The 144,179-nt window shown below is 41.2% G+C and overlaps 2 protein-coding genes and 1 long non-coding RNA gene across 12 annotated transcripts; 2 read left to right on the forward strand and 1 right to left on the reverse strand.

Annotated features, from left to right (window-relative positions):
- Positions 1-351: 351 nt before the first annotated feature.
- On the forward strand, positions 352-48,088 carry NRAP (nebulin related anchoring protein). 4 transcript variants are annotated; one of them, XM_053949375.1, is made up of 42 exons: positions 352-423; positions 684-778; positions 1,463-1,550; positions 3,735-3,839; positions 4,354-4,458; positions 5,125-5,232; positions 6,034-6,138; positions 6,687-6,794; positions 7,769-7,873; positions 10,626-10,730; positions 12,471-12,587; positions 13,956-14,060; positions 14,995-15,102; positions 15,806-15,910; positions 18,220-18,318; positions 18,830-18,934; positions 20,491-20,598; positions 21,414-21,515; positions 22,074-22,271; positions 22,491-22,595; positions 24,846-24,944; positions 25,941-26,045; positions 26,498-26,605; positions 27,232-27,543; positions 28,602-28,706; positions 30,748-30,846; positions 32,638-32,742; positions 33,137-33,244; positions 33,676-33,789; positions 35,100-35,297; positions 36,688-36,792; positions 37,818-37,916; positions 38,730-38,834; positions 39,202-39,309; positions 40,909-41,220; positions 42,035-42,139; positions 42,806-42,904; positions 43,023-43,127; positions 44,640-44,747; positions 45,412-45,723; positions 45,956-46,108; positions 47,919-48,088. In XM_053949375.1, the coding sequence occupies exons 1-42, from the start codon at positions 352-354 to the stop codon at positions 48,018-48,020; spliced, it is 5,214 nt and encodes a 1,737-aa protein (XP_053805350.1). In that variant the 3' UTR covers positions 48,021-48,088. The 4 variants fall into 4 exon arrangements, with proteins under 4 accessions (XP_053805350.1, XP_053805347.1, XP_053805349.1 ...); XM_053949372.1 differs by lacking the exon at positions 47,919-48,088 and having other exon boundaries at positions 45,956-47,529; XM_053949374.1 differs by lacking the exons at positions 26,498-26,605; positions 47,919-48,088 and having other exon boundaries at positions 45,956-47,529.
- HABP2 (hyaluronan binding protein 2) lies at positions 47,634-70,794 on the reverse strand. Of its 7 annotated transcripts, XR_008432084.1 has the most exons (15): positions 70,669-70,794; positions 62,367-62,403; positions 57,306-57,434; positions 56,428-56,535; positions 55,891-56,007; positions 55,467-55,586; positions 54,637-54,808; positions 54,110-54,198; positions 53,770-54,001; positions 52,729-52,874; positions 52,265-52,399; positions 50,618-50,763; positions 49,552-49,752; positions 49,203-49,282; positions 48,398-48,568 (listed from the first exon to the last, which is right to left on the reverse strand). XR_008432084.1 is itself a non-coding variant. In XM_053949376.1 (14 exons), exons 1-13 carry the CDS (start codon positions 70,738-70,740, stop codon positions 49,576-49,578), a joined length of 1,680 nt encoding a protein of 559 aa, XP_053805351.1. In that variant the 5' UTR covers positions 70,741-70,794; the 3' UTR covers positions 47,634-47,978; positions 49,552-49,575. The 7 variants fall into 7 exon arrangements, 6 of the variants coding, with proteins under 6 accessions (XP_053805351.1, XP_053805357.1, XP_053805356.1 ...); XM_053949376.1 differs by lacking the exons at positions 48,398-48,568; positions 49,203-49,282 and adding an exon at positions 47,634-47,978; XM_053949381.1 differs by lacking the exons at positions 48,398-48,568; positions 49,203-49,282 and adding an exon at positions 48,003-48,088.
- Positions 70,795-89,849: 19,055 nt separating this feature from the next.
- LOC128791640 (uncharacterized) lies at positions 89,850-90,661 on the forward strand. Its single transcript, XR_008432100.1, has 2 exons — positions 89,850-90,241; positions 90,473-90,661. It is a non-coding gene; the product is annotated as an uncharacterized LOC128791640 (long non-coding RNA).
- Positions 90,662-144,179: the final 53,518 nt, after the last annotated feature.

Genomic DNA, 144,179 nt, shown 5'->3' on the forward strand with positions numbered 1-144,179 from the left:
ATACAAAATGATCAGCTCTAACATTCACATGGATGTGATTCGTTTCTGTGAGTTCATTCTTCTATTTAGAGAAAGATATTGCTACCCTCTCTTCTGCACTGACACAGTTGCCAAAATAACCGCTCTTACTAACTGGCAGCTTTAAAAGCCAGCCTGCAGCTGACTTTGAAACAGAAGGTCAGCAAAGGGAGCAACAGACTTCAATTCAGAGCTTTAATGGGAGCCATTGACCACAGCAAAAGGCCTTGACTGGAGTGTCTAGAGTGTGCTTTGCACAGGCCAAAAAGTCACTTTCATACTCTTTGAACCTTTTGTATAAACCTATATATTTTTCACTCTGTGGATTTCAAGATGAATGTGCAGCCGTGTGCTAGATGTGGCTATGGGGTTTACCCTGCTGAGAAGATTAACTGTATAGATCAGGTCAGTTCTCTTTTTTTATCATTTTGGACTATAATAAATGTACAGATTGGCACTTCTAAAACTGTGCAAATGTCTCAGTTCCAAAAGTTCTTTGCTCATAACTGTGTTCAGAACTGAAATGAATTAATAACATGTATATATTTGAAGAAAATAATAAATTCATTAAATGAAGGGTAAGGGTCATCAGGGAGATTTTAAACTTAGCAGAATAATAATGAAATACAAATAATATCTGTTTGGTTTCTCTTTTGTGTGTCCAGACGTGGCATAAAGCCTGTTTTCACTGTGAAGTATGCAAGATGATGTTAACAGTAAACAACTTTGTTAGCCATGAGAAAAAGCCTTACTGTCAAGCGTAAGTGTATTTCCTTTTTTCTCTTCCATTTTATTTTTTAAGCAAAGGTTTAATTTGGCTAGTCATTTTAATATAATGGAAGATCACCACTTGGACTCAGTCTGTCCCATGTGTGATGTGAAATTAGGTATTGTCATGCCTTCATGCATATCTTTGGGTTAATGTCAATCACAAATAGTGGGAAACTCTATTTACCACGCATAAAGCTTCCTCATTTGGCCAATGTGTTAAAAGATATTTTGGGAAGAAAATAAAACCAACCACAAAATTCAGTGATTTCCAAATCATGGTTAAGAGTTAAAAAGGTTGAGCTAATCATAAGGAAATGTATAAAATGCAGATTTGGGAGTTGGTTTGTTCTAGGAAGTTTTATTTTATAATGATCAATTCCTGTCAAATTTGTCAGCAGAAAAAGGAGAGATGACAGTTGTTTTTTATTCTATTATTCTCTTTTGTTATTAGAAACACAGCATTGATATGATGATCATTAAAATTAATTTTGCTCTAGGCACCTACTCCCTACAACAATAACTTGAATGTAATCTAAGATCTCTGTGTGAGTGGGGGAAAACATGTGTACAGAGGGGTGGAGGCTGGTGTTGTGTTTTTGAGTGCTCAAAGAGAGCCTTTCTGGTGGGCTGTCTGGTACATTCCTAATATCCTTGTACACTTTCCCTTTTCTAGGCACAATCCAAAAAACAATGCATTCACGAGTGTATTTGAAACACCAATGAATATGAATGCAAAAAAACTGTCGGAAGTGGTAAGTGAGGTGAGAAGCTTGAGGGTTGAATGTGTTCTATATTTTGATAACATATTGATGTCTCTTGTTTTGTAAGTATAAATATGTGCTTTTTACTTACCTTCCTCAGCTGGGTTTCAATCATAATTTTTTTTCAATGCGATTACTCATGTGAAAGAAATCTTAGATCTGGATTTCCTTCTCCTCTCAGAAGGAAAAACTGACTGGAGCTGCTCACCTGTATATCTGATAATCTGTACAGAAGCACAGTTCACCTAAACTGGCCAGAGCTGTGTAAACTTAGTGACTAAGCAGGGTTTCACAACCTCTGGAAGCAAGAACAACCGACTTGCTTTGTGATTTCATCATCTGCTATGAAACAACAGATAAATTATAACTAGGTGGGACACACGCAGAAGTTCCCATAAATGCTTTGTAAATGTAAATGTAAATGTAATTTCCGCCGGGCCTGAGGTGGGAGAGCAGCAGGTCCGGGGAGCTTTGCAGGGTTTTGCTGGAGGTGTTTTTTGGGGATGGAGGTGCATCCCCGCCCGGGCGCTGCCATGCCCCGTCCGGCCGCCAGCGGCGCTCCGGGCCCGCCGGCATTCCCAGCGCCACCCCTGCACGTCCCGCCTTGTTTCCCTCCAGACACATCGTCTTCAAACCTGCCCTGCTGGGGATCTGCTGGAATAAAAAATACAGGAACGCCCAATAATCGATGGCTATCTCACTTCTCTGCGTAATGCTGTTTTCTTGAATGTCACGTCTTTCTATATCCTAAAATAACATTACTTGTGAATATGTTTCACAGGCAAAGCGATGTGTCTTGATGTGATTAGCCATCACTAAAATTAACAAAGAAAGTTGTATTTTTTGGATTATGGCATGCTAAATTCATTATGATGTCCTGTATTAGCTGTAAAAACTTGATGCACATGAATAGCCTTTGTCAGACACTATCATTTATCATTTTGTACAGCATTCTTATGCCTCAGTTTTTGCAGTATCATGGGCTGTAACTATTTCAGCAATGACTATCTCACTTACTTTAAACTGTGTGTGACAGATCTGCTCAGGAATGAGTTTGGGATTACTGCAGGTTCTATTTCTGGTTTAGGCAGTGATATGAGACTGATACTTCCAGTGCATGTGAGTACACAAGCCAGAGAAATTATAGCTCAAAGATCACTTTCCCTTGTTTTATACACCTTAAACACCTTCTGTCCTTTTCAATCACATAATGAGGTTCTGTTCCAGAGAGAAAATTGCTAAGGGTAGTAAAGAAGCTGATTCTGCAGTACCTGCTTAAAGGGACTACTTCTGTAAAAAATTTGAGAGCAGGAAAATGTTTCGCTAGTAAATGTATAAAATAATGATAACTTGGGAAAAGGTTTCATTTGCTGATGTGGAAGTTTGTTGTTTTCATATTGAAGTTTATCTCTGATGCAGGAAATAGAATGTTTCTTCAATCCCAACATTATGTTCTCACGTAAGTCTTATGTTGAGACATCAACTGGAATGCAGAGATAAAAATTAGGTCTCTCTGTACAGAATTTCTGTATTAGCAGGCAAATCATTCAGCTCTCTGCACCTCTGTGCTTAATTTATAAATGGGAATAATGGTACACGTGCTCAGTAACATTTCTGTCCAGTCAGTTTAAATTATCTACTCTGGGTTTTTACATCTGAAGAGTGAGTTGTATAACAGATCTGTGATTTCAGTTGGATTTCTTCTACATGCTATCATGATAAAAGTAGCAGTAAGAAGATAATGACCCAGGACTAAATATAGTAGTCATTTACATATTCACATATGCACAGTTAGGATATGACACTTTGTGGACACTGTGCAGGGAAATAGGAGAGTAGAATATTGCTCACTCCTGATAGTTTTTTCATCTAATGCATTGACACATCCTGCTTTAAATTAGGGATTTCAATTCTCATAGATTATTTGTCCCAAAAGTATTATCTAAAGATCAAATTATTCTTTCAGAATGTCATGCCAGGTCTCAGGTGTAATATGCTGCTCCTTTACAGATGTGCAGCTCCTATACTGGCAGAAATCTTAGGGAGAAGTTGGGTGTGGACTAGAAAGCAGAGTTTTGGCCTTAGGGCTAAATGCAAATATTAAAACTATATTCCTCTCCAAAGGGGTGTGTGTTAGTATGCACTAACAAAGCACTAAAAGGAGTCATTATCTTTTCTTTTTAGATAAAATATCGAGAAGAGAGTGAACAAATCAAATCAGTCTTTCAGTGGGACGCAAGGTCCAGAGAAATTGAAAATGTCTATAAAGCCCAACAACTGGCTACCCAGGTAAGAAATATCCCTCAAATCTCCCAGCCAGCAGCCTGCAGCACAGCAAGGATTGGCCCGGGATGTCCTGATTGTCAGGGGTTTAACCATGACATTTCAATGCTTTAAAAAAAGCCTTTGCTTCTCATTTGGCTAAACTTTTGGAGACAAAATAGCTTAACTATAGCTTAGGATAGAAAAATCAGAAGGTGAGGAAGAGAGAATGTATCTATAGTCAGCTGTTGGGGCTGCTGCATGTACAGCCATAGTCTATGTGTCTTCTCTCTACTGGCACTGGAGCTTCACAGCAGGAGATCTGATTCCCAGGGGGTGTTATTTGAGTTTCACTCCAGGATCCTAGATCCTGTCATCTTGATGTCAGTTCTTGCTGTACAAGTTCTGCCTTGGCACTCTGAAGGGATGTGGAATTCAGGCCTTGTGCTGTGTAATTTCACTTCCACAGCACTGTCAGATCAGCTGTTTGAGTGCTAAAACCAGGGTGAAGATAGGTAGTTAAATAGTTCCTGTTTTGTAGAATGCTTACTATGCTGCCTATGAGGAAGGAAAATCGTGGTACCCAGGAACAATCCCAGATCCTGAGATGGTCAAGATAACACAAGCACAGAAGGCTCTGACTGATGTAAGTGGACTGATGTTTGCCTTTATTTTCATGGTCTATCATATTCTGAAGATTTCCAAATGCATCAAAGTCAGTCTTTGGTAAGAAATCACCTCCAGGCTTTGCAGGAAGGGTCTGTCTACATTCTGTTAAGATGTTGCCAAAGGAGAGACTGACATGTTTATTTCTGTCAACAACAATACTTAGCCATGTAAGTGATTAAGTCATATAAGAATTCTATTGCCATCACACATTTATATATTTATGTAACTCTGAAGCACTTCAACTGCTGGCCAGGCTGAGGTGATCTGATCTAGCAGGCAGCGCTCTTTCTCTCAGTAGACCAGGACTCATGATGGAAAATGTGCTATATTTTCCACAGACCAAACTTTTCATTGACTGAATTTCCAAGACTGATGGAAATCACTTCTGAATTATGACTGTGTCCATACAATGGGTTAGTGACCTAATCAACATAGGCAATTGACAGTGGATAATTGATACAAATGAGAAATGTTTTCTGTTGTATGTAGGAAATAGCTGTGACTAACAAACTTATAAAGTGGAAGTTCTTTAATTTGTTTTCTTTTAAATAAAGTGATACACACCTTTAGGAAGCAGGCATGAAAAGAAGAATCACATTAAACTATAGTGGATGCTTTTCTAATAAACAAATTCATCTTCTAGTTTCAATATACAGAAGAATTTGAGCCACGAAGAGGCAAAGGCAGCTTCCCTGCTATGATCACTCCAGGTTATCAGGTTGCTAAGAGAGCCACCCAGCTAAGCAGTGATGTAAGTCACAAGGGTTTTTAATTATATTTTACACTTCTGAATTTGGAGAATCCTGGGTTCAGGCCATTCACTTGAGATGTTAGATTCTACGGTGAATATTTGTTATACTGTTACAAAGTGAGAAAATGTTACATGATGCAGAAAAAAAGGTTAACAAGCTGCTTGGCCTGGGAAGATAATCATATAGAGTAAGTGACAATGTAGATATTTCCTGGAAAATGTAGCAACTTTTGCATAATTTATCGCAACCTGAAAAAGATTGTGCCTTGCACTGAAATGTTCATAACTTCAGTACCTTTGCTTTCCCATTATGGCTGTATTCATCAAATTATTTACATTTGATATTTTTCACTTCATTATTTGAAATCAAATACTTGTAAGATTGAAATTAATTCATATACAAGCTACTTTAAATTTATGCACAGAAAATTGCTTGTTTATTTAAGAACAATTTGCATGAAAAAGATAAGTAAAAATAAAAGTGTTGTATTGTTTTCTGCAGATACTATCTACAATGTCATTGCAGTATGATCTTGGGACATTAATGACTATTCTCATGGTATTTTAATCAAATGTATGGCTCACACAAATCAATTGAAAATTTGAATATCTGGGTCTATTTCTGTTTGTTTTTGGTATTCATTTTAAGGAAATTGGGGCTTAAATATATGGATAGCTTGCCTGTGGAGAGTGGAGAGTGTCATGACTGCTGTTGCTCATTTTCTCTTGAAGTCTTCTGATAGGAAATATACTTTTGCTGTTTATTGTTTGTAATATGGATATATATGTTTTCCTCTTCAGGTGGTATATAAGCGTGGACATGAAGAGAGAGTTTCAAAGTTCACCTCTGTTGTGGACACTCCTGATATACTTCATGCAAAGGCTGGAACACATCTTGCAAGTGATGTAAGTAAAACAAAATAGATTGATCTGTTTTTGGCTTTGCAAGTGGTTCCTAGGATATTTATAAATTACTTGAAAATATGAATGCAAAGAAAAAAAAATTAATATTTTAAAGGCAGACTCGTTTTACCATGAAGCATTCAATACTTTCAGTTAAAAAGACCACATTAAATTTGAGGCCATTTTAGGCTGTCAGAACAGAAGCTGGGGAACCAGTCTGTTCCATACCCAGCAACTGGCTGCCATGCAAAGTAAAGAAAGAAGCTGCCTGACTGTAACATAAATAGAGAAGGCATCTTGCAGGCACTTTAAGTATTTTCTTTAAACAACTCTTTTCATCCTACACCCTGAACGAGACAAAGGGGCCATGCAGAAGATGTGGGATTGTGTAGTTAAAGACCAAATTGCAAAGATTCAGACTTCATGGTTCATCTTCCTTCTGGCAGATGACAGACATCCAATGCCTGACTTTGCAACTTTAAGGATTGATTATATGTGCAATCAAGACACATTTGCTCTAAATGCTCCTGAACTGTCTTGAATTTTTACAGTTGAAATACACAGAAGACTTTGAAGAACGGAAGGGAAAAGGCAGCTTTCCTGCTATGATCACTCCAGCTTATCAAATAGCCAAGAGAGCGAGTGAATTAGCCAGTGATGTAAGTGTCCAAAGAAAAGTTTCTTTTGGGGAAAAAAATATTAAACTGTCACACAAATTTTGAATTAAAACATTTACTGGCAGAAATTCCATGAGTATGGCATACTGATCTTTACTGGGTTTCTTTTCCTTTCCAAACATAACAAAGCCACAACACCCCGGTACTTTTTAATAGGCACCATAAAAAGACATCAGTGTTCCTTCAAAATGTACAGTTAATTGTGCTTTGTTATTGGAAACTGAAAGAAAAGCTCTTTTTGTTGGAGAAGATAACATATGGAAGAACATGTAACTCAAAGGAAGTGAATTTAAAACATTGTTAAGAGTCATTGAGGAAAATAAGACATCCGTAATTTTGAAGGTAAAAGCAACTGACTCTAAAACAATTAGATGTTTTTATTTGCCTTTCATCTGTGGAAAACCATTCACTTTTGTCAGCAAACACACATGGTCATTAAAGGGCAGCATCAGGTTACAGGCATTGCTTTGACTTCAGCAAATGTAGTGCAAATCTTAGTCTAAACTTGAAGGATGATTTCCTAAAATTCCCTTTATCACTGGGGATAAAGCATCTTTCAGAAACAAACCCATTTATTGATGGGGTTCAGGTGACTGACCCTGTGGTAAAAAAGTGCTCTGTGGTAACTGTGAATTTGCATTACAATCAGTTCTATTTTTTAAACTGCTGGAGCATCAGGGTTTAGCCACTGTCAAGCAGGTGGTGCTGAACACATTGACCCAATGGTCTGGGTTGAAATGGCAAGTCCCCTGTTCCTAGTGCATTATTAAGTACAGATATAGTTCTATTTTTGTATCTTCAAGTGGCATATTTGACTTATGCAGGTTGGTGGCAACGGGAATTTTGACAATCCTTTATTGAGAACATGTGCATGCCATTGGTTGTTATTTATTGTGCAGCATCTGTGAACCAGACTAAACTCACCCGGCTTATTTGTTTCCTTTTTTTCCTGTTAGGTGAAGTATCATCAAAGATATGAAAAAGAGATCAAGGGAAAAGCCAGCCATACAGCTGGAACAGATGTTGCTTTTGCAAGAGAAAATGCAGATCAATATGGACAGGTATGCAACATCCAAGAGACAGCCATGCTGATGTTGATCATTACTACAGCTCAAGGTTTTAGAAATTGGTGACTCCTATTTTCACTTTGTTTTCCTGTGTGAGAAAACAAGGTCTCAAGGGAAAGGATGGTGTGCAAACAGCACTGTGCTCCTAAAGTGTAATGCATCTGTCACTGGCACCTGAAAATGCGACTACAAGGTGGCTGCACTGTCACTGCATGACCCTTATGGTAGGGCCATTCCTAAAGACTGACTTTGGCAAATTTATCTGTGTGCATGTACACACTCTACATTTCTATTTTGGTGTTGTTATGTATCACACTGAAATGTGTTTACCTGAGGAAATATTCCCATTCCATGAATAAGGAAATTCAGTCAGGAGAAAAGCTAAAGGGTTGTGAAATGGTAGAAAGCCTGGCACATAGTTAGGTGCCTTCTCCCTGTGGGTATTTTCACAAATCTTGGGAGCTTTGCAGCTCTAAATATGTGTGAACAGCACCGAATCCCTTAGATACACAATCTCTTAGATTTCACCTCCTCTACAAAAGGGGAATTATAAACCTGACAAGCTGTAGTTCTGTATTTGTGGAACCAGATAGGCTTTAGTTCTGTTTTGGTCAGTGGCATTTGTTTTGCTTATGCTTCATTTTCAAAGGAATACAATTGGTTTTGTGGTTGCCCAAGATGCACCCAAATTCCAATTAGGTTAGGGGAATAGCACAGCTATGTAGAACTGAATGCAGCTAAATGGACTTGAATAGTGGTGTTGTATAAAGAAAACTATATGGTTAATCTCAGGGGTTTTTGTCCTGCTTTTCAGTAGGCTCATATACTTTGGAGAAATGAAGGAACAGGGGCTGTATTTTCCTAAAACTTTTGGTGTATTACATTTCTTTACCTCTTCTGTTGAAATCTACATTTAGTATTCTGTAGAAAGCAAACCATCCTTGAAAAATCTGAGTTTAGAATTGTAGCAATGAAGCCTTCAATTACTTCTGTCTTTTGAACTGCTACAAGTTTTAATAGGAATAAACAAATAAAATTAATTTGAAAAAGGACTAATTACATTTTCAAGCATTAGAATGCTTCTGTTTTAGAATTAATTTAAGTTTTCTTTCTTTGAAAGTGTCTTTGAAACTTCAGTCATGGACTTCAAATTCAATTTGAGTTTTAATCTTTATAGATTGGAAACTGATATTATTAGTCAAATAACAGAGAGTCACTGAAATTAATGGAACTTTCTGAGTAAATTGTGACTTAACATGGGTAAAAGGATTAGATTTCTAACTGTTGAAATCATTAACAATGAATGGAGTGTGCATCAGAAAGATATATATAGATATATATATATATACATGCATATTTATATATATAACATGAGGCAGTTTAAGGAATCTTACCATAAAATTCCTGAACATCTGTTTTGTTCATGTTTAAAAACCTTAAGCATGGCTAAAATAGTTTTCTGAAACTTTGAATATATGCACAATATTAGAAATTATATTAAAATATATTTAAGAAAGTTAGAAGCAAAACTCAGGTTGGTCTGGAGAATTCAAATTCATTAATGGTATTTTAAGAAAGTAACTCAGCTGATTATTCAACTGTATTTTTTCTTTTCTGTACCTGTTTATAGAATAATTTAATGCCATTGTAACTATTATTCACCAGTGTGCATCATAATGTTCACAAACTTGTGGTGTGACCAATTTTAAAATGTGACATTGATGGTGCCCAAAATGACCAACAATGGATGGTTTTGCACTGAGAACACACAAAAGAGATATCCCAGATATTTGTAGCTGTTCCTATCTGTGTTCTCCATGGCATTCTTGACATGCATTCTATTCATGGCACGTTCTATTTTCACTCAAACTGCCTCTTTACTACAAAAGATTCACAAAATATTGCAGAGAAGACACATTACACTTTATCTCACTTGTTTGTATTCTTGTTTGTACTCCATATTCTCCCCATCTCTTGCCATAGAAGGCTTTGAGATTATTATTGTGCCTTACATTAAAAGAAAAAATCTCCAGTATTTTGCTGTTAAACTATCTAAATGGCTTTCAAATTGTCAGATATTTACACATAAACTTATCTATAGATGGATTTAAGGGTGTTACTTGCACAACAATTGGGTGTTTTTTAATCAGACAAATGGAATTTTGTGATTTTATTCACTAAGGAGTTTGGCATTTTGATACCCAGGTATCTCTGCTTCATTTATTCATCCCTCTTCAAAATACATCACTGCACTAATGAAGTATTTTTGGCCAATTATGATGTGAAAAATGACCATGGAAAAATCAAACAGCTCCTGTAACACCACAAAGGAAGGCTGATCCTATGTTAAACTTGTAAACTTTAAGCCAGTCTCCTGGCTAACCAAGCCATTAGCTATTTTTATAATATTCCAGGGTAACATGTATTGACAAACAGAGAAGCAAGCAGATACCATCTCTGCGAGAAATGAGGTGAGAGCAGAAGGGTTTATGGCATTGTACACTTGAATGTTATCTTTACCACAGCTAATGGCTACCTAAATTTCTCTTGGAATGCAGCACAGGTAGCTTCGGAGGCATAAGTAATTTAACAGGTCAACTTATTCTTATATTTTGATCATTTTTTTATTAAAAAAAAGCATTGAAGCCATGAACCTTCCTACTAACAAGGACTGTGGGGCTTTGGAAAATAACCCATGGCCCCACCTGCTCATGTGGGATGAGTAAACACTCTGAATTTTCTTCAGGGATATATGGATGAGTTTGAGGAGCGCAGAGGGAAAGGAAGCTTTCCTGCTATGATCACTCCAGCTTATCAAAATGCCAAGAAAGCAAATGAATTGGCAAGTGATGTAAGTATGAAACCTGAATCAATACAATTCATAAACAATTAAAACCAGCAGTTTGTCAGAGCAGTGCCTGGGAGGAGGATGCTAAAACTGCACTTGAGAAGTAAACAAAAGTGACATTTTGCTGCATTGCTGGGAACTGGATGGCTCAGGGGATTAATAATATCCATTAATAGAAGGGGGCACAGCTCCAGCTTGCATGAAGGAGGAGATGGATGTAGCAACTAATGGGGATCCCTACTGTTAGGTTAACCCTCCTGGCAAATCTGCACCTGTATTATTAATGAAACCTTCAACTGCCTTAATCATCCTGTGGACTACTGTGGTATTCCCAGTAGTGAATAAATAGAGGATGAATGAACTGTACTGGTTTTGATATTTTGATGTATCATGCCCCTAGCACAAAACAAGTCATATGGAGGAAAAGAAGCAGAGAGTATGACACTGTCACTTCACAAAAGTGAGCTTATTTCTGGGATGCAATTTTTGGTTTTGGGAGGTAAACTAAAGAATTGGCAAAGAGGTGGTGGTGTGTGGTTCCTGCATCCAGCCCATCCATTAGAGGGCCTCAGCCCTTTTTGGGGAGACCATTTCAGGCAGTGACAAAAATTGGGTCAGTCTGTAGGTCAGTACCCTGTGGCTGCTCTGAAGGGTTCCTGTGAGTGACAACTTTTGTAGTGTGGACACCTGTCCCCGATGGGGCTGCCTGAGCTGATGAGCTCAGTCTGTCTTCTGGGGAGCTAACAGATGGTGGAGTCTTTCAGCTTGTATTAGTCTGGAGTAGACACGAGCAATAAACTGGAGTGAAAGGATCAGTCATGTGCTGTTACCTGAGCTTATCACTGAGAGAATATAGAACACCTCAAATCCTCTGTGACCAATCCCAGTTTAATGACAAACTCAGTGATTCTCCTGTTTAAACATGAAATATTTAACCTTTCCAGACAAAGATCACAGCTCCATAGGTTTTGAAAATACCAATGGTCAGTAGTTTCCTCATTAATTTATAATACATAGAAGGAAAAGGAGGATTGTTTCATGGAAGTAACATTTGCACACTACAGTACTTACAAACTTTCCTTAGAGTTTTAAAGCCTGAGGAAATGTGTGCAGACTTAGAAAATAAAAAACCTAAACCACTTTGCATTTCAGTTAATGTAAAATAATTTATAAAAGGCCAAGTACTACCTCTCTTCACCCTTCCAAGTCCAATTTATGCCAACCTGATGTCTAAATTTAATTTAGAAATTCCTTATTTCAATCTTGATTTTATTGAGAAATATAATTCCCTTAAACACATTAAAAGTACAAAAAGATACAGCTTTTTAAAAAAGCTGATTTCTACAAAAGGAAAAGTTTGCAGAGTGCTTGATGACTATCTGTAATCCTGTGACTAAAATTAAGTACCAAGGATTAACTTCATTAATAGAAGAGCACACAAGCTCCAGCCAAGAATCTGCTAGCAATCTCTTCAAGCCATGAACAAAAACCAGTGCTGTTCAGTCTATGTCAAAAATTTATAAAAAATTCTATCTAGTAAAATGTCTTGAGAGGGACTGTGAAGGGCTATGGGGTTATATTTGTGTTATTCAAGGTAGTAAATACTGTGTTTCAGCTTGGCAAGTTCCATTTACTTATCAAAGCAAGCAGAGGGAAGATATTATCCTGACTCATGAAGCCAGTCTAAATAGTAAGGATGAAAAGGTGCACATTTATTTTCTAATTCTCCCTACTTCTTTTCAGATAAAATACAAGAAAGATCTTTCCAAGATGAAAGGTGCAGCTCACTTTCACTCCCTAACAGCTGAAGACAACTTGGTCCTTAAACAAGCCCAAAGTGTTAACAAGCTTGTCAGTGAGGTAAGGGCTTGAATCGATCTCTTAACAAGTTTGGGAGCAGCTCATACAAATATTTGTGTTTGATGAGTAAGGACTGCAAGTTAAAAAAAAAAAAGCTGTTGTTCTTATTGCATTGTACATAACAAAAATCATCTGTGTGTAGCACAGCAACTGGAGAGAAAAGCTCAAGAACAAATCTTTAGGTGCTGCAATGTGGCCCTTCCAATCATCTGTGTGAAAGTGTGGGAAATTAACCCCAGGAGTCTGATTCTAGTTCTGACCACATGAAGAACTGAAATCTGAAAAAAACCCCACCCCAAACCTGAATTGTGCTTTTAATATGATATTAAGATATAATGCTTTAGGACCAATTTGGTGTGTGCCTTAGAGTGTATCAAAGGGTATTCTAATAATCAAAAATAAGAAGAGAGACAAAATTTATGCCATTCTGGTTATGCAGATTTATCTTTTCTTCCATCCTGTGAAAGACTGTGAGTTGCTGATAATTGATTCTTTTTCTGCTTGATAAGGGAAGATTGCAGGAAAATTCTCAGTAGATTCTGAATTATTAATTTATTTATAGTGTCATACCAGCTATAAAACTATTAATAAATGTGAGTTTCTAGAACTTCCCCATGGCACTTTAAAAACTTATACTCTTGAGATGTCAAAGTATAAAACCTTCAATAATGAAAAACCCCTGGAAGTAGGGCTGGAAGGGGCCTCCTGGGCCAATGATTCCTGGTTCCTGCTGCTTCGACACAGCACTGCATAATCCTCCTATTCCAATTTCTAGCCTACATTTATTCCTGTCCACTTTATTACCACTGTGTTTTGTGCTAGAGTTGCCCTTTAGTTTAAAAAGTTCTTCTCCCTGCATGGTTACTTTTCTGAGAGGTTTACAAATATATCATTTTCTTCTCTCTGCCTTTGATTTCCTCAGCTAAGCAAGCTGAGTTCTTCTCATCTCTCAGTCTTTCACTGCAGCTGTTACAGGCTGAGTTCCTTAAACAGGAATGACTGTAAGAGTACAAAAGCTCTTGCTGAGGTCTTGCTGGAATTTGGTACATGGCACATTTATACATGCTCATTTGCTCCACTCTCACCTTAGAATTTCTTTGTATATCATTGTTTTTGTTAATAGTTTTCCTCCTGTCACTGTCTTGTATACTTCACAGAGAATGAAATTGCATTTCTTTTGCCTATAAAATGAGAACTGAGTATATGAATATTCTCTTCATATTAATTTTCATCGTATGCCATCTGATAAATACCATGTGTCAAAATCTCTGAACAGTGGGTCTGCCTAATAAAAAGGTGTGTGGAGGAACTTGATAGAGCAGATTAAGGTTTTACCATAGCTTCCCGTTGTGCATTTTTGTCACTAAGGTGGAGTACAAGAAGGATCTTGGAAACAACAAAGGCTACAGCATGAACTACTGTGACACTCCACAATTCAAGAATATGAGCAAGATCTCAAAATTCACCAGTGATGTAAGTTTGCAGTACCTCGTGTGTGGCTTGCTTGCCCTGGTAGCTGCTGGAATCACAGGTGATCTGTGAGTGTGTGTTTCATATAAATGTGTGCTGGAAATGTGATTATAACTCATTTTAGCCTGTTTTTGTACAACACTTATCCTAATGTGTCCTGATGTATAGCTGGGACATTGATTTTATTTAGGATTATGGAAAGAACTATTATGGTATTTAGAAGAAAGGTTACTTACCATGTACTGCTGATATAGAAAAGTAGCAGCCAGTTGTTACTCTTGTCTGTCATAATTATTACTAATTTCATTGTGCATGTCTATTTCCTGACTGGACAGGTAGGCAGAAGGTGCTTCAGCAGAGTTCATGCCAGAGAGGAACATAATTGCTGTGTGAAAATAATCAGCGTTAATAGTTAAACCTCTCGTTTCTCATGAAATACAATTTTTGTTTCATACTGCTTCTTACCATTCTCTGAAATCCCAGAGGAGTAAATATTTTGCCATACAGTTCAGAAGGTTGAATGATCAATTTTTCTTGTCAAATCCCCCACTCTGGGATTGGTGAAAGATGCACCAAAACAACCCAATTGTTCATTTCTTAATGTACAAATATTGTCTCCCTGGGACTTTGTTCTAGTATTTATTTCTGATGAAACGCAGATGTATCTTCTTTATGTGGCATTTAGGTGATATGAAGAGCAAGTAAATGATATCCTGTAGTAAAAGAAACTCACTGAGGGTTTTAGCTTTTATTTTTTAAAATACCAAGGCTGTTGTGGACTAATGAATTGCTGTATTGGAGCAGCACTAGTAGACCAGAGCTGTAACAATTTGTCTCCCTGCTGTAAAATATAGAAACTCTTAAAAGCTGAAACTCTTCAGTAGAAAAGCTGAATAAATTTTCTCAGAGTATTTTTACCTTTCTTTTTTTGGTACAGCTTAAATACAAAGAAACCTACCAGAATGAAATGAAAGGTCACTATGTGGGTATTGGCATGGACAAGAGGATGCTCCATGCCATGAAAGTTGGCAGCTTGGCAAGCAATGTGAGTCCCTTTTTATCACACTTGTATGCTTGTGGCCTCCTTGTCTTTCAGTTTTTCCAGAATTAAGTTGATAGAAAACTTCAGATCATACTGTGCTGGGGATCTGATGGATAGATATGTTGAGAAGAGGTGAAATTTTGGAAACCCTTTTGTACTGTTTTATGGCACACTGTGTGGAAGAAGTTAAAATAAGAAATTTCAGTGATCTGGCAACATACTGAGATCCTTCAGTTTTCTTTGACATCAGTAGGATGCTGAAGGTTGTTTGCCACCACCCCCAGGGTCAGACCTTTGCTGGGAAGAATAGTCTTTAATGAAGATTTCTGGATTCCAATTTAATTTACTGGGTTAGTCAGGAAGCTATTTCATTACATACCATTCCTTCAAGTACATTATTTACAAATCTGTAAGAAGCTTGAGAACTAAGCAGAAAGATAAAAGAGATGTGTCATAGGTGGAAGTTAAGTTAATGCTCCCACTGTTGGCATTGGATTAATTGAGAAGCTGAAAAAGAATCAATTAGTAGCTAAACTATGCAAATAATTTCATTTTCTTTGTCACTCATGACATTGAACTTACTTTGTTTCTTGCATTTAATATTAATATTATTGTTTCTCCTTTCCTCTTGACTGATAATTATTCAAACAAATGACAGCTGAAAAAAAAAGAATGGTTTTTTTTTTTTGTTCTCCTTGTGTTTCAGATAGCCTATAAGTCTGATTACAAACATGATGGTGTTGACTACAATTACCCAGCTACTCTCACTCCTTCATACCAGACAACAAGAAAGTTGGTCCCTTTGAAAGATGTAAATAATTTTATGTTTTTGTTTTTGTTTTTTTTCCCCTATGACTTACATCATCTCTCTCTGTAGGAGAGATTGTGATAGACTGTGTGTGTCAAATCATGATTTAATGACAGGAACAAACAGCCACTGCTAAAAAAGCTAAAGCAAAAAAGTGCAGTGTCAAGAGGTCTCAGAGCAGTAGAAAGTGCTGCCATGTCCTGTTGCTGGTGTCAGTTCAGCACAGACTGTAGAGCCATGTGAAATCAGTGACTTCTGCCCTATCCCAGCTCTGTGCTGCTAAAGTCTCACCAAAGTCTTCAACAGCAGCATCAAGCACTGAAAGCACAGGGCGACTAAAACAGCCTTTGTGAATCCTTTGTGAATTCCCTGGGGAGTGGTGTTCCCCGTTGGAGGGAATGGGTTGGTTACGTAACCTTCCTCCAGCTGTGGTCCCTGAGAGAGGAGCCCCCTGTGCCCCTGACCTGTGGGAAGTGAAAGTGTGGTATTTCACTTCTCACAGGCATTAAAAGCTCGACTGATCTCCTCTACCACTGGCAACTCACCCTGTGCCTTAATCAGGAACACAGTCACCAGGCATTGCTTAGAAAATCAACAGGAAGAGAGCAGCAGCTCTGCAGGGCATTTCTGACTTCCTAAAGTATATACACACTGTCTTTACATTGAAATTGCAAAAACCCAGGAGCATTATGCCTTAGAGAGGTCATTAACATTATGTGAGATTTATCTGGGCCTAAATACGTCTTCCAAGACAAGGATGGTAGCATGAAGAGCTAGAATTGGGAACCTTGATGTTTTTGAGGAAGTATTGGGTATACTTCAACTCTGAGATAAACTCTTGCCTCTACAGCAGTAATTTCAGCTTTGCCTTTGTAAAAGCGGAAAACGGTAAAATTCAGTTTTTGATTGCTTAGTGTGTGACAGAGCTGTGTTCTTAAAGAGTTCAAGGTAAGCATAAATTCATGTCCAAAATGTAAAAAACATTTCAGAAATTCAAGTGGCTCTACAATTGATAGTCAGCATCAGGGTTTGAAACACATAATTCCAGTGGCCACAGAGACTCAGTTGCACCAGTCCTGTTCTAGGATTTTGCATTAGTCCCACGACTTGTGTGCTCCCAAATAACCAACATGCTTACTCTGAACTCTTTTAGGAATACACCTCTCTCATACCCTAAGCAATCACAAGTAGCAATAAATACACAGCTTCAGTTAAAAAGAAATTATCCCTTTCCATGGAATTAAAATTCTCTCTGTCTCTGAGAAAGCAAATGCACTGTTTTAAGTACCTTAATCACTTTGGACCTGTGAGATAATTCAGGCCTTTTTTCCTAGCTTTTATCATTCTGGCAGAATGAGGAAGTTTATGTAAGGATACAGGAGATAAGAAGGTTTGCATTGAAATAGTTTCAGTAACTCAAAGTCTCCAGAAATATGCTCCACTTTACTGGAAAGAAGTGTTCTTCAGAAACTAGTTTTAAACAATGTGATTTGCAATGTTTGCAAAGTGGTGATTAACTACAGTGAATATTAATGAGGGCCTACAGAGAATAATAATTGTGTTTTATAGTATAGCAATGAGTTCTTTTGCAGCAACAGGTTTGAAAGGAAGTGTCATGATTTTTTTTTAATCATGCATAATTTGGGGCTTTAAAATATTTCTTTTATAACTAGTAGTAATCTAGTGGCGTACAGAACTCATGATGGCTGACATTAAAATTACTTTTTTTGTACTATAAATACATATTTTTCTTTTCTCAGCATCCACACAAAGCTCTGACCACAGGAAAATTCTGTGGTTAATTTATTACATTAAAACCCAGTAAAGACCAAGTATAAGAGAGTTCATTTGCTCTATCCAGTGATACACTGGACAGACCACTTCATAGACAGTTACAGTAATTCTTGTCTGATAAAGATAAAAATGGACTAAGTGATGGTTAAGAATGATTTTATAGCAATGATTTGGGGGATTTTATAGCAATGATTTGGGAAATTTATAGCAATGATTTGCAGCTGGTGCTGCATCTTTGTAAGAATTTGTAGGTTTGACAGGAAGGGATTATAAGTGAAGTAATTTTCAGAGTGGGATAAAAACTGTGACCTCAGACAGGGAAACTTTCAGAGCACTTACTCAGATCTCATCCAAGAGATCCTGGCATTTTTCCTCAGCTCTATTTATTATGGGTTAAGTAATATTTTATCCAGAGTATTAGTTAGCAAAACTTCATCTATTCAATCTCTCATTTTCCAGTCTGACCATTTCTTCCTTTACTAAATCTTTTTTTTTTTTTTAATTTAATTTTACATTAGGTAAACTACAGGCAAAGCATAGACAAGCTGAAGTACAGCTCTGTGGCCAGTACTCCACAAATTGCTCAAGCCAAAATAAATGCACAGCAGCTCAGTGATGTAAGTTCTCCCATCATTAGCCACTGTTGTTTTTTAGAATGATGAAATAATCTAATTTCATAGCATTTGTAGCCTTATGTGTTTTATTCTTGACAGTTCTTCAGCAGATTCATAGCCAAACCAAGAATACATATCAAATGAAATCACTTTCAAAAATGTGGCAAATATACCAGTAGATCTAATATTTGTCTCCACTTTTAAGATTTGTATCAGCATGTTTTTTAAAGAAATTATTTTCTGTATCTTTATTAAGGCAAAGTTTTAAATTATATTTTTTGTACTTAAAGATAATCAGTAACTCTTTTATTTACAGAATAAATTTCTACTTCCTACTTCTTAAATAAAAGTTAGCCTTATAGCCTTCATACTTACATCACAAATTCCTAGGAATGTATTTATAATTTATGGCACCAATAACCTGAAATTTAACAGCAACCATTCAGTTGAATGGTTATATTTTTATTAAGTTAAAAATAACTCAGTTTCTTGCTGACCTTTTCAACATATGCAGTTGAACTACCGAGCCCAGTATGAGAAGACAAAAACAAATTACACTCTACCTCAGGATGTACCACTGCTGGTGAAAGCAAAAGCCAATGCTGAGTTATACAGTGAGGTAAGCCAAGCCTTGGGGAAATATTGGTATTCATGGTGCTGTTCATAGACTGAAATTAATATAATGATGATGACACTCTTTCTGGAAGCATTTAGCATTTATCATTTGGCTTTGTACTAAACAACATGAAATATGGTGCCCAGAATAGACAGAGATCCAATTTCAAGGACAGTGAAACCTCTAGACTTTTTTTTTCCAAGATATTTTCAGATGATCTGAATTTCTTTAAATTAATATTCACTTTACAAAACTAACTGCTTCTGAGGTGAAATCTGTATGAAGAACCAACATTTGCACAGTTCTAATAATTCGAAGTGAGCTGAAGTCAATGGAAAGAAACAGTGACTTCAGCCAAATTGGATCAAGCCTACTGTTGCTCCATTCATAGTTCCTGGCAATAAATAGTGATTCACTTAGAGTCTTGTGGGTTAAAACCACATGCTTGCAGGAAAAGTTGAATTTCTATTTAATTTTTAGAGTATTTTTCAGGGCTGCATTTTCATAGATAGTTTTGGAGGAAAAAAACCCCAAGACAAATAAGTGCAAAATGAGGAAAAAAACTCCAGTTATTACTGGTGTGAGTTTTATTTTTTAACCAGTTTCACAATTTTTCATGGTTTTGAGCTGTCATTACTGCAGGTTTTTTGTGTCTTGTACTCTTCCCCTAAGTTTTATTTGAGTTGCATTGGCAGGGTGTTGTGGAGGAGAATTCTTTGCACAGTACTGTGTTGGGATGCATGCTTATTGTTAGATATTGGTAAAATATAAACATGCAGAAAGCCAAATCCAGAAACTGAGGCTTCTTGAAAACCTTCTACTTCATTAGGTGCATGCATAGTATGGATGAAGGCATGCTTAATCTTGCTTTAATGGAATTTCAAGTGGAATCTTGAAAAAGAGCTTAAAAAGCCATTACTTAAAGCTCCACCAACTTCCAGAAGTTGTGTGTGATTCTCATGCGTTTCACTGGTGTTTGTGAGTGTGGCTCATGAGTGTTCTTTTGAAGACAATCTGATCATGAGGGATGCTGCTCTGACCTCTGCTTCACCCTGTGGGGTGGTCTCAGAGCACACCAGCTGGATTCCTTTTGAATGCTCTCCAGCAGCTCATGTAAAGAGCTGCACCTTCAAATTCAGTGCATGGACTTGACTGGTTATAGTTTGGAGATGGGAAAGAAAAATCCTGAAATAAGTGGAGTGTTGTCTGGTTCTCAGCTGTTCTGCCTACAGATCAGCTCCTATAGATCTATACTATTTCCCTAGTAGACATAACCAGAGGCAACTTTGAAAAACCCTCCCTCCTCTATATCTGTCTGAAATTGAGAATTATTGCTGGATATTCTGGGGCATTAAGTGCCTGTGAACTCCAAGAATAAAATTTTGACTCAATCCTAGACAATTAATTAGCTCAAAATGACAATGAACTGTGACTTAAGAAGGTCCCAGTTTGTGGACTGAGCATATTTATGCTTCTGTTTTTCTCTGAGTCATTTCCACATTTGTTTGAAAATCCTGTGTGTTTGTGTTAGTGACGTGTTGCTGTCTTTCCTTTCTCAGGTTAAGTACAAAGAAGGCTGGGAGAAGAGCAAGGGCCGGGGCTTTGAAATGAAACTTGATTCTCTGCCTTTACTTGCTGCCAAAGCTTCAAGGGATCTCGCCAGTGATGTATGTTACATTTAGTTACCTGGGAATTATTTTTATATAAGTAGCTACAGCACAGGCAAATAAAGCATAGCTCACCTCATCTGGATTTTTAAATCCTGCATTTGGCTGTCCATCCTTCTCAATGGCTAATGAGCAGTTGGAAACTTTCTCAGATTCTGCTGTGAAATTTCACTCACCAAAAATTATTTTTTTTAAAATCATGTGAACAGAGTGAAGCAAAATTTACATAACAAACCCATAGTGAAATGCAATGTTTTGAATTGTTTATAGCCTCAAAAATAGTATTATCTTCTACTACAAATGGAATGCATATTTCTTTAGTCTGCTTCCTTAATATAAATGTATATTAAAAAATTCCAAACAAAATCTTTCTAAACAACTTATATCAAGGTTTTTAACCCATGGAGAGGCAGAAAAGGCAGACACTTTTTCTGCAGCTGGAAAGTGTTCAGCAGTGGTGGGGATTCTAAACTCCAACTTCATTAAAGAAGCCAAATCTTAAATTCCTTGCTTGGATTGATTTTTTATCTTTGCCTCTAAGAGCCAGATAACTGAGCTAATCAGAAGAATTGAAGTTTATAAGCATATTCACCTCAGAGGGCTGAGCCTTAAAGAATGAGGTTAAAAACCTCATAAATAAGACTGATCTTGCATCTTTGGAATTTCTGAGAAAATCTGGGAAATCTGAAGTGACAGTGAGAGAATCAGACTAAGCTCTTCTAAATTTTGACCATCCAAATCGCCAGTGAAAAATGTACTGCTTATTTCATGGGTAATTGGAAATATTCTTAAATTTACACTGTTTTTTTTGACAGATTAAATATAAAGAAGAATATGAAAAAACAAAAGGAAAAGCAACTGAAACTAAGGATTCAAGACTTTTGCACTCCCTGAAGGTGGCCAAGATGAGTAGTGAGGTAAATTATTTCTCTTACTCAAAAGGTGAGGTTTTTCATAATTAGGAAACTTTCAGCAACACTATGTGATCTACCACTGTTACTGCTCTCACTGTAAAAAATTCTTGGAAGCACTTAACAAAATTGGTTTCCTTCACCATCTGTTAATCTGCAATGATTGCACAGCAGGGGATTTTGGTCAATGGTGCCCTTATTTTGGGGCAGGAAAATAACATCCAGTTAAAATCTCAATATGAATAAAATATCATCATATTAAAACCTCTACATATATACATATATACATATAAAACCTCTACATATACATATAGTATAAACTTCTACACAGAACTTTCAAGTCTGTAAGGGTATGTTTAAAAGCAAGATTTACTGTAATAGAAAAAATGCCTCTAGAATCTAGAAAATTTACCCTGGCATCTGTTTTGTCACTTCTAGGATGTGATTTCTACAGTCTTTTGGGGATTTTTTGCTTAACCAGCATAAGGACCCAAACAAGAGGGGTGATTTAAGATGGCTTTGTAATATCTGATACAGATATTCTATTTTCATTCCTATGTCTAGATTGCCTACAAAAAAGGTTTTGAGGAGAGCAAGGCCCATTTCCATCTGCCCATGGATATGATAAACCTGAGGCATGCCAAGAAGGCTCAGGCACTGGCCAGTGACTTGGATTACAGAACGAGACTCCATGAGTACACAGTGCTTCCAGAAGATATGAAGACCAAGTGGGCAAAGAAGGCCTATGGTCTCCAGAGTGATGTAAGATGATGTGCACCCAGCTTAACTCTTAAAACAGTGCAAGAGATGATAACTTTTTCCATTTGATATTAATTCTTGTTTCTTATGAACTCTGTCTGATTGTACTATGGCTTTTTAAATGTCTTTGCAATGGCTTTGAAACTGGAATGGGTACACATGTTCACTTACAAACATTATACTCGTGTTCCCTGTGCCAGTAAATGTCATTTTCCTCTGCAGCTCCAATATAGGGCAGATCTGACATGGATGAAAGGAGCTGGATGTATCACAGAAGGAAGTCTTAATATACAACAAGCCAAAAAGGCAGGAGATTTAGTCAGTGAGGTAAGCAAAGTTCTCAGGCTTCTGCCTATTTTTTGTTCAAAGGTTCATGCCCACTTATTCCATTCTATTATGTAATGGAGATCCAAACAAGGAATATCTGAGAAATGGAAAAACTGATGGGCATCATTTAGTTATTCTATAGTTTAGAAGATCTGGTTTAGAGATTAAAATTACATTTTCCCTTTATATAATTATCAGAATAGTCTCTGAGGTAGAAATCCCTGTATTTGTGCTTCCACCTCTTTTTATTCTCCTGTCCATATTGCAGATCAGCATTGAATTTCCATTGAGTTTCATGTACTGCATGAAGTGCAAAGAGGCTTTAAGGAGCAGTATTGAAAAATTAGATATTTTCTAGCCATAGTTGAAAATTTCCTTACTCCTTGGCAAGTAGAGGTTTGGTTTTACTGGCAGCCTCATCTTTTCCTGCTTTTCATTGCTTTTGCCTTATTAATTCATGGCTTTGCACTGCCATTAACCTTATGGAAGTAAACTTCCTCAGCTTCTTAGCTATGGTTGAGCAGTCTCACTAGTGCTAGGAGAACTAGAGAACAGAGAGAAGAATAAATTAGGGGAAGTTTGACAAGAGGGATGAAATCCCACTTAGCTCTGGAAGGAGGAACAGAAGCCAGTTAGTTACTGGGGATCACACTCTCTGACACCTTGGGTCTCTGACATCCTCTCACTACTCCTACAAGGGGAAAAAATACATCTTAGAAACAAAAGAAGAGCAGCTACCTCAGATCTGGTGTCTTGCTACTGACATCTGCTTCTGGGGTGTGCTGTAGTAATAATCACTTCCACAAATATTTAATCCATAATGATCTGCCTTTTCATTCCAGTGCTGTGCAAGGCCACGAGATGGCTGACAGTCACCTAAACTGGAGACTGGTGGATATTATTTTAGAGATCTCTATTGCCATACAAAGCCTGGTGTTTTGTCATTTCTTTGCAGGATGTCACTACATTGTGTTCCATGCAAGGTGACAAAACATGCTGTTTTTAATCTGCCGCCCTCCCTTCCAGCTTTCTAAAGTAAAGCGATGAGCACCTCTTTGAAGTGCTGCATGCTTTTTTAACTTCTATTTTGTGTTCCCCTAGCAGAGACACAGTGTAAACTGATCTGTTCACCCATCAGTTCAAACAGAAGAATTTCTCTCCTGAAATGCCAGATAATGAAAAAAAATAAAGCATTTACACTCTTTCTAGGTGGAATGCCCCACTTCATGACTGAACTGGTAGAATAAGAATTCAACTGAAGTGCACAACAAGAGTTTACTTGGTCTCCCCTGTCACACTGTGGTGTTGAAACAGAGTCCTGCATTTCCTTGTACTATCTCAAAGAAAGAAAGGATGCTTAGCTCACTCTCGAATGAGTGGTGCAAAAGGTTGAAGCAAAGGCATTAATTTAAATCAGGCTAAAGCCTTATAAAGTCAATTAAAGTATTCCATTCATTTCAATGTATTTCAGATGTAAAACAGAATGTAAAATGGAATGAAACTATGGACAGTCTTACATACCAAACTAAAAATATTAGGCTCTATGGACATTTGTCCATTCAAATGGATGGCACCAGAAGATGAATAAAGAACAATATTTTTTTTTCCATATCTGAGACTTGAGCCTAGTGGAGGCCTCTCATAGCTGTTCGTTCCAGAAAGGCTTGACAGCAATGTCTATGCCTAGCTCTGCTTTGAAAAGAGGAAGATTTTGAGAGGATGGGGAAGATTTTGAATTCAAGTTACTTTCAGAACTCTAAATAGCTCACTCTAATTAAAGTATCATCTTAATAATTTAAAAATATCTCAGTAACAAATATTCAGTGATTTGAACCACCCATACATGTGCTTGAGAAGTCTCTTATAAGGATATGAGATAGTAGCACTGACTGTGTGGCTTGTCAGCTCTCTTGGGTCCTGATTTAAGTCATACCTGGGTTGTGAGCACCACTCACTGGATGGTGTGCAACCTAGGTCCTATAAGATATGAAGACAGGACATCAGGCACCAAAGGTATCCATGCCTGCAGTGTCAGCAACAGTGCATTTGGCACACACTTGTGCACTGCCCTCCTCACCTCAAAATACCAGACTTGGGAGCTTATCTTGTTTATACCTGTGCTAAAACTGTCTTGGGAATTTATAGGCCACTTCTGGCTCTATCACTCATGTATTTTTTAAAAGTGATACATTTTTAGGGGAGGACAAGTACTGCAGAAAATTTTGTGTAACTTGCTTTAATTTGCTGTAGAAAAAGTACAGGCAGAAGGCTGATGCTCTGAAGTTCACCAGTGTGGCTGACAGTTCTCAGATCAAGCACGCCAAGAAAAGCCAGGAACTTCAAAGTGATGTGAGTCCTTGACTGAATTTGTCTCTTTACAAGCAGGTTAGGGATAATGTGGTCATTGCTGACATATGTACACAGTCTTGAAGCCTTTCAATATATAAAGTTTCTTCTGAATAATTCTAAGGGGTTTTATTTGTTTATTTGATTAATTCTCTCCTTGAATTCTTTGAACTAGAACAACAGCAACAAAAATCATTGGGAATCTCTTGTGTGCTTATCTCTTGTGTGCTGGACAAGCTGCCTTTCTGTGTGTGCTGAAAACAGAATAGTAACCAGAGATTTTGAGCTTTATAGTAGGGACTTCTTCTGTGGGATGTAAGAAATGTAGTACTTTGTGAATGGGGCATATTTTCATAGTTTTTCAACAGCTCCTCCAAGAACTTCATGGGCTAAAATAGAGAAGTTAATTTCTCTGCTGTCGTAGCCCTGGGATATAAAATGGGGATGATTTCTACTCAGATCATAAGAGGTCCTTGATGTTTTCATTCAAAGTTGTAATGTTAGTCCTCACTGGAGTATTGTGTCAGCAATTACAATTAGGTCAGAAATGTTCTCTGCAGATTCAATTGCTAGTATCCTTCATTTCATGCCTACAATTCTCTGTTTCTATGTCCCATTAAAGACTTTCATTCTACCCGAGAAGTAGCTGCAGTTTAACATTGGGTGAAATATGTTCTTGCATTTTGTTTAGAGTATGAATTACTGTCAGCTTTATAGCTAGATAAGTAGCTAAGTTTGGAAAATAAAATTAAAGTACCCTGATATATGTGATGTTTCACAGCTTCCTTGAAATTGAACCATGAGTACTTTGGCCACTGACTCTGTAGACCAGTTTTTAACTCCATATTTAACAAAAAAATTAAAGATACTAAAGAATAACTTTCCCAGATAAGTTAACCCATACAAATCCTTGAATATTTTGGGTGTTTTAACCAGTATTCCTTCAATCCTTAAATGTGGACTACTGCTTGTTGACCCTGCTTTGCTTCCTGTGGACAGGTTGCCTACAGGTCAGGGAAGGAGCAGTTTCTTCATCAGTACACCATCAGCAAAGATGACCCTGTCTTCATGCTGGCCAAAGCAAATGCTGCCAATATCAGTGAGGTACTGTGTGATTCCCTCACTCCTGTGAATAGTTACAGCTGCAGTGAAGTAATTGTTCTCTAGGTAAAATGATGTTCTTTCTCAGAGAAGATCCTCATGTTTTCTATATAAAAACTCAAAATTTAATTCCATGCTCCTAATAAATAGTAGTCATATCTTCTGTTCTGAAGACTAGCCACTTCTAGAGTTTGAAGCTGTGCACTTTTCACATGCTTCCAGGTGAGTGGCACACTGCCAGTTTCACTGGAACCACTGAGATGTTGGGGTTGCAGTAACCACAGCATCCACAATACAGGATGTAAGGGAAGACACCAGGATCTGATCTGTAGCCATACAGTCTCTGGGCATGGAGTGCAGAAGGAACTCATTACTTGAAGGCTTTCACTGTGACTGTAGAACAAATAGAAAGGATTGATAGTAATAAAGAAACTGTGCTGTTGTCATCTCTTTAGAAACTCTACAGGAGTAGCTGGGAGAAGCAGAAGGAGAAAGGATTTGTGCTTCGTTTGGATGCTTTGTCATTCTTGACAGCTAAGGCAAAGAGGGATCTGGCAAGTGATGTGAGTATGGTCTCCATCAGCCTCCTTTTTCTTAGGACAGCTGACAGTCCAGGTTGCTGCTAGTGTTGGGAATGTGTCACATATGTCTCAGTGCCCTGAGCCACCCTCACTCGATTCATGCTAAGGAGCGATGGAGGAGTTGTCTGGGTGATTGGCATTCTGTAATTAGTCAGAAAGTTTGCTCTGAGGAATTCAGAGCTTTTCCCCACATGCTGACTGTGTTTTCCTATTCTCATTTTGACCCGAGGGTGAATTTTAGAACTCAAAATGAAGTGGAAATCTCCTGTGAAACATCATAACTTAATATATCTCTGCCTGACCAGAAAATTCCTGAAAGAATCTTCTGACCTCTGTGTCTGAAGAATGTTGTTTTTCCTAGAGAGAACCAAAAAGAAAATATTTCTTACAGGTTTTTGTGAACATATTATTATCATCAAGAAAGGGCTTATTCTCTATAGACACTAATTTCTAAGGCATTCCAGTTGTCTTTTGCAAATGATCTTCTTTCTTGCTTGTATTGAGGACCCAGCATGCCACACCACTGACAGATCATTGCTTTACTCCCAGCAGAGCTGTCAGTTTGGCAGCTTAAATCATTTACTCTTGGTCTGTTTTCTTCTTCACAGGTTAAATATAAGGAAGGTTATGAGAAGATGAAGGGTAAGCTCATTGGAGTAAAAGCTGTGGAGGAAGATTCGCAGATGGCTCATTCCCTGCAGATGTCAAAGTTGCAGAGTGATCTGGAGTACAAGAAGGCCTTTGAGGGCACAAAGAGTCAGTTCCAGATCCCCATGGATATGGTTAACCTCGTTCATGCCAAAAAGGCTCAGAATCTGGCCACAGATATAGGATACAAGACCTCTCTCCATCAGTACACAGCCCTGCCTACTGACAGGAAAGTGGCATGGGCCAAGTGGGCCTATGGATTGCAAAGTGATGTAAGTGCAGAGCTTCACCTGTTTCAGTGCCCTCTCATCCTGCCCACTCTCAGCACACTTAGGGCTGACTTTATTCTGGCATTTATGCTTGTAATGCCACGACACCTTTATGCACCTAATTTTTCAGCTATTAAATAGTGGGTATTAACAGTAACTATTAAGCACTTATTTCCTCAAGAGGTATATTTAAGTTGTGCAGTGCTTCTGAGGAGGGTTATAACTCTGTTTATGAGCATGGCTTCTTCAAAGCCTCCTTCAAATGCTAATAAAACACTAGGATTCCTATATGATGTACATTTATTTTTGTTTCCTAATGTGCAGGGAGGTTAAAGAACTTATGATGATAAAATTGGTGATAAAATTCCATATGGACACCACATGTAACCATCAGATGAACGGTCTGGTACTGTAAACAGTTAAGTTAAACTTTCCATTCTGAGGTTGTAAGTCAGAACTTTTCAAGGAGACTGAGATAGAAATGTGTACAGGCCTTGTTGAGGTATGGCTGCTGAAACCTTTGTGGCAGCTTTGAGAAACCTGACTTACAGCCAAGCATTTGAAATGCAGTACTGTTGGTAGGAGAGGATTTGTGAGGAAACTGAGAAGTGCTCCTGTACTCTTCTTCCTTAAAGACACATGGAAAAACAAACAAACCAAAATGCTTTCTCTCCAGTAAAACAAAAGGTTATGCTTTGGGAAATGCTAAGTGTCATTTTCTTTTTATTGCAAGTCACGGATGATCTTTTTAAAAGTGCTCCATATACAAGAAAAGTGAAGTTAGAGTAAAAATTGCAAGCAACAGTAAGGTGTAGACCACTTTTAAAAATTACCTTGTAAGGCATAGTGCACAATGAGTCCTTATACTTCTATTTCATTCTGTTTTTTTTTTTTGGTTTTTTTTTTTTTTTTTTTTTTGCTTTCCTTGCAACTATGCAATAGTGAATAAAACAAAAGCAGGCACTAATTGACTTCATTGTTGTTCTGGAGATGTCTGAATCCTTTAATGGCATTTTAAGTGTATGAACACCAACAATAGGACATTTTCTTTTCTTTGTCAGAACCGATACAGAGCAGATTTGAACTGGATGAAAGGAGCTGGATGGATAGCCACTGGGTCATTAAATGTGGAACAGGCTAAGAAGGCAGGAGAACTCATTAGTGAGGTGAGATTTCATGACAGCATGTAACAGAATTTGCTGCATAATGCGTGCAAAATGTCTGTATGAAATTAAAATAATTTCCACTCAAAGGGGAAAGAAAAAGGCATACCACATGAAAGCCCTCAAAACCAGGGATAGGACTGGTAATTAGAGGGAAACCAGATACCAAACACATACCAGTAGGAGTCCATATAGCCTTTGCAAAAACAAAGTAGGTGACAAATGATATTATGAATAATAATGGCAATCAAACAGTGCTCAATTGCTACCCACTAGCCTACCTTTTTAATGAACCAAAACAGGAGAGATGATGAAAAGATGGAGCCATTGGACCCAGAACCTCCTTTTGTAACAGATACATGTTTCCTTCTTGCTCGTTTTTCATTGAAATTCATATAGATATCTCTGTCTGTAGCTATCAGCCCAAGCAGTTTTCATCCTTATTTTTCCCTATAACCAATATCACTTACAAGAGAAGTCAGACTAGAGTACTTTGTGCCTGTCCCATGAGGCATTCAAATGAAGTTCTGGTGGAAATGGTTAAAAGGTTCATAGTATTCTGTTACTGTTATTTCAGAGGTAGTCATGCTGGCCAAATCTGTTGCTGCAAGAGACTGAATCCTGTGTTTTTTCAATAACTATGATGCAGGAATCATGTGTCCATTCAGTCTGTGGAGTATGAAGTCTCAGAAGAATACATCTTTTAGACTGATTGCTAACACTATTTTTTCCCCCGTGTAATCATCCGTTGTGAAGAAGGATGATTTTTTTTAGACACAATTAATGAGATCCTCAGGTAGTGTCAAGCAAGGTAGCTTTATAAAAGCTGCTACAGTAAGGCCAGCTGGAATAGTAACTGTAAATCTGTATGGGTATTCCACTTGGGTGTTTCAGTAGTGAAAACTGCTGAGTAGAAATTTAACCCCCCTAGATTGTTAATCTCAACCTTTTTGTGAGTACTAAGTAATATTAGGTTGCTGTGAGCCTTGTCCTTTCTTACGTATAGTGACAAGTTCTTCTAATACTGATAAAAAACAATTGCCAGGATATAATCTCTAGCAATTTTTTGCAGAGATGTTCTGGTCAACTCTGCTTTGTCTCCAAATTTAAGACAAAGCATAAACCACTTTTGTTCCCTGTTAAACTCAGTAAGATTGCTCAGTTTTAAGAAATTACTTTTGGAAACCAAAACATTACTTAAGTTTATAATACTTTAAAGTGTTTATGTGTTTTACATTGGTATTTTTAGTCTTCAAAGGGTCAAGATGTTGCTTCAAATAAACTTCTGTGGGTCACAGCTCAGTTTAAAGAAAATGACAAGCCAGGAGTTTATCTCAGGCATTTGGAAAATTTAGTATGTGCTCTTTGGAGAAGTGATAAAGGTATTGATGGATTTAAGACAAGTCCTGCAGGAAGGGAAGCTTCTAGTGACCTGGCCAAATGGAAAAACTGTTGTTTTTCCACTGAACTGCTGACATCTTAAATATGTATATATAACAACACCAAGAAGCTCTCAGAAGGTACTGTGAATCCTTTACAGCAAGCAAAATTAGTATCATTATCTAGAAGATCTGCCGTAACGATTAGGTACTGTGTCAATAACTGCACAGATTTGCTGCAGGTTTAAGGAGGTAACCTAAACCCCTAACCAATAAGTTAAATAGTTGCCATTATTAACACACTACAATTGCCTATCATTTCTTGCTTAAAGGAACTGTAAATTAAAAATACAATAGGTCATACTCTATTTGAAGTAATGTAGAAAAGATTTTAAAATCCTGAGTTCTGGAGTATTTAGGTAAGCAGAACCTGATTTTGAAATATTTTTCTTATATTTAAAGATTAATATTAATTGGCAAAAGGTTATTGTTGAATTGAAACAAATATTAATCTGAAAGTACCTAGGACATAAAGATGAGGAAAGAGGAATAATAATTATGTTCACAAATTCACTCTAATCTCCAGCAACCTATGATTTTTCTCTTTCAAATAGCATGAAAGAGCAGCACAAAATTCACAGCTTTGATCTTTTTCTGCTCAACAGAAGAAGTACCGTCAGCATCCATATGCTTTGAAGTTTACCAGTATTAAAGACACTCCTGAGATGATCCAGGCTAGAATTAGTTATAACCAGGCTGTGGATGTAAGTTATAATGTATATACATTATGATTATAAGAGTGGTATCCTCTTTGAACGACCTGATTGAAGCACTGGCTTTCTCTCTCTTTCTTTCTCTGAGATTATCCTTCAGAACCACGAAACTTCTGTATTCTGGTGTGGTGCATCCCACAAAGAGCATGTTTCTCACTTGGACTGGGAGGAGATCCCACAGAAGTGAATGGGATTTTCATACAGAAAGCACTTTCTGTCTCATTTATTTTCAGAAGTAAAATTTAGGAGTAAGACTGACCTTTGACCTTTAAAGAATTTTGGCCTTTTGAACATGTTTGGGGTTCCTTCCCCTTTTCAAACAGAACTTTCAAATTTCAGTTTCTGCATATTCTTTAGAAACAAAATGTAAGGCAGCATGACAAGGAAGGAAAAATAAATTATTTCAAGCTGTCATCCTGCTGAGAGAGAAATCCAGGAGGGGAAACCTTAAAGGGAAGAATTGAGGCTGTTTGGTGTTTAAACATGTTTATTTTTAATAGAAGAGCGATTTAAAAATATTGTAGACTTAACTGGGATAATACAGTAGTGAATAATAAGCAAAAGTCACTCAAAAAAGACAAGTTTCAAACATAAGAGGATGTTTTATTTTGAAAATAGATATTTTTAAAGTGAAGGAGAAGATGAAAGACTTTGTGTAAAACACATGCTATTGTAATACTTTTGGTGTCTGTGCCTTTGGTTTAATTAATAAGATCCAAAAGGCTTACATCTCAGGCAGGATAAAGATAAGTAATTTTGTTTCACTGAGACACAGTCAAAATCAGTCTGGTGCTCTACTTCTTCACACATGGAGTTCTCATTAATTTTCCTCTTATGGAGCTGCAATACAAGTGGGCCCAGCTGCTAAAAAAGTGTCAGACAGGTGAAATGGAGGGGTCCATTCTAATCTCAAACCCTTCTGCAGAAATAATACCCTGGGAAAGGCAAGTCAGGTGCTCCAGACATGGGTCATATCTATGGCCAAGGAAAGGTGTCATCTGAAAGTTATGGTGTCAATGAAAGAAGGAACCTAGGCTAGCAAAGAAAAACATTATGAGAAGGAGAACTCTGCATAGCCATTGCAGGGGAAGTTCCAGTTCCAGTTAATTGCATAGAACTCCTCTGTCTGCAAATATCTAAAAGTTACCTGGTCCTGGGCCAGATCTGTGCTCTTCCTCCAAGGGTTTATATGAGTGGCACACACAGACACATCCCATCCCTTCTGTGATGGGATAAATCACCTTCTGAGGTGTTTCAATCTCTTCCCATTGACTATTGAGCACCCCTTTGCAACTAACTCTGCAAATAAATTTGGAATAATTGCACAGATAATTACCATCCCATTTATCTGCTAAAATTGAACACCTTTGGAGAGGTGTTTGGGGAACTTCAACTCCCTGTATTTCTGTGGAATTTCAAAGTGTTAGTGGGCTACTCATTGCTGCACACCCTTAATCACTACTGTTTATTTTTCTTCTCCCCACCCACATACCTTAGAAGTTTTATCAAATTAATATTCAAATATCTGAATTTTCATATACATTGATTTACACACTCAAAACTTCAAGGAGCTCCTCTCTAGCATACTCTAGCTGATAAGTGTATCAGATCCCAAAGCTTTTTGAATGCATTTTGACTGATACAATTACCTGTATTTATTAATGCCTCTGCTGCTTTTCTGTAGTGTTTGCTTTCCATAGACTTAATTGTTAATGTTTTTGTTTGAACTAATGATTGAACATGTAGAGAGTACTTGCTACTGAAATTCATCTCTGTTTGCAGAGGCTGTACAAGGAGCATGGAGAGAGTATAAAGCATCAGTATACACCAACAACAGATCTTCCTGAAATCCTCCAGGCCAAATTAAATGCTATGAATATCAGTGAGGTATAAACGTGACCTTTAATATTTTAAAGTAAAGTGGAAATGTTGATAGTGCTTTGCTGCTTGACCTAAACAGGAAATCATACTAGATTTCTTTCATTTCCCCAGTATATGATCATTCTATGGCCTAAATATTTCTGAAGTAATGTGGGAAATCAAAGTTCTTATCCAACTTCACCTACATTAGAAAGATTAAGAATGATCAAACCAATAATCTTTTATAATAGACATTTGTCTTGCAGTAATTCCTGTTGTGCATTGATATTTTTATTTGTGTTTGCCTTCTGCATTAGAATAGAATGAAACTCATCTGGTAACATTTCTAGGGTTTCAATAATGCTGCGATGTCAACCCTCTGAACAGCAACTCTTCTTTATTTCTGTTCCATATTTCCTAGACTCGTTACAAGGAGTCCTGGAGAAGGATGAAAGATGGTGGCTATCAGCTGAAACTGGATGCCATCCCCTTCCAGGCAGCAAAGGCTTCGGGTGAAATCATAAGTGATGTACGTGAACCTACTGCTGATACTGTCCAGTAGGACATGTCAGTCACTCCAGACTGTATCTGCCCTGCTGAGTGACTTTTAATGGAAACAGCATGTCCAGCCAGCTCAGCATCTGGGAGACATCTGGCCTCGGACTAGTTAGTGCTGCTTCTGGAGGTGCAGTCACAGTGAGGTGTTGTTGGTAAATAAGCAAAGGCAGGTTTGTGAAAGCAAAGCTGAGCAGTTTACCTGCTGCAGTGACTGCACAGTCACAGGGATTGCAGTTGGGTGAGGTCTTCCTAGAACCCACTAAACCTTGATTCAGATTTATTATCATACTGAATATTGTCATAATTGACTATCTTATGAAAGCCCTTTTATTCAGGTTTTAACAGCTGGACAAATACTTCTCTTTACTCCTATCCACATTTCTGCTCCTACTTCCTTTTTAGCACAAATATAAGGAGGCCTTTCAGAAAATGAAAGGGCAGATGGCTGGCTCATGTGGCCTGGATGGTGACATTCATATTGCTCATTCAGTCCGTGCAACATCTCTGCAGAGTGATGTAAGTACAAGGAAGAAGATGGGGGCATTCTTGAATTGGTTTCCTAAGCGTGAATAGTTCCTCAAGGAAGATGCACTTAGCTGTGGACTAGCTGTAGAATAGCCTACTTATTGTAAACTTAGGGCTTTCTGTCCCACTTTCAGATATATTAATATAATTGTGATATTCTTGCCATTCTTCTGATTTATTTAGAGTAACATTAATTTGGCAGTAAATGAAGCTTGTGTTCTTGCACACTCCTCTGCTTCATACCATTGCTGCCTATCACAGAATATTTTACTCTGTGAAAGCGTCACTCAGAGGCAGGTCTAACTGAGAATTAGTACAGAAGTAAATGAAATTAGTTATTCAGTGTTGATTTTCAATTTACTGTTTTTCTGAAAGACCAGAGGATGAATGAGTTTATGGTATTTCAAGTTGGACCTTTTTGGTTGGGGAATGGTTCCCACCTGGTCTTGACATATACTAAAAATGACATCATTTGTTGTTTTCTTATAATAATGGTAACTCTTCAGTGCATTTTGAAGACTGTGGCTTCATCCAGAAAGCAGTGAAATATATGGGTGTGTGTTCATGGTTCTCAGAAGTGCTGGTCTTGTAGTGATGGCAGACTTAGACAAACAGGTAGTAGAAAGTGTTTGAAGAATTTATCCATCTGTCAGGTTACTCTAAGTCATTTGATGACCACCAATAGCTCTGGATGTTCATTATCCTGATGAACAGCCTAAACATCTCAAATTTGCATAATCTGATTGGGAAATGTCATGTGAAAAAAATTCTTTGAAGATTTCAGCACCTTTCTTTTCCTGGACAGACACAAGAAGTGAAAAAAAAACAACCCAGCACTGAATAGTAGTCTAAAATTATGAAACTAAACTGGCCAAGCCAACAAATATTTTGACCTGAGGGTTTTTTTAATTCTAATATAAATAAGGCTGCTTGCATGTTTTACTCAGGCAGTAGCTGCTTCTTTTTGTGGCACTTTCTAAAAATGCAGTGAATTAGGACTTGCCAGTTTGCTTAATTTTATAGATTCAATGTATCAAGTTTTAACAAAAACCTAACTAAATAATCTCAGTTTAATTTTATATAATATAGATGGCTACTTTTTGATGAAGAATAGGCTGCCTCATATTCTAATTATAATTACTGTTCTTTCACAGTATGGTTAAACAAGTTAGGGAACTTATTTTAAAAAGAATAATTTATACTGCAAAATGGAAGAAATACGAGGAACGTCTCTTCTGATCAAAACCTGAATTTTAATTACTTTGCTGTGATACCTATGTGATCTGTTTCTCATTTGATAGGTGAAATATAAGCAAGGTTTTGAGGACACAAAGTCTCACTTCCACCTGCCTCTGGATATGATCCACTTGGTGCATGCCAGGAGAGCCCAGTCGCTGGTCAGTGAGCAGGAGTACAGGCAGCTGCTCCACCAGTACACGGCTCTGACTGACGACGTGAGGCTGCGCTGCGCCAGGAACGCCCACAGACTGCAGAGTGAGGTGACTGCAAAGTGTCCCAGGGATATTGCCCCGCTGGTTCTGGTGCAAGACAGTTCTGCTCCAACTCGTGACAGCTGGCAGCGTGTGTTTGAGCAGCAGCTGAGGGATAAACAAGGGCTGTTCCCCCTTGATTACGTGTAGGAACGAGACATTTATCTTACTGGGCAGTGGAATAAATTGTGTGATCACACTACACCAAGAGATAAAGGCCAGTAGTCTTTGATGATTGGGTAGAGAAGGATTTGCAAGTGAGGATGATTGGACAGTTGGTTAAAATACCCATTTTAATGCAAACCCATTTCCAACTGGTCTTAACAACTTGGTTTGGATCTGGGTGAAATTTCTTGTGTACTTTGACAAGAAAGATTTGATTTGTAAGACACTTCTAAACTCTGTCCCAAGACACATCCACTGAAATTCTAAGGATGAGCTTAACTCCCTACATAGCCTTGAATAAAATTAACTAAATAATTTTATTTAGTTAATAAAATATTAACTAATATTTTAGTCTATAGGCAGAGCCTTGAGCAAAGGGCTATTCATAGATCATATTGCCCCTGCAGACCTCAGGAGGGGCTGTATCTTAAAAACATACCTGGCCACAAAATGCTACTGTATATCACCTTAACACTTACAGCCAACAGACTTAGAGATAACAGAATGTGTCCAAACAAGTGTAATCCTAATTTGGGTGAAACACACATAATCAGAGATTGTGAGGCAGGTTTCATCCATCCTACTCCTCATCCTTCTCATTATCAAATGAAATAATATTGTTGTTATGTATTTATCAGGAACCTTTTTCTAACTTTTGAGAAATTAATATTTACAGGGAGTCACTGCTAGGTTTGGTAGTCTAGAAAATATTTTAATGAAGTGTATGCAGTGGTTCAGTGCTATTTTTCCTTAGTGTTCCTTGCTTATATTAGGACCATTCAGAACCGTTAAAAATCAAGGCTAGTTTGTCTGCAGTTTCTCTTACTTAAAAGAGAAAGAAAAAACCATGTTTTCTTATGTTTTTATAAACTGGTCTTATTTTATGTATATTTATAAATCAGCAACATCTACCTGTGATTTATGTATTATATATGAAGAAAATTCATGTACCTAAAAAAGGTTTTTTCAAGGTTACAAATGGAAGACAGAAGCTGAAGCAGCATTTGGTGTTCATGAGGGTCAGTAGTCCTCAGAATCCTGCATCTGTGCTGTAGATCTGTCAGGGCTGTATTCACACAGACACATTCATAAACATAACAAGATCTTAGGGCAATGTGTACAAACTCTCTGTGGTAGATACTAATTTTAATGGAGTTATTGCATATTTTTGGGTGAATAAATATAGGGCATCTCAAAAGCAAACTCATAATTACTTCTGCTTGGTTTTCCTTAGAATTTATATCGCTCTGACATGAACTTTATGCGAGGCGTTGGATGTATTACCCCAGGGGCCCTGGAGATTGAAGGAAAGAAGAAAGCTTCTGAACTCATCAGCGAGGTAACAAAAGAGGGTTTTGATTTCTCCACTACGAACAAGAGTTTGCCAGATGTCTTTCTATTAGACTGGGCTGGCAAAGTGGCTCACTGGATAATGCCACACTCCCTCCCCTGCTTTTGAGCATTCCACTCGTGTCCTAACTGCAGATGGGTGAGCCTGATAGAGTTTTAGGCTTTGCAAACTTTGCTAATTTATTTTGCAAATCTTTTCTCCCGTGTTTCAGACCCAGGAGGTATTTATTTTGTGTTATTTATTTAGGAATTTAAATGGGCTTTTTCAACTAAAAATAAAGCTATGCCTATCTATAATAAGTACCTTGTACTATTCCTCCAAAATAAGAATGAGCTGTGCACTGCCCAGAATATTACAGAGTCCTCATCTCTACTCCTGTTTTACAGTCAGTCTGTTTTTCACCTGCTGCTTTTGTGTGCTGTTGTTTTTCTCCCTCTGTAACTGGACTTTTATTTCCTCTGTCATGTTCGCTTCATACAGTCTCTCCTAGTTTCAAATCTTGCATCTTTTGCTCATATTCACATAGATGTGAAACAAGGAAAAGTAGGAGTTGTGTTCTAGGGAACAAATGATCTTGAAGTTGTTTTGTTCACGGTTCTGACGTTGGGCCACAGGCCAGGTGAAACCTTTTTTCCTCACAAAAAAAAAAAAAAAAAAAATCCAGTGGGTTTGTGCAGCTCCTTCTCTCTCTGGACTGGATTGCCTTTGCTGTAATTCCACTACCCTGGGTTAATAACACCAAGGGATGAAATAATCTCATTACTGTTTTCAGCATATACAGCGTGGCAGCACTTTTCTTTCATGTCTTATTCCTTATTTACTTTTCATTTTCCCTGTGAGACTTGCAGGCACCTAACTCAGAATAGCAAAAGGTAAATTAGTCTGAGGATCAGTAGACAAACTAGAGTTTTAAGCACAAAAAGCAGTACTCGACCACTAGAACTGGAAAAAAATCCCTTATCTGACAAGGCAATTTACTTATTCTGCTCATTTGTCTTTGTGTGTGAACTCAGAGTAAATATCGTCAGCAGCCACATTCCTTCAAGTACACATCGGTGACAGACTCTCCTGGCCTCCTTCATGCAAAATTCAGCAATATGATTGCTAATGAGGTAGGCTCTCCTAACGTGAATCAGAAAATATGCTTTTCAAAATGCAGCAAGCTGGGGATGGAGTTGGGAAAGAGACAACCCTGTTCTGAAAGCTAAATGCATCAAAAAAAACGAAAGCATCACTGATTTGTGCTTTTTCACAGTTAGATCACTCTTTTTTTTTTTTTTTTCCCAAACATTTAATGCCATTTTCAAGTCAATCTCTTTCAAAAAGCTCACATAGTATCCATACAACCGAGTTCCATTATCAAGTTTTTTGCATGAAACAGAGACTCAAAAATCAGGACTGTGGGGTGTTCTAGAGGGAGCTCATTTGCATACTATGATCCACTTTTGAGGGCTTCTCAAAGACCCTTTTCTTTTTTAGAAAAGAATCATTTTTCTAAATCCTGAAGAAACAAGACAAAACCTATAGAAAAGTTATCAAAATCATATATAATAACTTGAAGAAAAAATTCAAGCTCGAAAATATGCCCAGTCTACCAGAAATGCTTGCCTTTTTATTTCACACACATTCATGATGCCCTTGATATTCTTAGGTCTACTTTTGCCCTGCTGGGAACATAACAATGCAAGGCTGAGAATGTAGCCATCATATATTTATAAAAATTAATGTAAATGACCTTTATGCCCAGCAAAAGCCCCACATCTTTATGCCCAGAAAAAAGCTTTGCAATTTCAACGATATCCTCAGCTATTTTCAATGATGGCTGACTACAGTTGTCACAAACATTAACAACTTAAGTACTGCTGTTGTATTATTGAAACAAGAGAGAAAATTAATTTCTCTTGTCTCTTTGATCTCTTTCCTAGCGCCTGTATAAAGCAGCAGGAGAGGACAGTCGGCATCACTACACACCAACACTGGGTCTGCCAGAGTTTACACGGGCAAGAATAAATGCAGCCAACCTCAGTGATGTAAGAATTTGTTCAGTATTTCTTACAAATTATTTCAGATGCAGGATGAAATTGTGCAGTGGCAAGGAAGATGGATAAGTAGAGGAAATTTGAGGTCTATTCTATTTATGCTTTCCTTGATTTGATTATAATGATATTTATCTCCATTAGCATACATGCGGTTGTGAGTAAATTAAATCTACATAAAGAACGAGACATGTTTTGTCTGAGTTAGTAGGATTTCCCAAAGATAATTTAAAAAAAAAATCCTTTGATTATAAAGAATGAGACTGTAACACAGAATAACAAATGAAAGATGGTTCCTTTGTTTGTTCCTTTGTGCATTTAAAAGTAAAGCAGCAGTCTACATGTGCCTTTCCTACTTTAGGCAAAATACAGAGAATCTTGGCATAATCTACGTGCTCAAGGCTACAAGCTGACAATGGAAGCACTCCCGTTCCAGACTGCCAGGGCCTCCAGAGAAATTGCCAGTGATGTGAGTTGAATGATTCAACCTCCCTTCTTGCCTAATTTCTGTTAACTTCATGTAAAACAATGTCTAAAGCAGATTTTACTGAATTAAAGCAAGTCCATAACCATGTGAGACAAGTGTGAGACAGAATATATTACTTATGAATGAGATTCTTTGTGTGAATTAGGAAAAAAAAGAAGAGGAAGAATTGCTGCTAATCGGGAACCAAGCCAGGTTAAACATCTTCCAGTGGGAAATAGTAAATGAATTAAAGTATTTGCAAATAGAAAGAAAAGGAATTCTGCTCTTTTTCAGGCAGCTGGCTCCTCATATTATAAAGTGCCCACTAACTCTGTCCACTCTGTATTGAGCTGACTTTTGGAAGTATTTGGTATTTCCAAATTGAAATTAAGTCAGGAAAAGCTGAGGGTTCTTTGAATCTCCAAAACTCAGGAGTGCCCTGTCTGGTTAGGAAGTAAAAATCAGTGCAAATTCCTGTAAATATGTATCCCCTTAACTTTTAAAATAGAGGAAACAAGTCATCTTATCCTTATAAATATCCTGTCATTTGGATTGTTGTATGCAAAACACTCAGACATGATGGTACCCATTTCTCAGAAAGCCTAAGTTCATCCCTCCTTCACAAGATATTTAATAAATTCTAGGAAGATGGAAAAGGTCTTCATTTTGTGTAGTATTTAGTTGCATACTTTATCTCTAATGTGATAAAATATGAATATATTTCACATGTGTTTGTTTAATGAAGCAACCATTTCTAGTTGTAATTTATAATATATACTTAACTATATTTTGCAGAGTGCTTTTGGTTACAGCTTCAGATCTGCTCTAGAGGGTACAAGTCTGTAATAGAATTACATCCACTTACAACAGATCTGAATTTGGCCCTTCATCTTGGAAGCACTTTATAAACATTAGATGCTGTAATTTAATCCCCACAACTCTCTTGTGTGGTAGATAAGTGTTATTATCCCATTTCAACTACATTATGAACTCTTCAGGGCCCAGGCCTTCCCTTTAAAGTTCTAAGCACCCTGTTGATGCTGTATAAATAAGCATTATCATCATCATCACTATTTCACAGAGAGGATAAATGCAAGATCACAGGGAGAGTCATAGTCCCAGCTAAGATGAGAATGAGGGGTTGCTGGTTCTTATTCTTTCCAGGAAAACTGAATTTACTCTTTAAAATAGCTGGGTGGCATTTGCAAATCTGAAGGCTACAGAGTGCATTGTGTTTTGCTTTTGTGTAGATTTATTTTTCTTCTGTCTTTTGTTTGTTTCTCTCACATTCTCATTCCTAGTGATAGGAATAGAATTCTTAGAGAGATAATAGAAGTACATGATTTGAGGTTAAACATGATCAATGTTTTGGGCATATTCAGAAAATGCAATGAGGTGCACTCAACTTTAATGTTGCAGCTCCTGTGGTATTTAAATTTGAGAGCAATGAGAAATTCAAACAATTGCTTTCTACTGCTACATACCTTGACTGGTTTTACAGAAAACACAGATGTTTTAGTAATTTATCTTAAGTTATTTATCTGGAATAGCTCATCTAAGCTTGGCACATTTTCACTTTTACCCTTTTCCTAAATTTTTTAGTACCAGTATAAACACAATTTTGTAATGGAGAGAGGAAAATGCATTGGTGCCAGGAGTGTTCTGGATGATGCCAGGTTGCTGCACTGCTTGCACGCTGCCAAATTACAGAGTGAACAAGAGTATAAGAAGGGATCCCAAGATGTGTGGTCTCAGTTTCATCTGCCCATGGACATGGTCAATCTTGTCCACGCCAGGAAAGCCCAGGCCTTGGCAAGTGATCAAGATTACAGAAAGAGGCTCCATGAATTTACAGCACTCCCTGAAGACATGAAGATGAAGTGTGCCAAAAGAGCCCACATGCTGCAGAGTGAGGTAAAATCTTTCCTTTGGACCCTGCCAGCCTCAGTAGGTAGGCTGTACCAGTAGCTCGGGCTACTCCTGAGCCTGCCTAGAGAGGGACAGGATAGGATGTGAGGGAGAATCTCAGCCCTTGGCTCTTCCTTTAGAACCCCAAGTCAAGAGTCCAGACAAATGGTGATGATGGTTTTGCCTGATACCCTCACTGCCTAGTAGAGTAATGTACAGCACACATGAGTTAGTTGATTGTCATGTCCTTTTTACATATAGGGGAGAACAAAAATGAAAATTGGATGATTGGATTACAGTCACAGAGTGAGACACTATGACTCTGAAGTGAAGTCAGGATTGTTGAGATTCTGGGCACTTTACTGACTTTCACTTTTTATTGGGTCTGCCTGATTTTCTTTAATAGATTAGGAGCTAAAAGCAAGCCTTTAATGTGAGTAAAGAAAGAGTAATGTGTCCTCCTAGAAATGGGGTTAACGAGGAACCATGAACCAGATAAAATAATTAATATTCCTGACTTGTACTCACCTCATATAATTATTTCAAACGAGGTTCTTTTACGCCCAGTACAAACAGGTTATTACTTACTGCTTTGAGTCATACTAATTCACTCGTGGGGCCTTCTCTTGTAACTTGCATATGATACATTATTTAATTCCTGGTGGAACGAACAAATGCAAACAGTTTGGCTTTACGATCTGATATGTGCATGGCAAATGAAAAACCTCAAAATGTGAATATGAACCAGGGAGTTTTTTTAAAAAAAACCTTAATAGCTGTGGATACAAAACTGATAGTTAATGATATTCATTTTTAACAGCATCGCTATAAATCAGACCTGAACTTCATGAAAGGAGTTGGTTGGATGGCTCTGAGATCTCCGCAGATAGAAAGTGTAAAGAAGGCTGGAGAGCTCATCAGTGAGGTAACTGATAAATCTTTCATGGGATAGCAAGTCTGTAGGAATTGTTTACCATCAAGGCTCCTCGTTACATGACACTTACGAATGTAGCTTATCATTTCCTTTTGATGTGGGAGCCTGTTTATACAAGGTGTAAGTTACCAAGAAGCAGTATGGGAGACGCAAGTCCACTGTGTGACACCTGCTGAATATTTTCCATTCCAAATGAAACACAAGAGTATAAGCAAAACATGTAGCAATAAATAAATGCAGGAAACTCCATTATGAAATTCTAAGCAGGTGGTTATGGAAGTTGTATAGAAAGATACAGCACTGACAACCACAATGAAGGGGCATTTGCCTGCTCAGTATCATGCATTAATGGAGAAAAATTATGAGCTGTCAAAAGTGTAGTGTTCAAAAGCTTTTTGCATGTCAATTTTAGTGGGAAGTCTTTTGTGCACACACACACATAGACACACTCACAAAAAAGTTCTGTGCCTGATACAAAGGCATCCCCAGTCCCTAGCTGAAAGAGCAACTGAGACTAAAGCAGAACAGCGGCTTCAGGAAAGTGTCTTTTATGTTTTACCCCAGTTATCACACTCCTGGAATTGTCATGTATCATTAACAGAAACATCTCCTGTTTTTTTTCCTTTGTTTGTTTTTGTTGCCTCCTGCCCCTCTCAGGTAAAGTACCGTCAGAAGCCAGAAAGTCTGAAGTTCACTGCTGTGGCTGACTCTCCAAGTTTGATCCATGCCAAAAACAGCTACCTCCAGTGCAACGACGTAGGTTTCATTCTAATGTATAAGTGATCCTAACTTTTGCTGAACCATAATGCATAAAAGAATTGATCTTGACATTGCTTCCAGTATCACCTGCATTCAATGACTTTTGGCCCCACAGAGACTGTACAAGGCTGGAGGTTCTGAAGACAGGCACAGGTACACGCTGCCTCCCGATCATCCGGATTTTATCCGAGCCCGCCAGAATGCACTCTACATCAGTGATGTAAGTAAACCTTCTCCTTTGGGCAGCTGACTTGGTAAACTTCTTTGGGAATAAAAACTTTCATATATGTAGAAGCCAAGTTCTCTGAACCTGACCAGAACTAAAAGAAGCCAGAGGTAGTGAACAGCCAACATGTTGCTAGGTTTGGGCTGGAGGAATCGGGTAAAGTCTGCTAATTTTCCTTTTGAGCATTCATTTAATTTTCTGGGGAAGCAAGCTATTATTAAGAATTTCAAACCTTCATTATAGATATGATTAGTTACAAATTAAAATATTTTTGGCTTTGTTTGGGTGAGAGAGGAGGGAGACTTCTCTTTCCTCGACTATATATTCTACCTTTCTGAAGCTGCAACACCGTGTTGAAATGATCCCTTAAGCATAGTTGTCATCAATCTGGATGTAACTGAATCAGTGAGTGGAATTAGTTTAAAGAGAATTTGTTTCCACATTATCTCATACAGAGGAACTCAGTCTATTCCTAATGTCCTGTTCCCTGACTAAATAGCTGTTGTCTTTACCTGTAGGGTCAGAATGACCTTAGTTTGCTAGGAGCTTTGAGATAGGTGAAAGAAACAAGTAGAAATTACATTTTGAAGCAATAGAGGAAAATGTAAAAAGGCAAATATTATGTGCAAGGATTGCACACAAATGAAAGGTCATCCCTGCTAGCAGGGTGTACAGTGATGCTTACATTGCTTCTGCCCTAGCTGTCTTGCAGGATTTCTGGCATCTAAATTTACTTTCAAATTTATTACCACCTAGCACTACAGTCACCAGTGAAACAGAAGATTGTCTTGAAATGTGGATTTTGTGCTTCTTTTCCTACGGTCACAAACCCCAGAAGGGATGAATCAAAGACTGACAGAAAGCAAATGAATAAAATCAGAAAGGGACAGCCGAAAGTGTCAGCTAAGATACCATGGCTGTGTAGTAGGACCTGCAGACTGGGAGCTATTTTAAGAAAGCTACTAATAGAAGAAGAACCAAATCTAGAGCGATTTCTCTTCAGGATGTAAATGTGATTCACATCCTCAAAGTCACATTAGAACTGGCTGTTATTCCACATGAGTTAATGAAGCCACATGTGGCTGGGGATAGAGATGAGGATCATTTGAAAAGCTTGAAATAACTGGTATTGAAATTAGGATGCCAGGAAACCCAAGACACTGTGAGTGGATGCATCAAAAGAGAGAATAAGGGCAATATCAATGCAATATTGATGTGACTGATGCATCACAGTTTCTAATAGAAATTAAATCACATCAAAAACAACCACATTCAAGTACAAAAGGAAACCCTGGTGGCACTTTTCAGATGAGGCATTTTATCATTATGGTGAATAGAAAAGAAGTTGAAGTGCTATAGAACTGGATCAAAACCTTGGAGATAGTACTGATGACTCTTGATACAAATAAGCCCAGTAGGATAAAACATTTATTATTGCAGTTATGGGACTGCATTTAAGAAACTGCAGGGGGAAATGACTTTTTTTTTCTTTTCTTTTCAACACAGAAATTGTACAAAACATCTTGGGAACAGACAAGGGCATCTGGCTATGATTTTAGGATTGACGCCATTCCATTCCAGACAGCAAAGGCTTCAAGAGAGATTGCTAGTGATGTAAGAATTGTTCTGTTTCAAACACTTCCCAACGCTCTTCCCATGCCACCCCATCCTGTAAAAATGGGTGAAGTCTGACATGAGTGATCTTTGTTTTGGTGTGGAAAATTGGTGATCCAACGGAACAAAGCGCTGGTTAAGTGCAAAGTCTTCCAACTAAAGTCTGCCATTAGTAATGTCCAAAACCAGGCTGTTCTGTCTTATGTGCCAAGCGTTTTTCTTGAAAATAAGACATATTATGATTTAATCAAACAATATAGATACTAGGCTATGAATAGTTAAAGCATGATTTAGGATAAAGTGGGTTATCTTTGAACACAGAAGACCACAGCTGGCAAGAAAGTTAAAGATGGAGGAGCTTCATTGGTTGAGCTGTGTATTGTGTGTACCCAAGAGTGCAACAGTAGGAGGATCTCTGATGACTTTTGAGAGATGAGCATTTTGGGCCCCCTAAGTCTTTCCACTCCTTTAAAAATGATCACAAAAGTAATTCTTCTAAAGTGTCTTGTTAGATTAGGAGATGTGGTTTGATATCAAACAAACCCTTGGTCTTTGTGCACTACAGGAAACATGATTGATAGCCAGGGGAGGATAAGTTATTTCATAACAGAATTTGAAGGTAATTTGAATGTGAAAATGAGATTTTCCTCTGTACTTCCTGCAGTACAAATACAGAGAAGCCTTCCTGAGAGACAGAGGCCAGCAGATTGGATTCCTCAGTGCAAACGATGATCCCAAAATCAGACATGTCCTCAGAGTGGGGAAACTCCAGAGTGACCTCCAGTACAGAAGTGATTATGCCCTAAACATGGGACAGTTCCAGAGTCACCTCAACCAGCCAGGATTCCTCCATGCCAAGAGAAGCCAGCAGCTTGCAAGCAATGTTAACTACAGGCAGCCCTTGCACCAATACACTTGTGACCCTGAGCAGCTAAATGTGAAACATGCAAAGCAGGCCTACAAGCTGCAGAGTGATGTAAGTGTGGCTGAGCAACACTGTCTTTCCCTGAGCTGGGGGCTGTCTGTGCAATCTCCTTTGCAAACCTTACCTGCCTTGAAAGAAACACAGTCTGCTTGCTAAAAATGAATAATTTGTTTATTATTGACTCTACTGCTCCTTTATATGCTCTCTGATGAATACCCAGGGCATGTGATTTGGTTAGAGCTCAACAAAATAATACATCCTGGTGCATGTTTCATTCTCTCAGATAAAATACAAGTCTGACTTGAACTGGCTCAGAGGCATTGGCTGGACTCCCCCAGGCTCTCACAAAGTTGAAATGGCAAGAAGAGCTGCTGAGCTGGCATACCTTCAGGAAATGGGATTGCTGCAGGCTTCTACTCAGTACAGACCTGGAGCTGTAAGTAGAGCAAACCATCCTTCTCACAAATCCCAACAGCTCTGCTCCTTACCTGCACACATCCTGTCTAACACTTTTGAATGCTCCCTGGAGTCTACAGTTCTCCCTATTACCTGGACAGGATATGTGCACTTGCCTCATGAAGCTTTGTGCATTAGTGTGCATCTTAATTTGAAGGAACCATTGAAGGGAATTCAGCAGTGTCATGTCAGGATGTGTTTTCCCCAGCTTGTGGATGATGTCATATTTCCAAGTGTCCTAGTACGTCTGAGGAAAGCAGAAGCAGAGGTAGAAGGGACTCCCCATGCAAGTCCCATTCTCTTTTCCTAATTTAATCAGGAACCATGTGTTGCCATGTAATTCCATGTTGCCACGTAATCTCCACTGGCAGCCATATAGACAGGCTGAGTGTAGGCTCCTGACAGCGTAATATGTGCTGTGGGAGCTTTGTGCAAAGGGGCAATGCTCCAGCCACCTCTGCCTCTGTCCAGCTCAAGGTTAAAGATATTACAAGCAGGGATCTTCCAGGCTTTCTTTCTGTCACACTCCCAGTCTGCAGTGTCCCAGCACAAGAGAGCAGTCCAAGTCCATACAGGAATCTTGTAGCCCTTACAGTTAGGAAGCATTCAGCTACAATGAAAGAGAAGCACTGCACTTGAAATGCTTTGATCATTTAACTTTGGTAAGAAGTCAAACAATAATCCAGACCAAGAGAAACAGTACAAATCCATGATTTACATTCCCATCTGAAAAATTGCTTGTGAGTCTGTGGGCCCCAAGTTGGGCAACGCCCTGGGGGTTCCCCTGGCAGGGGAGTTCTGGAGCAGTTCTGTGTCAGGAACGAGAGATGCATTGAACATTTTTGGTCTTCAGCTTCTGTTTATTGTTATCAAAACTTCAGCACAGTGTCTGCACCAGACTCTGTGTGCAGGAAAAACAGCACAAAAATGGCTAACAATCTCTTGTTACAAGGCCTTTTAAGTCTAATCAAAAACTAAGCTACCCAATTAAGAAGTGGCACCTAAATTATTCTCCTTTCTAACCCAATAACTGACCCCTACAGACCCTCAATGTGGATTTTTCTGCCCAATTACAAGATACCACCCAAAACCAAGAAGAAAGAAGAAAGGAACTCAAGACAACACCCTATATCCTCCATCTTGAACCTATCTAGAACATACTAAAAATCCTAAAATCTAAATTTCTCACCCATGTGACATACTACACTACTCTCTACAATCTCTACAATCTATTTCACACTTTTGTGGTTTTTAGTTTACCTTGAGGCTTAGGAAGTTTTCTCCATGAATGAGGGTCAAAGTCAGTGCTCCCCTGGGGGTCAGGACACCCCAGAGCAGACAGAGAAATATTCCCGGTGCCCTGGGTTTCCACAGTTGCTCAGGAAATAAGTGAAAACTATGGTTGAGAAATGGAGGCAGTGGGAACTACAGGCAGTATCTTCTTAAGTCAAAGGTATGATAATGACCTGATGGTCCCAGGGAAACCCACAGGTGTGCAATCCATGTGGAACTCAGGTCTTTGCTGATTTGCTTTTTATTTCAAAATAGAAACTAGGACTTGAGCACATTTAGTCCTTTGGTATGTGAGGTATCTAACTTACATGAACAGGTCCATTTTTTGCACTTCTCCACAGCAGAAATTCGCTCTGTGCAGAACAGTGATTTAGATTTTCCTCATTTTTTTGCCAGTTGTGTAATTTTGAATATGAAAATATTGTTATAGAATAATAGTTAAAACCCTCCCCTATCTACTGGCAGGTTTCACAGTTTTTTCGGTTGTGATTTTACAGGACCAGTTGGAGACAGAAGGATCTCAGCAAGCTGGAGTCAATCCTGATGCTTCAGAAATTCTGCAATTCAAGAGAAGGCAAATGCAGCTTTATCAGAAGTAAACAGAAGCATGACATAACATAAATAGATCTTCATCTTGTCCTGCAAATCCTGTAGCTTTTCCAGTTTTCTGGGAAACACAATGGATGCATTTAAGAATTTTTGTTTTAAGAGGCAAACAAAACATTGCAATTTATAACTGATAATTTTATTTTTTGTGTGGATACTTTGTGATTTATCACTGAATGTATTACAGATTCTGCTATTTATTTAAAGCTGTAAATGAAATTAGTACTAGATGACTGGCAGGCTCAGCTTTGTACCACTGATGGTAGAATATGAAATAATTTGTAATGAATAAATCAGGTGACTCTTATTCCATGTATGTAAACTTTGGATATTTTTGTGTTCCTGGAATATTGGCACCATTGACCTAAGAGAGTACAAAAGCAAGATTCAGGTGGTTTAAGACATGAACAAGTCAAAGGCTAGTGGGAGAAAAGTTATCACTGACTTGCCAAAGGCAGGTCTTTTAGCAGACATCAGGGAATCTGTTCTAGACTATCAGGATGAATTCAGGTCACAATCAGTTCTTCAGTTTTTTTCAAACCTTCCAAAGTAAAAAATCAGAATTACTCTTTGCAGTAGGGGTAGCTATTGACAGATTAGGTAGCTGCTTAGAGAAGGTTGTAAACTCTGGAATTCAAGTGAGAGTGACATTACTGTTTTAAGAAATTGACTCTTCACAAACAAGTCTATTCTTTATATCCTGATTTAATACCAATCCCTTGTTTTTCAAATTTCTGTGCAGAATCATCGGGCAGAATGATTACACAATTCGACAGGTACATCTTATGAGAACTCTCAGATTATCCAATGGCTTTAGACAGATTTTTTAAATAGCATTTAGTACTACTAGCTCTCACTGGTTAAGTACATATAAACCATCGTAGATCTGGAGCATAACATGTAATTATTCTCTAGTCAGGAATAAAGTGGATAATTCTAGTACTGAAAGTTTGTTTGGTTTTTCAATCTGAAATGCATCACTAATGAAATTTGTACTTATTTACCCACAAAAGTGCTTTTAAAAATAATTATCCTGCCTGATTCTCCCTCCTCAGGAAATTCCAAAGGCTGCAATCTTGCAAACTCAGTCACGTGGTGATTCTTATGTGTGTGAAAAATGGTACTGACTTTAAGAGTACGCACCAATAGCTTTGGTGAGTTCAGAAAAAACACACCTTAGACAGAAGCATGAGGGGAAGAGGAAATGTCTGGCAGCAGCTGAGATGGGAGAATCTTCACGGCTTGAAAATCAGATCTAGAAACATGATATCAAGGCCTTTGATTTGTTTGGGGAAGAAATGGAGTAGCTTTACTTTCTGATTTGTTTAGCTACAAAATGTGGGCTTATTTCAAAGCCCACAACAGAAAAACTCTCACTGACATTCTCGCTAACACTCTTAAGGCTATTTTCAAGATGGTGCTGAAGGACGTCCCATGTAGGCCATGAGAAAATATCAGTAATCTTTTTCATCAAAGATGAGGCATTTAGGGAATGAATAAAAACAGTAAAACTCTCAATCTTACCATTTGTCATTCCAAAGCTCTCTCCTAATGACGTGACCTTGATGAAGACTGAATTGCAGCGTTAATCCAACTGGTAAATTTTGTCACCTGGGTATAAACTCCGGGCTTGTTTCTTAACCCACATCCTTCACCCCAGCTCACAAGGCCATATACATAGTAGGAGCCATTTTGTACACAAGTCAGCGGGCCTCCAGAGTCTCCCTGATGAAGGAAAGCACACATGTTCAAAGCATGAAGCAAAATAGTAACCAAAATCAGACTGCTTCTCTCTCATCACAAGACTTTGAAGCTGTAGTGATGTTTTTTTCCTAACAGATGTACCATCAGATGCTGCTTAGCCCCTAAGTGGACTTGCAGTTCTGTGACCAGGTCAAATGATAGCAGAGTTTTTGGATGTAAGTTTTCATTTTTTTCCAGTCTGTGACATAAATCTGACAAGGTCACATGAAATTTCCCAGGCGTGAAAGTACCAGGAATTCAGAGCCTGAGCTCAGAAAGATAAAGATGTGATCCCTGGCATTAATGAAAACAAGCTGTCTCACACATCTCAAAATAGCCTTATTCTGAGTTGCTTGCTCTTTTTTTTTGTTTCATTTCTGATTTCTATTGCAAAATATACTTTACATTGGTAATTTGCACATTAGGAAGTCTTGTTCAAACTGTTTCCTACCTTTCAATGGTATAAGTATGAACTTGTTTCACATTTGTGTTAGCTGTAATGTAAAGAAACATCAATATTGACTCCCTGCAAGCCTTAGCTCTGATAGTGAAAATCAGATTAGAATTGGAATCGAGGTAGAGGCCATAACAAAATTTGGGGAAAAAAAGAGCAAGTTTTCAGGTTATTATGACAAACTGCCTCACAAGTCTCTTGATTCCACAGATCCACCTGTAGGTGACAGTGGCAATATTAGCTCTAAGGATGGATGGCTCAAAGGTACTGCAGAAAAGCTGTTTAAATACACTGATGTGAGAACAGATACATATGCAGCACATTGCCAAATTTCTGCACAGTCTGACTCTTTACACAAAAAATTAGTGCTCAAAAACAGAAAAAGCAACAGACCTGACAGGAATCGATTCCAGGTTTCCGAAGGTTTCCTGCACAAAACATGCTATCATCCAGTTTGTCATCATGTAGTTTGGGTTCATTGCATTTCCTTTGTGAAATCAGCTTGACATTGGCATCTAACAGCTGATGGGATGGGTCACCTATGGGATGTGCACCAAAACAATGAAGTCACTTTCTTCCCATTCCTGTCGTAATTTATATTTTATTCAAAATACAAGCTTGCTTGGCAAAAAGATGGGATGAGGGAAGAGAAGAGGGAATGCATGTGCTAGCCTGGGAAGGAAAGAACTATCTGGCTAAAATGACAAGTTTCCAATGAGGTGGAGCCTGAAGTTTCACTCAGGACAGAGTTGTTGTCTAAATAAGTCAGGTATTCAGAATTTGGTTCCAATCAGCTCTCTCTGTGTAATCCTGCTTTTCCAAGGTGCTGGTTGTCTGCAGCTCCCAGAGGTCCCCATGGGACTTTGAGCTGCTCAGCACTTCTAAGACTGCTACTATTAGATGCTTTAACATGCAAGCTAATGAAACAGATGAAAACTGAAAATCATACAATATTTAAGGGCAATGATTAATTACAGTGAATCTAAAGACATAACTTGACATCTAAAGGCAATAGCCTTAGTTTCAAAGTACTACATCTGTAGATAATTAAAGGTGGTTTATAAGTTTGGTTCTGCTTGAGTTTCAGGAAATATTCCATTTCTGCAGTGATTTCCTGAAATGCTAATAATAGCTCTGCTCAAAGAAGCAGCCGTTTAGTTTGAACACGTACAGGGTACTTGATATTCTTTGTTGGGGGGAAAAACTCATAAAATCCCCCTTACCCTTTTTAAGGGAGACTTTTTATTTGGAACTTTTAAAAAAATGTCCATTAAATTCTGTTGGTGCATTCTGATCAAATGAACACACTTGTCTCTTGTGGACTTCAGTGGGAGTTATATGAAGGGAGAATTCGGTCCCATGTACTGTATCAGGCCGTTTCAGTCACAAAGCACTAGGACACCTACTGCAGCCTCAGTGACACATTTCCCTTCTTCTGCTTTACAGCAACACATCAATCAAAACATGAGACAATGCATTTTTCAGAAAATTGCCATTATCTCTTTTTAAGCATAATAATTTCTCCCCTTAGGATTTACTGTAGGCAAGAAAGGGTTTTGGATGGAGCTAGTTGAACTTGAAAAACTTGGGATGTTTTTTTTTATTTTTCAGTTCATCTGAAGGTTCAGATGCTGCTTCCAAAAAAGCTTTATCTGACCCAATGGGCTGGAAAACCATGTGAAAATTCCTGTCTTTCTTAGTCCTGTCTTGAAACACACAAGCTATACAGTAGCCTCTCTTGATACTGCCTTGCTTCTGTAGCTGGCTTCAGATAAGACCATGACATGGAGAGACGGATGGCAGGCTAAAAAATGCACCAGGCATCTTTTCAGAACTCTGACAGGTTTGGTTGATTTAGCAGTTGCAGATTTCTGCTAATGAGTTATTTGCAGGGCATGGTTTAGCTAACTTTATTTTTTAATTCCATGTCTTGGTTTCACTAGTGTCTAGATCCTCACTTGGGTCTGGCAATTGCTACTGAAAGTAGCAGCCCACCTTGCCACTGGAGTACCCACCAAAATCCAGTTAGCCCACAAGTACCTGTCTCTGTATCACCCCATCCAGAAATAAAGCAGGAGGTCCCAGCAGGAAGGAAGAAGTCAGGGAGACATGCTATTTTCACATACTTTGTTTCCACTGCACAGTAACCATCAACAGGCTGCAGTTTAAGTAGTGCTGGAGAGGAGATAAACAATAAGAAAAAGTATTTGTTAGCTAACTGCTAACTATTGTTAGCAGTTGTTACCATGCCAAGCTGCATAAACCCAGCATTTGCCCCCCTATGCTGGACCTGTTCCTATTGTTTGGCTCCTCCTGAGTAGTGACTTCTGCCTGCCCATCACCATTTACATCCCAGGATTCAAACGGGTCAAGATCACAATTTGGCCTGATTATTTCCAGAGCATAGACTCAATGAGAATTTTGCATTGGCTTTAGTGGGAGAGAAGCACTTCAAACAATAAAGGTTGGAGGTGAGCCACGAGAGTATCAAATAAAGGATTTACCAAGATCATTGTATAGGGCACCACCCCTCTCCTCTCTGTATTTCCCATGTAAAATTATTTGCACTGCATCAAATATTTGCTCATGATCCTCTTTCTTCTTGAGGTTCTGCTTGCCAAGGACTACTTGGATCTTTGTTGTTAGTTTTCTGGGGAAAAAAAAAAAAGTAATTTATATACAGACATTTTATATCAGTGGTGGTGTAAACCTGCACTTTTAGTAACAAGAAGTCAAGATATTTCTGCCTATTGTAAAGCTTGGCCAGAGATTTCCTAAAATCATTATAGGAAGGCTTAGATAGGAAAGCAGTGGTATTGGAAAATGCTTGTGCTCTTAACTTATTGCAATCATGAAATAAAGTGATTTAAAGCTGCATGTACATGATTTTGTTTGCATTTTAGGGCAGAGTAGCAGTGTGCACAGTCTATTACGGTGGCAGTGATGATGAGTGGCAGCTCATATAGCCATGGGAGTAGAGTTGCTTGCCATTGTCTGAGCATATTTAAAATCATATGTGTTGAAATTATTTCCAGTGTGTAATTTACCTGTTTCCTAGGGTGGTGGTTTCCAACTGACTCAGTACAAATGTTGAAGGGAATGTAATAGTCTAAGCTAGCTGACACAGAAAAAAAAAATAAAACTAAGTGCATATTTTGACTGTTTTGAAGAACTTAATTCTGATGTAATAGGTGATGTGATAGGTGATATTGGGATTGCTTATGGCATCCCAATATCTCCTGAGGTTTACATAGAGTTCTTCTTTTACACATCGCAAAATCTTCCTACTTTCCTCCTTTTTTCCTCTCACACAACTTCATTTTGTTTGAGTGGAGCCTAAGTTTGTTATTTCAGTTATTTCCCATTTTCAAGTATATAAATCTTTTTTGCATGCGTTCATTTCTTTTTCTATCCACATATGTTTCCCTTTCAATTTGACTCCTAGCAATCATTTTGATTGCAAATAATTTGGATACCAAGCTGCCTTCACTAACCATCTTGATTTTTATACATTTATCTACCCTAATGGTAGGACATGCACCTACTCAAGGCAGTGTGCAGCAGTAAGAACCCAGCAAGATTTAATTAGCACTCCACCACAGAAATGTTCATTCCCATCTGGAGTCTGTCTCTGCAGAGATGCCATCCAGGGATGTTTTCCAGGTGTAGCCTTGGATCCACCATAGATCTTCTTGAGTGTCCTACGAACTTCTGGTTGTCCACATGTTTGGAATATTTCAGGGGGGTCTGTAGGGGGTTCTGTTGGGGTCTCTTCAGCTGCATTGGCAGAGACAGCAGATGTACAATGCAGAGTTAATATCACGGAGTCACCTGCTGCTCTAGACCACCTACATGCTGCCAAATCACTTGCTTCTAATTCTTTACCTGAGCAGGGTGAAACATCACAGTATTCCCAATCCACTTCATTATTTTTCCTGATGTAGCACCAGGGTTTTTCATCCTCATCAGGATTCCTGAAGGGAACAGTTGAGAGAATCAGCCAGTGGGAATGGGGAAATCTCCATGAAATTAGTGAAATTAGTGAAGGAGCTGAAGATTCTTAGGGGGAAGCTTCATGTTCCCATATGGGAGGTGAACAAAGATAATATTTCATAAGATTGACAAAGAAGATGCCTGAGTGAGGCATACTGCCATATTACTATTCCCATGCCTATTCCCTATCTTAGCCATAAGAAAAATGTGGGACTGGTCCAAAACAAAGAGGGCAGCTTCTGGAAGCCTCATATCAGCATGGTTAGAGAAGGCATCTCTAACATTCTGGTGTTTTATGGGCAGGCAGTGTCTAAAAAGATGTGAGATCTTAACACCATCAGTTTCTTAAATTCGTGAGCAGTTTGTCCTCAAGGATTTCTTTGATACAGACCTCTACAGCTGCTTCTTCAAAATATTACCTGCAGAAGTTGTGTTCACCAATGCCATATGAGTCAGCATCCTCCATAAAAGCATTAAAAGGATGGTCCAAGAGATGGTGGGAATTCCAGTGCAGGCAGGTCCTGCCATTTTCCGCTTGGTTCACTCTACCTCTATATGTAGAGGAGTCCTCTTCATAACAATCATTTGGTCCTGTAGAAAGACAATGCTTATATGAAAATGACTTTTGTGTTGTTCCTTGCTCAAAGTGGTTCCTCTTCCTTCCCTTCCTTCCCTTCCTCTTCCTTCCCTTCCTTCCCTCCCTACATTCATTTTATGGAGGATCAGAAGTACCTGCTGGGACAAGTAATTTTGTAGGAACAAAATTGTACAGAGGCCAGAAATTAGAATAATGTCCCAACATCTAGCTTGATTGACTTCAAATGTCACCCATCAGAAGCAGTCCCCTCAGCCTGAAGAGTCACAGGCAACTGGGCAGGCATCTTCACTACATCAGATTTTGAATGTTTAAGAAAATCCCAACATTTCTTCCCTCTGTGATGTGCAGCCTCTGAGGACCTCTGGACCTCACTTATTATATACCAGTGGGACCTTGCCAAAGCACACTTAGAAAACACCATGATGGGAACTGTTTCAAGTCCCTTTGCCAGCAGTAGCTGCAGAAGTCAGCCTCTTCCTCTGACCCTCTCTCCAAGGTCCCTGGTGCCCTGGTGTAGTCAGGCTCTTGGAGCAGTGACAGGAGATCACCACAGGATGCTACAGGAATCACATCAGCTAGTCTGGCAGCAGGGGGAAGCCAGCCCCTGGCTCCCTGGAGGTTCAGCCCTCCCCCTGAGGGGCTGTGACATACCGATCTCGCAGAATCTCCCTCTGAAAGGTTCAGGGCACTCGCAGGTGAATTTTGATCTGTATCTGTTCCGTTTGCAGGTGCCTCCATTTTTGCAAGGGTTTGGGCTGCACTGTTTGGATGCTGTCAATGTGCAAAACACAGAACAGACTTGTCAATGTGCTGAACACTACACAGCCACTTGCATCCCAATGAAAACTGGGGAGAGCTCCCACTCAGCCTGTTGGCTCTGAGTTCTCATGAAATCTTGTAGAATGGGGGTTTTGCCAGTGACTGAACCACCACCCTGCAAATCAAACTGGCCAGGCCCATGGATGGGAGCTGCAGCATTACTAGGGCAGGATCACCCTCTGCAGTGGGTGATTTCCCACTGCAGACTGGCCATGGTGCTGTCCCCACCACAGTTTGTGCCCAGCTGAATGCTCACCGTGCTGACAGGAGGGTCTCTTGTAGGGAGGCTTGCAGCTGCACTTAAAATAAGGTGGGGTTAATATAATCAGGCAGTCACCAAAGTGGCAGTTCTTCTCCAGACACGTGTCCTCCACTGTGGAAAACACACATAAAGTACATCATCAGCATTTGTGTGTGCACAAGAGCTATGCCCTTGCAGGGATCATGGGAAGATGCCTTCCCTTGACGGTCCAAGGAAGCTTTCATTTGGCAGATGTGGACTTGGGATCTCACTTCTTTTTCATAGCATCTATGGCAAAAAATCTGTGGTACCAATGAGCAACTCCTGACTGCCCACCTTGCAGGGCACAGAGGAGCATTCTCTGCAGTCCTGAAGTTTATTTCACTGGATGCTCTTTAGACAGACTTTGGCCTGGATGAGGTCCTAAGAACTATGGACATGGCTACTCTGGGCTGTCAGAACACTCAGCTCAGCAAACAGCAGGTTTATAAAGTTGCAACAGTAGCATTAACTGCCAAAATAAGGAGTGTAGGTTAGCAAAAGAGCCTTTACCTTTTTCACATGTAGTCCCACTGTATGGCTTGGGGCAGCGACAGCTGAAGTCACTTCCTCTGGCTTCACACATACCACCATTCTTGCAGGGGTTGGAGGAGCATGAGTCTGCAGAGGTAAGGATGAAGGTCTTTCAGCCTCTCAACCTTCATCACCTGCTTTTTCTTCTTGCATTTTGTGGTTGCAGGAGTCTGTCTTCCTGGGCACAGCATCCTGTGTAACAAGTGCTGTGCTTGTGCATCAACTCAGCACTCACAGGAGTGGTACGAGTTGCTGCAGAGTTTATTCCAAGCTGAAGTGGCTCATAGCTTTGGGTCTGGAGATCCTCTACTCCCCTTGCCCTATTACAGAGTTGTAATGGGGCAAGTCCCTTCCTCTGAGCAGAGATAGGCAAGTTGCCTGCCTCTCCTTTTGAGTCCCCTGAGCAATCTCTGGGATCCTTTCCTGTTCTCCCGAAGTTTGGCAAAACAAATAATGAAAAGGAAATAAAACCCCTGCGACTGATAAAAGAAGAAGAAAAAAAAAAAAAAAGAAACCTGCTCTACATTTGGTTACTAGCATAAATACAGAACATATATCCCATGAAAACAGCAATTACATCTTACAGTGTCTATAGACAAATAAGCCTGTGCTTTTTTGTAGTAGCAATCAGAAATGTTCTGCATGATCAGAATCCATCCTGTGAAACCTGGAGATAAAACACAGAATCCTTACAAGAGAAATACAAAGAAGAACACTGCAAACGATTCTCCTAACTCATCCTTTTGATGCAGGCGTTTCGAGAGCAGGCTGGCAGCCAGGACTGCCACACTCATGCTTCAAGCACAGGGCTGGGATTTTACCCCTTCCTTGCCTTCCTGCCCACTCCTGACAGGTACCTTCCATGTAAAAGATGTCACCTAAAGATCTCTCGATCCAGCTAAATTCCTCCGAGAGCTCCTGCTGGAGGCTGGGGTCCTGCTTCGGTTCTGTAGAGTAGTAATAGTTCTCATAGTCATCAGTCTCATCTGCAGGGAGGGGTGAGAAGAGAGTGAAAGAACAAAGGAATTAAAATTGGAAGGAGACAAGTTATGAAAGAAGTTATTCCTGAGACAGACAGTACTTTTCCCTTTCAGCTCATTTGGAATGTCAGTGGGTTTAGTGACCATCTTGAGGACCAAAGACGCTGTTCTGCTCTTCCTTGGCATAGGCAGAGCTCACCTAGTGCTCAGTATGGCCACCCTGAGCACAGCTGGACCCAGTTCTGCCCTCGAGGATGCTCCTGGAGGGCACTGGGGCTCTGGCTGCCCAGTTGGCTCCTCTGGTGACAGCCAGGATGCCCCAGAGGGGATGCAGGCCAGGCTCTCCAGGCAAAAGCATAAGGAGCCCCCTGTGTGGTACCACAGCCAGGGCAGATGATGAGGCTGGTACCAGCACAAAAAGACATTCAGGTTTCTATAAGAAGAAGGGATTTTCTTTGTCCAGCTGCTTTGCTGACCATCACCACTGCTGCTGCAGAATGAGGCAGGGCCCTCCCCAGCACAGGGGCCCCGCTGTGTGCGGGGACACAGAGTCCCATCCCAAGAACAATCGGAGGAACAGAGGGCCCAAGGCACCTGCACAACTTTGTGACTTCTCAGCCACAAAACAGCCTCCAGGCAGTGAGGGCCTGGCACTGCAGACCCGTGCTGAGGAGGCCATCTCTGGCACGAGGCCAACAGGAGCCAGAGGATCCCCAGAGCCCGTGGGGAGCGTGGCTCTGCCAGCCATGCAGGGGGGTGTTTGATTAAAGTGGACTGGCGGCTCCTTGCACAGGTACAGCTCTTGCCAGTGGAAGCCACTCCAGTGTTTCAAAGACAAGCTATGGTAATGAGCAAAGCTAAGCTACGTACAGAGACATTTTAAAAAGCTCTCCCCTAGGGCTGGACCGATGGCCCCATGGATAATGCTCTGCCTTGAACTGATTATCGACTGCATTATCTTAGTTTTCTCTCCTCATTCATTCACTTGCAGCCTTTATCTTTATTCTTTCTTTGCTTCTGAAAAAAAGAAAGAAATTTCACGTTTGTACAATGGGTGTTTTATATTTCATATTAAAATAGAACCATCTTTTTTTCTTCTTTTTTTTTTTTTTCCTACATGCCAACTCTCGTTTCTCACAAAAAAAAAATAGAGGAAAGTTTCACCTCATTTATTGCTATGTCAAGTCAAGACTCCTTTTCCTCAGCTCATTATTTCCACAGGAGCTGAGTCTCGACTATGTGCAAGTGTTGCAGAAGTGTACGCCTTGCTGAGGAACAGAAGGATCTTGCTGAAAGATAAGGACATTGTCTACACTGAAAAAAATTAAAATTAATGTGATGTAGTTAAGGAAGAAAAACAAAAAGGAAGTTTTGCCTGAAATGCAGCCTCCAAGTTCACTTTGTTGGAGAGGAGATTTTGCAAATGACTTGAGGTTGAGGGAACTGTCTGAAGTAGTCTGGTTTTGTATCCCCTGTTTATTTTCAGAATCTTAGAGGGGCATGCTGGCTTTTATTCCACAGATGCTGTCTGAAGGATCGGGTATCCTTTTTTATGGAAAAATATACCTGCTAAAAGTTATGAAGGATGAACAGGGGAGTGACAACTGCGAAAGGCAGACTGCAAACATGCCAGCATGCTTTACAGAGGCTGGTGAGGACTCTTCTGAATCAACAGAGAAAAAATTAGTGCCCTGAATGAGCACAAATAGCTAAGCCATCGTAGAATCATCTACCCTGGTTTTTAAGCCAACTGCTCTGTGCGTGTTGTTAAGTGACACTACTGTCACTTGATTTTTGTTTGGCATGATTTCTCAGCAACAGATTAATCATTTATTAAGCACACTTATGTAATTACTTGACATGTTAGGAATGATTTTTAAGTTCATCTCCTCTGTAAACAAGATGGCCAAGATGTAATTCATGTTTTGCAAGATGTGCTTGTGGTGGCTCTGAGAGGTTTGGGGGCACAATCCCCCATGTGCACTGATGGGGCAGTTTTGGGAGAGGCTATAGCACACCTGAGGCAAGTTGGGCACCCAGCAGCCCTTGAAGAAGGCAGCTTCAGGTAGCCAGGGCTGAGGTAAAGCAGCCAACCCTGAGCAACCCCCTCAAGGGCTGGTAATTACCATCTCAAGAAATTTAATGGCCAAGGCATAGAGTTCAGGGTGAATGTGGAAAGGGCTCAGAAGACATCAGCAAACCCTACTGGGTACCCTGTCCCCCATGTGGATTTGGGAATCAGGAAGCTGAGGTTACTGTCTGGGAGACCAGCCAAGGTGATGTAAGAGTGCACCATATCTGAGAAATGACCAGTGTCCCTGCTTTCCCCATTGCTATCCTTCTTCATGAAACTGAGAAACAGACATAGCTCCTACAGGTCACATGAGTGATGTTTCCCATCTCCCAGCTGTTCCATGTCATCTCCAGCTGCATGAAGCAGTGAAAAACAAAGACCAGAAAACCCGCACTGGGGCATATAATATCAAACTAAGAGATGTCTTCTTATTTATCACTGTTCTGACACTAAATAACTATTTGGCTTCCACATCTCTTATTTAAGAAGTGCTCCCATTCCATTTTTTTAAATTATTCATAACAAGCCATAGGTTTAGTAAAGCAAAAGCAACACTTTTTTTTATCTGAGCACATAATTAAAGCACAAAGTCTGATACACTGGTTGATTTAAACATATTACTAAATCAGAGTGTTCGTTCTTTGTAAGTGCTGGAAAACCTTAACATGCTTAAAAAAGCAGTGATCTGACATTTGTCACTGAAATGTGACTATTACATGAAATTAAATTAGACATCCTGCATGCAAATTTTCAAAGAATAACTTTCCTCTGTGTAGTACAAAAAATCCCCCCATAATTGATAGACAGAGATTGACTTTTAAAGCTTCAAATCAGCTTTGAGGTCTGGGTGATCTTTTAAACTGTGCAAGCTTTCATCTGCAGTTTTTCACATTGCCAAGAGCTGTCAATCAAGCAATGGATTTCTGATCAATATCCCCTTGTTCATTAGCTGACACGGGCTCTCTGTTACGGAGGGAACAGATACCCCAATGCCGACAGTCACACTGTTTTCAAAACCTTCCCTGGATCAAGTGATGACTAATGTTCCAAGTGGGAAAGTGATGCATTAGGATGCCATCGGGTGACCTGAATTGCAAGGTAACTTTGTTGGACTGCAGTTGTCAAGATGAGTGATGAGCAGAGTTAAAGCCTATTGCCAACACACATCAAGAGTGCCAGAAAGTACCCAGCATTTATTCAAGCTCTCTGAACCTCTGGAGACTGACTGAAATCTGGCCTAATTTAAGCAGGATGAGTTTTCCTACCACCCCCCTAAATACTTTTTGTCCCCAGCTCTGAGATTATTGCAGTCTTATTTTTATGAGGCTGTATTTTAAATAATGAGATATTCCACATTTACTTCTGCAGAGATGAGACCTCACAGTATTTCCTCCCTTCCTAGCGGGCTGTGGCTGGGAGTAGCTGCAGCTTCAGAAAGAAGGGAGACCAGCTAACAACAAAGCCAGAAAGCCTTTCAAATAGTTTTGTGGCTGTTACTTAAAAGCAGTTTTGCAGCACTTTTTTCCTCAGAGGGATGGATGTGGGGTGAAGGGGAATCGTGATGGCTGAAGGAGTGGAGGCATTAAGGGGGATGGGGAGTAGGAGATTGTAGGAACCGTGGGGGGACTGATGTAGGACCATACACCATAAGGCAGGGAATGAGCTAAGAAATTGTTAAAGGGATAAGCTACCTTCAAAAAGCAAATCAACCAGTTTGCATAAGGCTGTGTAAACCCTGAATAAAGTGCATGACTGTGGCCAAATATTTGCAGAACCCAAATACTGAGCTCAGACATAAAAATGATTTGGAAATTTGTTTTCTACACACAGGTTGTTAGAACAGCAACACTGATTTGGGCACTGCTGTATGAGTGACAAGATTTCTGGTCTGACCTGAAAGCCCAAATACCACTGGAATGAACAGGAATGCAGATGAATAATGAGTGCATACTAAAATCCACCTTATTATTTTGAAGGAAAAGGAGCAAAATTATTATACTATTTAATTAGATTGCATTATAAACTCAGGTCTAACAGCCACTGAAATCAAGAAAAGAAAGGGCAGGGCTTACCTGCAAAAATACTAAACTTATCAATAAAACCATAATCTTCTACATGGACTACGTAGGCTGTGAAAGGGTATACAAATCCTCACACATCCTACACATCCTCACACAATATTCATCACAGCTTTTCCCTTATCAACATCTGAATGCGACACAGCCTTTAACGATTTTTACTTGCATGGGCTTGTTTCTGAATCTTCTAGCACTTGGTACTAAGCCTTGCAGGGATAAGTTCCACAGTTAGTTGCATACTGCACGGGAAAGTCAGCCTTCATTTATTTGACCTCCAGTTTTGATCCCCAGCTAGGCTCTTTGCTTATCCTTCTGTGAGGTTTGCACCATGACCTATCCTCCAGACCATGGCTCACTGTATCACCCACAAGTCCCCAAAGAAGAAGAAGACAGAGAATGGCAGAAAAGTCCTGGTTTGGGACAGAATTGAGAGTTCCAGGTGTGATCCAGGGGAACCCTGTGATCAGCTGCACGTTGGTACTGCTGCTGTACCTCTGTTTTTGTCTCCAGTGTGTCTGACACGCTCCTGGCTGGGACATGATGCAGCATTGTCTCCTGCATTGACACAGCACATGTGGGGGTCTGAAAGCACTCACCATATTACTTGTCCAAAGTCAAACAGACTTTCTACTTGATCATAGACCATATTTTAAGCACAGCAAGGCTCTCTATGAAGTTAATATAATTCAGCACTGGGCACTAGTGAAGGGTCTTGATGAACCAGGTTGCCAGCCTCTCGGTTTTGTGGCAGGCAGAAGTTGAAATGAAGAAACTGAAATCACTTACCTTCCATCACGTTGGCCCAGAAGGAAAAATGAGAAGCCTGCATGAGATAATAAAGGTCAGCGTCATTTTCTGGATAAAGCAAAAGGCAGCACAGAGCTTTGCTTACAGTACAAAGATTCTGTTTGCCTCTAGTGCTGGACATCCAGATAAGGCTGTTCCTCCCACCCCCACTTTGGAGCTAACTGACCTAGATTTTAAGAGCTCTTTGAAAAGGGTAACAAAATGTCAACAACCCATGGGAGAGGTCTGGCTTTTCCAAACATACTGCCTAAACTGCTGGGCTGGTCTGATTTGGGGCAAACCTGACCTGAATGAGTTGTCTCTTTGCTTATGAGGTGATGGCACACTGGCTATTTGTCCAGCTTCTCTGAGATGCTGACAGAGGCCGTGCTCCAGCTCGCTGCCAAAGCAGAGGCTGGGAGGTGCCCAGGCATGGCAGAGCGGATGTTGGGCAGTGCAGCAGGGCCCAGGACCTTACACTTGGTGCACCCAGTGGGACCTGGACCCCTGAGCTGGAAGGCTGTCAACAGTCTTTGGATGTAGGAGAATATTTCTGGCACTCTCCAGGAGGAAATGCCATGTGTCCCACCTCCAGTGTGGGGCTCCAGCCTTTCCTGTTTGGCTCATGATCAAGGGCAAGCAACAAAAGGGAACAGAAGAAGAAGGAAAACAGCTCTTAGCCTTTGAAGAGTGTGAGTGAGGTTTTTCTGAAAAGAAAGGCACTGACTCTACACCAGGACACGTCCCCAGCGTGACAATTTCCGTTTGCTTTTCCTCTTGCTCTAAATCCCAGCTGAGGACAGGATTACCCACCTGCAGTGAGGACACACATGCTAACAGTGGGTATGAAGGAGATTTGAAGCTGCTATTCTTCATCCCTCACATAATTTTAGGGAATAAAATGTATTTCCAAACAATTTAACACACATAGTAAAGACAGTATACGTACACACGCAATTATTATGCGCACCTATGCATTGCTACAGATACAATTAACTGTAAATATGCGCCCTGTTTAGTCACACATTATATAGAGAAGAAAGACATTCATAGGTAATGCTGGTTGAGACTAAGAACAAATGAATCAGAAGCAATGAATAAGAAAGAGGACAAAATAAAAAGCTCAGAATTCACATTTGTGAATATTGTCTGGAATATATAAATGAGCTTTTGCTTCAGGCACCTTTGCATCCCTCTTGTGTTTGAGCCAGGGAGAACAGAAACTCCAGTTTCCCCTTCCCCACTGACTTTAATGAGAGCAATGTCCCCTGAACCACTCAGCAGAGCCCCTTCCCAGGTGCATTTGAGTGAGCCACACACGTACAGAACTAAATCCTTTGCAGCTGGAAGGACACACATCCTCACACAATTGCCTCTCCTGAATGAGTGCAGAGATGATGGTAAATGAGAAGGCTGTAAAAGCTCTGTCCTTGGTGTATATGTTTCTTGAGTGCAGGTACAGCATTTGTCAGATCCTTTGCCAGACCCCAATGGAGACCACATAAAGCAAAGGTCTAATTGCTCCATTTACAATTAGTGGTAGTGTTCACCCATAAACACAGACCAAAACAAACCCTGCAAGTGTACTCCTCTCTTTTAGAGGAACAGATGAAACAAAGAACAAGGAAGCAGCACTAGGAGCAGGATGATGCAAGAAACATTTAATCTCACTCTCCAGCTCTTAGTGCTGCCCTGTTGTGGTGTTTGCCTTATGGGGTTGGAAGGGGTTTGGCTCTGAGAAGTTTGACTGAGTGAGTTTGCCCCTGCACTGGGGGCAGCCCTTGGCACCCCAGGGAATGCTAGAGGGTTTCAGCCCAGGCTGAGTGAGGTGCACCAGGCTGTTCTATGCCTCAGTTTCCCCAGCTGTAGGGTGGAGATGACAGTCTCACAATGCTCATACCCCAAGGAAATAGGAAAGATGAGAGATGCAGCATTGTACTACACTACTTTATTTCCCAGGTTATCCACCTGCTGCTCTGTCCAAACATGGGTAGGGCTGACCACAGAAAGGCAGGTACCCTAAACTCCCTCTTGCAATAAAGCAGTGCCCTCAACACTGTGCAGGTTTACAGTATCATCCTTCAGCTTGGTGGCTGGTGACTGAGTCCCAGATTTTGATTCCTGCTTTTGGATGAAAGCCTCTGTCTGCTGCCATAGTATAAATATTACTGGGAAGAAAGGCTTCTGGAGCACCCAGCAGAAAGAATCGAGGAGTTAAACACAATCTTTACTGTAAGGCTCCTGTATCTCCTTCCGTGCTGCAGCTCTCCCTCCTCGTGTGCCTGTCACAAGCTGCAGCAGCAGAGCCACAGGGGACATAACCTCAGGCAGAGCTGACTTCTCAGCATGGAGAGTTTTCTCCTCTGTCCTGGGGTCCCCTGGACCACTCACCAGACCACACTGGTTTTGAAGCATTTTCACGCCTGCTAGCCAGCCAGGAGAGGGCCAAATTTCAGCTTTTTGACTCATGGCGTGAAGCTTGCCATGGTGGTGTGCAGCAGAGGAGGAGGAAGAGCTCACCCCTTCCCTCCTGTGTGCTGGAGCTCTCCCCTTCATCCCCTCCAGGAGAGGATGTGGGATGCAGGATGGGGGATGCAGGATGTTAGACATGGATACAGAAGAAGGCTGTCAGGAGGGTGCACAGGGTGGGGGTCCAGGAGGGGGCTGCAGGAGGGAGGCAGGCAGGGGCAGAGAAGGCAGGGCCTCCTGCCTGCAGTGCCGTATTGCTCGTGGCCAGCAGAGGAGGATCTTGTCCTTCCGACGAGGTGCAACACTGAGCCCAAGGAGGAGCAGGATTTGAACAAAAGGAAGGGGGGCGGGAGGAGAAGAAACTAGACCCTGGGCTGGTTTCACCAAACGGTCTCCTTGCTGCAGCTCGACACCGATACTTTGTGTGCTCTCTCAAGAGGGAACAAAATCACTGGGTTCTGTTCATAGCAGCTCTGCAGTGATGAGGGACAGAGCTGGAAGAATTTGCAGAGAGCAATTTTAAATTTTACTACTTCAGGCTCATAAAAAAGAAACCCTACCCCAAAAAAAAAAAAAAAACCCCAAAAAAAAAAAACCAAAAAAAACCAAAAAAAAACCCAAAAAAACCCAAAACCCATCCCCCCCCAAAAAACAAAACAAAACAAACAAACAAACAAACAAACACCCCCAAACAGTAAAAACAAAAAAAAAGCTCGGAGAGACATTTTACATGGGTACAGTGCACTGCTGACTATGGAGCCAACTACCTTTATAGGTCTCCTAGAAAAAAAACTGTGGCATTCAAAATATCCTAATTTCACCTGACCTTTATTGTATTTTGTCACTGTAATGATTAGCACTTCACTAAACTGTCATTCCTCCAAAGAACCTCCAAAATTTTGCTAAATATATTTTGTACTAATTACATTGCACATACATGATACATGCAATTTTTCCATTTCAACTCCTTAAGAAAGAGAGACTAATGAAATGTAATAGATTTCAAACAGGAATGACAGAACCATGAGCTTTCTTTATCTCAGGATGGAATCCTATGGCTCTTTCTTAGACAAAAATGTCCAGTTAATCTCTAGCAATTCTTTCTGAATAAACCCAGAAAGATTTGGCCATAAATTCAAGGGAATTTATTTACGGCTGCAAAGACCATTCTCCAGTTGAACTATTTATTGTGTCTTGGGTACATTGCTACTTCTTATTATAATAAAAATGAATCACTAAAACACCAAAGCATGTGGAGGAGAGGAAAAAGGTGACAACCCAGGGTTTTGCTGTGAATTTACATGTGCGTAAAACAGACTTCCAGAGAAAACAGTGCAATCACTCAAGCTTGCATGGCAGACTAGCAAAAGGGACAAAAATTAGGTCTACACATACACAGACACTGCAACAAAGCACTTCAGGAATTCCAGTATTAAACTGCATTGGTAGGAATTGGCTTATTCACTTAATTGCATTAAGTCCTGCAATTTCTCCTGCAACTTGTCACGAAGTGGGCTCTGTGGCAGAAAAACAAAGATTATGCTTTCATTTGTTCATCTGTGCAGTCACAGCTTTGCAGCCAAGAAGGAGGTGGGATGGGGTTGAACTGGAGGATGAAGATAGATATTTGATCAACTTCCATCCACAAGTGACACAAGCCATGAAGGAGCCACGAGGGCAGACACAGCTACTGCCTTCTCGTAGTGAACCCCTTGATCCTGCTGACAGCTCTCAGTAGGAACCTTTGTCTGGGCTGCTTGCCAAAGGAGGAGGGAATCGACAGTTCTGATGCTCTTACAATCGGCCAGATTTTTGCCTGCAACCATCTTGGGTAGTGACAGTCTTTGAACTTCAAGGGAAAGTGGCTTTTCCAGCAATGACATTGTATTTCTCAGCCAAGGCCATGGTTGCAGTATAATGAAAGCAGGGCATATTATCATCTGGAGTACACATGCAACACATGTTGTGTTTTTAGCCTGGGAAACTATTCTCTGAAAGGATTCCACCAAAACCTCTTCACTTCTTCACTTCTCTGCTAACAAGGCATCTCCTGCCTCCACACTAAACTGCAATTTGTGCATCAGAGTAAATGGTGTGTTCCTTATCAACCAGTCCCAGAGTACCCAGAGAAGTTCACACTTAAAATCTTTATTTTGCTGATTATTTAGTGGTGAACCTTTCCCATGGTAGCTCCTGATACAAAACCCGCAGGGATCCAAAAAAAAGCAAGATCTTTCAGAGGTGCTGCTGAAACCAGCTTGGTCCTCTGCTCAGGAGTTACCTGCTCCTGTTTTCCAAGAGATCAAAGTTTCCAAATTAATCTTTGCTCTGTAAGACGTAGCCTGGTAGCAGCTGGATGTTTTCAAAGCTCACTGGTGATCGAAGTGCACTCGTGCTCCCAGGTGAAAAATGGGGTCAGCTTTGGATGCCACGGCGCGGGAGGCTACAAAATGTGTTTCAGGGGGCTGCAGGAGCCAGCTAGTCACACTAACACGAGTGCCTGTGCTATCAAACACTCCTGCAGCCAGTACTGGGAATGCAGGTTATACTGCTAGACTTAAAGCTTATGCAAAGTCATTAAGTCCCTTTAGTTACACGGGATATCAACCTGCATGCTGCAGGGCATAAGCTGATTGCCTTCGGGGGTCAGCGAGGAACGCTTCCCTCTCTGAGAGCGCGGTGCAAAATTAGCTGGGGGCGCTCCCAGGGCTTTGTTGCTTTCCTGCCGCATCAGGCAAATTTAGGTGAGCACTGCAGAAGGGCATTACACCTGATGGGCCACAAATCCAGGAGGGCTTGGCAGCATTCGCTTCTCTTCACGGTGATCGACACAGCGCAGCGTGAAGCCCTGTGTGCGCGGTGCAGCCCTGCGGTGAGGGTGAGGGAAGCAGCAGTGGGAGTTTACAACAGGAACGGATCCGTTGGGGGTTAGAAAAAGATGTCAGACAGACTTGACTTTGGAACGCCCCGAAATGTTGGTCTCCAAGTGCCTGAGGCAAGGAAAGACCTGCACTGCTGGCAACAGTATCCTGTGTTCTGTGGGCCAAGAGGGAGATAGGCCCTTATGATAACGGTTTCTTTTTTGCAATTGTTTGATCTTAATGTGATACTTTTATCCTTCCCTTTCCACTACTAAGTGCACTTGGTTATTGGATTGAGCACGGCTCATGATTTCAAAACACTTTCCATCACAACTAAGTGGACATCAATTTTTTTAAGTTCCAAAATATTCAGTGAAGAGACACCTCTGCTACTCTGATCCTTGCAAGTCTTCCTCCCCACTGCCAGGGACGGTGAGTTTGCAGGGATATCTGATACAAGGAAAAGGCCTGATCTAAACACCAGTAGATTTAAAAATTACTTTTTTTTTTTCCTGCAAACATGTGCTGAATCACTTTAGAACACTGTTAAGTGGGAGCTGCAGCCTGGTGTACAGGAAGAGCTGTCACTGGAGTTTTGTGGGATCCTACTTCCCATTGTCCTGTTCCAGATTTCTCTAGCCCAACTCAGCATAACATTTCAGCATGTCATTTAGCTCTCAGTGCATTCCAGAAAAGTTGCTTCAATACATGTCTGGATAACTGAGGATACACAGCTCACTTGCAGCAGAGTTCTTTGGCTTTCTCTTTGACTAATTAAGGAATACTTAACAATACAATATCTTGATGGCAGGCACATTTCTACTGCAGTGTCTTGCTGAGCAGAAGTGCAATGAAAAGCAGGGGTAAAAAAACCCAACCCAAGAAGACCTGCCAGGTCTGAAGACAATCGTTGGTGCAGTTGCATCACATATTCTAAAGTAAAGGACCAAATTCTGTGCTCTCTATGCAGCTTTATGCTTTTTATGGAAATAGTTTGGATTCATGCAGATGGAATCAGCTTCTTTTCAGGTAGTGTGAAAGAACTGAATGAAAATTTTTGTCCTAGGATTCTGCTCCAAACCTGCCAGATCCATGAATGTCCAAGTATTTTCTTGTTCTATTGTGACTGACTCAGCATGAACTACTGCTTAAACCCATGCTTGACTTCTGCTATATTTCACCAATAATATTTGTTAATTATCTTATTACTAATAAAAACTTCTAAAAATAAAAAGAGTTCTAGAAAAGGATGAAAATATGAATTAAGAGTGTTTTCTGTGGTTTCAGCAAAGTTTAGCATCTATTATCTTTTCATTCAATCTATTTCAGTGCAACCTTTTCTTCAGGACAAATCATTAAGACAAAAATATCCTCTCATAACTTGTTTGTCATGCAATGGTCACATCATGGCAACTCATTCCCTCTTTTTTTTTTTTTTTTTCTGGGATCCATGCCAAGTGCTAAGCCAGAAAACCTTGTTATATTAATTATGAAGAAAAAGCATGTTTTATTAAAAACTAGCCTGCTGAATATTCTGTCGTGCTGCTTTTCAGTGACAGCAGAATTGCTTTTGCATTTTAGCAATGTTAATGAATTTTCAGGGCAGGGGGAGATATACTCTACATTTTCCATAGCAATTTTTAAAGCAAAGTCAACTTAGGAATGTCAAAGCATTGACTCAATCTAACACTTAGGACTCTTCAGAAAAAATCTGGACAAAACTTCATGTTGTTTAAGACTGGCCCCACATCTTCCTAACTGAGCGTGAATTAACACTGCCAAATTCATGATGAACTTATTTGTATTAGATGGGGTTCCCATAAAGTCTGTAAAACTGGCATTTAAGCACCCTAGAGCTGGTCCTCTCAGTAAGATGCTACATGCATACTGGACCAAGTGTGGCATGGGTCCTGGTGATACACTAATTATTAATTACTCTATTAAGTTGTGAAAATCACTCATCTCAAATTCCAGACTTCTTAAAAAAATCTATGCCCCATTAAACACCTTCACTATATATTTTTCCCAAAGAATTCAATTTAAACACGTCAACATGTGGATTTTTGCAATGCATTTCAGTAAATGTGAACCTGCACACATAGGAAAAGTCACTAAGAAAGCAGATGCTTTAAAGAACCTCAGATTCCTTCAAGAGAAAATCTACTTGATTGCTTGAAAGAACAAAAGAAATTTTTTTAAAACCGACTTTTAACTTTCCTTTGATTACAAGTCATTCTTCCAGTCTTCTTTAAAGAGGAGATGAATAGATGTAAGAAAGTATATCAAGCTCTGCCAGAGCAGAGCTCTGGTCACCCCTAGCTGTGTGAATATTTTGCCATTAACCTTCCTCCCACGTTAGCGACAACGATAATTCAGTCATTCAAAACATATTCTACCTTTTACAGAAGAGTTTGCAAAACTGCCAAGGCAGGGCCTACCTGACCTGCTTAATCAGACATTTAGTCCCTTCAGAATGAAGACTGGAAATAAGGAAGAAAGTTTTTACGGTGAGGGAGGTGAGTCAGTGGCACAGGTTGCCCAGGGAGATGGTGGATGCCCCATCCATGGAAATACCCAAGGCCAGGCTGGATGGAGCTCTGAGCAACCTGGTCTAGTGGAAGTTGTCCCTGTCCATGGCAAGGGGGTTGGAACAAGATGATCTTTAAGGTTCTTAGAACCCAAAACATTCTATGATTTTAAGATGATTTGCCCATGCTGCAGCCAAGGTTTTGGAGCATTTCTTAGTGCCCAAGGCCAGGAAGAGACCACACTCCCCACCACAGACCACCAGGAATGGTATGGCCACTCAGTGTACCCAGAAGAGCCATTCCTTGACACTGTAGATGTCTGCTTCAAAAAAACCCATGGGGCTTCCCTCTTAGGTTGCATTAACTTGGTCACCTCAGTGGCCTGAAATGCAGATATAGCAGAGCTGGCACACAGAAAGAAAAGGAGAATAAAAACATACTCACGCCCAAACATGTGGTCCCTAGGAGAATAACCACTGGAAGAACCTGAAGCATCAAAGCACTGTTAACCATCATTCTTTTTATCTTGAAATTAGCTTTTTCTTCTTGCCTATGATTTTTAAGACAAGCCACAGTCTTTTGAGGCCAAGCTAATTCAGTGCAAATAATTAACCGTGCTTCAAATATTGTTTAATGTTCAACAGATTGATCAAATAAATACATCCTGTCCAGATAATCACTGCATTGACCAGTGGCAAATGTTGCAAATCAGTAAGTAACAAGGATGGGAACAGTATAAATTAACAATAAAAACAAGCATTTACCATGTATTAGAATTATCTTTCAACTATTATTTTAAATTGGAAAAAAAGTATGAATCATACTTACCTCTCTCTCAGCTGAAAAAACAGTGAGATCTTGTTACGTAATATATGATTTTTAAAAGCCTCAAAGTGTGTTATTTGATTATTTTCTGAATTTCAGACATGAATCAGAGTTCATGTTCTCAAGCTTTTTTCCACTAATGTGAGAACCAGGATTTATTATTTTTTTAAATTAAAAATCTAAATTCTTGAGTAACCTTTATTCTCCTGAGGCTGAAGCATGTGTAACAAAAGGAGCAACTCAGGAAATCAGAGAATTATTGCAAGAATAAACAACCCTCTGTAGCAGAAATGCTGACAAAATTTTACTGATCAGATACTGTTTGTGCTGCATGTTACAAAAACAAATGAAGTGACCATTCTTTCTCCAAGACAGTTTAGAATCTGGAAAGGAAGAAAGTGATAGAAATAGCGTCCACATGTTGAAAAATGAGGAAGAAAACAGTGAAATCACAGGGGCTTCAAAATTTCCCATCCTGAATGTGATTTTGTGGTGAAAAAGACAGGTACTGAAATTTGGATGCCAGAGAACCTTGTTTCTGATGATTCCTTACTCTGGAGCATAAACATTCCTAAAGGAGATTTCATACACCAAAAATGCAGAAAGAATTTTGGTATCCTGACTACGCCACATGTGCATACCTTAAGCAGGTGCCTACCAGCAATATGTGTTTGAGTCAGTATGTTGGTAGCCAGCCACAAATACAAGTTTATGAAATTCCAGATTATGAAATTCCAGATTCTTTAACTAGTTAGAAAGACAGCAAGATAAAAGGAGTTAGATAACACATGACTTTATGTAATGTGTCCTTGAGTAAGCTGATTTGCACTGAATTTTAATAGAGCCCTGATTCATCAAATCTCAAACAGAATTAAGGTATGGACTAGATCCTAATAACATCATGCTTTATATCCATGAAGGATAAATTAAAGGATGCAAAACTGCTATTGACAAACATTGATTATATGTACTTTGATGGACTTTGAAGTTGTGCCAGATGCGTCTTATCAGCCTCCGAAGTTTTCTTTTAAATCTCATTGCATAAGGCTTTTACTTTTTAATTATTTTTTTCCTCAGCCTCTTTGATCAAGAAAAAAATGTAGATCATATTTGTGTGATGCTATTTCCTATGCATTTTATTTAGATATGCCCTTGTGCGCAGCTCATGATATGTAAAAAAATGTTACATGGCACCCAGTGATCTTACCCTGCTATCCAGGGTGCTATTTAATACTTAATTGACCTTCCAAGCTGCTGAGTGAAATCCTGCCATGTGCAGAGAGCTAGCACAATGGTCATGGTCCTTTTATACCACATAAATCTACACAATTAGATGCAAGGCACAAGGTTGCTGCTCTCTCTTTACTGCCAGGAGGATTTTGACCAGTGAGAATGTCCATTGGATCCATTTTTCTTCTGCTCCCTGACAGTGGCAAAGTGGTCCTCATGTCAGACCCAATGGGAAGGCAAACCTCCCTGCAACTCCTTCTGGTTTTAGGAGATAGAGTGAAGTTTATACAATAAGTTCAAACAAGTGAAAATCATTCTTTCACTTTCCTATATACAGAAATATTTTGTCAGTAGGGAGCTTCAAGAAACTGAAAAGAGGCTTTGGAACCATTCTGACATTTCAAAGTTGTGAGCCCACATGCACATCTTGCTTTCCTTGTCCATCAGGATATGCTGTGCCTTGCAAAAGGCTTCAAGGGTGGTGCAGGACTCAGGTAGAGGTGAGGTTTTTTTGGGGAATTGACTATTCCCTACATCTCCAAGCCCATCCTAGTGATCATGGCTTGGACATCAGACATGAAGCGTTTCTCTATGACAATTTAGGTGCCTTACAACAATAAACATGGAGGGAAAAAAATATAAAACCCATCAAATCCTTTTAAATTGAGAATAAATAGATTAAAACAAAAGTTTGAAGTATTGGATCAGGACTGTGGTGGGCTGGGGGTTTTCTGCATCACTGTTGATACCGTCTTGAACAAGTAATTTCTTTAAATACTCCTTCATTCCCATCACAAGATTGTGGCTAGTAACTTCTCTACTTTCACTATGTCCTGTCTGTTTAGATAATGAACTCTTCTGGCTCACTATTTTTCCTGTGTTAATGAGCAGCTCCAGGCAAAAGACATACCCTGTCCTAGCTATGATGTCTACTATAAAGGAAGAAAAAAATGACCAACCGAAAAGACTGTAGTCTCAAATGATCTATTTGGAATTACTACTGAGTATTATAGTCTATAATGCTTGAGCAGCTTTGGTTGCCAGAATAAACAGCAGAAACATTACTTTGTCCTTTTTTTTTTCCCTTAAAATGGGAATTTCCACTGAAAAAATATTACTCTTGGATATTTTTCTGCCACTGTACAGATCACTTGAATTCTGATCCTGGAAAGCATTTCAAACCCTTCCTGGCTGATAACTCTTCTCTATCCTCCAACACAAATGAATATGCTGTGCTAAATCGACCTCTGTATGTCTGGTGTATGTGGATTATTATGCTGTTAGACACACTAACTGCAGATCTAGTTATTAACACCAGAATAAACAAATCACCACAGCTGTGAGGGAAGAGAGAAAATTCCAAAGATAAAAGCAGGATGAAAACATCTACTATGTGAATCTAACAAAAGCAGAAGTTCTAGAAATACTTGCTGGCATCAGCCCACAGGAGCACAGGCCACACCCTTCAAGGGTAAGAATATCTTTCTTCAGAGTCAACAGCAATGCCTCATGGAATATGAGTGGATGCTTTGACTTTGGTCTTTTACACTGATACCATTTTGTAGCTTTCTTTAATTAACCTAATAACTCAAAAACCCTACACATGTTCATGCTTCCTCTTTAGTGTTCCCTCCACTTCCATTAAATACAAGCCCTTTCCAAACTGCAAATGGAAATGAGAAAGCAGAAGCCCTATTATTCCTCTTTATACAGAAGGATTGGAGTTGAGAGACAGTATAAGGAATTGACTTTTAATATAAAATCTGGAAAGTGGAGGAGGGGTATTCTCTATGAGAAATTCATCTTGGTGCAGAAAGCCAGCATGAGGTCTAGACATCCCTTAAATCAACATTTAAAGTGTTGTGGTTGCATTTTGCTTCACAATTCGCTCTAGCAGCACATTGCCAGTGATGGTTTCAATTCTTGGGCTCAGATCAAAAGCACAGTTAAAAATTTCAAGACAATCAAACAAACAAAAAACAGAATGAGTGCAGGCAGCAGAAAGTTCTGTTGGATGTGCAAGAGGGCTCTTCTCTCGTCCATTCTGCTGTAATCCAGAAGTAACTCATCAAAGGCTTTATGCTAGCTCAAAGCTGGTGCAAAAAGCTGAACTGGTTCAAGAGAGAGGCAATCCCACCCCAGGGATGCACACCAGGACCAGCAGTGTCTCTCTGGCACTGATTTGGTACCAAACTCTTCCTCTGAAGGTGCATAAACACCACCTTGAAGAACAACCTGCCACAGTGGAGCTTTGTCCACGTGCTCAATCAAAGATTGACAGATGCCCGGCTAAAAGATTTTCTGTCCTCTTCTGGCCTCTTGGGTATTCTTTTAAATCTTTCCTAGAAGAGCTCCAGATATTCTTGTTAGCTGTGCTGCTTTCTGAGCCCATTTCTGGGTCTTGGAGCTGCCTGCTAAAAGCATTAAAATTGTAAAGTGGTGGATGAAGGAAGACAGCTTTGCTTTAAAGCTGAAAAACATGCATCAAAGCCCCTGTAGTAAATTTACAGAGTATTAAAAACAAACAAAAATCTGACCGTAGGGTAACATCATTTTAGGAAAGATGCGATGGCCTACCTCAATGTCTGCATTTAATGTGCACAGCACTCACTTAACCTGCCTAGGCTATAAATCCCAAGGGCCAAATTCTGTCCAGCCATCCTAAAGCAGAGATATTTTTAGACTGCAAAGGTAGAGCTAATATAGTCTCTCTGCTCCAGTTACCAAACGCCTCTTCCACAGGCCCCATTGGTCATTCTCCAGACAAAGTGGAGACCAGGAACATTAATCTGAGGGAACCCGTACAAGCAAAGATGTAATAAAATATGACTCCATGCTATTTTGCATGCATTAGAGGCAATCACGAATTAGGAAACACCTGAGTCTAAAAAAACTCCAAGACATGCCTCCAAAATACATCATTAAATAATAATTACTGCCATTTAAAAAATTATTTTTCTTCCCATTTGCTGTAGTGTTGTTACTTTAAAAAGGACTCACAAATTTTTCATCGAGTCATCATTTTTTTCAGGAAAGGAATCCAACAGGTTCATACACTAATACACATATTAAATATCTGTGAATTCTTCGGCAGAATAATTTAATATGCTGTTCAATGAATTGTCTGAATGACTGAAATAACAGAGACAAGTAACTTCAGGTTCAAAGATGCACAAGTGTCATGAGCACAGCTATGCACTTCTGACACAGCCAAAGAATTTTCAGTAAGAACTATACAAATATTTCATTCTCCTAAAATGTTTAGATTTCCTTCTGCAGCACACTAAATAGGTATATAAAGCAGATTTAATTTTTCATATATTGTCTAATGTCAAATGTCATTAGTGCATATGGACAGAATTATTCCTCTCAATGGCCAGCTGGAAGGCTGTACATGGTGGCAGACCCTGCCTTAGCTTCTTGTTCTCCTTGTGGAGGTGGTGACATGAGTAGCCTTATGTCATGTTTATCTTGGTTTTGTGTTCAACTTGGCCAGCCTGGTGTGATAAGCAGGGCCAATTTGATTGAACATAAAGACGTTGATTAATTTCAAGATTAGCTTCCCCAGGTTACAATTCCTCTTTTTCTTCCCTCATCTCAGATCTATACTTTGACCTGGATTTTCTTTCTGAAAAGCTGTTTTTTCTGTAGACACTGATTCAGTATTCAAGTTCATTTTTAACATAGTTGGAGTCAAATAAGGGGTTTTTTTTTGTAATTTAAGATTCTGAAACTTGTAACAGAAGCAGCACAATATGGTTTGCACTTTTCTCCATGTAGCAGTGGCAACCACACGTAAAACTGATCATTGTTTTTTATCAGACTTTTTCAGATGAAAAAGTTGTCTCTCAAGCAGCAATGCTAAATGTGAGCACCAGATCAATAACTGCAGGGTTTGTAAGTTAGTCACTGGAATTGTGAGCAGATCCTAAGGGATTTTTTGTCTCGTTTCCACTTAATTTATCCTTATCTTACTCTGAAAGCTCCAACCACTGTTCTTCCCAAGTTCACTGCATTCAGCACAGTTTGCCTTCTTCCCTCTGGTCCTCTTTAACCAGCCTTTTTTTGGCCAAGCAGCTACCAAATCTCTTTTTTTACCTTTTCCAATCTCCAATTTCTGTTCTCATTGCAATCAAACCTTGCAGGCTTTAAAGATACACTGATGGAAAGTACGAAGAGACAGACGCAGTGGAAGTGATGGAAGCAAGGTATTTGCAGCCCAGTGGGTCTCTGTACCCACACCACCAGCACAACCTTCAAAGGGCAAGACTGGGAATGGACAGACCCAGCACCATGAAAAATCAGAGTCTGGGGTTCATAAAGGGAAATGCAGACAGTGTCCAGTGAATCTTGTCTTGTTAACAACCAACTGTATCAGCTCACTGGAAAGTCACCATGGTTTTCTCCCTCCAGACTCCTAAACCAAAAGTTGAGCATTTTTAAGGTTGAGAAATTTTTATATGAGCCTACCATGACAATGTTTCATGATAGCAGCTGTCAATTCCTCCTTTCCTAACCCTTGGTAATAACATGAACATCCTGGTTGACAATCTTCCTGTAAAGCATCATAGTCTTCCAGAAAGAAGAAAAGAGGCAAAAGTCACTATGTTCCTATGAAATACTTCACAAGAAGGATATCAGTGAATTCTTTTGGCTGTTGTTAAAAAGAACCTTTTGAGAAAAAGTTGATATTTTGTGTGTAAAGTAGCACTTCTCATACAGTAGCATTAGACAATCCCTAAGCTTTCGCTGCAAATTTGGAATGTGGAGGTGCTGGTATGGGTGGCAGCACGTATCAGTGTTTACATTAAAAGTAATTACAGTGATGTTATCATTCCTAAGCCAGGCATTGAAAAACTGAATAATTTATTGTTAAAACTAATGCAAATGTGCTCCAAAGTGGAACTGATTCCTGAACAGCCTGATCTCAGCTCTTCAGTGACATGCTGAAGACAGCAAAGAAATATGCTTATATTATTTTAAAGTCTGTGGTCTGTTATAAGAGTATATGGTTTTTAAAACCTGTATTTATTTCCCCTTTTTCCCTTTACCATGGTGCCTCCCTAGCACAAAGGTTTCTCCTCTCTGACATCCTCACTTGTGCACCTGAGTGGGACCCCAAAAACCAAAGCAAACACCCCCCCTTGAGGGAAGGATCTTTCACACCATGTACAGGATACTTTGGAAAAGAAGGTTTCAGGCAGGAGAAGAAGCAGGCAAGCCCATTTTCCCTGGCCCCTGAAGCTGGTCCTGAACAGATGTTCCCATGGCGGGGCTGCCCAGCTCCTGACATCGCATCCAGCAAGGGCAGCTGACAGAGAGATGCTGCACATAAATCCCCTTTGCTCTGGACATTTGTGGGTCCATCCTTCCAGGAACCTGCCCCATATACTGGCTGCTCAAGTAAATTCCAGAGGAAGGAAAAAGCATGTCTGAAGTTACCCGTTCCCCTTCCTTCTCCCTTCTCCTTCTCCTCTTCCCAAAGAAGATGTACGCTCCTCCATGGCCCATATTTCCAAACTTTTTGCTTCTTTGAGTGGTTTTCATACTCTGGAACAGCATCATTGAATTTTGCTTAGTTAAGGCAAGACGGCTCATGTCAGAAAATGTTTGCTAGATTGGGTCTCATTTTGTAACATTTCCCCTCAAAGGATGATTCAATGATGCATCTTAGAATCAGATTCCAGAGAGGGAACTAAAAGAAACATCAATAAAAAAAGAAACTGTGAGGAAACTAAATATAGAACAGGCCAATATGAATTAAACAGCATCCTAGAAATCTTCACACAATAATTGATTTGCTCATTTGTACTTCTTTCTATTCTTTAATCTTTCAGCAGGGCTTCAATCCTCCCCCCATTGCTTTTTTAATATTCTCTGTTCATCTGTTGTCTACAATATTGTTTCTGATCTCTCTCATCCCATCAATCATCTATAAAAAGAGACTAGTCCACACACTCTGGTCTCCAATCCTAATGACTGTAAAGAACTAATCACCTAAACTGAGTGATGTTCATTGTTGTAAGTGTCTCTTTGATTTATTAAACATCTCTGTATAAATTCCTGCATGTTTTGCAAGTTGTTTCCTAGAACCTGTATGAAGGCACTTTGAAATCCTAAAACAGTCTGCTTATGGGGTTTTGGGTTCACCTAATAAATGGATTCTAGTCATGAAAAACGAGCTTTTACTAAAGGAGCACTCAATTCCAAATTCAGGTCATAGCCTCAGTTTGAGCTTCCCCTGAATATACAGCAAACTTACAAAGGCCGCTCATATACACTTTATATTAATTTAAAAATATTGTGTGCATTGCTTTGGGATGTCTGCCTGCTGATGGAGAGCCATAGACACTATGGAAATGCTCCTAATGATGGCATTTTCCATAGGTGTCACTTTCACATGCTGTTGCAAGCTCTTCAGCTGATCAAGTGGACTTCCAATCTGATTAATTAAAGCTTAAGAACTGATTATGTTCACAAGCTGTTCCCGTCAAAGCGATGTTTCCAGCACCGTGCCATCGGTGTGCAACCGCCCCGCGCAGTGACGGGGTGGGACTCCAGCGCTGAATTAGGGCCTTGGTGACCACACATGGATGGTGAGGCCACTCAATGCCCACCAAGGGATCTGGGTGTCACCAAGGTTGAGGATTCTCAGAAGGGTGCGAAATCCAGGTTTTGGGAGCTGCCTCCCCATCTAACCTGGTCTCACTTGAAAGGAAAGGAGATACTAAGGGCAGAGCAGAATTCGACAGGAGCAAGGTAAGTCTGAAGATTGTGTGAGGCTTTTGAAAGAACCCAACATGATGTTCTCGTGAGCTAATTGCCAAAAATGGGAAATAGACAAAGCATTCAATGAGCACAGCTGTTGGTAGAACCACACTCAGCGGACATCACTCAAAACAGAGGACCAGTTTCACCAAAAAACCCTCCCTGTGCTTTTCATGCTTTTTCACCAGCACCTTAGGGCACAGGACTAGAAAGAAAAGGTATAAAGTGTTTGAATGAGGCCATTCTGGAAAGCATTCTTTGCCAATGAGAAATCCACTCCCCTTTCTCATGCTGGATTCACATAGAATATCGAGTCCCTGCTAAAAATAAATGCAGACTCTATAATGTTCACTCCAGTCTTTACAGCATTCCCTGGCTAATGAACCAGCCACTGTTACAGGCGGGTGAGTTTCATGCATTGATTGCCTTAGTGCCTCATACTAAGTAAAAAGGACGTTAATAATCTTATTATTACAGAAACATCATGGAAACTCATAAATATAGATTCAACAGTTAACATCATAAATCTGTGAAAACCCTTTTTTTCTGCACAGTATGGGCAGAGTTATACTGTCAGAAAAAAGAAGTGTGAAAAAGTATGTATATTCTATAGATTTGCCCACTTTTTATGTTTACAAAATGTGCTCTAATACCTTGCAATTTTGTATTCTGTAACCATGAACAAAACAGTTTCCTTCAACCCTCTGGTAAGGGTGCATTGAGCCAGGCTGGTAAATCTTGGTTTGGTATATATAGCTCATATGGGTTTCCTTTTCACTGTCAGGTTAACAGATCGAGTGTTACTCTTAGAATGAGATTTTGTATCCTTGCATTCCATTTAGCATTCCAAGTTTGCTTTCTGCCTGTATCTCAGGATCTCAAGCAAACATCAGTGCTTTGTGATTGCAGTTGTCACTCAGAGTAGCCACAGAAAGTGATAATCTTCCCCACAAGTGCCCAGGCTCGGAAAGGGCTGCAACATAAAAACACAGCAGAAGAGAGGTCTTTTCTCTATTTTTTAAAAAAGGAAATGAGACAGTTATATTTGGGGGAAAAAAATATTTTCTTTCTCCAAATAGCTGAAAAACAAATAGAGATAAAGGAGATTTAGGTTTCTGTTCAAGAAAATATTCGAGGACCTAATTAATGAAGTTTATAATGCTCCCATTATATGTACTCTTATTTATATGTGTGTGCATGTGTGTAGTTGCTATAAAAAGATATTTCTATTAATATTAGGTGAGAGCACTCCATTACCCTGTTACAAGAACATAAATAAATAATAGCCATCTGCAACACTGGTGTCAGCATCTTTATCACAGATGCTGATTTGGGCTAGATGATTTCCAAACTCTCAGGAAGGAGAAACTCATTTCTATTCTGAGAAGGTCCCATGCAGGGGACCATCACACAAATGGACAGAGATTAGGGACAACCAAAAATTTCCACCTGTGTGAAATCCCTGCACCACAGAAGGGCTTGCAGGGAGAAATGTTTTTAGAGAGCTTCAGAAGTAAAGCACAGGCAGGGAAGGGGCTTTGCATTGTGAGGAAAAGATCACCAACAGGAGAGCTGAAAGCTCACAAAGAATTTAGCCCCCAAGCCAGTTTAACAAAAATGTTTGCTTAGAGTCATATCACACCACTCTGCAGATGGATCACTTAAACTAATATCATATCCTTAAAATATTTACTGATGATGGACACCATCTACAAATTTAGTAGCCCTGGTTTCACTGAGAAATGATCTGTGATTTTTTTCTGTACAACAATACTGGCAATTTCAAATCTATTATCTCACAACCTACCTAAATCTTAATTTTTTTTTTCTCTTGTCAAAAAAATGCTTTCCAAATCTATGTGGGATAAATACAGTGATGATTTAATGTGTTTCACAATCCACTGAGATCTAAATATATCATCTCACCTAGGAATGGATATTATATATTTTACAGCCCTGGTCTGGGAGAAAAACCTACATCTTGAAGAAAAGAAACAAAGACATTCTTTTTTTCTGATTTGAGTGTGTTGTTGTTTGGGTTTTATTTTCTTTTCTTTTGTTTTTCCCTGAAAGATGGTTGCTGCCTGAGAGGCACCGAGCAGTAAAGAAGACAGAAAGCAGTTAGTCTTGGTGGAGGTGAACTGTAGGGTTAGAGGGCAGGAGAGGAGGTCAGAGGTATACATGATCAATACAATATTGCACAGGAATTGCCACAGAGGACACCTCATGCCTACTTTGTGTGAGCACTTATAAATACCTGTCTGTATTGCCAATGCCGGGCTCAGCTGAAAGAGGTTCTGTATCTTTGACGTGAGGCAAGAAGATCTCCATCCCCGCAGTTCTACTGAGATTACTCAGCTGTGAACAGATAACTCGATACAAAGAAGAGGAAGAAAAAGCAAGGAAAAAAGTAGAAGCAGACAATTTCATAGAGCCCAAACCAGACAAGACTCTCTCTGATGACCAAGGGAAAAGCTTTGATAAACGGTAGGGCAGCTCCTCAAATCCAGGTCTCTGAAAGTGGGGGTGGAACACTGCAGGAAATAATATGAGAGTCCCTGCTGTGGGAGTCAAGGGAGACAGGGAAAATAGTTCAGGTAATAAAAAAAATGTTAATATTACAAGAGTGGAATGCATCTGAGTATAATTCCAGACTTTTAAGTTCAGTTTTCAAATCTTGGAGAAAGAAAGAGGCAGCCTGCTGCCATCTCACTAGTTTGTCACATTAGGTTTAAGGTGTAGAATAAATCAAAACTTTTTTTTTTTTTTGGGAACATGGTACAAAGAAATGCATTAATAATACATGAAAAAAATGTTCATCACGTTGGTGTGCATCAGTGGAAACACTATTTTAAAGAAACTATGAGCAACACATGAAAAGGTTTGACCTAGGTTTCACTTCTGATGTGCCAGGGTGGGGGCAAGGTGAGCATTTCTCTTACCTACTGATGTGTTACATCTGTGACTTCCTACTTGGGTAGAGAAGTTGGGTTCCCAAAGCAGGGATGATTTTTTTTTCCCTACAAGCATGCAAGGAAGTTTGAATCCTCTGAGCCATCCCCTCTAAGTGTGTTCAAGAGGAACAGAGAGAGAAATAAAACAAAACCTCCCAGTTAGCTGGTAGCTGCCATGCCTTTTCTTCCTCTGCATGCTGAATGTTTAAATGTCTAAAGGCTCTGATGTTTGCTGAGAATAGCAGTGGTATTTGTGCTCAGCTTGGCACTAGTGCAGACATGGGACACGTGCCTACATCCTGTGCCTTTCTAAATGCTTATGATTTCCTTCCCTTTAACTTCTAGACACACACTTAAAAAAATAAATTAAAAGTATACAATTTCTATTTATGGAAGAGCATAGCTGCAATAAATATTTGTTTCTAAGCTAGCTGAATCTATTAGCAATCACAGTGTGGGAAAGATCAAAGAGAAGACAAGATAAACACAAAAATGTTATTTGTGATTTGGATTGTGGTAGCACCCAAATGCTCCACACAAAAATGGGACCTCCTGCAGTCAATGCTGTACAGGTAAAAAGTGGAATTTTCTTGTCTTCTGAATCACCAGCAGTCTCAATAAACAAATTTAACACAGGGGGGATGAAAACAGATTATTTCTGTTAGTAACCAGAATGAGGAAATGCTCATTTTGCTGGGGCATCTCTGGTTAGCTTGGTTTGCAAGAGCTGTGGGCACCCTCTCCCCAGCTGGTGACGTGATGACAAGAGATATCTGGGTTCCACCACCTCTGTGGGGCTCTCTGTCCAAGAGGGAACCCTTTGGAGCCCTCGTGCCTCAGGAATGCAAGAGCTTTGGTCCCATCAGCTCTTCCATGACCTCCCTATCCTCTCAGGGCTGGTCAAACATCGTCAGACCAGACAATTCCCTGAACTTAGTGGCCACTTGGTGGACAGAGAGAGTGAACAATGGATGTGACTGTGCTGCCCCACTGACAATCTTGCCCCACTCTCCAGCACCTGATGGAGGACACCGCAGCTGAGCCTGGACAAGCAGAGAGGGAAGGTGAGTGCTCTGCATCCTGCTCTGCATGCCCTGCCAGGTGGGGAGACCCCAGAGGGCTCTTTGCATGCATTTCATTCCTCTCTCCCAACACACTGCCACTCCACCACGCTCCTCGACCCAGATGTTCAGGAGAAGAGAATGAGAAAGGGGGAATTCACTGCTCCAGCAGACAATCATTGCTCTCCCTATATATGCCTTCAACCTGTTGTCACCATTTTCATTTGTAGTTTTGTGAACTACTTTTAACTTATTTAATAGACTCCCACAATAGGAAAAAAGGCCCTAAGGAAAGAGAATAAAAGTTGTTATTTTGCTAAGACCTTGCCTGGCAAATTTCAACTCAAAAACCCCAGAGAATGCAGAAGAGATTAATGAAAATGCTGAGAATCACCATAATAATTCCAACTACCAGCACCAGTGTCAGCAGGCTCAGCAGGGCCTGTCATTAGAAAGCCCCCTTTTAAATGGGTGTCCCTCCTATTAGTTAAATTATCTACACTGCAGCGAGGAATATTCCAAGGTGACAGAAATCGAAACAGTACAGGCTGCTAAAAATGAAAATCAGATAATTGCTCATAAATTACTTCTGGGGTCTTTCAAGATCTTTCGGTCTTGCTGACTGAAAGGCAAGTCATTTGGAATGCAATAATTAAAATAAAAGCTGCAACATACAGGAAATGTGGTTGGAAGGAAGATATTAAGAGATGCATTGTACCTGCATAAATTATCATCTGGTTTTTGATAGCACCCTGAATTCATTCTTATTCTCCTTAAAAAGCAAGTAGAGATGAGAACCTTGACATGGAGAGCACCTCTGGCTCTGGTCCCCAGTCTCTTCCCCGGATCTTCACATGTATTCCAGCCAGGAATAAAAAGGGTCTGGATATTATTGTCCTTTCTCACACTTTTCCCCCAGTGCTGTCTCTGTGTAATGCTCAGTGACACCCACCCCTGACACTGGGGACCAGCAGATCTGCAAGGGTGGCCCAGCAGTCCCCAGATCCCCTTGTGAATTCAGCCTCTTCAGAGAATGGGCACTGCCCTGCTCACATGAACTGAAGGGAAAACCCCAAATTTCCTCCCTTGGGATGGGATCTCAAGACTTAACCCAGAAATATTTTAAACAGGTAGCCTTTTCTCCTAATTTGCCACATCTGAGGGTAAAATTAATGTCACTTGGTGTTCAGCAGAGCCATCTCTGTATTAGTTTTTTCCAGTAGTTTTAGATGAAAGTTGCTGAGAGACGGAAGGGGTGCTCTGATGAGCTGAAGGTCAAGACATCGTCACCTCTTCAGCTGTATTCTCTCTTCATTTTCTGATCATCCCACACAGCTACCAACTGTTGGGAAGAGGATAGCCAAGCAACTCCAGAAAATGTCTGTTAAAAATCCATTTGACACTCATTTACTGCTGACCACATTTGGTCTAAAAACATTAAGAAACTATTTCACCCCTCTTGGCATTTATTGGACTACATGGAGATATTTTTTCAGACTTTACTTGTTGTTTTTTTTTAAAGCCAGACTGTATTTTGTTAGTTGCCCAGAGGATTTCATGCATGGGCTACTCTATAAATAAGACTTATTATTCCCCAGTGACAAATGTAGCTTCTTTCTCAAAAGTTCCATAATAGCTCATGTGGGACAAATGGGGGTTTTCTGATGGTGTTAAGTTTCACAATTAAAGAAACACTTCCTGCTATAAGACGGATAGATAACCAGTTTTTAAACCACCATGTAATTGCTGAAGACAACAAATCTTCTGCCCATGAGTTACAGCTGGGTAGTGAGAACAGGATGACATCAGTCACCAACTGTGATTCTCTGTGGTTCCCCAGAGAAAAAAAAATTTGATTCCCCCAATCCAATTTATAGCTTGGAGGAGGTAGGGGAAGCTGTAGAATCTACCAGGCTAGCATAACAGGCTGGTGCTGTTATCCTAATCTCAGCAAGGCCAAGGACTGTACAAGCAGATGAAATTCCCTGTGGTGCTCAAGACGAGGCAAGAGAAATTCTGCAGGACAACCACTGCAGTAGGGGCAGCACTGTCTGTTTCTGGGAAGGAAAATACAGGATTTTTATCTTCAGGGCTGCTTCTCTGCACTTTTTGCCAAAAATAAATTAACCCCATGAACATGGAACAAATGTACATATATTACAGGGCTCCTTTCATGAATAAAGGATGCCAGGTCACCTAACCTCCATCCAAATAAGCGGCACAGGAAGGGAGAGAGGAGAAGTGAAGGTAACTTGATGTTACAGCAGGGAGGAGACAGAGGTTTGCACATAGCTGAATCATCCAACAACCCAATCTGCCAGAAAACAGCAAATATCACACAACTTCACGTGATTTTCATCAGTCTGTCCCCTGTCCTAGCACTGCTGGAATGTTCTGTAGCAGGATCTCAGAGACGTTTCACAGCAGAGGCATTGCAGCCTCCTGGCACAGCCCCTTCCAGCATTGATCTCACTGCAAGGCTGGACCTTGCACAAAGGAAAGGGATGGTTTTTCCAGTTATGACATCACTTCCTCACAAATAATGCTTTTCCCCAGTCCCACCACCTAAACCTCCCCTAATGCTCGGTGGTTTAGTACATGTTCAGAACTTCCATTACAGTGAGTCTTTACCATTCTTCCTGCTTTTTAGGCTCAGGAAATACTTTTTGTAGGATTCAGGGCATGCAGGTGGGAGTGTTCCTGCAGCCTGACCTTTCTATGATCTGTAATTTTCTGTGGCCATGGTTTCACCTTTATCTGGAAACCTATAGGAAAAAATCTCTTTTGGAACAATGAGAAAAAGGCTGATTAAATAATTGCCTATCATCTTCTGGGATGGTTATCCCTCAGCGAATGCCTGAAATCAGCAGCCAAGAACAAATAAAGAGCTCACACTCCTATTTCATGACTAGATCTCAGTGTTACACTGAAATGAAGCCATTTATCCTGAGTGGTACCTGAGCCCTTTGGAGTTGGACACAAAAGGCACCATGGATCTGGTGCTCAGAGGCATCACTGAGGTGCCTGTCTGCAACATGTGGGTTCCTCTTACTCATGTTTAGTGGTCAGAGTTGCTATGTTGAGGGGCCAGGGCTCCCAGCTGAATGCACTGAGCTGGGCTGTGTGTTGGCAGTATGTATGAAGCATGTGTGTGCAGCCTGGAGGAGATCAGGTTTATTTGTAGGCAGGGGAATTTTGAAGTTTCCCCATGCAGGCATCCACTAGAGAGCAGGTGGAGATCAGGCTGCAGAGTTGGCATTTCATAGGTCTCGGTTCCTGCATTGCCAGCTTCATGTGCTCCTCTTAGATTTCTCTGCTCCTTTACCACTTTGCTTCTATATATTTACTGTTGAAAAATATTTACATGAAAAATGTTCTAAAGGGAGAGAGGTTAGCAAAACTGTCAACTGGGCTAAAAATATTAAGCAAACCATTTCCAGCCTCCATGAAGTAATAGATTTCTAATGCTGTTTACTCAGGACTTCTAGAAGGCTGCTGTACTCACAGGAGGGTGCTTTATTTGCTTATTTTATGCATCAGTTTCATGTAGCATGTTTGTTTGCTTCTGTGAGTGAAAAACATATATTTTCTAATGGAGATTGCGTACCTCAAGAAAAACTGAATGTAGATCTTCAGCCTTGAGAGCATTAACTTTTTGTGCAATTTAGCTAACAAATCACAAAATCATAGAATCATAAATACCATGATGGAAGGGGACATTAAGGACCTGGTCCAGCCTTGCTTGGCAAAAGCACAGTCTACACAACATGCCCCCACACCCTTTCCAGCTGAATCTGAAAGTGCCCCAACATTGGGAAATTCAAATGGAAAACCATACCTACTCTTGAGGAATTTCTTCAAGCTGGAGCAGATACATCCTCAAAAAGGACTCTGGAAATATGTTGACATTGAGTGTGACCTCAAGTCTTGATACCTGAACATGTATTAGACCAGTTCTAAGCACTCCATTCGTGTGCCTTTTTTTGTGGTAGACCTTCACATTGCTCTCTCTCTCCTTGGCCATAACATTTTTTTCCTCCACCAAGAGCAGGATCTCTGCCTTTCCAGATGAGCATCCAGCCACCTAAACCTCTGTATCTGAGACAGATGTACTGTCTGTCCCAGTAAAACTGGGACTGCTTTGACAGCTCTCCTACAAGGTGTTCCTATGGTTTTTGATCTACCCTGCCTCTGCCCAACTGATCAGGACTCACCCCTGCACCTGAATGAACTGGATCATATTTTTAATGAAGAAACAGGGGGGAGAGAGGAATGGGTACCCTGCTGTGCTGGCTGACAGAGGACAGAAGGAACAGAGGGAAGAGGGAGGGAGTCAAGCTGCCAAATGCAGCTGCAGCGTGTGACATTGGGACAGACAGCACAGAGGGGACAAGTACACATGGATGGAGCAAATTCTGCAGTTTGTTTACGCTGCAGTGATGAAAGAGAAAGGTCAGTTTCTGGATACCCAGGTTCATAGGCTGGCATATATGATTCATATATATGTATTTAAAGTCCTCTATATCTCTCTGGCTCAGGCTGCCACTCATTTCTAGTCTTCTAACAAGCAGGCTTTTGAACAGCATTCACGCTCACTTTTTAAGTTTTGAAAGAAGCATCTCTGGCTGTAGAGGCTGCTGCTAATGAGAGATGAGGCAGTGAGGAGACAGCTCTACTCCAGGTCGTCTCTGTGTTGTGCCATCCTGTGCTGTGTGAGCAGATGATAGCCATGCTCTGCACTGCTCTGACTGCACCATATGGGTCAGAGTCTGTTAGCACACAAGTAACCATTAACCTGGCCTTTGCAACCGGCTTCCAAAAACATCTCTGAGTATTCACCTTTTGTTCTGACTGTAACAGTTGCATTCAAGAAAATGTCAGTGAGCAACAAGATAGGGTTCACTAGGACAGGAGTCGCAGAAAAGCAAAATCATGGCAACAGAGAATTCATCTCAGTCCAGGCAAATAAAGAAATTCCCTTTCACTGCCTCTTCTTTGCAAAGGGAGCTGCATTTCAACTCACAGTCACAGCAAGGGCCTGCAGCCACAGAGTCCCTCAGCTCTTCCCACCACTGGACACACACCTGACATCTGTGTGGCAGGAACTGCAGGTTTCTCTAGTCTGCAGTGGGAACACCTACTGAAAGGGGTGCTCAATATCTCTTAGCCCTCGGTCCTTTGGGATTTTAGTCACAAAGCAAATGACTCCTCTCTCCTCTCTCCACATCTTTACACTCAATGCTAGAGGCATTTGAAATACTAAAGACTGAAAAGAAGGCATCCTAGTTTGTACTGAAAGGTTTTAATGATTCACAAAATACAAGGTTGAGAACTGTGTGAGCACACTTTTATATTAATAATGTAGCAGAGCTGCTTGACCAGATGAGTTGGATGGTCCCAGTAGAAGTTTTGCCTGCTCCTATGACCCCATCTGCTTCCCTCCACCCTTTTCAAAGACCAAATACATTTCTTTTTAGTGTGGTTGGAAAAGCTGGGAAAGTAGGCAGAAATAGCAGCTACCTCCATGAGCTGCCTCAGTTTCACTGATATATAATTTCCAACCAGTAAGAACCTCACAGAAACACAGAGAGTCAGGGCGCCTCTTCTCCTCCTTTTCTTGCAAAAACATCTTTGTAAGAAACTTCTCCACACTTGGAACATCAGTTCAGTATCAGCAGAAGATAAAACCAGTGATTCAACAACATCTTAATGGAAGACTCCCACACCTTTGGAGGGCATCAGAGGAAAAACTCAGATCTGCTTTGGCTTTGATTTGCTATGTCCCTGAAAATAAAAAGTGATGTCTACATAGTTTCACAGAGGCACAAAAAATAGAAGAAGGAAATATGACTCTTGCTCAGTTAAAATTCTTTTAAAACCTACAAGTGCTCTCCACCAGCTGCCTCTTTCTCGGCACGAGGCTTCGGAGGCTGGGCAGAGCACTGCCTGGTGAAATGGATATACTAAACATTGAGCAAAACCCCTTCTCATTTACAGCTCTCCTACTTCAGCAGAATTACATCAGGGATCTGTTCCATCTGTGGTACAGAGCTGTGCAATTCATACACCCTCCTCTGCCTTAAAATCCCCAAGCTGCACTGAACAAGCAAGGAAGCAATAAAAGACATGGTGCACAGACAAGGCTTACAGTCTGCACTCAAGCTCTGATGCTGTAAAAAATGCCTGGCTGAAAGAAAGATCTAAGTTCCACATCATTTATTTAACTTTCAAACATCATATCCTAGGTTTTACAGTGATGGGCACTACAGAAAACACAATGAGAAATAGATGGGTAATTACAGTGGTGGTTTTGACTCTTACCATCATCTAAAACTGTAGTAAAGTCAGAAGACACAGGTTTATGCTTCTTGAGATATGTGTTTAAATCAAGTTTATGTCATAAGTGATCTGAATGTAATGGTCACAGCTTGACTCCTTACCACTCTTAGATAAGTGACTGAGATTCAGAATTAGGCACAATTTTCTGTATCAGAGCACGTGTACTGCACAGTTTGGTACAAATCAGTGTGACTGACAGCACACTCGGGACTAGGAGAGACCAAGAAACTTAATTTCTGGGAGAAAGTTTTGATGTGTGGGGGATGATCCCTGGGCAGCAGCCACAACCTGGCTGCTCCTGAGCCTGCAGCCCCTGCGCCGAGCGCTGCAGTTTGAGAGAGGCACCACTCGGTTTGGGAGGAGAGGAAGGGGCAGAAAGAAGCAGCTGGTGGGAAAGAAAAAATATGAGAACAAAACAGACATGAAAGATGTTTTAAATGTCATGTACGTATAGATCACAGGGGAACTTTGAAATGCTCGATTAAGTATTGAAGTAGCCATCACACAGTCCGTAACCCCTGACTGTTACAGAAGCCCCATGCAGGCAGGTACCGCTCGGGCTGCAGCATCCCCTGATGTCCAGTACCCGGCAGGAGCGCGAGTCACCGCGCGGCGAGGGACCGGGCACAGCGGCCCGCTCCCGGAACGGGGCCAGCGCCGCGCAATCCCGCCGGCTGCGGGCTCAGGTGGTGCAGCTTCCCGGCAAGGCTTGTGCCCTGCAGCGTGGGTGGCCCTGGCTCCGCAGGGCTGTGACCCGCGGCGCACGGACCTGCGTGGGGTGACGGCCCCACGGGGACGCTCCAGGGCGGCGATATCCCCCGGGGCTGTCGGAGGGTGAAGGTGCAGGCAAGAGGCGCGGTGGGGAGCGAGGGGTTCCGAGGCGGGGGGCATCCCTGGGTGGCAGTGTCCCCGCGTGGGGCCGCCTGTCCCCTGTGTCCCCGCGGCGCGCGAGCCACGAGAGGGCACTGACACACAACCGAAGGGATGGAGCGCGCTCGGCTCCTGCGCCAAACGGCGGCTCCGGCTGTGCCACCGCCTTCCCTCTCATTATATCTTTGGATAAAATTCCAGAACAAAGGAGCAACGCGAGGATATGCTCATTGCGGCGCGTTCCGACTGTCCCTGACCGGGTCTGAAACAAAACCGGGCGGGTAAATACCCGACAGTGAAACGCTTTGTGCGCCGGGAGCTCGTAAGATGAAATGAGACTTTCTGCTGCGGTTGTTTGTCAGGCTAAAATAATAATTGCATCGAAATTCATTTTTAATTAAACTGTTCGGTGTGCTCGGGAAATCTACATTGGCATGTATGGAGTGCCCATCATTGCTGTATCGGTGGGCTTTATCTGCACAATCAGTTAAGCTTAGTATATTTTAATTGAAATTCTTCCAGTCTTTCAGCTGTTACTTCCCCCCTCAGATTATCATTCATTCATATTATAGTTGCATTTCATGCTTATCCTATTCTGAGTGATTAAAGGAATTGTTCTGCCATTATATTTAATGCTTCCCTCACTTTCACAATCACTTTTATTATAAACTCTTGCTGTTATGAGGGAATTTGGTGCAAATCAGTTCACACCTTTTTGTTAGCTACAAACCAGATGTAAGAAACCTCAGCATTAAAAACATGCAGAAGTTAATGACTGTCATTCTTGATAACAGAAAATATGACACTAAGATAATATGAAATATTTAAAACGTAACTGGAATATGCAAGATGTAAGTCCTGAAATAATTTTAGCAAAATATACCCCCACAATTTCCAGGTGACAACCAAAAATTAAAAAAGGAATGAAAAGACAGCCTGTTTATGTCCTGTTTTTACACAACACATTTTATTTTACTTCATGTAAATAAATTTCTTTTTAAATTTTTATTGAACATTCTTAGCTTATCTTACTGTGACAAAAAAAAAAAGGAAACAGAAAACCAGGAGATTTACAGGTTTCTTGTATGAAAGAAAAATGTTAAAATTGAAAATATTTAAGGAAGAGAGATCATGATTTGCATTTCTCCAATAAATCAAAATATTAACTTAGTTTAAAAAAATTCTGCAGATCGTTATATCAGTTAATACTGTCTTAGGATTGCATTTTTTACTGAAACCCCTGAAAATGCATTTTTAACCTCTATTTGATATTTTTTGTCTCTCACCTCACCCGTAAGGCACTATTTTCAGTTTAAGTCTTGGTGCTGAAAGCTGCAATCCTGAGCAGCCCGCATTCCCAACCTCTGTTAGAAACAAAAGAGACAGGATGCAGAGGGAAGCTCAGAGAAAGGAACAGTGTTGGAATTTGATTTTACTTCAATGGGAAGCATGACATAAGTGAGAAGAATTAGTGTGAGTACAGTTTTGGAGGACAGCAGTCCACTTCTAGTGCTGACAAGGGAGAGGACTTAACCTAATAGTTTGTTTCCACACCTCAGGGCCATGAGCCTCAGTAACATCCACCACATTCCTCCTGAACGAGGCATTTATTTCAGTTTCTGAAAATTCTTACCAGCCATAACAGCATCATTCTGGCACTCAGTGTGGACCTGCACCTTCCATTAGGAGCTGCAAGGGCCCTGGGAGTGAAGCTGTGCTGAGCAACCCATGGTCACCTGCTCAACAAGATTACAGGGAACTTTGCCATTTGTATGTCAACATTTAGACCTCAGGAGTTTTTATCTAAATCCAGATCATTTATGTGAGTCTGTCTATACCAGTATGACAAGCAGAAAAAAAAAAAAAAAAAACCCAAAAAAACCCTTTCTCTAAGAATATATATTGCCTGGTGATGGTTTCCTAAGGAAAAAGCAGGTTTTCCTCTCTTGTGCTAAATTTCAGAAAGCTTGTACTTAGGGACACCTTTTCATGGCTTACACATAGGCTCTGGCAAATTGTTAATTGTGCATCCAAATCACTGACTTGCATCCATGATATATCTCAAAATAGAGAAGAAATACTTAAACAGATGGGGAAAATACTTGCATATAACATAGCTGCATATATTCTGTATGATTCTATTATATATCTGTATGTGTATGCATGCATGGAAATTCTGCATAGGGCAGAGGGGGAACAGCACACTGGAAATGCACCCCAGTTTAGTGTAGTAAATTCCTGGTTGTACTGTCTAAGGGGAGTACAAGACTTGTCTGGCTCCTGGGCAGATGACCGGTCTGCAGCACGCTCTGTGTTTTCCAGCTGTGAATCTCCCATGGCCCATAAAGTCTCGGCAAACATCTCCTATTGTTCCGAGCAGCATCTCGCGATGCAGGGAGAGCTGATCTCCTGAGCGATCCCCTCCCAGCGGACAGCCCAGCCTGACATCAGCACCCCCACCTGCGCTCTCTTCTCTCCGGCAGCCCTGGGACACACACGGGCCAATCTCCTGCCCGCTGTGAGCAAACGCCAGCCCAGCAGTGCTCCAGACACACTCTCCTTCGGGGAGGGGGGCAGAAAAATATATTTTCAAATTCGACTTCCTTCCCCACGTTCTTTCCCCCCCCCCCCCCCCACTCTTTTAATTGTCAGACTCCTACACAGTTTCTTTGAAAGTTTGAACAGTTAGTTAGATCAGTTTGGAAGCAAAACAAACCACAGCACATTTCACCTTTTGGAGAACTTTCCAGGAGACAACATGCATTTCAGAGCAGTGACGATTCAGTGTTTAGCTCTCTGGGGTTGGGGTGTAGACCTAAAAATTCAAAACATTTTTTTGTACATCTATGTTGAATCAGGGCTTATTTCTGATTAAGGTGGCTGAATTTTTTATTACTGAATTATTTTCTAAATGGATCACTTGTATTTAAGGACATCAGATGGAAATGTAGTTCTGCTCTAACATTGTTCACTCTGCTTAGGATCCAGGTTGACTGGGTTGGAAGGTTTCTGATTTTTTCTTCAGCTGTGTATTGCCTGAGGTACAGCTCGTGACAACAGAGTGTAGCTCTTTGACCTACTCGTGGCAATTTCTTTCACTGTGCATGAAAGAATGAGCATCACTGGGAGATGCTTGGGCTGCTGCTCTTTCCCTTGTCCTGGTGCTTGATGGGAAGTTCATCACCTCTCCCTCTCTTGCTTGTGGGAGGCTGGATGCTGGAGCATCTCAGGCTGATGGTATAGGAGGTACAGCTGAGATAGGCTTCCCAGGCAATAAAGTGCTATGGGAGATGCTGGTCTGATTTTGAGCTCTGAGCTTTGAAGGGGAGTTTCTTCTGCTCTATCTTGCACTGAGAACTTTGCCAGACAAGTGAGATCACCACTTAAGTACTGGCAAAAGTAGTGGATGCAGTGCAATCACCCCCAGCACATTTTGTGGGGGGTCCATAAGCAGCCAAATGCACCCAAACACAGGGCATGAATAAAGGGAGACAGAGGAGAGAAACAGGTTTGAATCTTTACTGCACCTGGTAACAACAGTAGCTTGTGTTTCCCTGTCCTCCACTCCCCAGAGCAGCATCAGTCTGGAGCTGAACTAGCTCCAGCGGTCTACCAAAATAATCTCTGGTGACCATTGCTTTTGTTTGTGTGTCATCACCCCAGCAGCATCAGCCAGGAGGGACCCTGACATTTTGGGGGTGCACAGGTGGACACTTGTGCTAAAGAAAGAGACCTAATGAGCAGCAGTGGATCTGAAGGGCCCAGATAATGATGCAAGGCTGAGGCAGACAAGGCTGCTGGCTTGCACATCATACAGGCTGTGGGAAGTGCACAGCATGATGCTCCAAGCACCGTTTTCTAACTGCTAAATGTGGGTTAGCCTGTTTATACCACATCCAGAAACCAGCAGGATACTGTCCAGGCAGCAGACAGGGCAGCAGGCTCACACAGTCCACACCAGGAAAGAGTCCAGGGGAGTGCACAGGGCAGAAAAAGGTTCTGCCTCCTAAGACAAATGAAACCCCTTGATTTATAACTGAAGAGGGCTTGGCAGTGATGTGGATTCCCCAGGACTTGTCACTGAATGATGTGACTTCCGTTCCCCTGGGCCAGGGCTGCCACAGGAGCTGGCTGAGAAAGCAGGGTGGGGGAACAGGAGCACCACTGCCCCTCTGTGGGACCTTCACCGGGTGCTGTGGCTGGACTTTATGACACATTTTTCCAGATGTGCTGTGCCAAGGTGAATTGTGCTCATACCAAGTTTCAACAACTCAGTTTATGGTTGGGTAGCTGAGGGCATAGGTGGGGGCTGGCAGCAGAGAGGCAGCATGCTTGAGAGAAAAGCCACCTTCTGGCAGAACCACTCGGATTGCCTGGGATGCTGGGATGGTGGGAGATGCGTGACAGGAACATAAATCACATCTGCACAACACTGGTGATCACAATATACCACAAGCCATCTCTGGCAGCTCTGTTTGCCTGGAGATGGCAGCTGAGTCCACCTCCACAATATTTTCAGACTGTTTCATGTCTGCTATTTGTATGTGCTGGGGTAATGATGAATTTTAATTAAATTTTTTAAGGAATGCATCATAAACCTTAACAACTTATAAAATATTGTAATCCCAGATTTCTCTATCTGGGACCACCAGATTTACCCACCCCACATCAAACTTTATCCCTCATCATCATCCATCAGGCAAGAGGAACAGCCAAGGACACCCTTTTTGTAGCCCCCAAGCCTAATCCTGTGACAGCCCTAAAATGTTGCCTTAACTCCTAGCTCTCCAACCAGAATCCCCTCAGTTCTGAATTAAAGAGATGACAGAAGTACTAAAAGGAAGGTTCCTACTGTAACAACTGTGACTTCAGAATGAGTGCTCTCTTCTCAATATTAGCAACACAGAAACACTCTTGTTACCAAGCTCAACTCTGTGTACAGTCTGTGTATAACCTTTTAAACAGCTTTTGCTGTAAAACACAAGTCTGTGTTTGCTGTAACAGGAGCATTTCATTCCTCACAGTAGAATAAAAGGGTTTGCTGAAAAAGAAAGGGCATTCCAAGTCCCTGCTTTGTGCTCTGAATTCTTTTCCAACATCTTCCTTTTAATACATCGCAAAAGGGGGGAGAGAAGAAAAAAAAAAAAACACATTTAAAAAGAAAAAAAGTGTTTTAGAGTGTTTTCCCAAGAAATATCACACGCTGAATTGAAACACCTTATCTACAAGGAGGTCCTGGTGGCAAGTGTAGAAGCAACACAGGCAAAAAATCAATACAGCCTGCAGAGATTAAAAACATACTGGAAAAACATAAGGAAAATGTAACAATTAATGCCAGTTGTACATATAACACGTGAAAACAAAGCGGAGAGGCATTAGTCTCTACACACAGATCTATTGGATAGGTAATGCTTTTATCTCAACTTGAAAATGGAAGCTTTATTAGACTGCTTCCCATCAGGAGGCGTCATACCAAGAACAGTGTAAGGCTCTAACTAGCTGAAAGCCTCTTCCCCCCACACCTTCCATCCCAATCACTTTGCATACCCGTGAAATTCAAATGGCTCAACCTCAGACTGAGGTGGTGTCAAACCAGGGTTCAGATTTACCAGCCTGCATGAAACCACCCACTCCCCCTCCAGTGGACGACATGAAGCAGCTGAAGATGACCAAGATGCCTTGCAATAGGTGGGAGTTTTTTGTCTGCAATTTAAAAAGCCCCTCCATGATGCTGCAGCTAGAGATTGTTTTATCATTGCACTGTATCATGCTGTAGCAGCTATTAATATATGCCTGACTTGAATAAAATGTCCTACACAAGTTTCAGCTGTGGAGGGTTTTGTAATTAGTGTGCTGAGGCACAAAAATCAGGAAGATATTTAAGGTGTCGCTCAGCTGAATGATTCCTCAAAATTCCCTCCAGCAGCTTTTCATTCATACAATAAATGGACCAAATTTTATCATTTAACCCAGTATCTTGAGTTTAAACCCCAAGAAAAGGCATTAAATATGTCTTTCTCCTAATGTTAAAATACACTCCTAATGTTAAAATGCACCTTGAAATCTAAGCAGAATATTTGCATCCTCAGTTTTCTGGATCAGGAACAATAAAGCTTCTTCATAACACTTACCATAACATAAATTTCAATAAAACTACACAAGTCTCACAGCAGGACTATAGACAAGGGTAAGCATCAGATAGTGACAATACTGGAAAAATACCACTTTAACCTTCCTTCTGCTGCCTTCACATCAAAATAAATCAAGGTTTACAAGTTTGCTTTTAAGCCCCAGAAACCATAAGTGAACTTATGGTTTACTCATCCCCTTTCTGACACCAGCAAGTAGAGAGGTAGGTACAGGGTCACACAAGTGTTGGTGAGTTGGACACCTAATGCTACTTCAAGGCAGTAAAAGAGCCAAGCTGACTAAACCATCTGAGAATCCTCCCAGTGAAAGAACTTTAAGGACTATGAGACCAAAAAACATACAGGTCTCTAGCTGATGATTTGCACAATTTACATCCAAATAGTCCCACCATACTCAGCATTGCACAGAGGTCAGCAATGCAGCAGCCCCTTTAATGGAAGTCTGTGCTAGACAGACACAAACAGAAACAGGGAAAGAGAGAGATTTCATGGAGTTGGGAGCTCTGCTTCACATAGATTTCATAAATGGCTCTCAGTGCTAAGCTTGCTTTTTGTGGCAGGGGCACCTCCTGCTTGGCCAGGCTCCCAATTTAGCATCGTATAAATCCAAATGGATAAAGAACATACTTGGGCACTGGTGTTCCCACTACAGACAGGCTGCTTGCCAGCATGGATAAACAAAAGTACTTTTCATTTATTACTTACTAGTTTTCATTCAAACTCCCAGAGTGCCGATTCTTTTCCTTTGGACCACATCCCATGCTTCCACTGAAGCCAGTTTAAGATTCTCCTGACCAGATTGAGAGCAGATTCATTTGGAAACCATTTGAAAGGCTCAGCTCTGCCATTCTCACACAAGGTGTAAAGCAACTTCAACAGGTAACTCCTGAGAACGACTTTGCACAAGCCAGATTCACAGGGTTTTAATGAGCCTTGGATAAGACTGAGAGCTTTTTTTCAGTAATGCTGTCCACTCTCAGCAATAAGTAATAAACATTCCCAACACCCCATGTGGCAAGAAGTCAGAACTGGGCCTACTTTGAGACATATAAACTGCAGAAAAGCTATTAAGGTTTCATAGCAAGCCAATGATCCAGCCCATGCTTGGAGCGCAGAAAGTCCTGGCTTTTAATGCACATATGAACCTGTTAGTTCTAAGGTGCAACTTTTTCCTGTCAGTTGTCTTGAGTGTTTACTAAATCCAGATGGCCTGAGGAAATAAATGAGATTAAAAAGAGTCTGTTTCATTCTCACACTTCCCAAAGCCCTCTGCAAAAGTATTGTGTTGCTACAGATAACACATGTACCTGCAGGCATCGGTGGAACTGTTACAGACGTGCTGGGGACTCCTTTTACCTTGTCCTCAGCAGAGCTTAACAGCCTTTAACACTTCCACACCCATAGAGAAAAGGAACACCACATTCTGCTTTTGCTCCTATTGAAAAATGTTGCTTATTCTCTGTTTTTCCAGAGAAACTGTGAAACATTTTCACTGGCCTCTCCACAAATCCTTGGTGGCATTTCCAAAATGGGAAGGGTGGGGGGATCCTAACCTCTTTGGGAGATACAGGAAGGACACACATGGGGCGTGGACTCTGTGGTGATGGAGAGGTGGGAAGTGGAAGCACTTGAGCTCCACGAAGCCCCACCCACACCAGAGGAAAAACCCCATGGTTTTGATTAGTCTAGAACTAAAGAAAAAGGCAGAGAGGGCAAAATCTTTGACATGTGAATGGCTGTTATGAAAGAGGAATGAGTAACAACCCTCTGTGTTCCACAGAGACGTAAAGATATGTTGAGTCTAGGTCACCAGCCCCCTTGGAGCAACAGAATACTCCAGTGTGCCCTCGATGGAGCTGTTGGGGAAGATATCAGAAAGGATTTAGGGGTTGCTCAATCCCATCTCAGCGAGGAAGAAGGATTAAACAGGCTCCTGAGACTGCACCACAAAGGATGTACAGGGATGAAATAAGCCCAGCTGCCCTTTATATGGGGTGCAGCAGGAGAGATGGGGGTCTTTGCAGACCCAGTCTGTCAACCAACACCTGGCCATGCTCCACACTGGCCCATAGGGGAATGACATTCAGCAGAGAGCTGACCACACAGGATTGAGCACTGCTGTGCTTCAGGGCACAGCAGAATGGGATGCATAAACACCAGGAAGGAACCAGGGTGCTGGAAGACTGAGGAAGAGGATGTATTCAACTCATTTCACCTTCCACATGGTGTTTGTGGGCATGGGCTGGACAACATCATCTTTGTATGAAAGATTGGCGAGATCTTGATTTTTTGCTTTCAATAGCTACTCTTTACTAGTAAGTCCTTCTCAGATCTCCTTACCTATGACTCTCATCCTTCTTCATTTTAATCTGATGAAACATTTCTCTTTGTGTAAGAAAAAGGCATCAGGTGGAGAGTTTCGTCAAGGATGAGAGGAGGGAATCGTGCTTGGGGTAAGGGGTTGTGGCTTGGGGAAGCCCAGATCACTGCTACCAGAGACTGGGATGGGTCTCCTGCTTGCTCCCCACTTCAGCTCTCTGCCTGCAAGTCAAAGATAACAGAGTTCTTTTCTTTCAGCCATTTGTCTGGGAAGATTTGGGGTTACTACACATCCAGCAAGAGGTGGCCCAGGCCTCAGCAGAGATGCCGGCACTTTACCATTGTACAAACAATAGCACCTCTGAGAAGCAAGCCCTTGCTTTGTATATTTACTTCGTTTCTTGTTCAAGCTTTGTTAGGGAACCAAGGCACTTAGGCTGGTTACTAAAATAAAGAAGTGCTATAAAAAGAGATCAGCTCTTGCAAAGAAATCCAAGCTGCAGAAACATGAACAAAGATCCATTGAAAGGCAGTGTTAAATAAATACAAATTAATTTTGCTTAGTTCCAAAGTCCTTCAGTCAATAAACGCCCATTCTCATTATTATTCAATAACATTTAGCTAATATATTTGGATTTGCAAGGCAAATATTTTCAAACATTTTTCTAAATTAGCACAAATCTTCTGCTTCGTCTTTTCTTCATCTACTGTCAGCGGAGCAAATAATCAGAGAACAAATAGTACTCTGCTTATAAATTCCTCTTGCCAAAGACTCGACCTCTAGAGACTTGACTTCACATTTGCTTTTCTGTAGAATTTAACAAAATTAGTCAAGCGCGATTTGTTGCGTGTTTGTCTCTTTTCAAAAGCTCAGAAATGTCTAGCTCCAGTGATTAAAGGAAGAAGGGAGATTTTACTAATAATGTTTAAGTGGAAGGATATTAGAATGCAAGAAATATTTATTTACATCCACCTGTAGGTAAATGTTTATAAAATTTCATCTTCTGTCAAGGTTGAGGTCATTCCCACTTACTGCCACAAAGTCAAAAAATAGGGAACAAATCCTCAGATACCACTGCATCTTCCTGGCTGGGCTCTGGGTAGGACAGGCCAAATATTAAATTTCATAACAGGATAATGCACTGAGCACCTGCATGATATGGCCCTACCCTGAGGCACAGACAAGCCGAGATGATTAGGCATTATCAAAAGCTCATCCTTTCCCCTCTTTCTCATTAGAGCCAGAGGAAAGTACTCTGGCTGAACCATTTGCTTGGTTGGGTTCAAGAAGGAGGCATCTGCATTTCAATAGGGTGCTTGTCAAGGCTGACAGAAACTGGAGAGCTACTTGCTATAACGCTGTGTACTCCAGTTGCCACAGTCCTACAGTATATCTCTTTTTACTGCCAGTGCACTCTCCTGTCATTTGGAGGCCTTAAAGCATGTGAGTCCCCTCATACAGGCTCAAACACCTCAGGAAAGGAGGAGCAACAGAGGCCATGCTCAGCTTCTTGAACATGGTTCTACCTTCATTTTTATCAATCAGGCTTTCTGGTCTTGAATGATAATAAATTGAGGATTTGGAGATCAAAGGTAATTTGATTTCTGAGAGAGAGCTGTGATCTGTGATAAACATGCTACCTGGGTTAATTTCAAGTCAGCAACATCAGGGAAGTTATACAGTTATTGCACTGTTGCTTCCCCTTTGAAAGCAAGAAAAAGTCAGAAACTGGCAGTCCTGCTGTGTTCATTTGGGAGGGGCTGTCCCAGACATCACACACTGGCCAATGCCAGCAGAGCAATGAGGAGAACATTTGGGAAGATCCCTGACTGTCAACATCCAGCAGGAAGTGGCAGACACTTAGCAAGTGAAAGAACTATTTGGTTTAATGGAACAGAAGATATTTTTGTGTAGAAAACTCATACCTGCTACAGATCTGGCCTTATATACTCTGTGTTCATGTTCCTATCAGGAACTGTGTATAATAATATTACTCCCCAAACCAACTAGACTGACATTTGCAATGCTGGCTGTAATGTGCCACATCTAAACCAAACAAGATTCAGCCACTATTTTGGCATTTCCAGAGGATAAGGCCACCATAGTTAGCCTTGGCATAGTTAGCCTGTCTTTTTCTCAGCCTTTGACCTGGTGCTAAAAGGAGCTCCTGCTGAAGTTTGATGACACCCTGTATGAGTGAACCGTCTGAATTTCACTAGAACTGGAATCAGCACAATGGACAACACCACTGTTCATCATCAGATTAGAGCCCAGGGGGATCATATTCCATTTTTCTCTATGAAAAATGCTTTATTCAAACCAGCATTAACACTTGTATTGGGTGAAACCCAGTGTCTGAAAACAGTATTCAAGCCAATATCCACAGTCAGTTGCTTTCTGCATGAGAATAATAAAATGAGCTAATAAAATCTCCTCTGGAGGCTCATCCTAGGACCAATCACTTAGTACCAGCTGCCTCACTAATGTCTTTCTTCATTGCCATTTCTTCCATTTTCCCATCTACTCATATCTTCTTATTTTTTTTATGCCCTGCATATTCTCCTACCACTTCTTTTTGTGTTGCTTTTCCATCACCACCTTTCAACATTCAGCTTACTGTCTTCCAGTTCCACTCAGGGAAAAATTAAAGTTCATGAACAACATGCCTACAGGCTCCTTCAAATATGGCTTCTCTCAAGTGGTCCATTTACCCCTCGGCCATTAAGCAATACCTTCAGAAACACAGCAAGTTCATTCTCTGAAAGATATACGAGGCAAGAATAGAGATACTGCCTCCTTAGTACATGTGCACATTTATGGGCAATAAACTAAACAGGGAAGGCTGCCCTGTGGGTAAGTTCACCAAGGTAGGGTAAACATAGGTAAATCAGCTCTGCTTTTTGCACTTTCTCCCTTCCTATGTCTGACCAATGTCCTTGGACTGCACAGCTTTTCAACAATGGTTTCTATAGGTGACTATTTCACCATTCCTTCATTTGACATTCACCCTCCTTCCTTTACAGAAGAGTTTTTACGTTCCCAAAATTTTATAAAGAAACAACCCCTCCCCTTCTCAAAACATGTGGGGAAAAGAGAGTTCTTGTTCTTTTCATTAGGCAGTGCTGAGCTGCTAAAGGGGCAAACAGTCTGGGTCAGCATTACACAGGTTGTAACAACCAAAGAAATGTCTTTTTATACCATGAGACAAACATCTTTTCCAAGCAGACTTCTGCATTTAAGAGACAAACTATGGAAGAACCTGCTCTTGTGCTTTTCAGAGAAGTTCAGACCTACATAGTTATTGTAATCAGTTCACTAAAACCACCAATAAAAAAATTCTTCTGATAGACAGAGAAAAAGACTCACTTGCACAGTGAAATGATGCTTCCTGACACACGTCACGAGTCAAGATAGGTTAGCTGAGCTCCATTTCACACTCTTTGTTAGGGTGTGAAATGGAGGTCATTTGTTCTTGGAGCTCTTGGAGCAGTGCAGCTGGGCTTCCAGGTACCGCAGCTTGTGTCATTCCCAAGACCAGCAGCGTCCCTGCATGCTGGCACACCCAGAAGGTGAAAAACAAATATGGGAGGTGCACGGTGGCTTCCTTGATACAGTGTGATACTGGAAAAAGTTATTTTAAAAAAGGATAAGCAACAGGCATCTTATAATAATCCAACAATCAAATCCCTCATTGCACACAGAGCTTTTTCAAACACATCTGGATATCCCTGAGACACCACTGGTGGGCTCTCCCTGTGGAAGTCTGGAATTCAACAGATGCCATGCTCTAAAACATAGATGCAGGTTTGCCAAGACTTGTGGTTTGCAGGGTTAAGACCTAAAGAGTTGGGTCTCCCAGCAAATCCATCAACCTCCCTCTGTGCACACTCCCAGAAAGGGCAGCCCTGCAAAGCACATCCCTTCTGGCCTTCCCAGATCTTCTGATGTGCTTCAATGGATGGAAACACACAACAACTCCTGGCTAAAAAGCACACCACAACACTGACAAAATGTTCAAAAATGTTTCAATAGACTTCTGCAGCTGGAAGCCTAATTCACATTAGGGCTTTCAAAAACATCAGCCTGTGTTTCAGGTAAATTCAAAATTGGATCTAGTCATAATCAAAAACAAAACTTTGAAACCGAGTCTATTTCCACTGCCCTCAGCAGGACTTGCTTCAGCCTGACATTTATGTTTGAAATAATGTATTTGAAAGCCTGCACTAAGTGAGACTGTTCTAAATATTACCTCAATCATTGTTTATATAGAATTATTGTGCTCCTGTAACTTCACTGAGCATTCATATATAACCAAAATAGCCACTCCTTTATGATTCCAGCTGTCAAACTCCTCATGGCAGCTAGAGGTAACTCTCAGCCTAAGTGACAGCTGCAGATGACTCAGAAAAGATTGAACTATTCTAAATGTTTTTCTTTCAAGGATGAAAATAATTTGTCCTCATTCTTCTAAACACAAGTCATTTAGTTTTGGGTAGGATTTTCTTGTTTGTGGGGTATTTTTTTTTAATGTCACAGTTGGCCTTCTTCATTCTTATGAAAAAAGATTTAGAAAAAAAAAGCCAAGACAAAATAACCTGCTGCAAACTTCACCAAGTATGAAAGCCAGCAGAGGCTTAAGTAGCTGCTCACAAGGAGTTAAACTTGCTGGGAGTAATTACTAAGCACCTCCCAAAATAAGCAAATAAGAAAAATAAATAAAGAAAAAGTTTGTCTTTCTTAATCTACTGTGTTATCACTATGTTTGCCCAGAAAGCTTCTGTAATTTTGATAATGTGAAAAATAATTTCTTTGTCCTTATGGACAAAAAGCGTTTTTCAGCTCATTGTACACTGGAAAAATCTTGACTGTAAGGTGCTTTGTAATTTAGTTCTGATATACACCTTGGCTAACAGGTGTAATTAAAAACCCATTATAATCATCCAACAAGCAAATCAGAGCAGTCCCGAGAGGAGCTGAGCTGTGAGGGCCCCTATTTATAAAATCATATTTAATGTAGTCTTATCTCTACACTGAAAAAAACATCTGTTTAACATACTGTAAACAAAAATATTAACGTTCCCTGGCCTTTTTGTCAGAATGACTTATGAGGGGATCTGCCACATATGCAATTAAGGTGTAGCAGAACTGCCTAATTTCTAAGGAAATAACTACAAAAACATTGTATGCTTGCTCCTGGTTGATACTTTCAGCTCAGGAGTGAGAAAACAAGGACTAACATAGGGGGAGCTGGGGGGATTTAAGAGAGACTTGGTCAACAATGTGCAGCCTCTTTGTTTTTATGTCTCAGCCCAGGCATAATAGAGGTAGCAACAATCTTTTTTCCTATGATTTTGTCTTCAGATTGCAGGAAAAATGCATGTTGCCTCAAGTGTTAATGAGCTCAAATTAAAAATAAAACAAAGACAAAAAAAAGCACAAACAAACCACCACCAGCACCATAACAAAGTAATAAGCATATTTGCATAATCCACTCTCTCCCATGCATTTATAGATAACCACATCTTATATCCAGAAGATGAGTTGCAGTTTGTGCTACCACGTGGATAAACATGGGAATATAAGCACTTTATGGTTTAAGAAGTTCAATTAAAATAACACAGTGACAAAACAGAACCTGACCATGAACCACTGTCAGTGTCATTCTAGGAAAGTAAGTCATGAAGTCAAATCTTTTCCACTGCCCCTGTGAAATCAAGCCCCCCACCAATACAGTGACTCTAGAACTGGTGGATAGACAGTAAGCTGAGTGCCAGGATCAGGATGGACATTGAGGAGTGGTTCTGTACTCGGATGCTTCTCTCCCTGGGAGCAGGACACCTCCAAACAACACCACAGCATGGCAAAACCCAAGGTGTTCCACTTAACAGTGGGAAACCCATCAGCATCAGCAATGGTGCTGCATACTAAGATTTCCTGGGGAGCTTCATGGACCAGCTTCAGATATCACACCTGAATTCCTGTATGTATCAAAACCCAAAATAAGGACAAGAGCTGGAAATGCTCTGAGCAGGTAAAGTCTGGAGGTCAGCACTGCCCATGCAGTCACAGGCAGAAGTAGACGGAGCTCTGCTGGGAGCCTGGAGCTCTGCTGGGAGCCTGGGCACCCTGAATCATCCACTGCTTTATGCCAGCCTGGGCCAGCTGCAATCCAAGCCTGGTACGTGGCCCTTTCTTCCAGCCTGTGTGTACTGATTATCATCCTCTTGCTTCATTTTTGTCCCTTAGTTATTTCACAGAGTCCCATTACAGCTACACTGCTAGAATAAATCAGCTTCTCTTTAGGGATAAAGCTCTATTTCCCTAGTTTATTGTGGCCAGGCTTTTATAAGGGTGAATATTAAATGCATCAATAATTATGTTTTTGAGGAAACAGATAATTTGCTATAATTAAATGTTGATAAAGCACATGATGCAGATGAGCAGCATCCCAAGAACCTGAGGAAATTAGATCAGAAAATTTTTCACAGCAAGGACAAGGAACTGAACCATGCTACACTGCCTGAGTTGTTTACTTCCACTTTTCACTTGGAGAAAGCATCAGGTTGTCTATATGGTTTCTACTTTCTGTAGAAAAGGTTTTTCTTTTTGGTATGTTAACATGTCAATATGCAAATGAGGAGCCTCATATGCAAAATCCAGAAGCAAACAATCTTTTGGCACTTTTGGTTCCTTCAGAAGTGCCTACCTACGGTGTAAGTGTAAAGCACACAATTGCTTGCCTGGGAAAAAAGGTGTCCTTAAAGTCCAGGTTTCAGTCATGAAATGCTGTGATAAATTAGTGGAATGGGAAAGAAAACTAACACAGTCTGAGGCAGCAACATGCACAGGTTCTCTAGAAAAATGTCAAACTCTCTCATTCCCCAAACCTGAAGGCAGTAGGTATTGCTGTGCTATCAAACCCTTGCTACGTGCATTCCAAGCCATGGCCAAAACTCTGTGGCTGCTGAAGTCAATGAATAATTTCTGACACACAAAATGGCAACAGGACCCTGTCCTGGGTGACAAACCTCTTCTAATGGTCCCCTGTACAGGCATGTGTGGTTAACTTTCAACATCTGCTCTTGTTGTGAACTGGTGCAGAGGGTATCTTAATTCAGACAGAAGTGATTGATAGTTATTGTCTCCAGAGACATGGCTGAGCCTCCCACGGCAGCAGAATTACCTGCTGCGTGTTCATTTCCAAGTGGATAAGTTGATAAACAGATGGTATGTGGCTTGCTTGGGATTACATTATTATATTTAACAGCAAAATATACCTGGTTAAGAGAAATCACAGGACGATCCAGTTTTCAAGTGCTGTTTTTCCTTTGAAAACACTTCCAACTGACTCCAGCTGCATAGCTGAGCCATTTCTCCGCTCTTCTCAATAGCACAGTTGAGTAAAAAGGGAAGGATTTCCTCTGATGTTCACTTGAGCCAAAAAACCAAAACAACCTCAGAGTTGAATTTACCACTCTTCCATAACCACCACGTATCAGAAGGGGCTTTCTGAGATCACAACTGACACACAAAGAAATTAATTTGGTGTTGACACTTCACGGTGCTTTGAGATTGTAAATCAGAGGCTGCTTGGCAGGTAACAAACACCACCTTCCTTAAACACAAGAACACAGCAGCTGAGGAGACTTTCTGAGTCATCAGACACAGTCCCCCACTATCATGGATTGCAGCAGCTAATATCCCTGTTCCCTTAATAACCCTCATTATCACAGCAGCTAAGCATCTGGCAAAGTACACAACGCTGGCACTGCCTCCCCACAATGATCTGAGCCTGTGTGCGTGCTAAGAGGGAAAAGATATGATTTGTACATTTTGATAGACCTGTGAACTTCTGAAAACAGACAACAGTCGCTTAGAGCCCTATGGAAACCTGGGCAGGAAATATCTTTGAAATACTTCTCAGACAAAAACAGATATAAAGCAAATTATTCTATTCCACTATATACCTGGAAGGATCACATTATATTTAGGCAACACATTCCTTCCATGCAAAAGTTTAGTCCCAGACATTAAAAAGAACAAATGAATCTTTCTAGTTAAAAAGTCTACTGTATCAGCTTAGACAGGCACACAGCAGAGTCATGTGAAGTGTGTATTCCCTGTGATAATAAATCTCGTAATGGAAATCAAAGCCAAGTTGAACTGCATGTTAGGCATTAAGTGTGTCCCAAACTGCTCATCTTGCTAAACCTTCATAATAAAATAATATTACAGTCTCTATAATTACATGGTGCAATGTTACCACAGGAGTAAAGCCTAAAGAAAGGCTTAATTTTCCAGGCTTTGCAACAAGTGTGAATTGGAGTGGGGCTTAAAAGGCATTCGCTGTCTGGACTCAAGCCTAGGTGCAAATAGGACTGCCATATGTGGCATAGACCAGGCAAATGGTGTGAGTTCATGCTCATAGTTGCCAAGCAAGCACAAGGAAGAGAAGTTCCCAAAACCCCCAAGATTTATTGGAGCTGCCTGTTGCTCCTATGGTGTTGTTTCTGACACATCTGAACAGAGGGACCTGGAAAGGTTTGGAGATTTTTTGCACTGTTGCTTCTGACAAACCATGAAATAGTGGCAGCTAAAACAAGGAGACAAGGAAAACTGTCAAAAATGCAAATAGTACTTATAATAGTAACCTCCATTCCTGTGGAGAATGGTTGTCCATGCTCAACTGCTTCAGCACAAAGCAAACCATTCCCTGGAAGGGCCCCTCTTTGCAGGGTCTGCAGAAGCACCCTGGAAGACCTTGGGTGAGATTCACAGCTTTCAGATTGTTAAAGTTTTGTTCAATCAGTCCTCCTGCTCAGCTTTTCCACTACCTTCCCATGGAACTTGTAACCCATGGGATACTCCACTGTTGTGAAGTCAATAGCAAATGATGAAATATCATCCAAAAGTTCATGGAACAAATTGTTTGGGAGCAAGTACAGCCAGAAGTCCTAAAATGATAATTTCAATATCTTACTAAAAGAGCATTCGGGGGATTATGACAACGTTTAGTTTTTCTTCTTTTGGCGACCTGAAATATTTCATTTTGAATCAAGCCATACCAAAACAAAAACAAAACAAACAAACAAACAAACAACCAACCCCAACAAAACAAAAAAAATATTACACTTATCTGAAATGAAATAACTTATTTAGACTCTGCAGAGAGAGCCAGAATTTAGAAGAAAACCAAGTTTTATTTCAGTCACTTTGATTTTGTAATATGATCACCTTCCCATTAAAATTATCTTCAGCCCTATGACTGTGTGACATATTAGTGTTTTAGATAATTCTGCAGATTTTTGCTCAGGTTATACTTATGAATCAGAGGTGTCCCTCCATCTGCTCCAGAGTTGCATCAGCAAGAAGGAAGTATTAGTAGTTATTTACAGACATGTAAGGCCCATAAGGGTCACATAAATAGCAGTGGGGAGTGAAGAGGTGGTGGCTCTCCTACGAAACTCAAAACCAGTACCAGGCACACCTGCTAGGTCAGGCATGGGGTCTCCTGTGGGATGTGGGAGCTGCATCCAGGTGTCTGTACAGCCTCCTCACAAACTCCAGCTGGGCTGGAGAAACTACTTATTAAAACATCTCTATAAATGCTTTTGTATAATAGGATGATTCTCCCAACAGACTTCTCTCATACACTCTTCCCTTACCCACTGTTCAGATGCTTTTGGCAAACACTAGTCAAAACAGACTCTTGAGGTGTGGGGTTAATTGTTCTCCTTTTTCTGTACACGTAAATATTCTGCAGACTGAGAATTGCTGTTTCCAGAAATACACAAATCAAGTAAAAGTTTCATATCCCCAACTCATGGATAATTTCAGAGCCTGAATCATCTGGTTTGCAGCAATTAAAACAAAGGGTGCTTGTTCTAACGCATTGTTTTCACACTAGAAAGCCCAGTCTGCCTTCAGCTGTCTTTACCAACTAGGAATTCAAGAAGAAAGCAGCTATTAAAGTTTTCTCTACCCAGTTTAAATGTGGCACAACACACATTCCTGGCCAACTTTTCAGACTAAACATCTTAGTAAATTCTTCCTGACAATAGTTAGTGACAAGCATGTCAAAACCAACAAACTCAGTCACATACAAGGCTTATCAATAATTTAGGCTTTTCCCCCCACGAGAGACTGTGTGTTTTGCAATAATGAAATATATGATTTTAAAAATAAATAATAGGCTGTTGTCAGGCCGATTGTAGCTAGAAGTTATGAATTTGATTGATTGAACATTTGAGTTCATTCTCTCTAGCAAGATCAAAGCAAAACTCTTCCATTTGCCCAAGGCCACTTGCAATTTATTTAGAGATTGTGTTCATATCCCAGCAGGTAGCAATATTGGACTGAGGTACACAGAAAATCAGCTCTTTGAGGTTTTTTCTGAGTCCAAGGGATGCAACAAATGAGATTTTTTTTTTAGTTCATTAAATCATTAACCACTTAATCACTAAAAAACACAACATCAGTTGCATTTTCCCTTAGCTAGGCATAACAAGGAAGCAGTCATGGTATCAAAAACCTGTTTTAACATTGATGCCTTTGTCAAATATGACTAGTCTGTAGTTTTTATTTGTATGGTTATTTTCTCCCTCCTTCTTTTTGGTTTAATTATCATGGCAGAAGGTAATGACACCCAAAAGGGACAGGAATATGAATAGCAATGGCAAATCCTTTTAAGAGCAACATGGAAAATAACACACGTGCATGAAAGAACACAGAATATATTTGTATAGCAGATATTGCAAGCACCCTAGTGTGAAAGAGCTCCAAACAAATCAGCCCAGACTAATGTGAAACCTTCAGCCACCCTGAGACACAGCCAAGATCAGCTGCTTTTCCCCCTCCCCAGACAGCATTCACATGCTGACTGTGGAGCTTTGCAAAGCTCTCTCGCCAAAAAAAGAATCATTCTTTCGCTGTCCTGTATTTGTCCTACACAAGATTTGGGGATTAGCAGCATTAAAAGGAACAAAACCCAAACCAAAGCGGGCAGGGTGGGCGCAGGAGGCCGAGCAGGAGCTCGTTGGCAGCGATGCGCTCACCCGCAGAGCAGCAGCAGCGCTGCACGGGCGCGGCAGGGCTGCCAGCAGCACGCAGCCAGCGGCCCGGAACGCCTGCAGGATAAGGATGGGCTGGGAGCAGGGAAGGAGGACTTCCAGGAATTGGGTGAACCCACCTTGGAACACGAGAGGGGGTTTGCAGGAAGCACAGCAGGTCCAAGCTGGGTGGTCAGAGGCCGGGTAGAGGATGGCCAGCACGGCGTGGCCAGGGTGCCTGGTTCCAGTGTGGAAATCGTGCCACTTGTGGCTGTCACACCTTGTGCCAGTGGGCAAGACCTGTATCTCCCAGTCAAGTGGATGAAAGACACCTCTTGGTCTGATGACAGCTTGGATAAGGTCTAGATTCAAGGCTTTGGTTAAGTGCAGCTTTAAAGGGCTTTGTCTCCACTGGTGAAAGCTCAGACCGGGAGCAGACCCATCCATCCACAGGTCAATGAGCAGCAGTGGTGGGGTCTTCTCCAGAGGAGTTGGCACTATCATGCTAAAAAGTAAAGGCAATGGGCATCTTGTACTTTCTCTACAAGAGTGCTCCTTGGATCTCTGAACCCCAGCTAACAGAAGCAGAAACCAGAAATTAGGGATCCAAGAGCTTTAATAAAAAACAAATTAAAATATTAAAGATCTACTCGTACAAGTTATCTCACAGTAAGAGCTGGGAACAGAACCAAGCAGTCCCAATCCTCCTGTTCTCAGTTCTCCTGCTCATTAAGGAGAATTAAGTTATTCCAGTTGTGGAAAAACACAATTAGAAGCACAATTAGACCCAGTAATACTGGTTGCAGATGTGCTGCTCCACACTGGGGGAAAAAATGGCACTGAGGGCTGTCAGGGAAAAGTGATAGCTATCTGCTCATGTTATCTGAAAAAGAGAGAGAGAAGGAAAAGCAGAGCAAACACAGCAGTATGAGAGGGGTTTCTCACATATAATACCTTCAGTCTGAGCATGGAGTTAAAGAATAAAGAGTGAATGTTTTCTCAAAAAACCCTAAACTTCATTGAATTTTCCCATAACAAACCAGTACCGTAAGTGGCCAACAGTCCATCTAAGTAACTCTTCAAGACAAACATACAAGATATTTATCAAAGAATACACAGGTTGTACCCAAAGTACAGCTCTTTACAGTGATCACAAGTCACTAGAGGGCATTTATGTCCATGAAGATGTCAGACCCAATTTTTTCACCAAAGATATGCTTAGTTAATGAGGCTTGACTGTTCCTAGAATTCAGCTAAACACTTAAACATGATCATGGCTATGCAAATACATAAGCACAATTAGCAGAGCTCTTAACAGACTTTCAGAAATGTTGACAGTGAGTTACAAGATCAAGCCTGGTTCATTTTCTTTGTGGTACAGCCTGAAGGACAGAAAGAAACAAAGTGCTTCAGGGTCCCAAGGTAGAATTAGCAAAGGTTCAGGTCCATCAGGATGGAGGGGTAAGAGCAAAGATTCAATCTGTCTACAAAAATGACCTGAAGGAGTGACCAGATTTTCATTCAGAAACAAGAGAATGGAAATAGTATTTTGGATCTCAACAGGTACAAAATGGTCAATCTGAGCATCTCCTCAGGAACTTACATGTATGTTTCATGGTGTCATGACTTGGATACAAATGCTTCCTGTATAAATCAGATTTTATTTAATAGGAAACTGGAAAGATAAAGCTGTAGGTGAGCCAAATCAAAGCTGAAGAACTTCCTTGAATAACATAAAGGAGACATGAAAGAAGCATGCCAATGTTACTACTTTTTAAAATTTTATTTCTACTACATCCAATCTTAAAGATTTTTTCTTCATAAATGCTAGTGCCCAGGTGATTAAGATAAGAAAAGAAATCAAACTAGACCACTGGTTCTCTCTAGAACTTATGAAGAAACTAGATATGTTTAGAATAATTTATGGAAAGCTGGATAATAACATTATTTTCCCATCAAAACCCTTTTCTCTAAACACTGTCTAGCCACCATTGAGATAGACCTGTTTGGTTCTAAACACTTTTCTGATTTCAATGGCAGGTTGCCAAAAGGTGTGAAGCACAGGCTGATCTTCTCTGCTAACACAGAAAGTAAATTGAGTATGTTAAGTCAGAGCCTAAGACACAGAACTGCAGGGATTATTTCAGAAAGTGAGTCTTAAGTTTGTGGGCAGAGCAGGTGTTATGCTTTAAAGAGAGGAAAACTAATAACTTGGCCTCACAGAAAGTGATGGAGTGGCTGAGAATATTGCTATGGAAAACTCCAGCATTTTTGCATTTTGTGCTGGAGATACAATTGTTTAGGTTAACAGAAACATTAGAAAAAAATGTTCTGAATATACCAGCAGTCTTGAATCAATGGTTTAAATTAGCTTTCACTTTTCTCAAACTTGCTCATCTGTTATTTGTTCAACAATGACTAAATATTCCATGTAGGGAGAAAAAAAAATTAAGCACTGAATACTGGAGCAAATCTGAGCAAAAACCCTGTAGCCTTTAAAATCACCTGCTAGTTCATGAACAAAATAATTAAAGTCTTGCCAGTGACAAAGGATCAACATCATTGTGGTCCTGCTAGTCTAAAAATACAAGCAAGACAGAAGCAGTAAGGGAGAAATTACCTTATATAAAGCCAAATGGCTTTGCCTCTCTTTGTAGCCCTTGCTTACATGTACTTTGATGATTGTGGCTAGAGCATGGAAGGTAAAGTTCACCATTTGTACAGGTGACGACAAAACATGAGATAGATTAACACCAGTATTTCAGCTTTCACCAGCTTTCTAGCTAGTTTACTCCCACAAACTCTGCTTCATTATTAACACAATGTGATCTTCCCCAAATGGATATTTTTCCTCCCTTTCAAACCAGCTTTCTGCTCACCTATCCCATGGCCAAGACAGATGAAAGAAAGTTTGGGGAAATTTTATTGTCTTTTGAAAAAAAAAAATCCAGTGCAGAGAAGAGAAGGTTTTACCATCATCTAAAACCAGCTGAAGCTACAGAAAAGCTGATCAGCATTCAGTGTCCAAGAAGGTGCAAGCAAGCGTAAAACAGAAATTAAATCAATCAGACACAATTTCAATCCAGGAAAAAATCTGCAGGCTTAAGGCCTGGTGAAAGTTCCTGTTTCCAAAGATAATTGGAAGTTTTGTAACTGAGAAAAAAAGAGAAAAAAGAAAGAGAAGTCAAAATGCACATCAATGAGGTGGAAGAAAGTTCTGGTTATCAACATTGGCAGGGAAATGGTAATTAATGAAAATCACTCACATTCTCTGGCCACTGCCAGCAATGGTTGACAAGCTAAAATTGGCACATAATGATAGGCTGAAAAATGCTGCATGTATTGGCAGCTCTTCCTTTTCCTCTTGGTATCCTCCAGCTGCAAAATTTATTTTTAGTTTGTTTAGAGATTTTGGATTCCTCTGCAGGTCTCTTGTTCTTGCTTTGGTACAACAGCATGGTGGCATAAATTCCCAGGCATTTAAGAAAATAGAAAATAAACCAGTTGTAGCTGTAGCAGGAGGTCTAGTCCAGAGTAGCCGTTTGTGTTTATCATGTGGCAACAGCTGGTCTTGTTTAAGCAACCATCGTAAGCATGGTGAGAAAACTTGGAGCTGGCTCCACAAAGAAAATTGAGTCCTGGGCCTGCAACCTCTAAGTTCTTAACCATCTCATGAAGGGAACCATAACCACCTGAAAGCATGAACCACAAAATTCAGGGCTGAGATCACGAGCCAGTGGTTAAGTGCTAAGGAAAGATAAGGGAGTCCTGTGTAATACCAATAAGGTGCAGCCAGAATTTCAGTAGAATACTTCACCTGTGAACTACTGAAGCAGGAGCTTCTTACTGGGCTTGTTTACCCTTCCCATCCTCAGACTCAGTATTTTTCCTATTCCTACCCCACATACCAGTGTAGTTTCTTTCCGTGTCACACAGGAACTGAAGGATCCTCCTAAAAGCACTTACTGATGTGATAGTATGAAATTTCATTAATTGTTTCAAATCAGAGCCACAAATACAACATCCTTTAAGAAAGCTCTGTATGTGTAACAGAGCCAAATTTACCCCTTAACATCCATTAAATGACCTGGAACATTCAGATACAAGGCTTTAGAGAAGTTGACAGTAATAATTAAAGCTGACTGCTCCTATTTCAGCTGAAGACACCCTGACCTTCAGTTCTGGCACAGAAAAGCTGATAGTCAAAGCATACCTAGATGGGAGCTGTGCTGCCTGTGAAGATGCAGCAGAGCCCACAGTGGAATTCCAGGGATTTTCCTTGCCCCACGTTGTGCAGTGTAAAGGAAAACCAGCCACCATGCTTGTGCTGGAGACCTGAAAGGTCAGTGACAAATCATCATGTAGGATACGGATCCTCTCTCTCCACTCCTGTTTTGTTTTGCCGAGCATGCTGAAAAGAAATCAGTGAACCTACAAACGTGCTGCTCTGACCTCTTACATTGTTCCCTTGGGCTCAGACACCAGTGCTGCTATGAAGCAGCTCCAAGCTGGCATGGCACTGTGGCATTGACATGTAAATGAGCAAAGCCAGTGAAATATCTTCCTGCCCTTAAGAATGTTTGATTTTTATTTTTTCTTTTTATTCTTTTTTTTTTTTTTTTTTGTTCGTGGTTTGGGTTTTTTTATAGGTTTTATTTATTTTTGATGCTTTCATAGTCTCACAGAATAACTTAGATGTATTCCTGCTTCAACTGCTACTTTTTTTTTTCCCAGCAGACTTAGAGCCTTAGTATGTGTTTGTTTATATATACATATAAATGTGTGTAAATTCAGCTTACTTTAGGAACAGGAATATTTTAAGCATTTCAACTACAAGAAAAAGCATATGATGATTCTTTGAAATTCCTCAGTGTAAAACAACTGTGGCTGCCCCTGCTTTGCTTTAAAATCATCAGAAAATCTGAGACCTAACAGCCAGCAATGATTATTCAGCTTGCATGAACTGGCAGCCTGTGCACCATCCAGGAGGAAAAAAAAAAAAAACAAAACATTTCCCCCTTTTTTGGCTCTTTAGGGATGAGCCAAGAACTCAACAAGTAAAACTTGACTGAAACTTTTACTGTAAAATTGTTCCAGAAATGTACTTTTTGCATAGTTTAATTGGGTTTAGATCCCCCAGAGTCGAAAGCAACTCCCCTGACCCCTTCTAGCAGCTTTCTAAATGAAAAACACTGAAATCTTCAGGGGGTTTAACTTGCAATAAAGGTACAGGGCGGGCTTTACCCAATCTTCCAAGTGCTAAAATCCAAAGTTCTGGCTGATGTGTGAGAAGACACTGAAGTTGTGTGCAGTTTGCCTTGGAGATGCGCGCAGGGCAGCTGCACCTTTTGTGTACGGGCTACAGGAGGATGGGAACACATTCATCTACTATGGCGGAGTCAAAAACTTGAGCATATTTTTTCCCCCTACATTAGACATCAGGGGACATTGTTAACAATGAAAGCAATGGCAAAGCTCTTCTGCTCAAAGAGTTCACTGGAATCAGACACCGTAGAGATGTAGGTTGCTGTAAAAGGTGCTGAATGCTGTTGTGTGCTGTTTCAAAGAGAAATGACATTTGTACCCTCCCAGATGCTTGCTGAGTGCCATTTCTACTTTCTTCTACCTATTCCTCCTTGAACTGTAACTTTTACATTTGTTTCAATTATCAAAAGTGAAACTTGACAAACACAGTAATGAACCCCAGGCCAGGTTTCTCATGTGATCTACCACTTCGTGCAAAGACAAGAAAGAATTTTTAGAATTTGACCAGCAAAAGGACCTCAATACTAAGACATGTGTTTTAAGGTTTCTCTGTGTGTTTTTGTTGGTTTTTTTCATTTGTTTGTTTTTTTAAATGCGTATAGCAATAGATATTAAAGCACTCAGAATAGCTGAAAATTCTAATGTTGCTTAATAATAGCATTTATTTTAACATCTGTGGTTATATATAGGATCTTGAGGTTCATGTCAAGAGGGAGGGTTTGTTTTGTTTGAACCACAGAGCTGTGGTGCAGTGGTCCAGACAGTCCTAATTTTATTTAGCTTACAAAAAAACAGGAGACAAAGTGTTTACATCTCCAAGTATCTCAATAAACCCATGGATTATTGCTAATACCAGACCTCTGTGAATCTCACCCCAGGCCTAGTATTGCCATTGATTACACTGAGGTTTTCAACAAGCTGCCAGCCCATGAATCCTCCAGAGGATGAGAACATACAAAAATAAGTGGGTGGGGTAAAGAGGAAGGGGATGTTTCAATTCAGAGGATGCTCTACTAAGCATAAATTGGCTTGAAAGAACAGGAACATAAACAACACAATGAGCAACTTAGCAAACAAAAATACCCCAGGACTTTTTGTAATGGTGCCTGATAAATATCAAAATGGTCCTTGATTTCATTTAAATGTTAAAACTGAATTTGGATCTGAAAACAAAGGATAAACATATTTCTTCTGACATTTAGTGATGCCTGATGACATGCAATTTCATTTCTTTTTCTTTATGATGTAATTTTTGTAAGTGATACCAGTTGTCATCAAACGTCAGAAAAGCCAGGCTTGCCTCAAGTCATCAATATTTATTGTTCTCTTCCAGCAGAGCCTGTTTCGAGTTTGGCGTGCATGGCTTTAATTGTTTAACGGAAGAGTTGAGCCCAGCCTACCCTGGGATAAAACACCAGGCTGAGATGGATCCGCTGACATGATGCAATTGAGATCTTCTGGCAGCTGGTGCAGCAAATGCCCTTTAAAGGAAAAAAAAATAAAAGGAGGGGAGAGCTGGGGATCTAGCAGGATGCTGGATTAGTAATGGGATACTGGGCTGTTTGCTTCTGGGTCAGTCATTCGAGTCCTCCCTGGGCTGGAGCAGCCACCACCTCCTGCCACTGCAGGGTCACTGGGCCCCCAGGGACCAGGGGCAGGTGTCCCCAGCATTCCACGTGGCATTAATTAATGCCACGGTTCCCTGGAGAAGCCAGGAGAGAACAGTGGTAAACAAACCTGCCCCGAAGGGTGAGTTTGAGACAGACCAGTCTGAGCCCCTGCTATTCCTGTCTTCGTCAAGGAGACACATCCAACAGTACCTGGAAAGGCTTCTGCTCCTTCAGCCTCTACTTTGGGCCTCAAATCCTACTTATTATGGGATCACGGGGAACAAAACCAACAAAAAATCCCCCAAATCCGACACCCTTCTCTTCTCTACTACTTGTTCTTCCAGTGTTGTCCAAACCTTACATGTTATAGGAAATCGTGGCACATCCCTCAGAGGCATTGTGAAGGAGGGACACCTTAACCCATGGACAACCACAGTATCAGCCTCTCACAGACCCATCCTGATTGTTTATTCTCTCCTTTCAGGAGATTTCCAAGTCTTCATGCCCCTCTTCTTTTGTCAAAGGGAAGTTTAACTTCATGAGTGTCTCAGGTCTGACAGGAAGAAAAACTTTTGGCTTTGTGCAGCCACTAAAGCATAAAAATTAGCAGGAAAGGCCCATTTAAAAGAGTTGGGGACTGGAGCAGTGGAAATTTGACAAGGAGAGGGATGCAACAAAGACAGAAAAAATGACTTTTTTGGAAGAAGCGCTGTAAGCTTGAGCCTGACTGGAGAGCTGTATAAAATTCACTGGAGCAGCTGAAAGCAAAGAATAAAATTCACCTGACTTGTCAGGAGAACATTGTTCACAAAACCCTGATAATTTGGCTTTTAAAGCACACAGACTAAGTCACGTATGTTGAGGCATTTCTTATTGCTTTCTACATTTCTTTTAACTGGGTGGGATATTTTTTGGTTTTTGTTTTTTGGTTTTTGTGTTTTTGCTTTGGGATTTTTGGGGTTTTTTTTAGGGGGGGGTGGTTTGTTTTTAGGTTTTTTTTTTTTTTTTTTGTCCACACAGCTGGTAGAGGGAGCTTGTACAGCTTCAGTTCATATTTGTCTTTGTGAATATTTTATGCTACCACCCAGGATATCAGCACTAGATCACCAAACCACAGCACAGCACAGGTGCTTTACAGATCAGATGTGCCTAGGATTAGACAGCCTAAAAATTTCATGCTGGAAAAAAAAGGAAGTTAAAATTTCTAGACTTTACTTACAGTTTTAATTGGCTTTCTAAGTCTCCTCACACGTGGCATGAAGCAAACTGCATTTTGCTCACAGGCCTGCAACACAGGGAGGTTTGGTCAGGATCTATTAAAACCTCTTTTCATCACATGCTTGACTTCCTTTAGCAATGCTCTGAGACTCCATGGTTTTCTTTATTTGTTATTTTGCATTTATCAACCCTGGGTGCTTCATGTACATTCATTAAGGAGGTCTCACAGCATGCCTGTGAAGTGGATTGCTGCTTCTGCTCACTGCATCTCACATAGAGGAAAACCAAGCTGAGCAACAGCTTTGTGTGCCCCCAAGGGGGACACCAGGACATGGTGAGGAGTCCAGTCCTTTAGAGGAGGCCTTCTGGAGCACATTCCTAACTGTGCTCAAGGTGCTACTGTGCCAGTGGGAACAAATTAAACCACTGTGTCACTTATTGTTGCCTCTCCATCTTATCCCTGCAGCTGTAAATCCCCCAGGGGTGTAGTGGAGCAGGTTTGGGTTGACCTGCCATGGGGACCACTGAGGGGGACTGCTGCCACCAGCCACCTCTGGGAAGGACATGGGGCTGAGCCAGGATGCCCATGTACCCAAGGGCTGCAGGGCAGGCAGTGCCTGACTCAGACACCAATAACCTGCTGGATTCTGCTGGTGCAGACACCTGCAGACCAGCTGCTTTCATCAACACAGGCTGCTCTGTGCATGGGCAGGGAAGCCCAGACCGCCAGAGAATTGCAGTGGGGCTGCGAGGCTGATTGCTAAAAGCATCAGAGGTGGTTATCTGTCTCTACAGCTGCATTGACACCTCCTGGGCTTTTGGTAGCCAGCAGTGGTCTCTGCTGCAGCCTCACAAAGGCTGCCAGCTCAGGGCAGGGAGCTCCAAGGCTCTGCTCCCTTAGCAAGGTTCCTGCACTGCAGGAGCAGCAGGACAGCCAAGCCCAACAGAAGAAAGATAAAACATGCTCTGCCTTAGACCATGCACCAGTACCCAATCTGGGGAACTCCTTGCCCAGTATGAGGCAAGATCCCAGCTCAAGATCCAAGACAACCAGCTCAGGATACAACCTGTATGCTTTCAGCAAAGTCTGCACTGGGAATTCCAAAACCCCAAGCCACTGAGCCCAAAATTTCTTACCCTCAGAAATGATGCTCTTTGAAGCCTGCCTCCAGCAGCAGCTCAGCTTCCTTCCTGTCTCTCCTAGACGCCTTCTCTGGAGCTGTGCCACGTCCTACATGACAACCCCTGCCCGAGGATGCCATCCTGCTGCCTGGTGGTACATCAGGAGATGGCCCAGGGGAACCTGCTCATCATCACGGTGGTCTTTGACCATTTCTGTTTGTTTCATGCTATGTATGTTATGCTGCTTGGGAAAAAATATCTCTCCCCACCCTTGCCCTGACTCTATGACAAGGGCTTGACTCCAAGAAATGTGAAGGCAGCTGAGAACTGAGTACAGAGTGATACTCTCACTTTTGGGCTGTAAGCTATCATACAGAGTTTGCTCATCTGGGAGCAGTAAGCTTGCATTTCCTTTCAAAAACCATAAAATAGCTCTTCAATCTACTCTCATTTTCAAATTTTGATAGAGAAGTCAGTTTGTTTTTTCTTTTTTCACTAAGAAATCCCGCTATAAAATGTAAAATATATATTTATATTCCTGACATGTGAGGTCTTTTGAAACAGAAGGAGAAAGGAACTGAGTAGAAAACACAGCCTTTTCCTACAAATTATTTTTATTTTGGCTGAATTTTTCAATTTTCTATTTCATTGCCAAACTGGATTTCTACTCTCCCACAGGGAGAGTAGAATCTTTGCTGGTGCATAAGATTTTTTTGTCTAATTTTCAAACTCTAGTGCAGCTCTGTTACCTTGGAGAATGTTTTTTCCATGACACTAGAGGATAGCCCATGGAGAAATCACTTTGTAAATATAATGGAAGAGGCTGGATAACAAGCTGTAAACATGCAGGATGGCCTTAAATGTAAGTTTAAATAAAAATAGGACCATGTGCATACTGCCTGCTCTTTAATGCAGCATTTAGGTCTGTCCTAATGCCATCCTTCAGTCTGGTTCCCATCCAGTATTCCCAGTTGTGAAAGGTCATTTTGCAGATTTCTGGTAGCTATGAAGCATCATCCAGTAGAGGCAATATCTGGTGATCTCTCATTTGTTAAAAGGCTCTGGGAGTACTAACCTTTACAGAGCAGAACATTGAATTTTGGGTGAGTGTTATGTGCTGTGAAGATTAATAATGTAGACCCTGGGAAACTGTGGAGCATACAAGGAAGAAAACCACATAGAATACTTTTACTTGATGGTGAGAATCAATGTTTTCAGAGGAGGCGATGTAAGGAGATGTTATAAATATACCCTGCACCCCCAACAGGTGTGCTCAGCCATTTGGAGTGAAGGTGTATGGGAAATATTTTCTTTGCAAAAAAGAGAAGAAGAAAACTCACACTCTTCAACAAAACACCTTCTGGTAGGTACAGGAAGAAACGTGTTTTCAAAGAGGTCTTCCATCTCTTGAAGCAGTGTTAGCCATCACCTGTTTGTGAAGAGACAGGTCGCCATATCCATGGGGAGCTGATGGAATGTCTTGGGATAATAAGTGGCCTTTACAAGAGCTTTTACTTAAAAAATTTATTTACCAATGTTGGTTTAACATTCCTTGCTTAAGAGTTCCTGGGTATCACCAAGGACAGTGGTCTTTTCTGCTGCATGCCTACAGTTTGGGGCTGAACAGGGACGTGTTAGTTCCACATCCAGCAGTGCTTTTCAAACTGGGTTCTGCAGGCTAATTCCCAACTGAACACTGGAAAGTTTAGTTTGTATTGGCAGATGCTGGCTCCGAAAGGTAAACTGTGTGCCCTGCCTGTTTTAATAAAACAGACCTGTCTGTATGCACGTAACTCTCCCAGCTTCTTCAGGCCCTTTCAGCTCTTTGGATGACACTGGCCAAATGCCAGACCTCCACTGCCCAACCAGCACGTGGCTAAACCCACAGGAGAGGCTGGAGCACCTCATGGTGTTGATAAAGCCAATTCTGCTGAAACACCCAGAATTTTATCTTTATCCAAAACATTACTGAGCTGGGCCAAAAATACCATTAGCTATTTCCATCCTTATCCCTAATGTGTGCACAATGGAAAAAGTGAAACATGATGTTAAAAATGGTTTGGGTTTTTTTCAGATGTAAGAAAATAATTTCTCTGGGAAAAAAAATCATTCTTGTTATATCCATCCTCTGTTTTGAGGATCCTGCAGAGCTCCTGGCTCCACCTCGACTGTCAAAAATTACATAATGAAATGGAAAAAAAAAATCCCAATTTTTCCATAACCCTAAAGCCATTGATAATATACAGTTAGACATTCCCTTTGGAAAGACATGGCCCTGAAAAAGCACCAGATATGAGCTTGGGAGCTCCAGTGCTGGCCTGGAAATGTTACTCTGTTCAAGTCAGGCAGTGTGTGTGGAAGTGAGAGCTGTGTCTTGTCAAAAAGAATGCAGGACAGAGTTTATAACATGATTCCAGGACCATGTGGTTTACCACTATTCATTAATAATCTCCTTTGTTCCTTCACACAAAGGTGTGGAGCATTCCAGCTGAATACACTTTATGGCACGATCCACCTTGGACAAACAACACCCAGTGTAGCGTTCCTGTAAACTCCTTGGCCAAATAATCTCTGGGATTCTTGTCAGTGGTCTGAAGAGGGTGGAAAAGGTCATTCATGGAGAGAATTAGGAGCCACTGACCTCCATGCAGATATTTATTTCTTCTACTTCCTTTGTCCTCTCCTATTTTATAACAATAAGACTGCTTTAGAGGGGCAGGAAAGGAGTTGTTTGGGAATGGAGGTGCTGCATTTCGATTTGTGGGTATTTTTTTTCTGGTTTGGTTGGTTGTTTTTATTTTTTTTTTAAGTGTATGTAATTTCACAATTAGCCTACAGCAAAAATTAGCCCTTCATCTAGATTCACACACACAAAAAAATGCACTTTTTCCTGGGACAGTAGTAAACATTTTTAAAGCAGATGTAGCCTGAGGTGACGCTGTTCTTGTGCTTGTGTTTAGAAAGAAAAGGATAAAAAAATTGTGAAATGGATCATTCCTGAGTGAATTAAAACTGTAAATGACTGTTAAAAACACAATCTCCAATCATATGGGCAGATGCTGCATCCTACTATATAATAATGTCTCCACCTGGAAAAAGCAAGGGCAATTTAATTGACAGATATTTTCAAACCCACAATACACCTTACAATGAGTTAGAGTTTGATGCTGTAGCCCTTATTCTTGGCAGTAATCTTTGCTCACCAGAGCAGACTACTGGTTTCACCTTTTACCAGCACTAAACTGGGGGGAAAATAAAGAATATCCACAGATAAGTTTTTATCTTTGTTAAGGTGACACATTCTCTTCAACCATTCAAGAAATATCATCCTCTCTTATCACCCTCTCCAGGTCTTCAAGTACCTACATGGGAAGAGGTTTCTGATGGAAGAAGAGTCTTTAATCTAGCAGAAAAAGGCATAATGAGATCCAGTGATTGAAAGCTGAAGTTAGACAAATTCAAACTATCTTATCTAGGAACTTGGTAGATTCCCCATCACTTTTGAAGTCTTTAAGAAGATATCCAGTCTTGATGTAAAAGATATGCTCTAGATCAAACAGAAGTTATGGGTTTGATGCGAAAATTATTGGGTGAGGCTCTGCAGTCTGTGTTATGCAGGAGGTCAGGCAAGAGAATCATAATAGTCCCTTCTGGCTTTAAAATCTGTGAAGCCCAAACACGACTTCAATAAGGAAAAAGCAAGCCACCCTGACGACCTCTTCTGCCCACAGAACTTTAATTTTGGAAACAGAAGCTGGTTAAAGCAGTTCATCAGCCTTACCTGGACTCTGCTTAGCAGACTATTCGTAACACCTCGGGATCCTTCAAAGAAAGAAATTTAAAAACAGTCTAGTTTCTCTTTAATAAAAGAAGTTGGAAAGCACTGACTGGTTTCTCAACCAGCTATTTCTTTTCAAACTATAACAAATTTGCTTTAAATTTTCACGGCAAGACTTTTATGTTGTTTGTCATAATTGTCAACATTTATTTATTTGATACTCCTTATAACATATTCCTGCAAATTAAAAGAAATTGAGCTAATTAGGTAAGATTTAATAGTATTTATATACCTGTTAGATATGGAATAAATAATGTCCTATAATCACATTCTTTTTATTGCTTTTCTACTCTGTAACTAAGTTACAAAATAACTTTCAATTTGAGTCTTCACAGTTTTATCTAGAGTCCTGATAATTTTCCTTAAATTGCCAGCTCCAGGAGTCATATGAATATATGAAAATCTTGTAATTTCTTTTAAAAAAAGTAATCTTTCACAGTGGTTGCCAGTAAAGTTTGAAAACATGATTCTCACTCCCCAAAAGACCTAAGCAAAGAGCTAAGTAAATAAGCAGCTCCAATTCCTTTTTTAATCTTATAATTTTAAGGCAAATCTCCTGATTCTGAAATTTAAATATTTGAGTTTGGCAGTCCCCAGGTCTATTGAGACTTGACTCCTCCCATGGGGAAGGAAAATCTAGGGCTAGAAAAGGCTACCCCAGTTTGACTAGGCTTAAAAATACCTATTTTTCATAAATAAACAACATTCAATCTAAACCAAAGACCTGAATACAGCATAAAACCTTGGAGAATCTGATGGCTTGGTCCAGATCAGGGGCTTGGTGTGGCTTCTCTGACAGCACATTTCCCTCTGGTTTAGTTTGGAGGCCAGCCACTCAATTGGCCCTTTGAGCCATGATGACAATTTAATCAAGGATGCAGCAACACACACCACAGCCCTGCCCCATTTCTGAACCACTGGCAGCATCAGCCAGATGTTTCTCATTGTGGCCTTAAAGAAGCTAAAACCAGTTTTTTCTGAGACACAAAATGTTTTATGGATGTGGGGCTGCTGCCATTCTTCATGCAGCATTTGGGCAGGGGGTCAGTCACATTCACAGCCCCTGCAGGTGTCCAGGTGCGAGGGGGGAAGTGCAGGGTGTGCCCACAAAGTCCTGGGAGTCATCACTGGATGGGAAGGGGTCTGTGGGAAACAGGAGGGGCTGTAGGTTGCAGGAGAGGGTGGGAGTGGGACTGTCCCCACACCGGGGCTACAGATGCTATCACAAGATTTAGGCTACCAAACCTTTGTTTGAAGGGTAACAGTGCTAATCAGCAGCAAGGTGGACAGAAACTCAGGGCTTAAACCCTTCAATGCCACATGAACCTGCTCACACTGGCAGTGTGGGGCCTCCAAATGGGCTGTGGTGCAGAAGGCATGCAAAAAATGGCAATAAATGTAAAAGCCTCCTTAAAATCTCCAGTCCTTGAAGAGGCATGGACACCCTGCCAGCTCTCCAGCTCTTTTCTGTTGTCATCTCACTCCAAACTGTCACAAGATGTCAGTGTTTTCAGATACTCCTGCTATGGCTGAGCAAACAGCCTCTCCACACTGCCTGGCTGACTTTCAATGGCATAAAATTCACCATAAAATTGAGCCATAAGGTTCTCAGCAGAGTGGCAGTACGACAAAGAAACTTGGTGTAGGAACCACATCAGCCTCTGGCAGTGGGATCAAGGTGCAGTTGCAGTTTACCCTTGTCCCTGGAGTAGCTGAAAGGCACCTGGGTGCCCAAGCTAAGGTGGTGATGCTTATGAGGATCACTGAGTTTAATACAGCCCTGGTTTTGAACTGGATCTTTTTTTTCCTCTCCTTGAAAAATTCTTTTAGTGTTCTGGAATGTGAAGTTTGTTTTAGCTGGTCAATTCCTTAATCCCAGGTTTCCCTGCATGACACACCAGTCACATTGTCCTCTGGTGCGTAGTTCAAAATCCTATCTATTGGCATTTTCCAAGTTCCTTTTGCATTCAAAGGCCTTGATCAGACCCCTCTCTTCACCCATATATACATAGAAGGATTTTCAGGGACCCAAGGTCATACACTTTTCCTAGAAAATATAGCATATGCAATTTCCTATCCCCTGCTGACCCTGTTACTCTGAGGCATGATAGTTATAAAAAATGGTGGTTTGTGTTGAGAGCCCTGGGCTTTATCCTCTCAGTGAGTTGTTATTACTATAATGCTAAAAATCCACTTGTAAAATTTAAGAGGAACACCTTAATGCGAAAGACATCCACAATTACAGAGCTATCTTCAATGTCCCTAAAAAACCAACACATGGGTTATAAAATCAGTGTGGGATCCTACTTTGGAAGCTTTGAATTATCCTTTTAAGGAGTCACTCATTGCCATCATCTAAATAAGAATATTTCACTAGGCAACAGACAGACTCTACCAGCTGGATAACACTAATGTCCCCTTGTCACACCAGACCTTCCCCTGGCAGTATTCTGTGATCCCTGCAATTTGGACAAATGGTGCTGTATAAGAATTTTTTCTCATCTTCTTCATGGGAGCTTTGTCCTTTTCCAGACCCAGAGATTGTTTTTGGTTTTTTTTTCTTTCTTTTTTTTTTTTTTTTTTTTTTTTTAAGAGACCTTTGTGGAGACTGCCTGTGATAATTACCATAATTTCAGATGGGGGTGTGTTACGGGGGAGAAAAAATACCTGGTCCCATTGCATAGAAAACTCCTAGGAAAAATGAATAGGTTACAGTAATGTTTGCAGCTCAAACAGACCCATCTGAGTCAAGCCTTTTGTGTTAATACCCAGGTATTTATTTCAGAGAGATGCTCTAGGTAGGCTGTCTCTGTATGAGACAGCTGATTTATGCTGTGATTGTTTGCCACCAGCGGTCCTGCTGCCTCGCAAGCCACACCCTTTGCTGCCATCCCGAGGTTTGGATTTGATTTCCCTTGAGATAGAAGCTTCTGTTCACATTCCCATCCACCTGTGTTGCCTCAATACAGCATTCTATGTTTCCTGCTTTTTTTACCCTCCCCTCCCCACCCCTGCGAATTGGCTCTCATTGAGTGGCACGAAGAAAAATAAAAATAAAAAAAAAGACCACCTCCTACTAAGAGGACTAAGACCTGGGGAGCCAGCGAAGAGGAGAGGCCGTTGCCTCTAAAGTTCAGAAATAAAAAAAAATGACTTGTTCTTTTGAGCTTGCTGTTCCCTGATGTGACACTGTGATCAGTATCAAATGCTTGGTGGCAAGGATTTTTGTCAAGCTTTCCCAGCTAAAATAGATTTAACCTACCAGTTGCTCTTTGTGGGTTTAACAATGTGTGTGACAATAAAGGGCTGCTGCCGCTGCATTGTTAACACATGAATAGTCCCGGTTCTCTGTATTTACTATTGTGCACTGCAGATTTCCAGGAAGGAGTGTGTGGCTCTGGCTATTGATACATGTCCTGTTTTGCAGAAGGAGCTGAATCAGCCCCTCAGTGATTAGGTGATGTGAAGGGGCAGTTAGGATTTAATTGAAATTAAGGAAAGCACCTGATTGCCTTTGAACTGCTCTCTGGGCTTTCTCCCCTGCTCGGAGATGGTGTGCCTGGCTTCCACACTTTGCTGTCACTGCCTTTGCACGTGAGGAGTTCACCCTGAGGGCAGGAAACTTGCAAAACGCCAAAATCAAGGAAGAAATCTATTCCTTGATAGGAGTTTGTAGTTTGTTCTTGACTAGGGCTGGCCAGCAGTGCTATGGACAAGAGGAAGAGGCAAGGAGAAAGACACTGATATGCTCTGCTCCTCCAGGAAAAGCACTGTCAGACAGGTCTGAATGAGAAGGAAGCTTCGAGAACTCCCAAGGATACTTCTGATGACTCCTGTGCATGTAGTTTTTTTTTCTCATTTTATGTTACACAACACCATGAGCACCCAGCTGGGACTGGGCTGCCTGGGTTGGAGAAGGATGGTGAAGGCAGGAGGGCTGGATGGGATGAAGCAGGATGCTGGCAGCATCCCACTGTGTCACTCATGGGGGTCACTGATTCCTGCACAATGGTGGAGGTGTGTTCCCACAACTGTGCCCTTCTTCACTCACCTGAAATACCCTCACAGCCTCCACAGGGCAGGGGAACTGCCTGTGAACCCTGGCCAGCCCCATGAATGTCCCCTCAGGAGCAAATCTCAGCAATACCTTTTCTCCATCCAGCTTAAGGGAGCCCTTGTGAGCAGTGAGAGCCACATCTGGCTCGCCCCTGGACGGCAAGAGCCAGATGCCGTCTCAAGTGACCCAGAGTCAACCCTGGGCAGGAAAGGAAAGTTGCACTCAGGTGCTGAGAAAAAAGAAGGAAAATCCCCAAAGGGTGAAACATCTCTCCATCCTGGAAGTGATCTTTGCCGGTGTTTCTCTCGGTTTCATTTCCGTAACAATCAGCCACTTATTATTAAATCAATGCTGCTGGGGAAATGGAGTTAAATTAAGGGAGATCAGAGGCAGGAACGGAAGCGATGTCTATATAAATATCTGCCTATATTATATAGAGTACTGTAGTTAATCAATCTTGAGAACAAAGGGCTTGGTTTGAACTAAGGAACAGCCCCAGCCAAGTGAAGGAGCCCTGCTGTGGTAAGCAAGCAAACAGTGCTATCGACAAGGAAAATGTTTATAAAGACTTCTCTCCCATTGAAGGAGTTGAAAAACAAGGGTTTTCAGCCCCTGGGGCAAGCACTGGTCCCCTGGCTCTTTGGGCGAGTGCTCCTCTGAAGGTTAGCAAGCACAGGAGCCAGATGAGGGGACAGCAGCTTCTCTTAACTGAGGCAAAAAATCTTATTGATTATACGTTCAATAAAAGGTCAAAACTCCCTTTGAGGGTCATCACAGTTTCAGTAAAGCTCTCCCCAGCCCCAGCTCCTCTCCCTGTCTACAGAGTGTTTCGTGCCAGTCTCTCCAGGTGGACACCTGGGGTAAAAGTGAGCTGCAAATGAGCTAATCATCATTAATGTGTCGGTAGAACCTACCAGCCTGACATCCCTCCTAATGGCTGACAAATGTCAGGGTGACTTGTATGCTTTTTTTGTTAATTGAATTGGTTAATTAGGTCCCAGAGGCCTGGCTGCTAATTGTGAGCTGCAGTGGAATATGGGTTTAAAAAAATGCCACAACAACAAAAAAAAAAACAAAAACCCCCCATAAAATCCAATGCAAGGAAGTTAAAACAAAAGGGAGAGACGGGGGGGGGGGGAATAACACCCCCCACTCACTCACTCACTCACTCACATGCACACACAAAACCTCCTTTGTGTTCTTTACAATCTGTACAGTTACATTCGCTTAATTTCTGACCTGCCACATGCTACTGCCTTCTTGATGTGTTTTTAAAAGGAGGGTTAGAGAAATTCCAAATCTGCCTTTTTTGACGAGAGCATCTGCTCAGTCAGAAACACAGTCATTAATTTTCTGCCAATTAGCAAAAAGAAAAAGAGAGAGAGAGGGGAAAAAAAAAAAAAAAGAAGAGGGGAAAAAACCCCTCCAGATTTGCATCTTAATTTGTTACTTTGTAAAGATGTTGGTTTTTTTAAAAGTTAAATACTCCCTCCGGTTTGCCAGCCATAGAAAGTGAAGAGATGATAGCAACTTCCCACCAAGAAAAGGCAATTAATCATTATATTTTGCACTTCTGTAGCAGCTTTCATCCCCTGATCTCAAAGCGCTTTGTGAAATTATTGTATTAAGTCTCCTGCCAAGCCCCGGTGAGGGTGGCAGTGTACCAGCAAACTCCTTGGGGCCAAGGTGGTCTTAATCTGCATCTGCTGAAATGTGCCAAGGACACTAATAAACTTTATAGGAAATAATTACTAGTTTACCTGTTTCAGTGAGGGTTAAGCAGAGGCTCACGGAGCACTTGGGGGCTTCCTGGAGCAACACAACCTAGAGCTGGAGGGAACATCTCGAACCACCTTCCTCTTGTCTCAGCATTCCCACTCCTTCTTTATTAACAGCCTCAACTGGCAGCTACAGGAAGAGAGATCCCTGGCATTGTAGGCATTACAAGTATTAGAACTAGAGCTACTCAGGAACTGGCTTCTCCTCTGTGCTAATACCTCACAGACCATGAACTCTGTTCTGAAACAAAAAACTTGGGAATTCAACCATTTCCTCCCAGGCAAAAGTTGAAAAACCAATGCCCAATCACTTGAAACATCTTTTCATAAATGACATCATTTTGCATCACGTCTCAGCCTTGAAAACTTCTCTGTTCGTTCCCACCTTGCCAAAAGAAAATTCATTTTAAAATTCAAAGCTATTTATTCTGCATGAATGAAATGAGGGTATTGTTGTTCATGGAATTTGCTTTGTTTTTTAATCAGATGCCTCCCTCCATAACTAATCTGTGGAATTTTAAAGTAACATATCAAAATCCATACTTTTCTTCAGAAAAGGAAAAAATATCTAATTATCATTGAATGATGATTGCTCCTACAATAGCCTTTTCCTGAGCTGGTACTGACATGGGAAACTTAGCCGTTTGCCTGTTTCCATGTGTATTTTGGGTTTCTGGGTATTTCCCTTCCTTCATATAACAGAAGAATCCCAACAACTCAGAAAATGGGAACCCAGGTGGTTGATCCCTGGTGCTATTCCCTGTGCAGACTTGTTGCAGCAGCAGGAGTCAGTTTGCCTCAGTTTCCCCTTCCCCCCCTTGGTCAGGGCTGGATGGTGCCCCTGTGCCTCCTTGGCCAGCCAGGCACATGCCCTTACTCTGCTCTCTCTCGTCACCCCAGACTCCCACGGGCACCTCGGGGCTCTCAGGAGGGGCAATTTGCGGATGCTGGCAATGGAGCGCAGCCCTCAGGTGAAGATAAAATACGACGATTATCCTGCTCGCTTCCCCACCCCCCTACCTGTCGGATAGCAAAGTTGCCTTACGAGTTAAAATAAATTGCCTCACGCTCCCCACTGAAAGCATTTTGACTTTGTCTTGAATCGCGTATTCCAGTAGTCATTATACTTCAGCTCCTTCTTCTTCTTCTTCTTAGCATATGACATACATAGCAGTTCAAAAGTTGCAGCGAGCTGCTGCCAGGTCACATTCAAAGGAAAGTATCTGGGAAGCTGGCAGCTAAAAGTATCTGATAAGTTGGCACTGTTACTGCTCAGCAGGAGGAGGGAGAAGTGAAGGAAGGAAGGGGAGGGGGAGCCAGGCATGGGGGAACAGGGAAGGGGAGAGATTCAAAGGGCTTTTGTTTCTGGATCAGATTCTTCCAGACTCTGAAACTTTTGCAGAGATGTATGTGCCAGGGATTTTTTTTTTCCCCTTCTCTTCCTCCTCTCCATAGTTTAATGCATTAAAATAACCTATTAAAAGGCCTATATTTGCTTTCAAGCAGACTCTGAAAGGCGCTCAAGATGTCACTATTAAAACCGGCGCTGTGCTTTGCAGGCGAAGGTCTGTGGTGAGGAGAATAAAGCAGAATTGATTAGCTGCTCCGACTTTGCCAGCCTTACAAAGCCTGCGGTGTGCCACAAGTTGCTAGAGAACAGATCAGCAGCTTCTAGCCAGCTCGCCCATACACAAGGGTGCGTCACTTTGAAATCCAGCTTGGTTCTGCAAAGCCTGGCTGGCCTGCCATTCCCACAATGTCCCCACATTTCCCACTTCCCCATGTCCTATTTTCCCCCTTTTGTGAGTCATCTGGGAAGAGTCCAGATTAAACCATCACGGCATTGTCTCTGAACCCAGAGAACAAAATACCCTCCTGGGAGGCTGTGGAGGGTGTTCCATCTGAGGAAGCCGCAGGACCCCAGTGCAAACACCGCGGCTGTTGCCCCAAGAGTCTTGTTCCTGGCTACTTAATCGACAATGAATTCTAGAACAAACAGACTGGAAAATGCTGGAAAATGCTGCAAATGGCCAAAAGCACAAAACCAAGGCACAAAGGTAACGAGGGGATCGGAGCCCTTGTGTTCTGCATAAAAATGATCCACTCTGCACCTTTGAAATTAGGGGATGGTGTTCATGTCACGCCGTGCATCAATCTGACAATCCACCCCTGAGTAGTCATTGTCATTATACCACGGGTCACATTTGTTACAACTCTATTAATGTGTATGAAGTTACTTCTAGTCTAACACTGGCCTAAGAAAATCAGGCTTAATTAGATTCTCCTTGTAATTAAATGCAATTTATTCTTATGCTTTGTGTTATGCTTCTGGCTTGCCCGTGCTATTGTCGGCTGATTATTAGAAATGTATTTATGAAAGGTGTAACAACTGTGTAAGAGCTGTGTTTTTAGCCAACATGCAATTAGCTTTGCTTGTACCAACCCCAACACAGCAGGGCCTTGGCCCCTGAATGCAGCTGGTGTTGGCAGTACTGCACAAATAAAGTGAAGGCACAGGCAAGCCTGATCTCATTTACCTTGGTAGATTAAGGTTATATCAGATAAAATCGGGCTAAGGGTCTGTGTTCCATGCTTAGGCCTATAACTCTTCCCAAGGAAAGCTTTGACTAGCCCTGACTAGTGATTAACTTCAGCTCTGCTTTTCCAGAGGTTTGCACGTGATTAACCTGGCCTGTTAAAAACAGGGTCGCTGAACTTTAACAGAGATGAGAGCAATAAAACAAGCATGCATCAGTCCTTTAAGGGCTCAAACTCTGTGCTATTCAAACCTATGCAACTCAGTGGGAAAACACTCTTTCCCCCCTTCACAATTATGCCAACAGCTGCACAAAGTACAAAGAGAAGAGCAGGTCCAAGGAGATACAAGGCTGCAGAAGCAGGTTCACATCAACAGCTGCTCTGTCCATGCACCCCCTCACCAAAAATTCCCAGCCACTGGGTTTTCATTCTTTGTTTTCAGGGAAGCATTTGCTGAATGTCTCTTCCATGCCTATTGAAGTCAATAGAGTAAATTGAAAATAACCCAATACCTTCAGTAATTTCCAGTTAAATCAGTGGTAAACTAGGCACAAAGATGAAGCAAGGTCTCCCTTGCTGCTACTTAAAATAGTTTAATAGAGGGGAAACGCCTTTGCAGGTGAGCTGGCTCAAGGAGAATGAGAGTCTGAAACAGATTGTGGGAACAGATATTTTCCCCACCACCACCTACATTCTCAAATAACCTGATTATTCTCGTTAGCACTGCATTCGGATGGCTGCAAATGAATAAAAGAAAGCTGGGGCAGGAGCGGGTAGTAAATCCTCCATATATGAATATGAATATATGAGTTTAGGCAGCTCCCTCCCACTCCTGCTAAAAAAAGTTTTAATCTTGGCTGCTCCGTGCATATTGACTGGCTGCATATTGACACGCCACCTGCTGAGGCTGCTTCAGCTATTGATAACCAATGCCATCACGCCTAAAGTTCAAACACCGACTGGCGGCTTTCATGTTTGTAAACAGTATTGATCTGCATAAATCAGCTTGCCATTAGACTGCCGGATTAAACAAGGACGAAGACAGAACATTTGTGAGATTAAATCCGGAAACAGTTAATTAAAAGCTGAGCAATAAACCCAAGCTGTAAACAGCAGGCAATTAATTCAGGCATCTGTAGCTGTATGTGCACAGTCCTTCGCCACGTTCCTGGCTGTGCCCCACACCAGTCTCCTGTCCCCCCACCTGCCACCTGTCCCCAGCACCAGCATTCTGCCTCCTACACCCATCACCAAGACCCATGCTGGAGTGCTCCCTCACCATGCTGCTGCAGAAGGGGCTCTGAAAAGGAATCTTGAGATATAGGGACTTTTTTTTGTGAGGAGGGGGAGAGGGAAGCCCTCCAGGCTTTCCTTGTGCAGCATGGTTGTGTTGCAGTAGAAGACCTCATGTAGCTGCCTTGTGAGCAGTGATGGTCCAGACCTGGGATACGAGCCAGGGATTCCTCTGGTCTAAATATCTTTTCTGACACTGACACCCAGCACGTGGCATCAGGGTCCTCACTCCAGTGCTTCACTTCAGTTTGCCCAACTGCAATGGAGAAGATCAGGCCTGGCCCTCCTCAATTCAGCCATACTTTCCAGTGACAAACAACCCATTTGATGAAACAGAAATTTCTGGCATTTACACAGATATTCATTTTTGAGACAAACAAACAAAAGAACCCCAGCTCAATGATCTCAAAAAAATAACCAGCAAGGTTTGAAGATTTTCAGGTTTTCACCCTTCCTCACTGATTTTCAGTCCCTTCTTTCCTTCACTCTTTCAAATGAGAAAATTAGAAAGAGAAAAGAAGGAGAGAATTAAGGCTGCTTAAAGGAGGAAGGAAGAGTTCATTTAACTAAAAGCAAAAAAGTAAATTTGGATAAAAATAAATTCAAAGGTTATTTTTAATTCTCCCTTGAAAATTTTCCCACATTTTCTAAGCAGATCTGTTAGTTACATGTCCTCAATCCATGCCTTATAGAATTACAGTTAAGTTGGCTTCATTACAGATGATTTAATGGTTATTTTACACTGCATGTGGAGAACTTGGAGGCTCTAAAAACAGTGCAGTGTGACTGAGGCTATAACTGTGTGGGATTTATAGGGTCATACCCCTCACAACAGTCAAGAAGGATGTGCATCCCCCTACCAACTTTGCTTTCAGAAGTGGGGAATTAGAGCACAAAAATATTATGGAAAATGAGAAAACGAAGTCAGACCTCTCAAAACCTTGTCCAACACCATGACCAATGAGCTATCACCAGCAGCAAGCAGTGTGAACTGTCAGCAGATCTGCACTAGCCCCAGGGGCTGTTCTGCTGGGCTTTTCCTGTCCTGATGCTTCCTACACAGTCTCATGTTGATGTTATAGAGGGGAATTGAATCCTGTTATTTGTAGATGGGCAGGTGAATGTTTCTTACAGGGGCTGGCTATACTCCTACAAATGGTCCCAGTGGATTGTAACTGACAAGAGTGGATGACAGAAACACCTTACTTCTCCAAAGGTGGATTTGTGATGGCACCAAAGCCAAGGCTTCATCCATCTCTGGCTCCAGGAACATGGTGTGCTCTGCCAGATGAAACTCCTGTATCTTAGAACCCCCATCCATTTTCCAGGTGTAATCCAAATCACTGCAAACTACTCCCATTGAGGTTTTCCATTTACATAATTTTCTCTCCCATGGGAAGAGAGTAAGAAAAAATACCGAATGAGCAGCCCTTGAAATTAAATGCCTGTTACTCATCTTTTTGCAATGGTGTTCTGAGATCATGTCCCTAGTCCTCTGCTCTGGACCATGGCAAGAAAATAGTAGACAAAATATTTCTTTTTTGTAGGGCTTAGACACTATCAAGTGTATAGGCAAATAACATGCAAAAGGAAGATTGCACATAAGATGGGTGAGAGCTCTTTCTTTGATACCCAGCATCAGGAATTGGTATCATCACATGAGTAGTTTTAAAATGGTGAACAGGCTTCAAGGGCATAGTGGGTATTATTTGTATAATAAATGTAAGATTTTCCCAGCCTGCAGAAATCACCCCACTTCAGTAAGCAATGCCTGTGCTACTGGCATCTCGCCAGGTTTCATAAAAGGAACAAAAACCAAACCAAACCAGACCAATAACCAGGAAAAAAAAAAAACAAAACAAAACAAACCAACTAAAAAAAAAAAAAAAATCCTTTATTTTGAAAAGTTTAAAGTTGCTAACTGCAAAAAGCCATCTTGCAGCATAATGCCAGAATGCTTCATTGGCATCGTTGAAGAACACTGAGAAGGAAAGAAAGAAATGGTGCCATGAAAAGCACAGTGATTCTGGTGGGGTAACTGGCAATGACTTCAACATTTTGAGTATGAGTTTTACTACTAATGCTAGTTTGTGTGATGCCAGAGCTGCTGCCCTAAACCTCTGGATAACAGCCTATATGCTCAGCATGGGCAGCAGTAACCCCAGGGGACTCTGTCACAAGGTACAGCACTCTGGAGCAGTTATCAAAGCTAATGGCAAATAAAGAGTAAAAACCACATTTTACTTTTCTTACCATTTGAATTTGGTCTTTTTGATTTCCCCATTTTCAAGAAAGTATGTGGAGTCCTTATAAATCCTTCCCCACAGTGAGTCAGAGAATCAGTGGCGGAGCAGGCTGGTCAGTACAAAGGATGTGTCTGTTCTGCTCCCTGCTCCACAGAGATCAAAGCTCCCCTGGAAGAACCTGGCTGGAAGTCAGAGGTTCAGCCAGCAGTGACTCCTTCCTTCAGTGAGCCCCCTGAAGGGTGTGTCCAGTCCTTGTGGGGCTGTGAGATATTTCTTTAATGGACAGAAACCCATGTGCTGGGAAATTAACTTTTACAAGTGGATGTGTTGACAAGTGTGGTACAAATTGCTGTTGTCAGCAGTGACCTGTTCCTCCTTACTGGCCCTGCCCAAGGCCTTCAGCTAAAGGGAGAACACAGGTCAGGGCTGTGTTGAGGCCTAATAAACCTCAGCCAGTCACTGGCTTTGCTTTTGGCATCCCTGACATGAGCATCCCTTGGGAACTGCAAATATAATGCTAAATCATGATATGATTTTAAAATGACCTCTGGAAGTTCCCAAACCAGTGACAAGACCTGGCACTGCTCTGGATGGTCAGAAGGACATTGTGCTGGGCGGGAGGGGAAGGTGTAGGGGCTCAGCAAGGCACAGACCTTTCTCCTTCCTCATCCCATCCCCAGGTGCTGTGACCACACACTAAGCAAGAGCCTTGTTTCTTTGACACGTCTCCACTTCACTTAGGGTTGAAGACTATGTACAATTCAGAATCAAGAGTAGTAGGGGGCAGCACAGCCTTTGAAGACCCTTCTACTTGGCCTCCCTCCAAGGTTTTATTGCTATTTATTACCTCATGATGTTATTACTGGTATTTAATGATATTATTTTGGCACTATAGTTGCATGTCAGACATCTGTCCTAAACCAGAACCCGACTGTATTAGATGCTGTACAACTCCATGGGAAAAATAAATGCAGAACTTGTCCCCAAAGCTCACAGCCTAAATACAGTTTACCATTACAGCCTTTTCCCTTCATTCAGAGCCTTGTTTTTATCCTCCTGGATTCAGCTTGCGAATTCAGGTGCAAGGACTGTTTTTTTCTTATAAGAACTCAAGTACTGCCAGCGATGACCAGGAATGATTTTGCTGGAATTATGAGCCTGCTGCCTCCAATATGTCATGGAGCTCAGCCATGTTCACCCACAGCAGAGCAGGACCTCTGAAATCAACAGGTGCTCTTACCTGGGCAGGGTCAGGCTCAGGATAAGACAGTTCAGGGAGATTTCAGACACCAGGTATTGGAGGAGACAGCAGAGAGTTAAGGATGCTGCTGCTCCCCAAAGGCCATGAGTAAATGAATTCCTCTCCAGCTGGAGACTCTTACAAATGGCCTTCAATCTGAAGAACCAGATCTGTTTAAATTACAATGTATGTGACACAGTGTGTAAGAACCTGCTCAAATCATATGGAAATAACTATTCCTGGAACACCCAGGTCTCCTGACATCACTTCCTTGAGATATAGATCCAATTAATTCCACTGAGAGACCAAAAAATGGATGGGGGGAAGGAGGAAAGGAAAAGCCCTGTCAGTGGAAGGTCAGAAATGTCTGCAGGTGGAGACTCTCTCTTTTTCTTCTTTCTTTTTTTTTTTTTTCTTTCTTTTTTTTCCTTTTCCCTTTTTAATTTTTTTTCAGAATTGTTTCAACTCTTCAGCATCGAGGAAGGAAGGATGGCCTGGTGGATAAATGTAGAGGAACTGTTGACTGTTCAGAGTTGGCCTCTGTTCCACTCTGCTGCAGACATCCTGTGCAACCCTGAGCAAGTCATCACCTCCTAGTGCCCTTCCTCCTCCCCTCCAAAATGGGTTTAAAACCATGTTTGCTTGTTTTTGGGAAGGACACATGGCTTGGGGCTTCTTCCTCTCAAAGTTTGGAAGGGTCTTGCAGAGAGGGGAGGGAAAAAGCACCAGGATCCAAATTGCCAGCCAGCAAATATTGGAGCTGCATTGTGCCCTGCAAGGGAAGCAGAGCTGAGGAATTGAGCTCTTTCTTTCAACCCCACATCCTGATGTTCAGCCTGCTCTAGGGGTGCTTGTGAGCAGAGGCGATGCAACGTGACTTTGCTTTTGGTGGATGTGTTCAGTGAGATAAAAGATAGATTGAGACAAATTATGTTCAGCAAAAACTATATGCCTGAGCAGCATCAAGGCACAAAACTTTCTGAGCAAGGCAGGATTCTGTGTTACCTCCTCCATGAAGTAAATACTACCATATGTGCATTAAAAGGCTCCTATTATTTACAGAGTGCTGACATGCAACCCCCTGAAAGAGTTAGTATTTTGTTAGGTAAACGTTTTACCCTCTGAGCATTTTCCTCTTCTCCCTCTCCCCTCCCCCTCACCCAATAACTTACAGATGTTAGAACAATAAATTGAATGAATAGTTTCCCACACTGGAATGCCTGCATGCTGAAGAATGCAGAAATGATTTCTGGCCAGTTTCTGACACTGATCTACAACTACACTGCATATATTCTGTTGCTCTTGTATCAAATCTTGAGCTGCTCCCTGCCAAGAATTAAGTGCTTGTTCCATAAACCTGGTGTAGATTATCACTTAGCTGTATAGATGTATCTAATAGAATTAAATAGTTTGGCTCCTGACCAGTAACAGATGTGCTACATATAATGCAATAATAATGAGACTGAAAGCACCATGTTATGCCAAGGGAACATTGTGAGATATCTCACATTTCTTCTGTTGCCCAGTCAAAGCTCTGTGAAAAATAAATCGAAAGTCCCATGTTTATACGAACAAAACAAGCTTTGGCTTTCCTTCTTTTTTCATTTTAATCTTACAATGGGTTTGTTTTCCAGCCCATGCACAAAGACGTGCAAGGGGTCAGCTTTCGTTTCGATGGAGCAATGGATTTGCTTTACCATAGTTTTATTTTTCACTGAAGTTCTCCTGTAACTTAAATGGTTATAATAAAATAACATTGAACCAAGACATAACTATCTGCCTGGGACATGTGAGCCCACATAATTTGATCCACTGGGGACAGAATGGGCTGGATAGGAGGAAGGAGGGCTTAGCTGTACACATAATCTGACCTTTTATTTTCTAAAATAAAACTAAAAAAATTAACAAGTCAGATCATAATCCTGGGATGAACTGTATGGTTCTCACAAAGCACCCAAGTTCTTTTGGATTTCTATTGCAGGGGAGGTTCTGAGTACTCCAGCAATGAGGTTTTTCCAGTCTTCTGCAGGGAAAAGAAGGGAGGAAATGCCCTGGAGACCAATGGAAAGCCTTGCCAGCAGAGAGCAGAGGGGCCACATCCACCTTCCCACACAACCACTGCCTCACTTCAGGTCACAGCAGAGGCTCAAAGATGAGCAGTGGCACTGGTGGCAGGGACGTGACCTGCCCACCAGCTGAAATGAGCCCACATTGTCCACCACAGCTTTTGATCAGTGTTGCAGATACCTGTTGGCAGGGCTGGGGGGAGAAACTGCCCCACCAGAAACCACAACAGGGCGGGTGGAAGACATCTCTGGGAGGTGCAGAGAAGGTGCCAAAACAAGCTATTGCTGAATGCTGGCGATGGGGCTGTGTTGTTTTTGTTCTTCAAGTGTGGGCATGGTTAATGAGGAAGTTGTGAAGGGAAGCGAATTCCCTGAGTGCCTGACAGTTTCAGCCTTTCTTGACCCGTGTCGGTCTGGGTACAGACGGAGTGGAGCACAGAGACTGCACTGCACGGGCAGTCCAGGTTACAGATGAATATCAGGGCTCCAAGATGTTATTGTTAGATCTATCAGCTGTCTTTGATGCCCTGAGGTATTGTTGAGTTGCTTTTGATCCTCGGCAAGAATAGATGGGACTGTGCTCTGCTCGCTTTTCCCTTAGCTTTCAGAGAGATCTCAGAAGGTAATTTTGGATAACTGCCCCAGTTTACTGACCTTCAGGGAACACTGCCTGATGTTTCATCAGTCATGTACACAAAAACTGTGGGGGTGATTAATGAATTGATACTTTTTTTGTAATTCTCTTGGACAGACAGAGCTATTATTAGCATTGGACAAGTGCCTCTGCTTATATATATTCTGTGACCATCCATTCAAATGCAACATGGAAAGGCCAGGCTGTCATGGCGATATTCAGACAAAACCAGTCTCTCCAGCTTCAGTGGGAAGACCACAGAGGAGAATGTTAAGAGGGCTGGTGCTGTAACAGAGAGGAGCTGGCCCCTCAGGAGAAGAAGTTGAGTTGCCATTCTCTTATTGCTAGAGCCTGCATTCAAGTCCTGGAGACAATGATCCAGATGAACAGATGTGACTGCTCCTTCTCCCTGCTTTCCCCCTTTGAAGGGAAACACTCTGGGTGACAGGAACATGACTGTGGCCACTTTTTAAAGAAACAGTTATAGAAAATTCAAGCAAAACTGGATCCCCAGAGTTATGACTGACAGCAACAGTGTGGCCAGGGCCATGATATTCCACCACATGCCTGATTAAAGTGAAACCACCCTGCTTGATTTTTCGGGATCAAATGGCTGTAATGCGTTGTACAGACCAGGAACCAATAATCTGTGATGAAAAATTCTGGACCAGGCATCAGGCTCAAACTATGCTTACAGATAGTTCCACAGGACAAGAAGCAGCAGCAGCAGCAATTAAATTTGGTAAATAAATTATTCACCCAGCTTCACTGAAAGCAAAAGAAAGGGATAGAAAATAGCCATCTGGCAAACAAGGAAAAGCTCAAGACAATTATCCTCCTTACTGTACATCATCCTTGCAATCATACTCAGGGAGAATGTGACAATTGATTAAAACTAATTGGAGGTTAAATTAAATTATAATTAGCATTAATCAATAGCAGTGTTGGCATGCTAGTGCATCCCTCCTTTAGGCAATTCGCCTCCAATCCCCCACACACCAATAAGGCTGGTGACCTGCGAGCCCAGCATGTGTTCCTGCCATCAGTGAGGAAGCAAGTCCCGGCAGCACTGACCTGCAGGGCTGGAGGAAAGAGAGCATTCCAGTGAAAGGCAGCCCTGCCAGGACCAGCGATGGTGCTTCACCAATCCCGCAGCCAACATCAAAGGCTAGGGTGCCCTCAAATGATGGAGGCTGGCAACGACAGCCCAATGCCTGCCTGCTTTCCAACAGCACATCACAAAGAGCCCTGCCTTTAGCATATTTTTGCTAAGAACGCTAGTTTCTCTTCCTCTCTCCATTTATGGTTTTTTTTTGTGTGTGTGTGTGTGTTATATCATTGTGTGGCCCACACGCAAGGAATAGCCATGACTGCACAAGCCCCAGTAAGGCAGTGCTGCCTCCCTGCGAAGGGCTGGGTGAGCTGGGAGCTTGGGGGGGCTTTCTCCAGGGCTGTCATCTGCAGACACTAGAGTCAGTGAAATTTTTGCTCTGCTCTCAACGTTAAATCCTAATTTCTGGATGTGTTTAAGGGGAGAGGAAGAGCCATTTTGTCATCTGCCCAGAACTGTGGTTCAGCTTGAATAAATGAAGTGCAGGCACCTTCTATGAGCACTTGAACAGCGTGTGCACCTGTATGCCTGTGTGCTCAATGCCCTGCACACATCCATCAGCTCTCCAGAACCCAGCTGCCAACAGATGGGAGAGACTTCCAGTCTGAGGCAGGAGGATTTAGGACCAGCCACACATGTCCATTGAACTCCCACCTGCCTCCTATCCAAGAGCTGCCAGTTTCCACTGCAGTGTTGAAAATAAATTCTTCTCCGGAGGCTTTGAACAAGGATTTGTCTAAACACAGTCAACATTTTGATGACAAATTAGAACAGTTCTTGGGAGGCTCTTTGGCCTCTCATGCTTCCCCAGGTATCTCCAATTCAGTCCCTGGAAGCACAAGGTTGTGCCGAGTGGACACTTGCAGGAAAATGAAAGAGGGAAGTGTTTAAATGCTGCTCACATCTCATGCAGTGCTTTGGGGTGAGCACAGGGAAAGAAAGCACAACTGATTCCACTGACTTTCCACGAATTCCCCCTGCCAGGAGCAGGTCTGGAGGGCAACAGCCCATGCACAGCCCCCAGAGAATGCCTTCACTATCAGTTACCTTTGTTTTCTCACATAAGCAATGAACAAAGAACATCTATTTGAACTCAACTAACTTCTGGTCTCCATCCCCAAAGCAAGGGAACCAGGAGAATGAAAGTAAAGCTTACCTGCCTTTCGAAGTTTCATCAGCACAGCTCACAGAAATGTAGTCTCCTACCCAGTGTAAGAAATGCCAATATCAGCATTTTCATGTCAATGCTAGGGAAATTTGTTGATTTCATACTGCAAAACTTTTCTTCAGGGTGTTTGCCAATCCACATGATATAAGGTGGAAAAAATCTGAATTTTAGTTGATGCCACTATGCTGTGAGAAATCCTGATGCCACTCAGTAATGGAAATGCTATCCTGCTGGTAAGGGTGGCTCATTCCTGCATTTGTAGTCCTTGCATATCTGCCAACTGCCCAACTTTCCTGTGGACTAACACATGGTCCTGTCCTTGGGTAGTCACCCAAAAGCACTGCACACATGACTCCGCTATGGTTTTGGGGACCATTTCTAGTCCACCTGCCCCAGTTTGGGAACTGTTGGGAATGGATATGCTCTGTCATCAGAAGAATGCTGTTGCCTGTAAAAGACCATTTACCCTAGGTGGAATTGCCAGTGCAATGGTCCCTAATTTTAGCTATATTGAGACATTTATGGCACTAACCCTTGGCTGTAACCCTTGTCCTCTCCTTGTGTCATGCACACTGTTGCTCAGCCTCTCCCAAATGAAGGCCATAAACTTTCATTTTCTGGTGTGCTGTGAAAGAAAACAGATGTTGGAATGCATCTCTAGGCAGCACACCTTGGCGAACTCTCCCCAAAGCCTGAATGCCTGGAGGAACCAATTCTACTCCAAAAGCTGGGGATCTACTTCATCACACAGCAGTCCTTGAACCAGTAAGTCACCTGCTGAGAACAGATTTACCAGCTCCAATAAAGTCCTGTGTTACACACAGCTTCCAGTTCAGAGCTGTCCTGCACTTGAGCTGCTCGTAGTGCACACAGCAAGTGCAAATTTCTCTGCAAAAGGTTGTGGTCAACCTACAGAGACACCAACCCAATCTTCTCTGCTCCATCAGCACCAAAGGAAGGAGTTGTGTAAGTAATAAGATACTTAGATTGCACCCAAGATAATGGGAAGGGGACAAAGAGAAACATCTCTCCAGCCTAGAGGAAAACATGGCTTTCTTTGCACTGACCACACACATCAAGCATCTTTGATCAGGGGAAAAGCAGGTGGTAAAAGACTATATAAAAAGCTTGGTCATGCCTAACACGTCCCTTTCCAGATCAATACATACTTGTGAAGATATAATCTTCCTGCTGTAATGCTGACAGGTTAATGACAGCATGAGTTACCCACTATCTAAATGCCTGCATCAGTACCTGAGTTAGATTAACCCCCGACAGACTTAACTGCTTGTGCATGCAGCTCCATAGCCTGTCATCACCACACCCTCATCTGTGACTTTTCCTGCCTTTTACTTATTAAACCATCATGCTGCAGGCCCTCACCTTCCCCTGTCTGTGCAATGATGGGTGTTGAGGGTGGCCAGGGAATGCCTCCATCTCCTCTGAGCTGCAGCCTGGGCAGGTCTGTCTGCAAGATGAGTGTCTCCAGCAGGGACACTGCCAGTGTAGGCACAGCCCTGGGTGAGAAGGACCCTCTTTGCCGTGGGGAGGAATGGAAAAGTGGAGATATCTACTTTGTCAGTGCATCTGGGAAGTGGAATAAGAAGCAGAGACATGTTCCTATAATCTCCCCAGCATGTGGCTCTTGTAAATTTGAGTAGATATTTTATTTTTAAAATTAAGACTCAAAATTCTGTCTGTGTATTTTACTGGGTTCAGGTTTTAAATGCAATCTAGTCCTTCCCCAGCCCCATCCCCCTCTTCCCCCTCCCCCCCCCCCCAAAAAAAAAAAAAATACAGAAAGCATGCTGCAACATTGCAGCAAGTTGGAAGAGGAATGAGACCTGGCTGGGCAGCATCCCCAGGATCCTGCTCTGGCTTTGGGCCAAAATTTGCAGAGTGGATTACTACAGCACATAGCTGGGGTCAGGATCCAGTAGCATTTGCAATGAGTGGTCTGCACTGTTGCTGGCTTTGCACTCAGGGGATTTAGGCTTTAATCCTGCTTCTGGTCTTGACCTCCTGGATAATGTGGGAGAGAAAGGCAGAAGGTGCAAAGATTTAACAAGGTAATTGAAATCTTGTGGTTTTAATCTCATCAGAATAGCCCTGCCACATTCCCATCAGCTGCCAGAGGAATGCCACTGTTAACTTCCAAATTGCCTCATGTGCTCCATTTATAAAGTAGAGACAAATGTAGAGAGTGCCTGGCTGGGCCTGAGTGTGTCCATTGCACTCTTACATCCCAAAAAAGACAAAGAGGGAAAGTTGGGATGAGCAGGGTGCAAACATCTGCTTCGCCTGCCTGCTGTGTTTGGGCTGGAAAGCTCTCACACTCTTGCCTGGGAATATTGGTAGTTCAACATGTAAGTGAATTAGCGGCGGGAGAAAACAAATCACATGTGACTGAGTCTTCTGACAGAAGCAGCTTTGATGTCCTTCTGGTTGGGCTTGCCTGCTTCTGAGCCCAGCCACCCCCCACCTGCACCCCACCCCACCCTGTCAATAAACTGTTTGTTTAGCCTTGCACAGATTATTCATTTCTTGGCACGCAGCTCTCAGCTCCAAAGAATTAACATTTGGATTGTATTTGCTGGCTAGTAAAGTACCAGCAATACAGCTGGAATTCGTTGCACAAACTATTTTGATGGGGGAAATCAATGACAAACTGAGAAGAGGAGGATCAAACAGTAAACCCTTTTGCAATCCTTGTTTGAAAACATCATGTTGGTAATATTCAGAGTTTCTAAAAGTGGGATGGCTGGCAAAAAAGGTGTGGCAACCTTCTCCCAGGTCGTCTTGCTGACTCCCACATGCAACAAACCGACCCCAGCCCGGTCCTAAAATCGATTAGTCACAGAATATTTAATTTTAAACACAAGCTCATGATTTTTTTTTTCCCTACAGAAGAGGAGACTCTCTGAATGTTTATGGCTGTTTTGCTGGAATTTCTTTTTTGGTCAGAGAGGGATTTGAAAACGAAATACATTTCCTGTTGGAGGCCAAGGGCTGTGAGCTGCAAGGAGAAGCATAGCCTTTGGCTTGCTTCAGCAGTAAATAATCACTTGTGTTCCAAAAAGTCATTCACATTGGCAAGGGCTCCCAGCACCTGCAGATAGAAGTGCCCGGGGCAAGTCCAAGCACTTCATTTAGACTGTCCCTTATTAGGATCAATCAGACCCCATTCCTTGTAGCCACAGGAAATTC

This window comes from Vidua chalybeata, chromosome 8 (genome assembly GCF_026979565.1).
Source record: "Vidua chalybeata isolate OUT-0048 chromosome 8, bVidCha1 merged haplotype, whole genome shotgun sequence".
Taxonomy (NCBI): Eukaryota; Metazoa; Chordata; class Aves; order Passeriformes; family Viduidae; genus Vidua; species Vidua chalybeata.

Bases quoted from the DNA above. Each gene is read 5' to 3' on its own strand.
- NRAP (XM_053949372.1), top strand. From the start codon at position 352: ATGAATGTGCAGCCGTGTGCTAGATGTGGCTATGGGGTTTACCCTGCT. The intron at 32,743-33,136 runs GTATAAACGTGA...CATATTTCCTAG, and splicing joins ATGCTATGAATATCAGTGAG to ACTCGTTACAAGGAGTCCTG. The intron at 39,310-40,908 runs GTGAGTTGAATG...TAAATTTTTTAG, and splicing joins CCAGAGAAATTGCCAGTGAT to TACCAGTATAAACACAATTT.
- HABP2 (XM_053949376.1), bottom strand. From the start codon at position 70,740: ATGATGGTTAACAGTGCTTTGATGCTTCAGGTTCTTCCAGTGGTTATT. The intron at 56,008-56,427 runs GTAAAGGCTCTT...TGTTTTCCACAG, and splicing joins TGGGACTACATGTGAAAAAG to TGGAGGACACGTGTCTGGAG. The intron at 55,587-55,890 runs GTGAGCATTCAG...GCACATTGACAG, and splicing joins GAGACCCTCCTGTCAGCACG to CATCCAAACAGTGCAGCCCA.